The sequence below is a fragment of the Bactrocera tryoni genome, chromosome 4, assembly GCF_016617805.1.
Source record: "Bactrocera tryoni isolate S06 chromosome 4, CSIRO_BtryS06_freeze2, whole genome shotgun sequence".
NCBI lineage: Eukaryota > Metazoa > Arthropoda > Insecta > Diptera > Tephritidae > Bactrocera > Bactrocera tryoni.
In genome coordinates this window covers 44,541,962-44,686,140 of record NC_052502.1, presented here as the reverse complement: position 1 = coordinate 44,686,140, position 144,179 = coordinate 44,541,962, and the positions used below count along the sequence as shown (strand labels likewise).

General features: G+C 35.6%; 3 protein-coding genes across 4 annotated transcripts; 1 reads left to right on the top strand and 2 right to left on the bottom strand.

Moving 5' to 3' along the window:
* Positions 1–756: 756 nt before the first annotated feature.
* LOC120774934 (ubiquitin-conjugating enzyme E2 S) lies at positions 757–4,670 on the bottom strand. Of its 2 annotated transcripts, none has more exons than XM_040104812.1 (5): positions 4,585–4,670; positions 4,027–4,505; positions 3,795–3,942; positions 3,218–3,537; positions 757–2,442 (listed from the first exon to the last, which is right to left on the bottom strand). In XM_040104812.1, the coding sequence occupies exons 2-5, from the start codon at positions 4,033–4,035 to the stop codon at positions 2,302–2,304; spliced, it is 618 nt and encodes a 205-aa protein (XP_039960746.1). In that variant the 5' UTR covers positions 4,036–4,505; positions 4,585–4,670; the 3' UTR covers positions 757–2,301. The 2 variants fall into 2 exon arrangements, with proteins under 2 accessions (XP_039960746.1, XP_039960747.1); XM_040104813.1 differs by having other exon boundaries at positions 4,027–4,344; positions 4,411–4,664.
* A 767-nt stretch (positions 4,671–5,437) lies between these two features.
* Positions 5,438–5,928, bottom strand: LOC120776047. The gene has a single exon (XM_040106497.1). The coding sequence runs from the start codon at positions 5,882–5,884 to the stop codon at positions 5,438–5,440; it is 447 nt and encodes a 148-aa protein (XP_039962431.1). The 5' UTR covers positions 5,885–5,928.
* Positions 5,929–42,818: 36,890 nt separating this feature from the next.
* On the top strand, positions 42,819–126,701 carry LOC120775839 (uncharacterized protein DDB_G0283357-like). The gene is made up of 4 exons (XM_040106208.1): positions 42,819–46,680; positions 111,822–112,055; positions 124,171–124,236; positions 126,309–126,701. Exons 1-4 carry the CDS (start codon positions 43,675–43,677, stop codon positions 126,480–126,482), a joined length of 3,480 nt encoding a protein of 1,159 aa, XP_039962142.1. The 5' UTR covers positions 42,819–43,674; the 3' UTR covers positions 126,483–126,701.
* The last annotated feature ends 17,478 nt before the right edge of the window (positions 126,702–144,179 follow it).

The following is a 144,179-nucleotide window of genomic DNA, read 5'->3' as shown; positions in this document are numbered from 1 at the left end:
TTACATATGTATAAAAAACTACTTATATACCTAACTCGATTATTTTTAGGTAATACAAACAACCGTTAACTTAAACTATTATACTTTGTAGCATACATGTTGCAAGGGGATATAAATTTGTTTATTAGCGCGCCAAGAGGCAGAAATAATTTAGCTTAGGCAGAAATGACTATATTTAGTCAGTAAGTTTAATTTGTTGGTAATATTTAATTTGAAATGTAAAAACAAAAAAAAAAAACAAAAAAATTAAAAAAAAATTAAAAAAAAAAATTTTTAAAAAATTTTTTTTTTAAATTAGAAAAAAATTTTTTTTAAAAAAATTAAAAAAAAATAAAAAAAAATTAAAAAAAATTTAAATTAAAAAATTAAAAAAAAAAATTAAGAAAAATTAAATTTAAAAAATTAAAAAATTTTAAAAAAATTAAAAAAAAAAAAATGTAAAAAAAATTGTAAAAGAAAAATGCTATAAAAATCAAGCACTTAAATTAAACGCATAGTAAATGGCTAAGAAAACGTAGAATGCAAATTATTAGTATTTCCAAAGCAGAAATGAAATCATAAAAAATTTTACAAATAACGTTCGTTCGTTGCGTACCTCGTCACGCCCACATACGTACATACTTCGCGAGCAAGACATTAAGTCATAACCACATGCCGCTGCGACGAACTTCCTACATCGCTCAGCCATTATGCATGAATTGTAACAAATTCCAACATTCAATGTCCATCAGAATCAAAATTATAAGAACATTATAATTGACATTTTACATTTTTTTTTGCACAATTGCTTTTCTTTTATTTCACACTACTACACGCTAAAAATGGTACACGGGAAGGTGTTCGTTAGGCGATTCTCATTGTTGTTGGCTTTTGTTCTTTTTTTTTTTTGTTTTTTCTTCACTCTCAGTATTCGTATATCAGTTTTAATGCATGTACGGTTACTTCAATATATTTTATATGTAGTAAGTAATATGTATGTATGTAAGTATTTAATCAACGTGTGCATGCAATAAGTGTGTGGGTGTTGTGGATGGCGATTTGTGGCGAGTACTAGTTTGAAGGAAAATGTTAGCAGTTTTTTTTTCGAATTGAACACAAGTGCGCTTAAATGCTGCAAAAACAAAGCGCGCATACATACAAATATATAAATAATAAATGTTTGTATGTTACTACACACGCAGTCATAAATCATAAACATTTTTGTATGTGAGTACGCATAATGCTAAACATTTCGCGCTTTTGCTATATAAATGATATTGTGTAGCCATTGAACCGTTCTGTAATATATATATACATATATATATATATGTATTAGGGAGTCCATTATTCTTCAAGTTGACTTTTTTACATTTTTTTTTTTAATATGCGAAACTTAAAATGATTTTATTTTTCTTTCTTCCACCATCAGAGGGCGTCGATCAACTTGGCATATAACAAACACCCTAATGCATATACGTATGTATGTATGCACGTGATGTGCATGTTTCCATAAGGCTAATATAAGTATAAAATTAGTTTTGGTTTTCTCTATTTTTGTTTTCTTTTTCTAGGAGTTTATAAATATGCAATTAGAACAATACATTAGGTAAATTAATGCTAAATAAAACTTAGTATTATATTACATAGTATTTAGTTTCTTCTCTTTTATAACAATTATTAAACTATCCTGACTAATTTCATGAGAGAAAGCTAAGAAGAATTACACAAAATTATATTTAAATATGTATCGAACATGGCTCAATTAAGAGAAGTGTATATATGTGTGTGTGTCTTGTTTATGTGATGCCTACGGTATCGTGTCCAAATTAATTCATTAATAAAACATAAAGCTATTGTAATGATAATCCATTCCATTTAAAATGTGCCAAATTAAAGAAATAAAAGAAATGCACATATCTACTGTTACTCCAGCAGCATACAAAACTTGTAGCATATAAATAGCGCACATAGTGAATATACCGTTTCACACTGATTTTTTTTATAACATGTGTGGTGTGATTTTTCGTGTTGTTAGTTAGAACTGTGGTGCCGTCCCCAAATTTACTGCTCTCCTCTGCACTTTTTAACATTGTTATTATTGTTATGGTTTTGCTGTTGTTCTTATTATTGCAATTGGGTATTACTTATAATTGCTAATGCTGCTCCTGTTGCCGCTGCTTCTGTACTTGCATTTGCCACTTAATGCTTTTTGGATGTTTTGGCTTAGTTTGCTTTTGTTAATTTTTTTAAGAATTGAACGCTAAGGTGACTTGTTGTGTTACCGCCCTTTGATAAAGGCTCAATACATGTACAACTACCGACTCATAACCGCTTCAACATACGTTTCTTCTCTTTGATTAGCTTTTCTTTTTTCTTGTCCTGCAGTTTTTTGTCGACAGCATGTTTTTTAGAGGAGGGACCATCATCATCTTTCGCATCACCACTGGCGGCACCTTTTGCGGGCTGTAAGGTGGAAGAAAAATATTAGTATTTTATGTTTGTATGTATGTATATTATATATATTATATATTGCTGTTATATTTAAGGGATTACGGGGTTTTGAAATATCAAAAATCGTATACTATGACATGTATACTTTCCCGAAGTTTCAAGGTAATCCCAATAAAAATGTAGGAGATAGAACATTTGGGAGAGCGGCCCACCTGCCTAGACCGGTCGGCTATTTTAATTTTTGATCGTGGTTTCCTCGAAACATCGTTTTCAAAGTCTGTGGTTACGATTTCTTAGAAAAAGAGAAGCGAACTTATTGAAAACTTTCACAGTTCTTCTAAATACCTCATGATTGATTGAAGGATTTTTTCGATTATAACAATTTTTTTCAAGGCAATTTGTGGTAAAAATTAAGACCCATAATCATACTTTTTTGTTTGAAACTTTATGAAAAATTAATTTTTTTTTCACAAATCCTTTAAATTTAATTTTAGATGAATCCTTCGGCTGTAAATGCTGTATGAGAATGATTTCAATGTTATTTATGTAATTTGAAGACACTCAAACACGCATCTAAGAGGCTAAAGTTTGTTGCCAATTAGGGGAAAAAGTTATCCACCAATTTTTTTACTCTACAACAACAAAATCATCACGTCTCTACGTAGTAGGTAGTACAGTTATCATGAACTTTCAATTATTTTTAATTACTTTAAATGCCTTCAGCACGACCACACATCACCAATTGATTTTTATATCGACAGTTTCAATACACGAACTAAATACCAACCTGTGCGTGAATTTCCGTCATCATTTTTGCACGCTGTGAGTAATCATCATAACGCTCCAGTAGCAGTTTACCAGCTTCTTCGTTTAGCGCAGATTCCGCATTTGGTACAATAAGAAGGCATTTTATGGTGAGCAATATATGTTTAATACCCAAATCAGGTTTCCAATCCTTCTTTAATGTGTTTACGCAAATTTCACCATTAGCCGCCACATTTGGATGAAAGATTTTTGTAAGGAAAAAGGCTTTTGGCGGTGATTGCGGAAAATCTTTTCCGAGTGTTAGCTTAACACGAAAAACGCCACCAGCGTATGGGGTACCAGCTGTAATAAGTACAAAATATTATAAATATCTATATAAGAGAAAAAAAAGAAAAATTTAATTTAAGCTTATGTTTATAGCATATGCACGCATTCCAAGTAGCTTTGCGGCAAGGCCAAAATACATGCGTATCAAGGGCAGTTTGCATTGATTTTTCTTATTTGTCACGTTTTTTTACAAAAAGCATGTATTGTATTGCAAGGGAGTCACCGAAACTAGTATTTGTTTGTATGCAATGCACATATGAACATATACTTACCAGGACCTTCGATTAGCGCTTGAATGTCAGTTACATCAGCGTCATTTATTTGTATTTTGATGCCCTCTAATGGTGTTTCGCTCATCTGCTGCATTTCCTTCATTACTTGACGAATTGTCTGTGGTGACAGATTTTCCACATTTGATATCTGTAGCATAGAAATATGAAAATTAAAAGTATTGTATGTAATTTGCATAAGACAATCAACTTGTAGCTTGTAAGCTGTACGTACCGAACTCATGGTTATGACTTTCGATTTCTGTAAATGTTTTGTCTGCTAATGCTACGTATGCTGTGTGAGGCTGTCGATGCTCTTACTTTCCACTTGCTTTTGTTTTGCTCTTGTGTTTTATTTGTTGGTTCGTCTTGTGCAACTCAACTAGCTGACAATACAAATTTTCCTATGTACGGATATTTGTGCGTCTATCGCTTTATTCGGTTCCCCTTCACCTTGAGCACTATCGCTTTACGCACCCACAACAGCACACAAAAGTTTTCAATGCAATTCGAACTTGCGCCGTGTAAAAAGCGTCACTTTGGATCGGTACGTCTTTGGAAATGGAAAATGTATGCGTATTTTCTTTTTGTGTTCCTTCAATTTTCCCACTACACTTACTTTTGCGATGGCGTCGCTTGTTATTAATGTTTCACTCACACACTTCTTTGTAGCAAATTTTCAGCTGCACTTCAATGTGTACTTTAGCGGCCTTTCTAAACACAATTTATGTGAGTTTATGTTTTGAAAATTCTGCCTCTTTTGAAGTTGTTTCAAAAATTTTACTCGACTTACTAGAATTTTATAGTTCTCGAACAAAACTCCCAAAAAGAAAATGTCAATTGGCGAAACAAACTTTTCCCACTCGACGGGAACAGTGTTGCGAAGAGTGCTTTCATAAAATGTACGATTGCCTAGGTTGTATTGCTACTGAAAAGTATTAATACAAAAATTTATATATTTGTCTGCTTTAAAAGCATATGTTTTAATTGAAAAATATGTACTAATTTATAGTTCTTGACAAAAAACTTGTTAATTTAAAAGCTCACCACGTGCACAGAGCAAGCGATTTATATATAACTATTCAAATTCTAATTGGAATATTTGGTAACTTTAAATGCAACACTGCGTGCGTATGAAACACAGCCAAATTGAATTGTACCGGTAGGGGTCGCGTAGGTTGTTCTAATGTATAACGGCGCCATGAAAGTCTGGAAAATTCGATTGAGTAAATTAAAAATGTTATGAATTCTTATTTTATAGTGTTTTAAATATATTTGAAGTGCGTTAAACAATCAAAAAGTATTGTAGTTTAGGTACAGCTAAATGCAAAATGAGTACATTTGTTTTTAGTTTAGTTTTCAAAGTGCATATTTCTAGTGTTTGTGGCTTAGCATGCAAAGTGGTTTGTGTGTTTGTATAAAATTTGTTTCCCATATCCGCAATAGCAAAACTCAAGCTTCCGCAAGAAATTCATCACGGGCTGTGCTTCAATTATTAGATATAACTATAAAAAACTGGTATGTAAACAAGAAAGGTTTTATTAACTTAATTCAGTCAATATAAATTTTTAGCGTATATGCCAAAAATGTGAATGTATTATATTAGCAGCTTGTTTCCATTTTCATTCCAATTTATTGCAAATTTATTAAAATTGGAAACTGCGATTCCGCAATTGCCTAAAGAAGTTGATCTTTCTTCGTGACTCTGAGATATTGAAAACTTTATCGTCCATAAACTTAGTATCCACCCAAGGCACCATTTCAAAATCATTCACAGTTCTACGGTTGAAAAGTGGATCCGGCGATTCTACATCATGTACGTTTTTCGGCTTACACTTCGATGGTAATGGTTCCACATAGTCACGTTTGTAGGTTGAAACACTCTGAAATTCTTTAGGCTTGTCAAAGTGCAGCAAATCAAAGCGGAAGTCATTCATGGGATAGGATTGAAAGTTGAGTTGCTTCCTAGCGATTATGCGTATGTTTGATGTCGCTTTTCGTCCGGCCTCAAGCATTTCATGTGTAACAGTTTTTGGAGTCGGTATATTAGCATCATAGCTCATCCACTCGCCGGTGGGACGGCATTTATACATTGTTGTTATATTTGAAACCGAATTAATAGAAAATTTAATAGAAATATGTTGATTGATATATGATTCGTACAAAATGTATTTGAAACAAAACAAATTTAAAGATATGCAATGTTATCGATTGATTATTAATTACCATATCGGTATTTTCAATTCGTTATTATAGGGTGTGTGATAAAATTATAACAATAAAATTATAACATAAAAAATATATGGGAACAGAAAAATTATAGAAAGAAAGACAAAATAAGTCCCGTTTTTTCAGGTTCATGAAATTTATCGTTGCCAATTTCATGTTCTCTTATCTAACGAAGTTGTATTTAAGAAATGAAAATATATTGCACTTCAGTTAGCAGAAGACTGTTTATTACTTTTAAAAAGCATCAAATTTGTAAGACGTTGATAGGTTTTTTCAAAAAAGCGCAGATAATCTTTCGATGTGATTGACTGAACAAGGTATAATAAGTTTTATGTCACTTAGAAGAAAACGTCGGAGAATCTATAGTCGATTTAAACATGTCCGTCTGTCTGTATATACATACGTGAACTAGTCCTTCAGTTCTGGAGATATCGATCCGATAGCTGACATCAACGTTGCAATTTTTGATACTCTTGCAACATGTTGCATTAGAGTGTAATAGTTTTGTTCACCTAACGGTTGCTTTTATCACCTAAAATAATCGAGTAACATATAGGGTTATATACATATATAAATGATCAGGATGACGAAATTAATTGAATTCCGAGTGACTGTTTGTCCGTCTCTCCGTTCGTGCAAGTTTTAACTTGAGTAAAAATTGTTTCTTTATCAAAAAGTGAGTGGATTGCAGCAGCAAGGCAAGGCATCTGTGAACTTAAAATTTTGAAAAATGGTCGTAGCCCACACCCAAATAGCGCTAAGGTACAAATCTCCTAAACCACTAAGGATACAATAACCAAATTCGTTCAGAACAAAACTTATAAGAAATCCTACTGACAGTGTGAACATGGAAATTGTATTCTAACTTCGTCGTCTCTCCATTAACGTTTTTGTTGAAAACTACTTAAAGCGCTATAAATCAATAATCAAATACGCCACAGACATTAAATTTTAACACACAGGATAGGAGGGCTTTATAGGAGCCCTTACATCATCAAAGAATAAAACCTTGACCGCATACTGTACTTAAAGTAAGCCACCTTGTGGGGTTACATGGGTTTCCTCGGGTAAAACCAGCCTTTTTTCAACAATTTTTTTCTCATAAAAAATGTCTTTCAAAAAATGTAATAATTTATTAGATTTTCTTATTGTTACAAACATAATACAGTATTAACAAAGAAATTCTGAAATTTTTCGAAATAACTCGGTCATTGCGACGCCATTTCCGGTGACCCTCCGGAAAATAGATGCGCCCGCATAGGCAGGATAACTCCTTACAGGATCATCTAATGTGAAAAAATACATGTTTTAGGTAAAATCTTAACTTAGAACTTGAACGAAGGAGAAAACCTGAATATTGGATTTTTGGCAAACATTTTTACAAAAAAATTAAAATTTCAGAGAAATTTTCGCGGCATGTTTTCTTCAAAAAGTTATAATCGAAAAAAAATCCTTCGTCCAAGTCTTAAAGTATTGTATCTCAAAGAGCTGTGTAAAATTTCATGAAAATCGGTTTAGTAGTTCTCAAGAAATCTTGCCAACCCACTTAAAAAACACAGTTTCGAGAAAAACGCGTTTAAAGACAGCGCACGGCAAGCAAGGCTGTATCTCCGAAACTATTACTTCAAAATTTAAATTTATTAATAAGAATATAAAAAAAATCGATTTTTTGAAACCCGTAAACCCATGTAAACCCTTATGACCAAAAATTGTTCAGATCGGACCAAAACGTTTTACCGAAAATATCGGTAAATCTGTGAGATATATTATAGAAATTATTTATAAGAGTATGTCTGTGTATCAAAAATCAGAATTTAATTCAAATGATAGTTCAATTATTTTTTAATTTGCAACCCTGGCAAAAGTATGATATTGGCATAAATAGGAACACCAGCATTGGAAAAGATAGTCAAAGTTGTGGAAAAGGTAGCCTTTGTAGCACAGTTAAAGAAATTCATAGGAGACATTTATCAATTCCTACTAAGCACCTGCATACTACACATATATACCTACATACTATACATATACATGTATATGTACTTTTTCTCAATTTGCAAATCCACTTCGTTGCCACCAAATTCGGAAAAAGATGGTTTTTTCAGCTGAGAGTAGAGTACAAGAGCGCTTGATTTGATTTTTTCATAGCAACGCATTCAGCTACATACAAAAACTCAGGCTAATTAATAATACTGTAATCATAAAAGACAACTAAAGTGAGGGAAATATAAACAAATAAGTTAAAAATCAACACACACATCGTAAACAAAAGTGTGACCAATTGCAACAATCATAATTACGTTCATTATGACAGCGATAATGGCTGTGCGCGTCACGGTAATAACGGTAAGAAATCAATGTTAACAAAATATTTAAACAATCCAACAAATAATCGTTGTATTATTTATTGCCAACTCAAATGATGGTCGGAATTTTCACAGCTATTGTGCCAACTGATGGATGGCTTTGCTTTGGAGAGCTGCTTTTTGGATGATTAGTTGGCCCGCGGACTTGGCAGGCACATTTGTTTGAGTGATGGCATGGTCAAAGTGTTAAAAATAATGACATAAAAGTGTTAAGCGCTTACGCTTCACTGTTTTAGACTTTGCGTTTTAATGATGAACAAAGGTCGTGTTGTTTGGCCAGCGGTTATTCAACATTTAACTGCCGATTTTTGGGTTTTAGTTGTACTTGTTATTTAAATATCGTAAATATACGTATATACGAGTATTGCGTAAGGGTTACATAGATTAACACACTTGGAGATTGGGCTTATCTACTGCCAAGACCTTATCAACATAGTCATATCTTTCGCTACTCAGAATACACGGCCTTCTTCTTTTCGATTTTTGGAACTTACTTCTTATTTGCGGCAAGTTAGTATTGAGGCCAGCAAGTTCGAAACGATCATTATTATTATTGACAAATTGGAAAAGTTTTTGAAAGTGAAAGAGGAGTAAGAAGGCACAAGTGAGAAAGATAGTTTATCTTAGCTTAAGATGCCGTCAACATATGAAAGCTGTTTTCTTTTTTTCTAAAAATCGTTGGAACAGTGCTGATGAAGCTTCCTTTTCAATATATAAGTAGCACAGCATAAATACCATAAATCTCTCAATTATGACGGAGTTGTCAGTTTTGGTAAACGTCGGTATAAGTTTTATGTAAATAGAAGACGTCTTTCAAGAAATTATTAAGAGTTAAAGATTTTTTGTTGCAACACAGTATAATAGTTTTGTTCACCTAATGGTTGTATACATCACCTGAAACTAAGCGAGCTAGATATAAGGTTATATATACATATACTTATATAATACTAGAGGACCCGCCCAAGTTTTACTGTGGCTGATACATAGGTAGTACTACTAATACCATCATATGATTTCTATTAGTTAGATTATAAGTATTAGTTAAGGAATACTCGTATTTTTGGTGAAGCAACAAAAATGAATCAAAAAGCATTTCGTGCGTTAAGAAAGAATTGGTTTTTGGGAAAAAAATCCTATTGAATTTGGGCTGTGCATTAGCGAAATCAATCGAGTCCAATCGATTGTCAGCGTGGTGGACTGCATATCAAGAAACGGTGGAAAGACTAAAAAATCGGCTGGCAAGGTTATGGCATCAGTCAAATTTTAATAGACCTTTTTATCAACACTTCAATTATGCCGCTACTTTTTTATGCCAGATCTTTTGCAATTTTAAATTGCCTGTCAATATACCCCCTCCAATAGTTAGCAGGTATGAAAAAAATGTTATAGCTATTGAATCACCCAATTTATTACTTAAGAACGAACGGTATGAAAACTTGTCTACAGATGTTGCCTTTTACTTTGGCATCGTTTTGTTTATTGCACGTTTACGCCAATTTAAGGTTTGAATATTGCATACTGCGATGGTATCGGTCAAACATTCCAAAATTAGCAATTAATTACAAATGAAAAATTAATTTAAAAAAATTTAATTTCCCAGTGGACCAAATTGTGAATCTAAACCATTCTCGAATCTCCTCGAACACGCACAAAAAATTTCATCGAAATCGGTCCAGCCGTTTAGGAGCAGTTCAATTACAAACACGCGGTCAGAAGATTTATATATATAAAGATAAATGATCAGGATGATGCGACGAGTTGGAATCCGAGTGACTGTCCGTCCGTACAAGCTGTAACTTGAGAGAAAATTGAGATGCTATTAGACAGTTTAATGGGAGCCGGTGTGAAAAGTGGACGATGGGCGTGGCGCCACCCAACCATATACATAATATAAAGAATTTCGAACTTCTGGGTGACTTTATACCGCATATATTGACCAATATGGTAGTTATCTTAATTAAATTGAGAGGGCGTATTTGGCTCATAACAGTGTATCATTGTGCTTAAAATATATAAAATTGGGCGAAAACTTGACCTAGCCCCATTTTACCTAATATCAAGATTTGCTACCACCCGACTGACTTTACTCTATATGATTGATGATTGTATGTGAGAAACCTTGCTGAAATCTTGGGAGCATTTTATAGATCTTGTACAACTGCTATGGGATTGATAAAAAAATAAATGAAATCGGGTCAATAGATAATAATATGGCAAGTTGAAAGAATACGAAATGTACGATTAACCCGAATATAGTTCTTCCTTAATTGTTTCGAATATTTTCGAAAAATTGTAGCAGGATCCTTATTATCATCCCTATTAGATTTGCTAAGTCTGAAAGAATTTTAAAGTTCTACCTAAACTAATCTCAAGATAGCTGATGAGAAACGCCTTTGATTTGAGTTAGGGCTTTCAGCCGACATGTTCTGCGTTTGAGTTGTTTATTGTAATTATACTACCTCGGATGTTAGTTCACAAAACCGATGCTTTCTTACGCTTAGCTCTTTTTCGCTGTTTCTTATAGTCGAGTGACAAAAAACTAGTTCCAACGTGTGACAAGATCGCATGGAGTGTTGATTCCTCATAATATTATTCCCCCATTTCTTCTGCAGCAATCACCTCTGAGGTTGCCTGCCTGAAGCAAAGCCGCCTGCTGGGTTCATCGAGAGGTCATTTCTTGATTACGTCGAGCCATCAACATCTGCACCAAGTTCCTGCATGGAAAAATGTTTTATTTGAAAAAATATCTTCACAAAATTTGGCACCGATTATTGTCTACGGCACTTGAGAAAACCTCGAAGACATTCTTAAGATCGGACTACTATCACATATTTTTGCCAAACAAGCTGATCAATCAAAATCAATTTCTTGTAAGGAAAACATGATCCCGTGAAGGGAATTATAGCTGTGGTGCAACTGAAGTTAACGTCACAAATCTTTAATGATAAATTTAATAGTGCTAACTGCACATTCTTTCATAAAACTTGATAACATTGTAGCACTTTTATGACACTTTAATGATTTTTGTATCAAATTCGACTAAATAACTTTGATGTTGCTTTCATATATAAATTTTTTAACAGCAACAAAGTTAGCGAGCAGAGAAATGGCAAATCGAAGACGGTCATGTAAATGATCTACAGTGTTTACCTGATATAATATTCGGTTCCATCCGAGCTGAACCTCTCCTTATATGGTTTTATATCGGGTGATTTTTTTGAGGTTAGGATTTTCATGCATTAGTATTTGACAGATCACGTGGGATTTCAGACATGGTGTCAAAGAGAAAGATGCTCAGTATGCTTTGACATTTCATCATGAATAGACTTACTAACGAGCAACGCTTGCAAATCATTGAATTTTATTACCAAAATCAGTGTTCGGTTCGAAATGTGTTTCGCGCTTTACGTCCGATTTATTGTCTACATAATCGACCAAGTGAGCAAACAATTAATGCGATTGTGACCAAGTTTCGCACTCAGTTTACTTTATTGGACATTAAACCAACCACACGAATGCGTACAGTGCGTACAGAAGAGAATATTGCGTCTGTTTCTGAGAGTGTGGCTGAAGACCGTGAAATGTCGATTCGTCGCCGTTCGCAGCAATTGGGTTTGTGTTATTCGACCACATGGAAGATTTTACGCAAAGATCTTGGTGTAAAACCGTATAAAATACAGCTCGTGCAAGAACTGAAGCCGAACGATCTGCCACAACGTCGAATTTTCAGTGAATGGGCCCTAGAAAAGTTGGCAGAAAATCCGCTTTTTTATCGACAAATTTTGTTCAGCGATGAGGCTCATTTCTGGTTGAATGTTTTACGTAAATAAGCAAAATTGCCGCATTTGGGGTGAAGAGCAACCAGAAGCCGTTCAAGAACTGCCCATGCATCCCGAAAAATGCACTGTTTGGTGTGGTTTGTACGCTGGTGGAATCATTGGACCGTATTTTTTCAAAGATGCTGTTGGACGCAACGTTACGGTGAATGGCGATCGCTATCGTTCGATGCTAACAAACTTTTTGTTGCCAAAAATGGAAGAACTGAACTTGGTTGACATGTGGTTTCAACAAGATGGCGCTACATGCCACACAGCTCGCGATTCTATGGCCATTTTGAGGGAAAACTTCGGAGAACAATTCATCTCAAGAAATGGACCCGTAAGTTGGCCACCCAAGATCGGATGCGATTTAACGCCTTTAGACTATTTTTTGTGGGGCTACGTCAAGTCTAAAGTCTACAGAAATAAGCCAGCAACTATTCCAGCTTTGGAAGACAACATTTCCGAAGAAATTCGGGCTATTCCGGCCGAAATGCTCGAAAAAGTTGCCCAAAAGTGGACTTTCCGAATGGACCACCTAAGACGCAGCCGCGGTCAACATTTAAATGAAATTATCTTCAAAAAGTAAATGTCATGAACCAATCTAACGTTTCAAATAAAGAACCGATGAGATTTTGCAAATTTTATGCGTTTTTTTTTTTAAAAAAGTTATCAAGCTCTTAAAAAATCACCCGATATTTCTTGCCAGATATTTTCTTCGCAAATGTTAGTAATGTAAACATATTCACATATGCCTATGCACCAACATATGCTTCACTTTAACCATTATTTATGAGCTGTTTAGGCATGCTGGGTGCTTAGTATGTTATTAGCGTGTTTAATGGGGTATCGACAGCGGCTGTGCAAACAAACAGAAAATATGCCAAAAAAAAGCCTTCAAAAGAAAGTAAAATTATCATATAGAAAATCATGATTACAAGGTACAAAACGTCAATGGAGACTTTCGCACAAACTAAACACTGCTGCTGCGTCTTCTGCTGCTATTGCTGCTGCTGTAATTGCAGCTTTTCTTCTTTCTTATCCAAAATCTGTAACTCACTACAAAATTAGCGATTAACGAGATAAACTAAACCAAAACGCCGATCGTCAAAGATTTGCTCATAATTGACGTGTGCTTGGATTTGTTATTGTTGTTGGCATAACTTTGTTGCTGCTACTTTGTTGTTATTTAGAGTCATTATGGTGTGGCGTGTGGTGTGTGTGGTGAGGTGTTGGTAAGCAACAGTGCATAAAGTGGAAATGAACAGAAGTGGGAAGTAGTCTTGCGAATCAGGTAGACATGCCCACCAAAGAAAATTAAAAAAATAAAAATAAAATAAATATAGAAAAAATAAAAATAATAACGAAGGCATAAAATATTACTGCTTTCCAGCACTGGGTAAGTGCAAAAGCACATGAGTCCATAAGCAACTTTGCCCACGAGCATTGTTATGATTGCCTGTTGTCTGCAATTATGGTTAGAAAAATGTGCGACTGTGTGTGTTTTGGTATCCACCGGCAGCGTGTTGGCGTGCTTGGCAGTCACTAAGGCAATAGCCACTAGCCACTGACCACTAGTTACTGTTAGCCACTGCAAAATTGCTTCCATGGAATTTTTTAAGCGCAACAATTCATACAGAAGTGAGAAAAAATAAACAAAAAGCAAAACAAAAAAATTGCAACACAAAAGAACTGTTCATTCGAGTACAGGAAGTGCTTTTGTTGCGCTTTTCTTGCATATAAATTTTCTTCTTTTTACTTTTTTTTTCTCGTTTTTCTGTGTAATTAAATCAAAGTATTCGCTATGCACTTGTATGCAAGTATTTATATAATGTGTTGTAGGTACTTGGAAAAGGTGTTGGCGTTTTTTGGTTTCGTACGGAAAAGCGTAGATTTGAGCTGCACTTTGCCAATAATAAGTACAGTGTGTCTTTTTTTAATTTTTTTTTGTTTTGAAGTGACAAAGTAAAAATAACACTGCTAAGAAAGCATTAACATTTTGGAAGATATACAGAAGAAGGTAACCATATAACCCGGTTGGATACATATAAAATTAGCAAAACACTAGAAAATTGGTAAGGCCGCTCTAGGACTTACAAAAAAATATCGTAACTTTTTTTCTCAGCTTAAGGAACGTTTTAGGATCATAAAACAAGATAAAACGTTTGCTTCCGTTGCTCTGAAGATAAAGGGCGATTCACTTCTATGTTGTCTACTTTTTTAAAAGTGTTTTAAAATTAAATGGGGAATATTTATTGGCATTCGAAAGATAATTCTTTGGAATTTATTTTTTGAAGATTATGTCTTTTAAATGTCGGCCGCGGCTGCGTCTCAGATGTACCATTCGTTGAGTAAAATTTTCGATAACTTCTTCGAACATTTCGACTGATAACAGGCTAATGACTCGCGTGAAGTATTGCTCCAAAACCTGAATCGAAGCGAGATTGTCTGCATAGACTTCAAACTTTAGATATTCCCACAGGATATAACGAAGTGATATCACACCAAATTATCTGCTCACCAAAGTGTTCTCTCAATAAATCCATTGATTATTGCGATGTGTGGGAAGTGGCGCCGTCTTGTTGAAACCAAATGTCGCTGAGATCACAAGCTTCAATTTCATTCATCAAATAGTCGATTATCATGACGCGATAACGGTCGCCATTGACGGTGACGGGCATAATTTTTAAAGAAATATGGGCCGATGATTCCACTGGCCTGCAAACCACCAAACCGTTGTTTTTATGTATGAAATGGCAGCTCTTGAATCTCTTTAGGATGCTTTTCGTCCCAAATGTGGCAATTTTCCTTGTTTACAATGTGAATATAAGAGCCATAAATGGACCTCATCGTTGAATAAAAATCGGCTCGAAATCGTCGGATTTTCTTGAAACTTTTCAAGAGTCCATAGAGCAAAGCTATGTCTATGCGAGGTCGAGCGACTTCAGCTCTTGCACAAGCTGTGTTTTGTACGCTTTCAATTCAAGATCTCGACGTAAAATGCGACAAGTTATTCCGAATTGACTCTCGACGATCTTCGTGTAACCTCTTAGCTACGCCTGCTACTATATTTTCTTCACTGCGTGCTGGACGTGGTCTATTCGGTCGAATATTATCCAATAACGAATGCTGGGTCTCAATGGGTGATGATGTTGCGAATAGTACGCTCAGCAGGCCGAGAATATTGGCCAATTCTGGACGCTTCTGGTCGACCGCCTGCTTCAGGCGGCCCAGTGGTTCGCAGTAGATAATAGAATTAAGCGTCTGGCCATATGGTGGCAGCTCATAGTGGATGATTCCCTTCCAATTCCACCAAATACACAGCAAAACATTTCTGACCGTCAATCCCGGCTTGGCTACTGTTTGGGACGATTCACCGGCCTTCGACCACGACCGTTTTCGCTTGATATTGTCGTATTTGATTAATTTTTCGTCGCCAGTCACCATCCGCTTTAAAAACGGGTCGAGTTCGTTCCGTTTCAGCAGCATATCGCATATCGTTGATTCGGTCCAGAACATCAAGCTTTTTTGTAAATCCCGCCTTCTGCAGATGGTTTAAAATGGTTTGGTGACTAACTCCCATCTTCTGAGCGATGTCACGAGATGCCACATGCCGGTCTAACTTGAAGTTTTTCATGATTTGATTAATTATTTTCACTCATTTTTGAAAAGCTGTAACTTTTTTCAACTTCCCCGAATTTATTTTTTTTTGGTTAAATAAGCTTAAAATCTCACCTTTCCAACACTATATGGTATAATACAATGTGACTGATAGCACAGGATATATACGACTGCAACATCTATTGACAAAATACGAAAATACTTTTTCGACTACCTTATATGTTTAAATGTGCCAGCCTTTCTGATTTATACCAGTTATTTGTTCAGTTCGCTCCTCTTCAAGGCGCAGTTAGAATGTAGTATTGTGGAAATTGATTCAATCTCATAAGAGTGGATGGTTTGCATTTCCATAAAATCTTTGATTTCCTCAGTGAAACGGAAATATTTTCGAAGTCATCGATAAATTGTAAGCATTTTACGTAACACAAGGTTAGTATACACCAGTGATCGTAAACAAAGTTTTTCAGATATCAACCTATATTTCTATACTTTTTTCTGTCCGATTTTAAGTTTCCTTTGCTGTATGACTTGATAGATTACAGCCTGATAAGCTGATTTTACCCTTTATTTGTAATAACACTCTACAGGCACCCTATACCTGTATACAAATATAAATAGATGCTTGTTCCAAGCACATGCAGATGTTCGCGTGCTTTTGCCGAAGTATATTATGCAGCACACATAAATCAAACTTGAGACCAGCAAATTAATTTGTTTAACTGTTTGAATATACAATTTAATGTTACATGGAAAAAAATATTCAGAGTCAAGAAATTCAATTATGTTAGTTGGCTTAGATATACATAAATTGAAGACGTCTACAAAAATAACAAAGAACTTGTTTATACAAGTATATAGTTAGTACAATTTCTAAATGATATTTAGATTATGTTTGAAAATCGTTTTTGAATAGAATTTTTATTGTTTTAGTGGAAACAATTTTCAAATTTTTATTGATAAGATACTCTAGGACTTGGAAAATGTAATAGTAATTTCTGTGGCTAATATTTGAGCCAATACCTTTTTGTCATCTTTCGGGCAAGATATTGATTCTACGACCATAAAATGTTTGATCCTTGTCTTCCTGATTCGAGGTAAAGGTACCACCATTCAGGTGCTGGAGAATATGGTTGTTGTGGTAGTACATACAAATTAAGCTGCAAAAGCGTTTGGCAAGCCAACAAACTTATAAGAGTTCTCACAGGTTCTCACCTGGTGGAAAACTACACCTTTTCTATTGGTCAATTCTGGCCTCTTTTGTTTGAATGCATCACTTAATTTGATTAAATCAAAAGGGAAAAGCACAAAATAAACGTTCCCTTTGAAATTACCACTAAACAGGTAGGAGTGCAGCCCTATCGAGCTCAATTAGCACTTGATGTGCCATGAGGAACCCTAATGTCAAGCTTCGAAATTAATCGTAGAAGTTACATGTGCTTTTGAACAGTTGCGTTAGACAAACATAATCTTTCAGCAATCTCTGGAGTAGTTTTTCGACGATTTACGTCGACTAACAATTTTATTTTATACACATCGGCTTCAAGAGTCCGTCCAAGAAATGGTGCATCCTCAAGATCGAAATTACCGAATCGGAATTTGAGAAAATTTTTTACAAAGAAGCCTTAGAATTATCAGCTTTTTAAATATATAACTGGTATGGTATGATCTGATTATGGTAAATTTTGGATAAGAGATGTCACATAACGGAAGAACTACTAAATGGCGTTATATATCACGATCACTGAGACGAGCTGAGTCAATTTAGCCCCGTCCGTCAGTTCTTCTGCATACATATATACGAACTAGTCTCTCATTTTTTGAGATATAGGTCTAAGACTTTACTTTTCTGTTTTCTCCGAGAGCTAAATTGTTGAAACCACCAATATCAAAACACTATGAAGTATAGCTGTCATACTAGAAACTGAACGATCAAAGTGAAGTTTTTTTATAGAAAACTTTTTATTTGTCAAAGTTGTTATAGCTTCACCAATAATCTAAGCTTGTACTTCAAGCGAAGAATAACTCTTGCCAACAGGTGCTACTTTGGAATCGGCAAGCAATTGAGAAGCAAATTCCTCTAGCGACGAACAAAATATGCTCATTATTATTATCTCTCATTATTCCTTCGACTCGAGACCCATGGGTAGACAACGGAAGCATGGGAAGGATCAAGTGCATAGCGACCTGTCTGCTCTCTGGATGTACAACTGACGTGACCTCGCAAAGGATAGAGACAACTGCTAATTTACCACTTTGGGTTCTCGGTTCAAAGATTTTCTCGTTTTTTTAATTATAGATATAAGTCCACACCGATCTTCTGCTATTGAGAGATGTTTTTAATAAATTTCCAATGTATTCTGCCTATTAAACTCTGAACATCTTTTACCTTTCCAAATTCACTTTTCTACCCTCGAAATCTCTCTCTGAACTTTTTCAAGACTTCACTATGTTGGTTACATCTTTGAGGTTATGTAAATATTTTGTTTGGAAAAAACTTTCGTTGAAGAAAAACATTAATTGAACTTGATGAGGCGCTAAGAGTTAGATTAACTTTTTTCTATCAAAATATATGCATTATTAAATTAATTTTTCGGTCTTTACGTTTTCGTTTTGCAATATTGCCAGTTTGCTGTCGATTGGCTCAAATGCGCAGAAGCAAAAGCTCATAACTCATCTGCGCGGCGGGCAATAAAGCGCGCGGCATTTTGGTGAAGAAAGATGAGCCGCGAATGCCTAAAAATAAGTATGTGAATCCATATACATGGCACATGTGTAAGTAGTTTGAGTCAGATTGACTTAGTGTGCGGAACGAAAATGCATGCAAATCAATGCTTTGTGAACTGTGGCCAACGAACTGTTGTAAAATTGAAAACGCAACACCGACAGACGGACGGACAGGCAGTAAAGCGATAATGGAGCGATGCGAAAGCGTTTTATGAGCGTTCGTTCGCTACTTGGCAGCCGCCGATGGAAGGCAACAACAATAGTTAACCGATGAAATTTCCAAAATAAGAAATAAAAAATGTAAAGCAAATTAGAAACACAAATCTATATAGCATAGAAACTGAAAAAACTTTGTATTTGTGTTGGAAACAATTTTCGCCGAAACGACAGTAAAATTGAAACTAACAAATGAAGCGAAGAAAAAGCGTTTTTTACAGTATTTCTATTTTTTATACCCTATACAAGCATTAAGTTTACTACGAAGTTTCTGATACCCAAAAGTGAACATCGGAGACCATATAAAGTACATACTTATATAAATGTAGCCATATACAAGGTTTCTTGAAAAAATATCGCGAACTTTGTGTTTCCTAATAAAGTGCTTATTTATTCATGAATATCTACTTTGTTCCCTTCAAAGAAATCACCTCCAGGTATTGTGTTTTCCAACCCTCAAAGAATTTTTTTGTGATCTTTTTAAGATACTCCTTAAATGCAGTTTTTATCTCCTTAATCGTAGCGAAGCGTCGTTCTTTCATGGCCTGCTTCAGTTTTGGGAACAAACAAAGTCACAGGGGGCGAGGTCTGGGGAACATTAGTGTGTTGGTTTTGCTCAAAGGGCCAAATACCAAACCAAATAATTGAAGAAAACTTCGACATTTGACATAACTTAAGCTTTGGTTTCCACAATATAACCATAAATCCATGATTCGTCATCAGTTATGCCTTTCTGGAGCGGACCTAGGAAGATCGGAATAAAGTTCTTGTACGAACATTTTTTTTATTTGACGAGATATATTCAAAGAAGCCATGGATTATTGTTGTTGTTGTAACCTGTCTGAACGGGTAGGGTTCAGATAAGTTGTCGTCAAGGTCATCCAACGGTAGGCCCAGGTAACGTGCAGTTTCGACGGGGTCGGAACCTAGGGAGAGGGTTGTCAGGGTTAGGGTTAGGTGGGCATGCAAAGAGGTGGTTGCACGCTGCACATATATTTGATATGTCGGGGTCGATTCTGGATAAGTAGGAGTTTAACCTGCTCCAGTATCCAAGACGTAGCTGCTTAAGAGTTACCCCCGATTCTCGCGGCAAGTCGAGCTCGTCGTCTGCAATGGGTGGTGGCTTGATTCCAAGTACGCCATTCACTGAGTTGAAGGTGTTTATGGTTTCACTGTGAATGGCGGTCATTGCATGTCTGAAGTTTGTTGCGTCCGAAGTCTGGTCGACGTATTGTTTTATGACATCGACGTAGTTGAGAAAATATTTCTTGATGCTACGGCTAGCGACTTAAGGTTTTTGTTTCGGCTCTGTAATCGTGGTCGTGTGAGAAGTGAAAGAGCTAAGGCTGTCAAATGTCACACCTAAAATCTCAGGGTTATTGACAGTCGAAATGGATTATTATCCAAAGCAGCGGTGTAACCTCCGAAGCGTTGTTCTAAGCGAGTCACTATAGCATATATGTAGATGCCTCACAAACAGATCGGTCAAAAGTAAGTTATTTAAGGAATCTTTTGTATATGTGAAGGGTATTACAGCTTCGGTACAACCGAAGTTAACGTTTTTTCTTGATTTTGTTTTCACTTAAAGTAGTTGTTTACTGTTCATTGTGTATGTATATGTATGTGTATGTATGTATGTATACCACATTTCCAACTTCAACTGTTGTTGCTGTTGTTGCTGCTGTTGCTTTTTATTGCATTATTAGTTGACGCGGTTTTGCAAATTTTCGCGCGAAAAGTTCGTTGCGACTAGCAGTGCAATATTTACAAGAACAACAACAAGACAGGCAATAATAATATGCTGTCAATATGCAGTTGCAGCAGCAAAAATGCAAATGTTGTGTACACTTGAACAGTAATTGCAGTGGAGAAAAATTTGCAACAACAGCAACACCTTTTTGTGCCAGCAAGCAAACAGCAACAACCGAACAACAACAACCGCTGAATATTGGTCACAAAATAACGACACAGCCAGCCCACATCGCAAACCGCACAATGTTGGCATAACCACCAACCGTATACACACACATACATGCATATTTACAAGTCTATATGTAATTATGATCTTTCAGCAGCATTTTTTGCCGCATTTTTCCGCTGAACCAAACAAGAGTCAACCTGCTGCAAAATCGACAGCCGAACTGTACAAATTGCTGCACTGCCTGAAAGCTAGCTGCTGCTGCACGCTGCCGCTGCCGGTTTGCGACGACGCTGCACTGTTTCGCTGCCTGAGCTGAGTATGATAATTTCTATGCACCCGGTAGGAAAAACATGGTGACTACGAAGTCCAGTCATATAATCATACCCCTGGGATATGAAGGAGTTATTTGTGTCGGAGAAAGGAATCTAAACTAAATTATGTTCATTAAAATCAATAAAGAAGGGTATTTTCACAGGTCATATTTCTCTCTTATAAACCGTCATATGAAGTAGATATTGCCTGAAGGGGTTATATCCACTTACTAGTCAGAAAAAATGTCATTTGTCTGTGAATCTTTTTTTAATAAAAAATTAAAAATAATTTACATTTACAAAATTCATTGTACTTTAATAATCGGCAAATCATTCTGAAAATTTTGTATTCCCTGGATTGGGTTTTCAAGAGAATCTTGATTCCTTTTTCAAGAGAATCTTCGAAGAAATGTATCATGAGGTGAGGAAGATTTTTCTTTTTGAAAATTTTGGATTCCTTTGATCTCGTAGACCCTCTTGAGGAGTAACTCTGGAAAAATATGTATGGCGGTGAGGCAGATTTCTCTGCTTAAAATTATTTCAAATTCAAAAACCAAACTCAGGCTGGAACCGAATGACTAGTCCAAATTTTGGTTTTTGACAAAATAAAGGCCTCGAAATCCAATGCAGAATAACTCTTGCCAACAGGTACAACATCGTTGATTGAGAAGTAAAGTCCTCTCTCGACAAACAAAGACCAAACTCATCCATTAAGACCTTCACTCCGTTGGAAAGGTCTGGTGGAGAAGGACCTGGCTACTAACCACGAAAAGAACGAACGAGTGGCCCGCTGTAAACCCGGCTATAAGCGTGTAAGCGGTGTCTACGTCAATAAAGAAGAAGAACAGGCTTTCAAACAAAGTTTGGTTGTCGGTTTGGTTTGATAAATCGAAATTGTTATCAAAAATCTTATTCATTCGATATTATTTTAGAAATATAACTTCGAAGGTTGTATAAAAAATGAAAGTCGATCGACCAAGTCGTTTCAGGAGAAATTTTCCTTACCGACTCTGGAAAAAACTTTTCGAGAAAAATGCGTTTAAAATTTTAGGTATCGATTACAATCCTAAATGCAAATATGTTTACAAATGCGACCATACCTTGGAAACTATTTACCGTATAAAATTCTGTCGGCGGTACATTTTTCAATAGTCTTTTTTGACAGATTACGCACTTTGCTCAACTTATGGTCAACATAATCGGCCTACTACGCGTACTATTCGCAAGAGCATCACTCATCTTGAACTACAGCATTCATTATTTGGCAGTATTCGACCGAATAGACCACGTCCAGTACGCAGTAAAGGAAATATATAAGCCGTAGCTGAGAGAGTACACAAGGACCACTCCGTTCGCAGCAACTCGGACTGACGTATGGAAGGACTTGACGCATTTTATGTCGAGATCTTAAATTGAAAGCATACAAAATACAACTTGCGCAAGAACTGAAGCCGCTCGAACTTCCTAAGCGACATCGCTTCGTTTTATAGGCTCTTGAAAAGTTCCAAGAAGATCCGACATTTTCAAACCAAATTTTGTTCAGCGAAGAGGTACATTTCCCGCTCAATGGATGTGTAAACAAGCAAAATTGCTACATTGGGGACGAAGAGCAACCTGAAGAGATTTAAAAGCTGTAATTTAATCCAGAAAAAACAACGGTTTGGTGTGGTTTATGGGTCGGTGGAATCATCGGTCCATATTTCATCAAAAATGATGCCGGCGAGAATGTGACTGTCAATGACGACCGTTATCGCGCCATGATAATCGACTATTTGATGCCTGAAATTAAAGCTCGTCATCTCAGGGACATTTGGTTTCAGCAAGGCGACGCCACTTCCCACATATCGCATCAATTAATAGATTTATTGAGAGAACACTACGTTGAGCAGATAATTTCAGGTTTTAAACCAGTCGATTAGCAGCCAAGATCACATCACACCCTATGTGGACAATCCGGCTTCGATTCAGTCCTTGGATGAAATGCTCAAACGAGTCATCGAAAATTGGACTCAACGGCTGGACCATCTGAGACGTTGCCGCGGCCAACATTTGAAAGAAATAACCTTCACATAATAAATACCAAACAATGTTCTTACGAAAGATAATAATCATTCCCTAATAAATTTGAAGTTTTTTCGAAATGGATCACACTTTTAACAGTCCCTTGAATACGCTTCTGATACTGTTGAAGAGCGGATTGTAATGGTCGATAGAAACTTAAAAAGCTACCAATCTCAAGTCTACTAACTTCCTGGCAGGGCATATATTTACATTGCAACTGTGTCTTTTGGCTTCTACTTGGGTATTTACCCGCTTACAGCGCAACAATTTGTTGTTCACCTTTTGCGGTTCGATCGGCAGCAACTGCTGGCAGCGCCCTGAATGACTCCAACTGGATGCCGAACAACAAATTAATAAGTAAATGCGACTTATTTCGTAGATACATAGAAGTACGTACGTTTGTGTATATAGTCTGCTAGAAGTTTTATATTTTTCGTGTTGGCTTGCGCTTGCGCTGGTGTTGCGGTCAACGCTGCAGCTGTTGCTTCAATTTCGTGCTTGTTTGTTGCTCTTTTTTAATGGCATCGCTACTGTTGTCATTGTTATTATTATTATCGCTGTAGTCAGCCGGCTGCCGACATTTTTAGCATGCCAGTCATTCTTTACGCTCTCGCTCGGTGGAGTTTTGTCGCAGCTGTTGTGGAATTTCAAATACTGGGCACTGGATTGGGCTACACTGTAAAATTTTGGAAACAAATTTTCTTTGTGCTCATGAGAACCATTCCCCTGTGTTGTTGTTATTGGTCAAAAAACATTTTTATTTATTTAGAAAAGCATAGCGCTAGAAGCGGACTTGGTGAGTAATCGTTACAGTAATATGTAAATTTTGGAATCAGAGTCAATTAAAAAGCTTTTTGATAATGTAAAGTGCTATGCTTCGACATTATGCAGTTATAGTCATACAGCTATATTCAATACCTACTCTTGTGTCTTCGCCGTGCAACCCTTGTGTCAGATGCAGTCTAGGGACACGGCCAAAAGAGGAAGCTTCAACAGATCCACTCCGACAAATTCGGTTTAAGAATCACCGACGTCTCATCGGTTTGGGACCCGTCATCTCCCACTGGGTTAAGGCTGTTCGTCTCCGCCGGGACCCTAAATACGGTTATCTGCAGAAAATAATACGAGCTGCAAAGCTAAATAGAGAATGTACAATCTTCCATAAGAGAGAACAGCTGCTGGCGTACGCCGATGCTATTGACTGGATAAAGAAGCGCAGTAAATAGGGATGGTTGTGAACGAGGACAAGACGAAATATCTCCTGTCATCAAACTGAGTAGTCAATTGAGAAGTAAAGTCCTCTCTCGACGAACAAAGACCAAACTCTAAAAATCACTCATCATCCCCGTCCTGCTATATGGTGCAGAAGCATAGATGATGACAGCATCTGATAAGGTGGCCTTAGAAGTGCTCATGAGAAAGGTTTTGCGGAAGATTTATGGTGCTTTGCGCATTGGCATCGGCGAATACCGCATACGATAGAACGAAGAGATGTACGAGTTATCCGGCGACATTGACATAAATAGTTCAGCGAGTTAAGAGACCTCGGCTGCACTGACTATGTTATGTTGTCCGGATGAAAGAGAACACTTCAGCTCTGAAGGTTTTCGATTCAGTACCCGCTGGTGGAAGCAGAGGAAGAGGAAGACCTCCACTCCTTTGGAGAGATCAGGTGGACCTGGCTGCACTTGGGATCTCGAATTGGCGTCAAAAAGCGAAACGACTGGTGCGCTGTTGTTAACGTGGCTGTAACTGCGTAAGCGTTGTCTACACCAGTAAAGAAAAAGAAGAAGAGCCGCTTTTCACGAGTTCCCCAAGAAACTTTCAACTTTTTTGAATCTATCTTAATAAGTATTGGAATCAGCTGGTACTATTTTTTCGTGTGTCTAAAATTACAAGACCAATAAAATCACTTTCAACCTTGTCGTTTTTCAATACTTCATCAGCTGTACTACATACATACATACATACACAAATATTACCAAAAGACCACAACAAAAGCTCAAGAAATCTGATCAACGCAAAAAATGAAATAAAACCCAGTTTCATAGGTTGTTGTTGTTGCAGTATTTCAAGTATTTATAATGTTAAATGCGCGAAACACAGAAATGTCAGGTTATGGCTGTTGTTGCAGACATTAAACATAAATAGTTATGTAAATATATATGGTTTGTATGTAAGCAGCTTTGTTTATTTCCACGCCAAGTCAAGTTGTGCCAACTACTATTTTAACAGCTAAGAACAACAACGCGCAACCGCAAGCAGCACAAAACAACGTAACTGAATCAAAACCTTTTTGCCAACACGCCGACGAAGCAAAACAAACCAAAAAGAACATAAATAAATAAAAACAAAAAACGCCGAGCAGCGCGCGCCGTTGCGCAGCCGAATCGGTAGCGGCAGAACAGCGCATGCGCGCCTGCGAACGCCAACAGCGCACCGAAGTTGCGGTGCCGCAGAAGCAAATTCTCACAAAAGCCGCTGACGACACCGTCGACTGCGCTTTTATTTTCCACATTTATTTAAAATTTTTGTGCGCTGACGAGCTGTGTCGGCTTCTTCGCCTGCCAGTCGTCTACGGCGCGCGTCAAATACCCGTTCAGCTGTATTTTTTCGACTTGTTTTCGAAAGCGCGCCATCGTCGCCCGTCGCATCGCCGCGAAAGCTTTGGTGGAGCCCAGCAGCAACAGCGCGGCAACTGTTCGCATTGAAGCTTGGACTTTGACGTCTTGGCTGCTTGCCTGCTCGGTGGCTTGACGGCTTGGCGGCTGACTGTGCGGTTTGCTGAATGGTGGATGGATGGATGGCTTGGCTCGTTGGCAAGTGGCAAAGCGCCATATGCCTGATCGCAGGCAGTTTTAGTCGCCGACGTGATACTGAATGAGGCGTACGCGCGTTTTACCACCAACGAGACCGTTATAAGAGCGCTACAGTAAATTGTATGCCAAGTGAATTTGTGCTAAGTTGTGCAGCGTGAAGCTTGAAATTGAAATAAAAATTAAAAAAAGCTAAAAATAATTAAAAAAAAAATTAGAAACCGCGCGCATGTGTGTGTTTGCCATTAACACTAGAATTTTTTCTTGTCAACCTGCAGCGTTGGCTTGTCGCGCGCTCTATTGCCCACCAAACTGCCAAAAAAAAACAACAATAACAATAACGAAAGTGGGGTAGTAAAGTGAGCTTGATGATACTGGAAATTTAATATTTGCTGCAACGGCAAACTTGAATGTCACAGCGAAAAGCGGCTGCACAACAACAACAACAACAGCAAAAAAGCAAACAATTTGCAGTGAAAAAGCAACAAAAATTCGTGTTACTACAGGCGGCGATTGAAGCTGCAGCAATGCAACAAGGCGCGTCACACTACCGCCAACACAACCAACAACAACAACAACAATAAAACTGCTAACAACGACAATCAGCAACAACAATAAGCTGTAAGTAGTGCCACTTGCACAACACACTTCCGATCAGCAGCGCCGCGTCGCGTTGTTACACCGGCTTTCGGCTTTCTTTGCAGCCAAAACGCTTATTATTGCGACTGGGAACTTCTACTTGCGTCGCATATGGGTGTGTGTGTCCCTGTTCGCAAGTGTGCGTGTGTGCTATGCTAGTATATTTGGCATTCGTATTTCGTGAAAGTCAATAATATTTGTTTGCTGCGCGCAGAAAGAGAGAGAAAGGACAAACAAGTGGAAAAAGTTAAGTGAAAAATAGCTGTAACAAAAATAGCAGCAACAACAATAAGAAAATCAGCAGCAGCACCAAATTGAGAATATGAAAAATTCACTAATGCATGCGAAGTGAATCCACAAACAAACATTTGTGCACTTACGCGCATGTGTGTGTGCCAATCAACCCAGTTAATGTATTTTCCACTCAATTAAAAAACAAAAAAAAAATAATAATAAACCAACAAAAACAAACTTAAGTTACTTGAAAGCGTGGCGAGTAAAAAATCATTAAATGCAACAACGTGTCTATTAAGCGCCACGAAATTGTAGTGAAATGTTTGTGTAGCGAATTTGAAGCGTAAAAAGTGTAGCAGCGTAGCATGGTAAAAGAAAAATATGAAAAAAACAGCAACAAAATATTACAAAGTAAGAGAAACGTGAGGAATATATTTACGTGCATATTTTTTAAAAGTTTAAGAAAGGTGCAACCGTATATACAGTTATGTACATAGCTGCACATTTGCTCACGAGAACGAACTAAAGCACGCTTAGCATGGCAGCGTCAATGAGTTTATTTTGAAGATGTTTTCAATTTTCAGCCCGGCAGCAATTTTTTGAGTAATTGTTTTGGAAGGTGTGTTAAAAGCCTGTTTGAAGCTGTTGAGTTAGCGTATTTAAATGTCATACATATGTACATACATACATACATTGGTGCGAATTGTAACAACTGGCTACCCTGTAGGACAATTTGGTTTACGTTTTCTATCAACGTATGTTTTTATAGTTTTTTTTTATCGTTATGGTTTTTTTTCCAATGCCAAAGAAAACTTCGAAGACCCTATAAAGTATATACAATAAACGCCATTAACTTTGAAAAAAAAAACAACATTATGACACAAAAAACCGGATTGTAAATAAAACGCAAAATATTTAATTATTCATGGACATTTATATTTTTGCTTTCAAAGTAATACACTTATGCCAACGATTTTCCAGTCCTCGAAATACTTTTTAAAAGCAATTTTTGTAATGGCCTTCAGCACCTTCAGCGAATTTTGTGCTAACTCTTCAATCGACTGAAAACGGGTTTTACGGAGCGATAATTTCAATTTGGGGAACAAGAAAAAATCACCCTGCGCCAAATCTGGTGAATACGGTGGTTGATCGATGGTATTCATTTTGTTTTTGGTTTTAAATTCGGTCACAATCGTGACTCGATGTGATCGTGTATTATCATCGTGTAAAATCCATAAATTGTTCTTACACAATTTTGGGCGTTTTCCACGGATGTTCTCATTTAAACGCCACCATATGGTCAAATGGAACTCCTTATTGACCGTCGTCCCTCCGAAACAGGATTATCGATTATCGAAAAAATACAATGAGCACCACCTTGATTTTTGATCGGTTTTGGCGTGTTTTTTTTTTTTTTCATGTCCAACTCATAACATTCTCTCCACTAATGCGCTAGATCAAACATGTCCAAAGAGACCTGTTAACGGTATTCTTTTTGAAAAAAATTCAGTTTTATTAGGACGAGTCGAGCAAGAACGCATTTCATATCCGAAATATCGGGCTCGCGAAAGATGTCGGGTTCTCTTATCATCTCTCTCACACTTGCCTGACTATTTTCAAGCACCATCGCCCAGAACGTGACATGTCTTTAACGATCTCTCGACCGTCTTTGAAGGCTTTGTACCACTCGCAGACTAGCATTTTTGATAAAACTGAATCACCGTAAGCCTTTTCCAACATTCGCAATGATTTCGCACACGAAATTTGGTAAGAAAAACAAAATTTTAGAAAAATTCTTTGTTCGTTATTTTTATGCATTGTAAAAATCGCAACATACTACTGAGGTGTACCGTTTTAAGCAGCTGCTATGAACAAACTGGTTAACCGATCGCTACATATTTGGCATAGTAATTAAGGACAGCCCTTCCAACTTAGCAAAATATATTTTTTGAAATATCATTTACCAGGGGAATTTCAATTACAATTTCAGTGTACTTTTTTGTCACAATTTACAAGCATGATTATTACACTGTAAAACATCCGGTTACTGGCCCAAGTTTTGAAAAAAATGTTTTTCGAAGAATCGATTTGGTCGTCTTCACTTTGGTGTCCGCTATATAAACTGATCGCAAAGTGATTTACATTGATGTAAGAGAAAAACGTAGATTGGTTACGGTTTTTTATACCCTGAACAGGGTATATTAAGTTTGTCACGAAGTTTGTAACACCCATAAGGAATCGTCGGAGACCTATAAATATATATATAAATGATCAGTATGTCGAGCTGATTCGATTTAGTCATGTCCGTCTGTCTGTCCGTCTGTCTGTATATATACGAACAAGTCCCTCAGTTTTTAAGATATCGTTTTGAAATTTTCCAAACGTCATTTTCTCTTCAAGAAGCTGCTCATTTGTCGGAACGGCCGATATCGGACCACTATAATATATAGCTGCCATACAAACTGAACGATCGGAATCAAGTTCTTGTATGGACAACTTTCACATTTGACAAGATATATTCACGAAATTTGGTATATGTTATTTTTTAAGGCAACAATGTAATCTCTAGAAAACTTGTTTAGAACGGATTACTATAGCATATAGCTTCCATACAAACTGAACACACAGTTACTAACAGAAATGCACCTGTGAAGGGTATTTAGCTTCGGTGCCACCGAAGTTAACGTTTTTTCTTGTTTTTTTTTTTAACTTACATACATACTGTATTTAGTCATAATGTTTTCAATGAATTCAATTTCGAAACTCGAAGATTTCGAATTTGAAGGCGAATTTTTAAAAATAAAGAAATTAATTTCTTCTTATGACCTAATTTTAAGAAAAAAATCGTTTGGTCCCATGCTCAGAAAAAAAGTCGTTTTTGCCGTATGGTGGTATGTACAAGTATAAATGTGAAATGAATGTTGTTGTAACATAGCAGTTGGTGGGAGTTAAAAAAAAATGTTGCTGATTCTTAAAAGTAATAATTTACCTTTATGCAATTGTATTATTGAAATTATTTTTATTAATTTGTTTAGTTTTGTTTTTGTTGCTGCAACTTACAAGTAGCTAATTCTTAAATAAACGGTTGCTCGATGATATTTTCTACTAATAAAGGACGTTTTATTTCATCTATGCCAGCTAGAGAACAAAGGAAGAATATATGTTTATATATTTCATTTAATTAATTTTTAATGAGAATTTTAAAATGAAAAAGATATTAATTTTTATTGGCAAGCTCTCAAATTACGTTTACCGCTAAGTGGGTAGTTTTATAGTTACGTTTGGTAATGGTGATCGGTTCCGATAGTTTGGAACGATCTTTGGATTAAAATACTCGGTACCCTCCTTTTCATTATATTTGTTGTTGAAAACCCCATTTAAGTGGGTTAGGTTAATTCGTGCAAAAGATTTTTGAAAGATTTTAAGAAGTACTTTTAAAATTGTGAATGGTGCCGACATTGAATACGTGAGCTGTAGACAAACGCCATAAAGCCTTAAACACTAAAAAACTGATATAAAGCGTTCATGAAATAATTGCAAAAGTACTCGTAACTTGGCACTATCACGACATAGTTATATATATATTTTTTTTTTTCACATTCCACTGTAATCGTACGCAGTATTTCATAAATTTACTTGTGACGATAAATTGAGGTGTTTTTGTTTAGACGGCGTTCACACGGGGACTCTTTTCTCGTTCACACGTGTGACACGAGTCCGATAACTGGAGTCGGACAATTTTCTGCAATTTCTTTCACATCAATTCTCATATTCTTCTCTGCTTCATGTACGCAGTGAATAAAGAAAATATTAATGCCTAAATATCCATTTCGGTTACGTAGACCCAACTATCCTGGTAGCTTTTGATTTTATTAAAGTTGCACGGAGATAATCTGATTTCTTATAGAAAAAGTTTGTGTCAAATCAAAGATATGTGTATAATTATGTATATATTGTATATAATGTATAATTATATGACACCACTAGGTTGCAATAATAAGTTCAACTGAAACCTTTTGCTAGCATACAAGCATGACTATCTACATATATATTTGTTAATATTATATGGAATTTAATGCAACATCGTGCCAGGATGGCGCATATTGACAAATACACTGAAAACTGCAAAATTTTCGTGAGAATATGCGAAAAGAGATTGGTATAAACAATATCAGTGCTAACAATATCTACTAACTGGACAAATTCCCACGCGGTCTATTCGGTAAAAACGCCATATTTTTATGAACGTGTGCAAATCATTTAATTGGAGAATTCCAGGTGTTTATGTGTTTGTGCATAAATACAAAGAGTTGATAGCTTTAACAACTTTTATCGTTACTTACCAAAAAGGAATATCATAAAATAATGACTTTTGTAGAGCGGAAGTTACCGTTTTGTATAAAAAAAAAAAAAACAACAAACGTTCACAATTTGGAGCAAATAGATTATATAGTCACTAATTACAACTATTAGTTACTTATTAGTGACAATTACTCACAATAAGCAATTAAGCAATTACACTGTGGGAATTTCTTTGTTGGTATAAGGAATCCAATATTTATGGCAATTAGTGCAAAATATTGTTTTTTTTTTCAAATTAGTAAAGAAATCTATTTATATAAAATATGTATTAAAGTAATGAAAAAAAAACAGCAACAAAATATTACAAAGTAAGAGAAACGTGAGAAATATATTTACGTGCATGTTTGTTAAAAGTTTAAGAAAGGTGCAACCGCATATACACTTATGTACATAGCTGCACATTTGCCCCAGAGAACGTTTGTTACTAAAACACGCTTAGCATGGCAGCGTCAATGAATTTATTTTGAAGATGTTTTCTGTTTTCAGCCCGGCAGCAATGTTTTGAGTAATTGTTTTGGAAGGTGTGTTAAATGCCTGTTTGAAGCTGTTGAGTTAGCGTATTTAAATGTCATACATATGTATCTACATACATACATTGGTGCGAATTGTAACAACTGGCTACCCTGTAGGACAATTTGGTTTACGTTTTCTATCAACGTATGTTTTTATAGTTTTTTTTTATCGTTATGGTTTTTTTTCCAATGCCAAAGAAAACTTCGAAGACCCTATAAAGTATATACAATAAACGCCATTAACTTTGAAAAAAAAAACAACATTATGACACAAAAAACCGGATTGTAAATAAAACGCAAAATATTTAATTATTCATGGACATTTATATTTTTGCTTTCAAAGTAATACACTTATGCCAACGATTTTCCAGTCCTCGAAATACTTTTTAAAAGCAATTTTTGTAATGGCCTTCAGCACCTTCAGCGAATTTTGTGCTAACTCTTCAATCGACTGAAAACGGGTTTTACGGAGCGATAATTTCAATTTGGGGAACAAGAAAAAATCACCCTGCGCCAAATCTGGTGAATACGGTGGTTGATCGATGGTATTCATTTTGTTTTTGGTTTTAAATTCGGTCACAATCGTGACTCGATGTGATCGTGTATTATCATCGTGTAAAATCCATAAATTGTTCTTACACAATTTTGGGCGTTTTCCACGGATGTTCTCATTTAAACGCCACCATATGGTCAAATGGAACTCCTTATTGACCGTCGTCCCTCCGAAACAGGATTATCGATTATCGAAAAAATACAATGAGCACCACCTTGATTTTTGATCGGTTTTGGCGTGTTTTTTTTTTTTTCATGTCCAACTCATAACATTCTCTCCACTAATGCGCTAGATCAAACATGTCCAAAGAGACCTGTTAACGGTATTCTTTTTGAAAAAAATTCAGTTTTATTAGGACGAGTCGAGCAAGAACGCATTTCATATCCGAAATATCGGGCTCGCGAAAGATGTCGGGTTCTCTTATCATCTCTCTAACACTTGCCTGACTATTTTCAAGCACCATCGTCCAGAACGAGACATGTCTTTAACGATCTCTCGACCGTCTTTGAAGGCTTTGTACCACTCGCAGACTAGCATTTTTGATAAAACTGAATCACCGTAAGCCTTTTCCAACATTCGCAATGATTTCGCACACGAAATTTGGTAAGAAAAACAAAATTTTAGAAAAATTCTTTGTTCGTTATTTTTATGCATTGTAAAAATCGCAACATACTACTGAGGTGTACCGTTTTAAGCAGCTGCTATGAACAAACTGGTTAACCGATCGCTCATATTTGGCATAGTAATTAAGGACAGCCCTACCAACTTAGCAAAATATATTTTTTGAAATATCATTTACCAGGGGAATTTCAATTACAATTTCAGTGTACTTTTTTGTCACAATTTACAAGCATGATTATTACACTGTAAAACATCCGGCTACTGGCCCAAGTTTTGAAAAAAATGTTTTTCGAAGAATCGATTTGGTCGTCTTCACTTTGGTATCCGCTATATAAACTGATCGCAAAGTGATTTACATTGATGTAAGAGAAAAACGTAGATTGGTTACGGTTTTTTATACCCTGAACAGGGTATATTAAGTTTGTCACGAAGTTTGTAACACCCATAAGGAATCGTCGGAGACCCTATAAAGTATATATATAAATGATCAGTATGTCGAGCTGATTCGATTTAGTCATGTCCGTCTGTCTGTCCGTCTGTCTGTATATATACGAACTAGTCTCTCAGTTTTTAAGATATCGTTTTGAAATTTTCCAAACGTCATTTTCTCTTCAAGAAGCTGCTCATTTGTCGGAACGGCCGATATCGGACCACTATAACATATAGCTGCCATACAAACTGAACGATCGGAATCAAGTTCTTGTATGGACAACTTTCACATTTGACAAGATATATTCACGAAATTTGGTATATGTTATTTTTTAAGGCAACAATGTAATCTCTAGAAAACTTAATTAGAACGGATTACCAAGCATATAGCTTCCATACAAAACTGAACATGCATACAGGCTTAACAGAAATGTAATCTGTGATAGTTAGCTTCCGGTGCCACCAGTTAACGTTTTTTCTTGTTTTGTTTTTTAACTTACATACATACTGTATTTAGTCATAATGTTTTCAATGAATTCAATTTCGAAACTCGAAGATTTCGAATTTGAAGGCGAATTTTTAAAAATAAAGAAATTAATTTCTTCTTATGACCTAATTTTAAGAAAAAAATCGTTTGGTCCCATGCTCAGAAAAAAAGTCGTTTTTGCCGTATGGTGGTATGTACAAGTATAAATGTGAAATGAATGTTGTTGTAACATAGCAGTTGGTGGGAGTTAAAAAAAAATGTTGCTGATTCTTAAAAGTAATAATTTACCTTTATGCAATTGTATTATTGAAATTATTTTTATTAATTTGTTTAGTTTTGTTTTTGTTGCTGCAACTTACAAGTAGCTAATTCTTAAATAAACGGTTGCTCGATGATATTTTCTACTAATAAAGGACGTTTTATTTCATCTATGCCAGCTAGAGAACAAAGGAAGAATATATGTTTATATATTTCATTTAATTAATTTTTAATGAGAATTTTAAAATGAAAAAGATATTAATTTTTATTGGCAAGCTCTCAAATTACGTTTACCGCTAAGTGGGTAGTTTTATAGTTACGTTTGGTAATGGTGATCGGTTCCGATAGTTCGGAACGATCTTTAGACTAAAATACTCGGTACCCTCCTTTTCATTATACATATTTGTTGTTGAAAACCCCATTTAAGTGGGTTAGGTTAATTCGTGCAAAAGATTTTTGAAAGATTTTAAGAAGTACTTTTAAAATTGTGAATGGTGCCGACATTGAATACGTGAGCTGTAGACAAACGCCATAAAGCCTTAAACACTAAAAAACTGATATAAAGCGTTCATGAAATAATTGCAAAAGTACTCGTAACTTGGCACTATCACGACATAGTTATATATATATTTTTTTTTTTCACATTCCACTGTAATCGTACGCAGTATTTCATAAATTTACTTGTGACGATAAATTGAGGTGTTTTTGTTTAGACGGCGTTCACACGGGGACTCTTTTCTCGTTCACACGTGTGACACGAGTCCGATAACTGGAGTCGGACAATTTTCTGCAATTTCTTTCACATCAATTCTCATATTCTTCTCTGCTTCATGTACGCAGTGAATAAAGAAAATATTAATGCCTAAATATCCATTTCGGTTACGTAGACCCAACTATCCTGGTAGCTTTTGATTTTATTAAAGTTGCACGGAGATAATCTGATTTCTTATAGAAAAAGTTTGTGTCAAATCAAAGATATGTGTATAATTATGTATATATTGTATATAATGTATAATTATATGACACCACTAGGTTGCAATAATAAGTTCAACTGAAACCTTTTGCTAGCATACAAGCATGACTATCTACATATATATTTGTTAATATTATATGGAATTCAATGCAACATCGTGCCAGGATGGCGCATATTGACAAATACACTGAAAACTGCAAAATTTTCGTGAGAATATGCGAAAAGAGATTGGTATAAGCAATATCTGTGCTAACAATATCTACTAACTGGACAAATTCCCACGCGGTCTATTCGGTAAAAACGCCATATTTTTATGAACGTGTGCAAATCATTTAATTGGAGAATTCCAGGTGTTTATGTGTTTGTGCATAAATACAAAGAGTTGATAGCTTTAACAACTTTTATCGTTACTTACCAAAAAGGAATATCATAAAATAATGACTTTTGTAGAGCGGAAGTTACCGTTTTGTATAAAAAAAAAAAAAACAACAAACGTTCACAATTTGGAGCAAATAGATTATATAGTCACTAATTACAACTATTAGTTACTTATTAGTGACAATTACTCACAATAAGCAATTAAGCAATTACACTGTGGGAATTTCTTTGTTGGTATAAGGAATCCAATATTTATGGCAATTAGTGCAAAATATTGTTTTTTTTTTCAAATTAGTAAAGAAATCTATTTATATAAAATATGTATTAAAGTAACGACCAAATTGATAGCGAACAATGTTAGTTTGAGAACAAATGGTAAATTTTCAAATCTCTAAAACCAGAATAGATCTTTGATAGAAATTTTTTCTCTGATGATGTTCTTAGCTGTATTGATTTTCCGTGAAAAATTATCATATGCGAAGTACACGTAGACAGACGAACTATATTTCCTTATGTAGTTTCCTAGATTCGCATGTATGCTGGCGGGTGTTAGCCCAAATCTGCTTCTGGTCACATTATTGCGATCTGATAAAATAATAGAGTCTTTATTGTAAATTTTGAAATGGTAGCAGATTATGTTAAGAACTAGTTTGATTATTCATTCTTCCCTATAGGTATAGCAACAGGCCTCTATGCCTCTTGATAAAAACTGCAGCAAGAAGGATATAAGCAATGAAATATGGTAATCTAAAGAGTTTTGCGAAAACCTTCCCAGCTGATCTATCAGCCTTTCTTATTATGAAAAACCTACTATACCAAATATTTTAGAATTATATGGGAGGATGGAGGCATGTGTAGAAGTTCACGAAAGTGAGGAAAGTTCTATGAGTGGCATTCACTTGGGGGTGACCAGAAACGATTATTTTACATATGGCTCAAGCAGCTCACGACTACCGGTCTTAGACCAAGTATCCTCTGGTTAGCCAAAGAACACCCGTTTAAAGGCGAGCAAAAGTGAGAATGCGAACCATCCCTCCCCAGGGTTGTGCGCTGGGTTTGGGACCCGCCACGTAAAAAACGCACTCAATGAAAAAGAAACAAGAGCTTCAAAGGAGAGACCCCCTTTTGATGACGACCGTTGCAAACTCATTAAGGATTACGATTTAAGGGTCTGCACCAATTCGGTCCTTTAATTGAGAGAGTGTCGCTGCTCAGTTGGTTGAAGTCCTCGTAAAAATAAATACCTCCTCGTAAAAATAAATACTGACATCGACTGAGACGAATAGGTCCTTATAGAATTTACTACAGTGGCCGAGTACTGTCATTCACACCGGTGGATGAACGTCGAGCCAAAATCTGCATCAAAGCGAACATATCATTAAATTGCGCTCACACCTCGACGGAAGAGAAGGGCGATGTGACCAAAGATCCCTTCTAAGAGTGCTCGAAGCGCTCCTTTGAGAGTTGCCCCCGCCACAATGCCAAAATCGTGCTTGGGGAATTTAACGCCGAGGTGGACAAAGAAGGTATCTTTGGCACAACGGTCGGTAAATTCAGCCTCCATGATGAAACATTCCCAAATGGGTTGAGACTGATCGACTTCACCGGCGCCCAAAATTTGGTAATCTGTAGTACTAGAATCAAGCTGATTGACCGATATTTTTTACTTTTTATTATAAAACCTCTTATTTTAATAGAAGACTTCAAAATCCTTGACTCCATAACAACTTTGTTAATGAATTTCTAAAGTTCCTGGCAGTTGTTCTCCATTATGACAATATATATTTAAAGCTCCCTAATTAAAGCTTGTTCATATTTATTGTCTCATTTACTTCCTGTTGGAAAGGCTTCTTTGAAAATAAAAGACACAAAATCCTGTTTAATTTGCTCTGAATATGCAGTTGGAGACAAAGAAGGCGGTTTTCCCCTTTCCTTTCCTTTTGTTCCCATAACACTGAAAATACTTGCTTGCAGGTGTCTTTAATGTACTTGAAAAATGCATAGTGAACTAAATGCGAAACAAAAAATTGTCATAATTTTTTAATGACCAAGTGCAGTCAGAGCGCTGTAAGGACGACTGGCGGGCAGCCTTGTCGTGGCGTGTTTAACTTTAAGAGTTTTGCTTGACTTTGGTTTGTTTTACCTCGGAACCGGCCTGAGCATAAAGTTGTTGCCTGTTTGTTTGTATGTATGCATGTATTTATGTGCGAGTATATACCGGTTTTGCTGTGCCGCACTGTCCACACGGCTACAATTGCCACCATGAGTTCTCATTTCACCAAGCTGCCTGCAAGCTCATCAATAACAAAATGCAAATGTTGTCTCGAATTCACGTTTATTTTTTATTATTTTTTGTTTTTATTTTTGTTTTTTTTCTGTTTTTTATTTATTTTTTATTATAATAACACTTGCTAAGGCGACTGCAGTGTGTTTGTGTTGAAATTTGTAATTACAAAATAATAACAAAAGTACAAGTCTTTAACCCACTGAGCGCCGCGACTTTTTATAACTTTTTGCATTGAACTTTTGCCTTTTATATACATTTTTTTGTATTTTAAACTTCTAATTAGTTTTAAACCCAAATAATTTGTTGTTCACCAGCAATTATGTCTAGTTAAGTTTAGGTATTCAAATTGCCGCAAAATTAAAAAGTAAAACTGAAATGTTTAAATATACATATGTATGTATGTATGTGTATGTGAAATATATACGAAGCTTTTGCCTGAGTAACAGTTAACATTCATTTTAACGATTTTGTAAGAACAAGCAAAAGTGAAGAAGTTATAAATAGCAAAGTGGTCAGGAAATCCAGTTTGTCAGAGACACGGGTTTGGCATTTTCTGAAAAGTAAATGCGCAAAATTGTGTCTTCGGGTTGAAACGAGATTGTTAAAAAACTATAAATAAAATAAAAAAAATTGCGCACACATACGAACATGTCTATGTTCACACAGTTGTGTACAGAAAAATAGCATAACGCTTTAAAAGTTCCTGTTATTTATCATTGTAGTTTATTTGAGTATTTACATATATTTATTTTGAGTTACATACTTGTATAACAAACTGAATATGTAAATGCATATAAACTGTAACACTTGTTTATATTCTTCTTCTTCTTTATTGACGTAGACACCGCTTACGCGGTTATAGCCGAATTTACAGCAGCGTTCCATTCGGTCTTCCTTTTCGTTTTTTGGCGCCAATTGCGGATTCCAAGTGCAGCCAGGTCCTTCTCCAACTGGTTTTTCCAACGGTTTGGAGTTCTTCCTCTGCTTCCCCCGGAAGTGTTCACATCCATTCCGGCGACATGACTTAGCCAACGTAGCCGCTGCCACTTAATTCGATGAACTATGTCAATATTGTCGTATATATCATACAGCTCATCGTTCCATCGAATGCGATATCCGCCATAAAATCTTTCGCAGAACTTTTCTCTCGAAAACTCGCAACGTCGACTCATCAGCTGTTCTCATCGTCCATGCCTCTGCACCATATAGCGGACGAGAATAATGACTGACTTATAGAGTTTTGTTTTTGTTCGAGGACTTCTCAATTGCCTACTCTATCCAAAATAGCACCTGTTGGCAAGAGTTATTCTGCGTTAAATTTAGAGGCTGAAATTGTTGCTAGATAGTCGAAATTACCAACGACTTCGAAGTTATGACTGTCAACAGTGATGTTCTCGCCTTGTCGTGAGTGCGACGGCTATTTGTTTGATGACAGGAGATATTTCGTCTTGCTCTCGTTCACCCACAGACCCATTTGTTTTGCTTCTTTATCCATTCTGAAGAAAGCAGAACTAACGGCGCCAATGATATCAATGGCATCGGCGTACGTCAGCAGTTGTACACTCTTGTAGAAGATTGAACCTTCTATATTCAGCTCTGCACCTCGAATTATTTTCTCCAGCAGTAGTTTGAGGATGTCACCTTGTCTGAAACCTCGTATTCTGTCAAAAGCAGTTTTAAAATCGACTAAAAGGTGGTGTGTGTCTATACCCTTTCTACGGGTATTTTCCAAGATTTGGCGCATGGCCTGATGAATACTTGGTCAGTTGATGATTTTCCAAGCCTGAAGCCACACTGATAAGGTCCAATCAATGTTTTGACGGTGGAATTCAGTCCTTCACAAAATACGCTCGATAAAACCTTATATGCGTTGTTGAGGACGCTTATCCCACGGTAGTTAGTGCATATTGTGTGGTCTCCTTTTTTGTGGATTGGGCAAAGCACACTTAAATTCCAATCGTTGCCCATTATTTCGTCCGATCATATTCTACAAAGAAGCTGACGCATGCTCCTAATCAATTCTTCGCCGCCGTATTTGAATAGCTCGGCTGACAATTCATCGTTGGAGTTTTTTGTTCTTCAGACGGGTAATTGCTTTTCGAATTTCTTTATGGTCGGGAAATGAAACACATGCCTCATCGTCATCAATTGGGGCATCAGGTGAACCTGATCCTGGTCTTATGCCGTGGAGAGTCGATACGGTAAATGGAACGACTTGCCGTCGATATCTTAAATCGAAACCGTACAAATTATAACTTATGTAAGAACTGAAACCGCTCAACTTTCTCAAGCGAAAAATTCCAAGAAGATCCAACGTTTTCGAGCCAAATTGGGCTCAGCTATGAGTTTGTCACAATTGATACCGGTGAGTACGTAACCGTCGATGGCGACTGTTATCACGTCATGATAACTGACTATTCGATCCCTGAAATTAAAGCTCGTGATCTCGCCGACATTTGGTTTCAACAAACGGCGCCACTTCTAACACATCGATGAATCAATGGATTTATTTGGAGAACACTTCGAACTTTCACGTTTTGGGCCGATCTATAAGCCATCAAGATCGTTTGATAACACACTGTTAAACTTTTCCCTGTGGTGATATGTAATCTATGCGGATAATCCCTTTTCGATGCAGACCGCCAGTTAACAGTCAAAATGCTCGAACGAGTCATCGAAAATGGGACTCAACAGATAGATCTTCTGAGACGTAGCCGCGGCCAACATTTGAAAGAGATCTCTTCAAAAAATAAATGTCAAAGAATGTTTTCTCGAAGGATAATAAACATTCCCTATTAAATTTGAAGTTTCTGTGTTTTATCTTAAAAAGTGTTTTATCTTAAAAATTATCTAAAAAAGTAGGAAACCTCGAAATGGATCCCTCTTTGATAAATTCCATAAGTGGCATATAGAAAATAATGTGTATTATGAAAATGAAATAAAAGTTTTATGCTTTATTTTCTGTATTAAAAAAAATGAACTGAAAATCGTTGTCTCTAACAAAATTTTCAGATATTCATATACTATAATTTTGTTCACAAGTGTGCCGATCTATACAGATATGTAGATATCTACTAGGAAACAAGAAACAGACAACAAGTTCACCATGATCTTTCGTCTATTGTTATTCTTAAGCAAATCATTAGATTATTATTTATGCATTTGCCGAGAAACCCAACTGGCTGGCTTGGTTACATCCGAGTTTTGGCTCATTAGCATGACAATTGTTTCTCCGTGGATTGGTGCTCATCAGCAAATTAACTGCTGATTTAAAATTATGTACATTTTTAAATTGTTTGGTATTTTTAAAGGCAAGTTTTGCCGGTTCTAGCAGCTTCTGCTTATTGAGTCTACAATTTATTACAATTTATTGGTTATAAAGATTGTTTTTCGCGATTTGCACACTATTTTTGAGCGCTTTTATTTCAATTAGATTGAATTTCCTTATACAACTTTTTTACGTAAAATCGATTTTTAATGCCGCATGCTTTTGTTGCTATCGTAGAAAGTAGCTTGAAGCAATTTAATTATTAATATTAGCCACTGAACCGTAGATCTGTCAGAGATGACTCTTTTCTGGCTAAATCTATCATGGATGCAATCTGCATATAATGTAACATTTTAGTTCAATCTGCTGTTCGGCGTAGTGCTATTGCCCGGTGAAAGAGGGACGAATTTTAGAAAGCGCTCGAAAACACAACATTCGCTCGGAAAGGTTTAAGCTATGAATTTTTGTGAATCTTGTGGAATTATTCTCATTGACTATCTCGAATATAAAAAAAAAACTTCTTCTTCTTTATTGGCGTAGATACCGCTTACGTGATTATAGTTAAAGTTAACAACAGCGCACCAATCGTTTTTTCTTTTCGCAATTTGGCGCCAATAAGAGATTCCAAGCAAATCCAGGTCCTTCTCCACCTGGTTTTTCCATAGGACGGGAGGTCTTCCTCTTCCTCTGCTTCCCCCGACGGGTACTGCGTTGAATACTTTTAGAGGTGGAGTGTTTTCCTCCATTCGGACGACATGACCTATGCAGTATAGCCGCTGTCTCTTAATTCGCTGAACTAAATCAATGTCGTCGTTTAACTCGTACAGCTCATCGTTAAATCGACTGCGGTATGCGCCGTTGCCAATATGCAAAGGACTATAAATCTTGCGCAGAACATTTCTCGCGATAATTCATAACGCCGACTCATTAGATGTTGTCATCATTCATGCCTCTGTACCATGTAGCGGGACGAGCATGATGAGTGACTTTTAGAGTTTGGTCTTTGTTCATAGAGAGAGGGCTTTATTTCTCAATTGCTAACTCAGTCCAAAGTAGCACATGTTGGCGAGAGTTATTCTACGCAGGATTTCGAGGCTGACGTTTTTGTTGGTGTGAATGCTGATAGACGAAATTATTTACGACTTCGAAGGATATTAATATTATCGACGTAACCCAGCATTCTTATAGAAGATTGTAACTTCTCTATTCAGTTCTGCAGCTCAGTTTATTTTCTTCAGGAGTAAATTGAAGAAGTCGTACGAAAGCGAGTCGCCTTGTCTGAAACGTCGTTGGGTATCGAACGGCTCTGACAGGTCCTTTCCGATCCTGACAGAGCTTTTGGCATTGCTCAACGTCAGTTTTCACAGCCGTATTCGTTTTGCGGGGTTACCAAATTCAGACATAAAGCCAGCTTATTTTCGTGCTGTCAAAGGCTGCTTTGAAATCAACGAAAAGGTGGTGTGTGCCCTCTTTTCATGGGTATTTTCCAAGATTTGGCGTATTGTGAATATCTGGCCAGTTGTTGATTTTCCAGTTCTAAAGCCACACTGATAAGGTCCAATCAGTTTGTTGACGGTGGACTTTAATATTTCACACAGTACGCTCGATAGAACCTTATATGCGATGTTGAGGAGGCTTACCCCACGGTAGTTGGCGCAGATTGTGAGGTCTCCTTTTTTGTGGATTGGGTAGAGCACACATAAATTCGAATCGTCGGTATGCTCACCATTATTTCAGTATGCTCTCAGCATAAGTCACTAGATCACCTCTGGGGGTTCTGCAAGAGTTAGAGAAATATATGTAGTATGTACTATGTTTGGAAAATTTTGGTGTTTAAATTTTACTTAGAAAACTAAAAGAAATTGCAAAATATATAATATGAATTTTAAAAGAATCGTTTCTAAATATCATTAAATTCTGTATTTTTAATTTATTTACAGTTACGAAATCGCAAAATACTCAACTTCAAACGGAGTGCAATTTTCACACAAAAACTTCTCAAAAGTATACGAGCGAATGTTTGCCAGTAAAAAAGCAGTGAAAATAAAGAAATAAACAATATAGAAAAATTAAAAGTAATGCGCAATTTTGCTGCTGCGATTGCAATTTTAATGCAAAATAAAGTTGCGATAAAAAAGTTCGAGTGAAAAAAATTAAGTTTCATTAAAATAACGACTAAGCAAAGGGCTTACTTACAGCGACTGCATGACAATAAGTGCAATGAAGACAACAAAAGAAAATTATAAAGACATCAAATCAGGAAGTGCATGTAGAAACGTGTAAACGCCGACAAGTGCCCAGAGACCATTCAATGTACACCCAGTGCAAGTAACTACTGTTAGGGAGTTACAGCGATTATATTACACGCCACAAGTTGCATAACTGCAAATCACGGCGCAGTGAGATCGAAAAAAAGAAAACGAAACTGCAGACAAAAGCCATAGAAACAAAAGCGAAGCTTAGGAAGATCACATTTGCTTTGGAAAAGAACAAAGTGAGCGCTGCAAATCAAGCACAAAGCGTCGAGGTGTTGCAAACGTAGCAATAGCAAACACGGAAGAGCGAAGAAGTGGAGGCAGATACTCATTTATAAGTACAAATGCGCCAAGAGATCGGAGTTTGAGCGAAGATCAACAATAACGCGGTGTAGCGCGAAGTGAGGAAAATAGTGCAAGACCAAGAAAACCGAGCCAAAAGCCGAAGCGCAAAAGAAGTAATCAGCTGCGCGGTAATCACAAGCAATTTTTAGTAATCACATGTTAAGCTATTAGAGCAGGCCAACAAAGCGGCGCAACAACAATAATGGCAACGAAAACTGTTATAAACACGAATACGCCAACAACGCGTGGCATCTCCATACTAATTGACCAGAATACAGCAACAACACCAACAATAGTACAAAAACAACAACCACACGCAGTCAACAATTGTCAGAAAGAAACATTGCGACCAACAACACAAATGACCGAAACGGCCAAGATCACCATCTATCAAAATACAACAACAACGAAAACACAAATGGCACCAACACCATCAACGGCGGTAACTAGAACAGTGCTCACTAAGCTGCAGCCGCAGCCAAGTAAATTAGTGGCAACAACTACAACAACACGTATTGGTGTTAACGGTATCGATAATAATTGCACCAACAATAATGATAACCACAATAGTAATGATGACGGTTTTATCAAAGCAAATCATGAGCAAACGTTGAACGACGATGATGAGCGACGTCACTCGTATCGCATACAGAGTGGTGAGTACGAGAGTGACCAGAAAACTAGTTACGCCACAATCAAGCAGAAAATAACAACATCCACGGCGGTGCCAACTTTTCCACACTTGCTGTTGAAAGTGGTGAGTGAAAGAGGAAAAGCCAATAATGGTCAAACCGAGCGCAGCGATGGCGGCGTTGTGAGCAACGAAGACGTGCACGAAACGAATGGAAACGACGTCGGCCGTTTGGCTAACGGTGTTGGAAGTGATGTTGGAAAATCGCAAGTAAATAGAAATGTGGCGGCCGCAGGTGTTATTATGGCGCGCACAAATGGTCAAAATGAGCAGCTGAGCAACAGCAACAACAATACACACACGAAACCGACAGCACAAACGAATGTTAATGAACAGCGCGGCTCGATGATCATTAAGTGCAATGGCGATGAGCAGAATAACAACAACAAAGCACATAATAATCATGCTGATGATGATGATGCACATGATCGGCATGCCGATAATGATGAGCGCGGCGCTAAAGACGTTCATGCCGACCAGCAGCATGCTGATCAAGTTGGTTCACTTGTTGCGCCGACAGCGACGTCTAATATATATCGCGACGAAAGTTGTATGACTAGTGCTATTGGAAATGGTCAAAACGCGTTTGAACATTATATCTGTACGAATGCGATGAGCGTTAGCGAACGCGATCGCCATGCGGCTGGCCATAGTCTCTGCAATACAGATGTCCAAGAGCAGCTGGAAAGTGCAGACGTGAACGCGAATTCGAATGCGATCGGCGTGAATAGTCTAGTAACGGCAACGAGAGCAGATTGTGGAAGTGCACTGACCGAAACAGACGCAGCCACACGCAGACGCAGTGTTGAACCAATAACAACAAATCATAAAGATTCGAATTTGAATAAAGAAATATTAGAACCGAAATTACATGTGTTGAAGATACAAATAAAACCGAAAGAAGTGCATGAAAAGAATGACAAACAAGTGTCGGTAGTGACCCTTAACGAGGCACAAGTGCAAGATACGCCCGAGCAACAGTACGCCCCAGCAATAGATCAAACTAAAGAATTAACACAACAAAGTGCTCCAGTGCATATAATTGACTCAAAGCAGGCAACATCGACGGGTGAAAGTGCGAACGAATTATACGCGAACGAACGCAACAAGAGCAACCACGTACAGAAAATGGTGCAAAAGCCTACAGCTACAACGCCTACAGCGGCCACATTGGCAACGACGACGACATCAATGATTCTCAATACGGGCGCGGTAACCGTGTCGTCGGGTGGTAATGCCGCAACAAACTTGTTAGGCGCGATCACAATCGCAAACGGTAACGGCAACAGTAACGCTAACGGTAATGCCAATATTAATGGTAACGGTCACGCGAACAACACGAACGCCACGTCGAACACAAGCATTACCGATTTAAATGTCACACATCCTTCGTATATGTACTATGTTATATCCAGTGGTCAATTCTCACCTTGCGACACACTTGACAGCGGCACAGGTAGCGATCTGGAGAGTAATGGTAATGTAACACCCGGCGCACCGACCACACAGAACAAGTTTCTCGGCACACTCGAGAAACTCAACGCTGTCACACAGAATGGTGTTAACAGTAGCGCACCCAAAATGGAATTGCACATGAAAGCGACCAAAATACGCCTAAATGGCAGCACCAAGAAGTCAGCGTTGGACTTGACAAACGGCACTGCGAAGTCGCATACGAATGGCGACCACGCACGCGCTGGCAGTTTCACCGATAGCGAGGAGAGCGAATCGTCCTCGCTGAGTTGTGATTCACTGCACTCCACCGAATTCATACGCCAGTCGTCGGTTTCGCCAACAGCGCACAAATCGACGGGCAACGCCGCTTCCTTGGCTTGCGTCAAAATGTTGGGCTCCTTTCTGCCGGATTCCTTGTTGCGCGACATACGCGATCGCAAGTTTCCCACCAATGATTTTGAGGCGAAATATGGTGATACTGGCAGTGCTAACAGCGTTGATGGTGGCAGTGATGCGGATGGTGAGGGTGATGTGACCACAGCTGCTACGCCGGTTGACAACAACGAGCATGATTATATTAATGTGAAGCATAAGCAATTCTTAAAGGAACGTAACGGTAATAATATGACCGTTAATAGTAGTCACAGCAATAAACGCGCGTCGCTGCCGAATAAAACATTCGTTTTAAACGCGGACAACGGTACGTTCGTTGATACGAAAATGAACTCCATGCCGCGCAAATATGAAGCAGATAAATATTACAATTTCCATGTGCGGGAACACGAAAATTTCCGCAGTTTCGACATTACTGGCGGTCTTGGTGGTATTAATGGTGGTAGTGTTAGTGGTGGTTCGGCCAGTTTAGGCGGTGGCGATCTTGAAAGTCTCTCCGAATACGAAACGAAGAGCTTGCACGACGATGCCTTCGCCGGCTACAAGGATATACGTTGCGGTTCGGCCACATCGACTATACGTTCGTCGAAGGGCACGGTGCGCGGCGTCAAGAATCGTGTGCGCAATGGAATAGCCACATTCTTGCAGTTGCAGCAGCCGAATGTGAAGGTGAGTGAGACAAACAGTTCTAATTTATTTTGCGTGTGTTAGCGTGAGTCTATGAAATCACTGATGGCGAAGAGTAAACAAAATTTATTTAAGACATGGTGATTTATTTGCTGACAAATTGACGGGTGACCTCTTCATTTTTAGGGTTACCTAGTATTTAGTATTCCGTCTTAATTCTTTTTTTTTTCGGCTTCCATGCTTTTCGAGTAGATCTATTTCCTATATTCTTTCTACAATTTTTACTCTGCCTTAACAAAAAATTAATATTCTTATATATTTTTAATATTGAAAAAAAGAAAAAAATTATCGTGAAATGAAAATTGAAAATGAATATTATCTATTATTTATGTTTCAAAAACAAACAAGTATACTTCTTATTAAGTACAAAATAGCTAGATAAATTAACTTTTGAGGTTTGCACTACGACTCGTGATCCCTTTTGCAATCTCTTGTTATTACAACACTTCGCTTAACCCAATCAAATCAAAGAGGATTAGTACAGCTCCTGGGTTACAATGTGTTCTTTCACTTGATTCAACTGTCCGATAGCCTGACTCCATGGAAAAAACATTGGTACAGTCTATTGGGTCCAAGGAGATTATTTTGAGAGGGACGACTTACATAGATTTTAAAGAACAAATTAAGAAATTTAGAATTGTGAACAAAGTCTTACTATTTTTTGCCCACATACAACACAACTTAAACCAACTCAATTAAATAACACATGCGTTTCCTCGCGCTCTTTCAAGCTTCTCCCACACATGCATATGCGAGTATACAAACACACACTGCCGAGCTTTAGTTTCATGTATTCTACGAAAAACGCAGATTCTCACATATTTTCTTCAGCTTAACATTTATCTGATTGCAGCAGCTGTCATACCACATGCGAGTACTTTCTCACGTGCATAGAGCACCCCATATATTCACTCGCAGTGCACAGAGTCTGCCATAAAAAGGTGCCAACAATTTACATAAAATAATGTCACAACTCAATTTGAAAAGGCACCACATGCAAACAATAGCTAACCGACAGAACCAACAGCTGACTGTCAAGAAAAATTAAAACAAGAACAACAATTTGCTACATAAAACTGCCGCCAAAACAAAGGATTGACAACCTTGTGGCAAAATAATGCAGACAATTGTCATAGACCAAAACTCGCCGTCAGTCAAATTTATGTACATAAATTTACAAGTTTGCACATACACATGCATATACTTGTATATACATATATGTATATAGTCTGTATGGAAATATATTTGTTGACTTTTGATGCATTGTTTGGCGTTTCGAAGTGTTTTCGAATAAAAAATTGGAAAAAATTGGAGCAGATCGACGGAAGTGATGGGCGTACAAATTAAATACACTTTTAAATGAATCTATGAATAATAAAACAAAGCTTGCGGTTTAGGTTCGTATGCGTGGTAAATGTTGTACGAATTGTAAATGAGAAGTGTCAAAAGCTTGTCAAAGAAAAATATCGTCACACTTGACAATTCGAATGTTAAAAAGAAGTCAAATTTATTATGTGTGTGTAGTATTTGAATTTATAATGATTCAATCGCAGGCATATTTTCGAAGGTTTGTAATGATTTTGTGCTATTGATTAGTATTTTAGATAATTGTTCACAAAACCTAACAATCTGTATGGGGGGAATGTTGGATTTTTCGATAAAAAATAATAATACTCTGTTTTTATGCTTTTAACTTTTTAAAATTTAACCAACGCAAAAAATTAGCAAATGCCGGAAGCATTCACAACTAAAAGTATTATGGAGACATATTTAAATTTAAAGCTTTTAAAAAATTTTACCTGAGTAAATTCGAAAACGAGTTTATAAAACACTGACAAAAATTTTTTTCAGGGAAGGAAATTACTCGAATACCTTGAAAAGTTGATAACTTAATTCAATTTTAAAATTCGAAAACGAGTTTATAAAACACTGGCAACATTTTTTTCAGGGAAGGAAATTGCTCGAATACTTAGAAAAGTTGATAACTTAATTCAATTTGTTATATAATATTTTCTTCGGGAAATTTTTTAAACTTCTGATTATAAGATACATATGTATCTTCCAAAGGTTAGTGTAAAAAAAAAATTATTCAAATTCTCGTAAATACATGAAATTTAGCGATCATTCATAAAGGCTAAGAATTTTGAAAATTGTTTCTTGTGTTGTTAGCTATCTCGGCCACTCCACTCGGCCTCCTCCTATATGGACCCTGTTAGTATTCTTAAGATTCCTGAAGGTTACATTTTATTGAGGTTTGAAAATCTTATTTGGAATCTGACATATCTATGGTCAGAAAACGAGGAAGTACGAAGCACCTAAAGTTAAGTAGAGACACACCTAGATCAATATATGACTGTATATTTTTCTTTACCAGAATAGCTGTTCTTTCCCTATTTGTTGCATTCGGGAAGTACGTATAGCATGCCGGCGACTTTAGTCAAGTTACCATATTTCCTGAGGTTATCCATTATTCCCCTCTTCGTGGGGTCGGGTTGGAGGCTCCGCCTCTCCCTGCCAGAGTTGAGAACCTTCAACACCCTCCTATCTTCCATCGGCACATCAGGATTTGTCTGCTAAGCAGCCGCAGTGCGTACTCCACTTGTACCTTGTGAGGTATCAGAGCCTGCACTTTCGATATAGATAAAATGTAATTACGGCTTCGAAACCGCTTCCTTTACCCACAACAGTGAGGGGTCGCTGGCCGTCGCTGCCACCCTGGACGTTGATGGTTTCTCTTGATCGAGTCTGAAGTATGGCCTTACTGCTTTGTATGTTTTCCTTGGTCGTTTCGCTGGCACTGTTGCTTGACTTTCAACGTGCCACTGCCGTTTGGCTGCAATTACTTTTTCGATCCGGCTTGCGAATCTCGAAAACGAGGATTGCGGCCTCGATGCATAATATGCTCGGCCTTCCTCCATTTTTGCCGCAGACCAAGCCAACCTTCCTCTTCCTCCTTCGTCCAGTTGGTCTTTCACCGCTGCTTTGTATGTCGCTTTTGCTTTCAACCCTCCTTACTGGGGTTTACACATAGCACCTTTGGCATCTCCCGAAGACCATAGCAAATGGAGAAGGCCATTGTATTTATGCTTCCAACGCTTTCGAGGTCTGAGTCTTCACGGACTGTAGTAAATCTACGTTGCAAAGCTGTTTTGCCCATAGCCCTGCCACGAGGATATATGTAGCTACGAGGATATTCGCCGAACCCTATAAAATACAGCTGCCACACAAACTGACTTATCAAAAGATCTCTTCGTATCCTTAGTTTAAGATTTCTACATGCACTTTTTCTAAGCTATTTCGGGTCACTAGGTTGACTATTGCCAAATGAGGCGCGAATACATTGTTGGCATCTACAAATCTAACAAAAAACATTCTTAGAGTGAAACATAAAACACCGCATTTACTTTGTGCATAATTTTTCAAAAGTTTATGTGCAAATAGCTTACAATATTAGCAGCAAACGCATTTAAAATTTAATAGCCACATAAAATAAGTTAAATAAGAAACTGTTTCGCGTAAATAGCTTAAGCCTACAAGCGAATATATGTGTGTGTATAGCGATCCGCTAACATTTACGTGCCAAAATGCCAGCTGGTATGCAAATAAATAAAAACTAAGCATAAATATTGGCATAAAGTACACGCAGACAGACTGCGCTTGCATTGTTGCACGATAACGAGGACAACACACCTCTTTGACAATCAGTCAACAGCTTAGACAGCGTGTCATTAAACTCCCGCCAGCGCACTTACTGCACGCGTGCATGTGTGTGTATGTACTGTATTCTGGGGAATTTCAATATTTTTTCCAGTTTTGTTCACCTAAATTATTTTCAAACTAAAAGAAGGCGAACAGAAGGCTGTGAGCACACACAGGCGCACCTGTATTGACAAAAGCATATTTGCGCATCAGTTTCCCAGCCTCACAACAACAACATCCTATGTTTGCATGTATGTGTTGTGTCTCATGTTTGTTGTTGACAGCTTGACGTGCTTGTCAGTGCTTTGGCTAGGTCTGAGTGTGCACAAGGCAAGAGCTCAGCAGCTGCAGCTCGTATAGGCGCAATTCATAAGGCTGCACAGACGCAGCCACCGTTATTTTTATACCCTGAACAGTTCATAGTATGTTAAGTTTATCTTTTCTGCCTTTATAAGTTTATAATACCCAAAGGAAACGTCGGTGATCCCTATAAAAAATATATATAAATGTTCAGTGTAATGAGCCATAGCTAGGTAATCATGTCCGCCTGACAGTATATCTGTCTGAATATAGGCGAAGTGTGTTCTTTGTTTTTAGCCTTTTTCTCCCCAAGAAGCTGTTTATTGGTCAGAATGGCCGATATCGGAACATTAAAGTATATAGCTGTCATACAAACTGGCCTATCAAAGTCAAGTCTTTATATGGAAAACTGCTTTATATAACGAGATATCGTCGTGAAATTTGGTACGGTTCTCTATCCAAGGTAACGGCATAACTTTCGAAGAAATTGTTCCGATCGAACCACTATAACATATAGTTGTCATACAAACAGATCCATCAAAATCAAGTGCTTGTATGGAAAACTTCTTTATTTAACGAGATATCTGCATGAAATTTGGCAGTATTTCTAACCGAGCTAACGGTATAATTTAAAAAAAAAAATTGTTCACATCGAACCACTATAGCATATAGCCGCCATAGAAACTGATCTATCAAAATCGAGTTCTTGTGTGAATAATTTTTTTTAGCTGTGAAGGGTATAATATAGTATAGTATAGTTTTTTTTTCTTTTTTTGTTGTTGCATATATGTATATAGAGACATGAATTAACAAATAGCCATTGTAATGACTAAACTTAACTGAGACTGCAAGTGTGATTGCACTTGCAACATGCAACTAAGCACACATACAGTCAGCATTATCGCTTTGCGTTATTTACCCATCTACTCCTCCGCCGCTTCTGCGTTAATGTGCGGTATTACAATATCTCAATAAAATCTGCGCACGCGGCCATCAGTCAAATTTGCCAGCGTTCACATTTCATTTAATTATTTTCGTTTAAGTTTTTGTTGCTGTGTTTTTTTTTTCAAATGATTAATTAAATTAAATAAAATGCAGTTATCTGGTCATTGGCTACAGCAACAACAATAGCAACAGTCATTCGATAAGCATGCGAATCATTTATTGAACAACAACAAAAAACCAACTAATGCTTAGGCAGGCATTATTGTGTCTGTGCGCAAGTATGTATGTATATGTGTGCATTTCTGCTTAGGTGTTTTTCTCAAACTTTTTATTTATCTATTATTTCGTTCGTTTAGCTGCATAATAAGTCACGTTTTATTTTTCTTCAGCGCCGCAGGTGAAAGTAGAAATTTATGCGCATGTGTGTGTGGGTGTGCGCGATGCTTAGGTGCTTGCGTATGTCTTGTAAGCTTTTAGCTGTTTTTATTTCTCACAGTCATTGGTTTGTTTGGCGGTTGCTCAATCAAAGTACAATATTGCTTGTATTTTGATCGTAAAATCCCGAATATGTGAGTCATGGTAATTGCCAGAAATAATTTCTTTGTAGCTTCATTCGTTTACCTCTGTGTATACATACTTTTATGATGCTCAACTTATGTATGTGCATTTTCAGCAGATACCTGTCCGCGCTTCTTCTCCTTTTTTGCTTCTTCTTTATATGCACCTTGATATTATTCGACAGATGGAGGTACTTGCAAGCTTTCAAGCGACCTCCAAACGGTTAATAAGTTTTTGAACAAGGTCTAAAGGCCCCAAAGTTCTAAAGGTATTCACTTACATTCACACTCTACTGCTTGGTTTATCAAAAGTCGAATATTTGCTAGAATGAAATAATTTTCCAAGAAAAAAACTTAAAAGCTTCTCTAAGACTTCAAAATCAGATTTTGCTATTATGTTAAGCCGATATATAGATATGTAGGTATGTAGGTATATGGTCTTAATATCATTTTTCTGCAGCAAAATTAGTCGTCATAGACAGGAACAGGTCGTAAAGACTTGATGCCAGATTCAGACTATAAGGTGTATGCGTAAGAAGCTCCCAACCAACCTCCTGGAGCTTCTGCTGGCTGACTATCATTGTGTATGGCCTAGAGTTGCTCTGATAGAATACAGTTTCACTCCTATTAGACAAAGCTGCGTATTTCTGGGCGATCACTTCTTTCAGACGATCTAATTATTGACAGAACAGTCTGAATTAAGAATTTGGTTGAAGCGGAACAGCTCATAGTAAATGGTTCTTTTATCAATTCCACCAAATACATGACAAAGCCTTTCTAACCAACAATCATGGCTTGGCCATCATTTGCGCCGGCTTACCATGTTTCAACAACGAGAAATTTCACTTGACATCGTAACTCATCTACTTTTCTTTACTAGAAATCATCCACTTCCACTTCAAGAGGTTCTTTGTGGCACTCTTAGATCGACTTTTTTTTATTTGCACCTAGCCTTGTTTAAATTATTTCAAACCTTGAAACACTGCTTAAACAGTTTACCCGTTATCTGGTAAATCTATGACATTAAATTTTTCGGAATGGAATCGACGAAACCAGAATTGCCTCTGCAGTATGTATCTGTATCAGAACCATTAATACTAAGCACATTTTGATCCGAATGGCTTGCGAGTTCGCTTTTATCGAAGAAATAATGTAAAATATGGCGTATCATAAATTGGCTTATTTTTAGTTCGAATTAATATATTTCTAACGCTTTATAGCGCAATCCGATCGCACCTATACACCGAGAGAAGACATGCCTTGCTCTGGACGACCTTCGACTTCTTCAACTGATGAAAATATTAGAAAGCTAAGGATGTAGTACTCGTCATGCAAGTGTTAGAGAGATAGCAAGAGAGCTCGACGTTTCTCGCGAGTCCGTTCGATTGATTTTGGTGGATATTTTGGGTATGAAACACGTTCTTGCTCGACTCATCCCGATAAAGCTTTATTTTTTTCAAAAAGAGTACCTTAAGCAAGTATCTATGGACATGCTTGATCGTGCGAGCCTCCGATTCCTCGTTCATGGAGAGCATTATAACTAGCGATGAGGCATGAGTTTATGATACAAACAAGTTAACAATCATCAGAATGGAACCCGTTTTCAGTGGATCGAAGAATCCAGGTACTTTTTTGTCACAATGTATTAAACGAAATGCCTAATAAAATTAGCTAAGGGACAATCGAAAATAGCCCAAATTCTTCCAATACTACTAATCCTATTAAAAAATAAAACACAAATTAAATGTTTTCCTATTTTATTTCACGCTCAAACTCTTCCATAAAAGAGCTATTAAGCCACAGGTGTTTTTGTTAATGCTAAGTTTTTGTTTTTTGTTTTGCTTTTTGGTATGTGGAAAGCGTTAAATCCACCACATCCAAATTGTGTTGGTCTCGATTTTATTGTGCGCTTCCCAACTTGTCACACAGTGATTTACGCACCTGAAAGTTTTTCGTGTATCTGCGACAAGCGCTCGTTCGCTCTAATGAATTTAATACAAGCAGCTTATTTCAGCAGCCAGGTGCTAATGGCAGCGGCATGTGGCACAACTGACTAACTGACCGGAATTTTCGTTTTTAAATTTTTCAGTTAGCGCTTTTGGCCAGACAGACACACCTTTCCACTGGCTGTGCGCATTTTTCATATTTCTCATTCGATTTCGTCGATAAAGTATTGGGAATCAACCGATTTTGGTGTGTTCATGTGTGTATATGAATGTTGTTTATTAATAAAATTAATATTTTTTGAAATTATTCGGAAAGTTTTTATTATAATGCTAATAGGAAGCAGCCGTAACAAAAAGTAATCTTTTTCTTTGCTCTCCGTGTGATTAAAAAAAAAAGATAAAAACCTTTATGACCAATTTCATCTAATAGTGAGTTTTGCTGCAAATATATCCATGTTGTCTAAATATAGTTAATTTTTTTATATATCTTCCAACCTGAAAACACTATAAGTTTCTCACTATAAGCTCGTTAGGTATGACTTTCAATGCCCAGATGGAGTAATTTCATAATATTTGCGGGTATTTCAAAATACCGGGAAGCTACGTAAAAACATCCTTAATTAAATCCATTTATCACATTCAGTACTTCAGCAAATGTTTTAATATCCAACTTACCCATTAAACGTACGGAAATCTGGAAGATGAATCACTGTTTTTTCTTAATTTCCAAAAATCATTCTCTTTTATGTCTTAAATAGACTTTAAACCTTAGTCTATTTAAGACATTACTCTACAGTTTTCCTCAAACAGCCAACAATTTCCACCTAAAAATGATAAACTCATCCATAAGGAATACTTTAGTGTGTTAGGAAAAATGCTTATCAGACGCCAAAACAATTATGCAGAAATGAAAGTGAAGATGTATTTTAATTAAAGTTTCTACCAAATTAAATATTGTCTTGTTTGTCATTCTTACCGCAAACATTTTATTGGTTTGTCTGGCGAAATTCGTTTGCATTGATCCATGCCGAATTTTCTTAGATTACTCTATACTGGTTACTATAGATTATCTTTACTGAACACTCGAGATTACTATTTCTTGGTAGTTCATGAAATCTTTGTGTACTTAAAGCAAAATCTATTTCGGCCATGTATTTTCCAGTTATTCATTAAGCTTTCCTTATGGGTGCCTACGTTCACTGCCAGATCAGCTTTAAACGGAAACAAAGCTCAACCGGAAATTGCAGCACCAACTCAATGGCGCCAAACATTGAACGTACTTTGAGTCTTTGCCGGGTCTTTAGTGAGAACAAGAGCGCATTCGTAACATTAACCGACAAGTCATTTAAGCAAGATTTCACTCCGCTTACTATAGTTGTCGAATGCCACGTTTGTCAGCTTCAACGTATCAATTCCAAGAACCGTTCCCAGTAGGTTTTCACCAGAGTCTCACTGGGCTCAGAATGTGGTATCCGTTTTGTAGGAAGTTTGCCATTTCCGCTTTATTGTTGGTTAGTTCAGCCGCATCCTCCCAGTAAGCTGCTCAATCTGAGTCCGACACTCCCTGGATTTTTCTTGACCCGACATTAAGTTATGGGCGATGTCGGTTCGTTCCATCACAGCGACTTGGTCAGGCAGATATAGCCTTTCAAGCTATACTCTCCATCTCCGTTGCCTTAGTCGAGGACTGCTTATTGGTTATTCGCAGTTAACTTTCATATCTGGAGGCCGTTCAACTCTCCGCCACCTTCTGGCCGTCACAGTAGCCCAAGTTAGGCCTGTACCTCAAGGTCAGGATTTATATTCGTGTTCAGGTTAAATCTAAAATAATAGAACCGTGGATTCAAATACCAGTCAACTAATCAGCAAATGATAATCCCCAGAGTTTATTTTGGAAAATTTTCAAAAAATATTCAACGGTGCAAGCAAAGATAAAAATTGAGAAATATATTACACAATATTTTCAGATACCATTGCTTAGCTAGAACGCTAACTATACTGCCTGGAACTTTGATTCGAGTTTGGAAAGCAATACCTTCTTAATACAATCATGAACGCACGACAAAATTGAACATTTCGAGCTTTTCATATCAAATGTTGACTCATACTTTATATACCGACAAGTTTAACTTCAAAAAGATAATAAAAAATAAATTGATTTTCACTTTGTTATGACACACATTTCAGCGACACATTTACCGAGTTTCTTTGCAAAAAATTTACAAAATCATAAGCCGAAATGAAAAAGTTAAAATAATTGTAGCTTAAGTGAAATTTTCACGCCCACGTCGTAAAAACATATGCAATAAAAGAAGCTATAAAAATTGCATTAAAATTTCGTAAGCCACAACGACACATAAAAATATGTTCGTGTGAAGCCATTTCTGTAAATATCGAAGCAAGAAAGTATGTAAAATCAATTGAGCATTTCATAACTGTGACCATAGACATACAGCCATACGCAAATCTACGGCGGCACTGTATGTAAATATGTCTAGCAAAAATCGAATAGTGAAAATCGCGTGAATTAAAAACGGCTCGATATGGTATGTACCGTTACATATGGACGCAGTGAGTGAAAATGTACAGCAACCTGCCACAAGCTGCCGCAAACGGCGGCCGGGCTGTCGGATCATTACGTCAACACCTTGCCACCGATCTACACAATCTGTCTGTCTGTCTGTCCGTCCGTCCGTCCGCCTATCGAATGCATTGATTTTCCGCACTCCATCACTGTCAGTTTGACTTGACTTGGTTTGCAAATTGTGTGTAACAGTACACCATACTTACATCGGTGCATGCATTTGTGTTTGTGTTTATGTGCGGCTTATGCAAACGTGGTTGGTTGGAAAATTGTAAAATTTATGATTTGTAAATCAGATTGCAGTTAGCAACAAATTAATCTGTGGCTTGTGGCATCTAAAGCCGTCAATATGTATGTATGCAAGTGCGAGTATAGGCATAAAGCGTCATAAATCAAACTGCAACGAGTCTAACTTTTTCCCATACTTGTGAAGGTACCATATTGTTAATGTTCGTGTTCTGATTGAGGTACTTTTTGTTGAAGTTTTTTCATATGAAAGAGATCCATTACTACTACTTTTAAATGAATCCACGAATTCCAAAAAGGGTCCAATTCGGTTATCCGTTCGTAGACAGATCGCTTTAAATCATATTTTGTGAAAACTGTGATTCCGTAGCGATGATAGTGGCGCTTAGTCCTTTCAGTTCCTTTTTCTCTTGGCTTTTTCTGTGGTCTAAAGCTTAGGATCCAGCTCTCAAGAAATGTAAAAACTTAATATAAATAAACGCTTAAGAAATGGTCAAGAAAATTTCCTGCAATCACTAAATTGCAATGAAAATATTTATATACTTACTTATATGCTCACACACATAAGTTTATGTTTATTTTATCTTGCTCTCCTCATGTGGATCATTCACAAGGCGTAACCAGCTCAAAATTAGTTGACTGCAGCTCAAGAAATAATGAATTTTTTTTCTTGAGCAATTACTTAAGAGCTGGATACGGACCTTAATTCATCAAAAAGTATCCATTGATGCATCGTAGATTAACAGTCAATAATTTTACTGACAACGTTGGAATATCCGAAGGATCAGTTAATACCATTTTGAAAGATCATTTGGGCCCAAGAAAAAGGAAAGCACCATTGCTTCCAAAATCATTAAATTTTTTCGAAAAAAAGTGTCGCCATAATGTCTGTGAAACAATGCTTTCCGACGATCAGAATGTAATGAAACGTATCAATACTGGCGATGAGTCTTGGATCTATGCTTACGAACCGGAAACAGATGATTAATCATGCAGCAATCGTGAGACCGAAAAAACATGTCCAAGCAAATTCAAGGTTATGTAGACAGTTTTCTTCGATTATCAAAATGTGGCGCACTAGAACTCCTTCCAACCGGCCAAACTGTCAACAGGGTTCTGCGGTTGCAAATCTGGTGTCCGGTTTTAAATGCAGTTGATAAGACATAGAACGTAGCAATAAGATCTGTCTTGTTGAAACTACCAACACTCTCTAAGGTTCTACTAAGGCTTTCCTTATTAGCATATATCAGCTTTTAGAAGTAAACCATACTTATCTCTTAAATCTTTGAGAAAATTGCAAAAAATTGATGTCTCGTGCTTGCCTTTTGTTCAAAATAAATATTTGAATGAGCTTGTTGCATTTTTAGTTCCATATTTTTTTTTATTTTTATTGTAGGAAATATTTGCTTTCCTCAATTATCTCAGTTATGCTCGTAAATTATTATAAACCGTTGGGCTTTTTAAGGAACAGATCGAAAATTTTGATATCCAATATTTTATGTGGACATTCGTTGATCAAGCTTTTAACGGTCGACGCACCTATCAAATGTAAAACAGATCATTTGACAGTCTCATTGCATGACGGCTAAAAGGTTATGGCATTTCAAACAAGTCATTTTTAATATGAAAACGTCACTTTTCGTAATGCTATAACTATTTTTATATCCAATTATGCAAATATTTATAAATATGTGCATACATACGTACGTTAGATGTCTTTTGTGTATTAGAACCTGTTACAGTCTGTTACAGTTCTATTGGGTAATCAACCTTCATAAAGAATTCTGACATAAAAATGTAAACACTTACATAAGTATATGTACATACATATGTATGCATATATTAATGCAACTTGCCATGCTTTATTAATTCTTAATCTGTGAGTTTGAATATTTTTCTTGCTACTAGTTTGACAAACTTATAGTGCAGCCGTTCTCACCTTTTCCAGTATTTTAATTTCATTACTCGATTATACTCGTACTGCAAATTTCAACTTCTATGAATTATATATTCATTATAGTTTTGTATATGTGCTAAGCGCACATGCTTTTAATTGGCCAAGTTCTAGGAATGAGTAATGCTCGAATTTTATTCTTTCGAATTCGAATTTTATTTGCAAGAAATGCGATTTTGTCAAATTAAAAAATGTTATACTTTTACTTGGTACTTACATATATATGTATATTAGGGTGATTCAAAAAAAAAATTATTTATTTTTTTCAATTGGTACTCGCAAAAATAGGTTCCTAGACACCTCTAAGAAAGCCTCTCCAAATATGAGTTTTTAATTGTAACGGGAAGGTCCTCCGCCTAACGGTTTTCTATTTTTTCTTATTATCAGATAGAAAAATTTATATCTCGCTTCCAACTACTTGAAAAAATATCTTGTTAATTAGGTTTTGTAGAAAATTGAATGCTCTAAAATATGGTCTCTTATGATTTTTTCGTAAACCCAACCGTTTAAAAGACATTAACGGTTGAAATTTGACTATTTTTGGAAAAATTCTTTATTTCTTATTAATTTTATAACTCAATGAAAAAAAATTATTATGAAAGATGAAACACATAGTTTTGTAGGAAATTTACTGCTCTATAAAAATGGTCTCTTATGATTTTTCGATTAAGTTAAGCGTTTACGAGATATTCATCGTCAAACATCAATGCATATTAAGGTGGATCAAAAAAAAAAATTTTTTTTTTCGTTTGATACTCTGAAAAATAGGTTCCTAGACACCTCTAAGAATACCTCCCCAAAAATCTATTAATAATAATTTTTTTTTATTGAGTTATAAAATTAATAAGAAATAAAAAATTTTCTCAAAAATAATCAAAATTTAACTGTTAATATCTTTTAAACGGTTGGGTTTACGAAAAAATCAAAAGAGACCATATTTTAGAGCATTCAATTTCCTACAAAACCTAATTAACAAGATATTTTTTCAAGTAGTTGGAAGCGAGATATAAATTTTTCTATCTGATAATAAGAAAAAATAGAAAACCGTTAGGCGGAGGACCTTCCCGTTACAATTAAAAACTCATATTTGGAGAGGCTTTCTTAGAGGTGTCTAGGAACCTATTTTTGCGAGTACCAATTGAAAAAAATAAATAATTTTTTTTTTGAATCACCCTAATGTATATATGAATAGTACTTGTATACGTATGTGTTATGATTAAATTATATTTTTTAGAAATTGTTTTGATTTTTAAGCTAATAAGTTCATAGTTTTCGAATGCATTTTACTTTTAAATAAACTTTTAAGGGATTACATGGCTTTCCTTGTGTAAAAATCAGTCTTTTGCCAACAATTTTTTTCTCACATAAAAAATGAAATATTTTATTAGATTTTTTATTGTTACAAACCTACACTATTGGCAAAGAAATTCTGAAATATTTGGAAAAAAATATTTTAAACTCAGCCATTGTAATGCCATTTCCGGTGATCCCTCGGAAAAAGATGCGCCCGGGTTGGCAGGATAACTCTTTACAGGGTCATCTAAAGTGAAAAATACATGTTTTAGTTAAAACCTTAAATTGGAACTTGGACGAAGGAAAAAACTGAAAATTGGATTTTTGACAGACATTTTTGCAAAAAGTGAAAATTTTGCGACTTTTTTCCAAATAGTTTTAATCGAAAACAAAATCCGTCGTCCAAGGCTACTATATCTCAAAGACCTGTGTAGAATTTCATGCAGATCGGTTGAGTAGTTCTCGAGAAATCTTGTCAACCGACTTCAAAATTACAGCTTCGAGAAAAACGCGTTTAAAGACGGCGCACTTTGCCTAGCTAGCCTCAAGCGCACAAGTTCTCAAGGCTGTATTTTGAAAACTATTGCTCGGATCAATTTGAAAATTTGGGACAACAATTGAAAGGCGTGATATATACAAGGTCGCAAAAGAAACAGGACTGTTAAAAAAACAACAAAAAATTTATATTTTTCAAAAGTTATATTTTTTTATTCAAAGTAGTTTCCTTGTGCTTCGATACAGCGTTTAGCCCGGTAAATTATGCAAATGAGTGTTTAAGGTCATTTTTCGGAATGCTCTGGAGAATATCGGTCGTCGCCTTTTGTATAGCTGCAATGTCCTAAAACCAGTGTCCTTTCATGTGCAAATGTATTTTTCCGAAAAGGAAGAAGTTGCACGATGCCATATCAGGTGAATACGGGGAGTGGTTAATGGTTAAAATGTGCTTTTTGGTAAATAATCGGTCACAAGCGTCGATCGATAAGAGAAATTTTTGGTCGTCAGTCAATTTGTGCGGAACAAACTTGGAGCACACCTTCCGTAGACCCAATTTATCTATCAAAATGCGATGAATGGAGTCTTTGTTGATATTTAACTCCATTTCCATGCAACGCAAAGAAGATTTCGGCTCATTCTTAATAAATTCCTGCACTTTTTCAATATTGTTTTGGGTAATCACTGATTTTGGCCGGCCCGACTTCTGATCGTCACAGAGGTCCTCACGACCTTCTTGGAATCGCTTAAACCACTCATGCACATTACTACGCGATAGGCACTGATCACCGTAAACTTTTTTCATCATTTGAAATGTTTCAGTAAACGTTTTCCCAAGTTTAAAACAAAATTTAGTATTTACTCTTTGCATTTTACGACCGATGACCAAAAGCTGCTGTCACTTTTTGATCGATAACATCGATTGTAGTTATCCAATTGTCTTAAAACTTCTACGAAATGTCAACAAGAGATCAAAGTTTTTTTCATATACCCACCAATAGGTGGCGCCACCAGAAACAGTTATATTTAAATAGTTATGTTTCTTTTGCGACAGACCTTGTAATTTAATAGGCTAGTAAAAAAATTAGAGTTTTTAAAACCCGTAAGCCCATGGTAAATTTGTTCCAATATTTAAGAGAAAATAGTCTCTAAATGTAGAAAAATATTTTATAAATTCATAAACAAGTGAAGTTTTACATTAACATTGTATGTTCAAAACTGTAGTCTAACGAAACAGGACGGCAACTTACTTTTACTTCATATTATTTAAGCCAATTGCTAACGGTAATTTTTCGAAATGAGTAACACATAAAAATAAATTTTTCGCTGTTTCTAATTTTATATATTTTTATTATTTTTTTTATCATTAATACAACCTGTCGAACTGGTCGTTTGGAATAATATATACAAATGGTTTTTTTAGTAATAAATTTTATTTACTGGTTTGCTTTATGCTTTTCGCTTTGTTTAATTTTTGACTTTATTAATTGCTGCTATATGCTTCTTTGTGCTTTGTTTCCGTGGTCATTTTTATTGCTATCACTGCTTTTGGTTTTTTGCGCTCAAAGACTTTTCGTCTCCTGCTGAAACTGATCACTCAATAATTAATTATGGTTCAATGATGAAATGTAAATGGCAGGGTTTTTGCAGCACTTAAGAAGATTTATGATACAGGCCTAAGGTTATTGAATCGCCATGTGGTGTATCGTATATTGATACATACATATAAATCTTTTACATTGTTCTTGTTCATTGTAGAACACACGTTCAGCAATAAAGTATGTTACTTGTTGTTAAAGGGCGTTGTTTGAGTATATCCTTAGGCTTTTATTTGTTATGCCATAAGTAGATTTTGGGTTTTTAAATTTATGGTTTTTTAACATGCAAAGATATCGTTAACTACAATTAAATCAAATTAATTATATAATGAAAAATTATACATATAAGTATCTGCTTGGAAAACTTTTGGTAAATGTTTTTTTTGTCAATATAATGTATGAATATATCATAAGTCGCTAAGTAATCTACATATCATCAAAAAAATTTAAAATCGTTGTCAGATATAATAACCAGTATATAACCATTTTATAACCAAAACTCAAATTTTGTTTCAGTATTAGTGGCTTCCATTATAACGTTTTTCCTTCGCCTGTATACTTATGGAAAGCGGTGTTAGTTATTTTGTATTTTAGATTACGCTATATTCGACCTCTGTTGACTTTTGCACTATAAGTTTTAAGTATAAATAAATGAAAATTTATAGTTTTCGTAACAATTTTAACTCACCTTGTCGATTCGACGCCAAATTCTACTTTGAAATTCATTGCAAGGAGGAAAAAATATTTTTCTTAGAAATATTGAGCGTGCTCCTGAAGTAAAGGAAATTAAAAATATTTAACGGGGTACTCTCATGTGAACGCATACATTTTACCACTTTTTAGGAAATTTTTTTTTATGCGACAACAAAATTCAATCATTTTAATTTTTTAATATATTTTTATTTGTATTTTGAAATATACAAAAAAAATTTTTTTTTGTTTTTACATTTTTAATATATTTTTTTTTTAGTAATAGTCCCCAACAAAAAAAGTAGTTCACTGGTCATGGTGATAGCGCCTGTTCATGTTGTCTGAAATAAAAAAATTGAATGGATTATTATTCAGTAGTTCTGCGGCTATCGTCCCTACCAAATATAATCAATTTCATTAAAAAAGAATGTCGAACTTCAAAAAAAGCCACAAATCTTGTTTTTTTCGTTAAAAATCGTTTAAAAAAAATATGAAAATATTTTCGAAAATAAACAATTCTGGTAGGGACGATAACATAAATGAGTAGAAGAACGTATGTAAATTTTAAAGCAATCGGTTGAATACTTTTTTTTTGGGACTATGACAGTTTCAGAAAATGATGATTCGAGGAAAATGCGTTTAGAAACGTAGCAGCTGCAGACTTGTCATGGCGCCTGGTAAACAGTCGCTTACGACACGTCGGCGACTATGAGCTGTAACTTACCAAATACTATGAATTTCGGTCTGAATTTTTCACAGCATGTTTTCAATAGGTTTTACTGTCAAAAAATAAAAAAAATCGATTTTTCGAAGTGAGAATACCCCCTTAAAGAGAGCTAAAGAGGCACACCTAGTCAGAAATTTAAAAAACAATTTCGTTTTTCATATTTCGTTCAAAATTAAAATTTTTTTTCATATTTCGATAGTAGTTAGCTTTCGAGATAACAATATAAAACTATTATTTGAAATTAAAAAAATAGGATATACTTTTCGAAAGAACAATATTAAATTTTTAATCCATGTCTCATAGAGTTTTTGAGTGACAGTCATCTAAAGTGTAGTTGCTGAGTTCACCAGCTTATCGTTAAACGCGTTTTTTCGAAACCGCATTTCTCAAATTTCCTGCAGTGCTTACTCGGAGATAAATGTTTCAACACTACTCAATTTTTCTGCATATAGTTCTCCATGTAATGACCCACCAGGTTTTTGATCCTAACAAAAATCGAAATTTGGCAAGCTAAAATCGCCCAAAATTTTGGATAATTAAGTAAGAATGCAATATTAAGAGACGTTTTTTGTACTTTGATTTAAAAATTAACCGAAGTTGGAACCACAGTTTATATATTGAGATGTCAGGGCGTATACGTAACTCCTTGCGGTCCTTTTGGTGTGTCAATATCACAGGACCACAGTGGAAATTTCTTACTTCTCCTTTCTTGCTGCCTCTGAACATTTAGTTAAAAGCAGAAAATTTGTAGGCATTGTAATACAAATAAATGTAACCTACCAAAAGGACGAAAAGGAGTTGCGTATACGCCCTGCCATCTTACAATAGAATCTGAACCTAGGAGAGTTCTTAAATCAAAATACATTTCTGATCGTTACCAACAAAAAATCCTTCACTATTGCTTCTAAATTCATAGAACTCTTTCACAACCACCCAACACCTGTATGGATATGTACATATGTAGATATATTGTGTAAAATATATATGTAAACAACTGGCATCGGTAATTGCAACCTGCTGATTTCAGTAAATTCACCGCTTCTTAAGTTAATTGATTCTTTTTATTTTGCTGTTTTAGTTGCGCGACTGCGCATTTACGCAGCAGGTCTGCTAATTTACTCGCTTTGCTAAACAAGCTCCCCACTCGCACACACACACTTGAGTATTTGGCTGCAGCAAAGCGAATGTTAATTTACGTTAATTGGTATCACCTCAATTCCAAGTAACATTTTGCTTGCGTTTGCTGGCTTTATTTTTATTTTCGCATACATTGGGATTTGTGTTTTGCTGGTTTTCGCGCAAATTTTGTTTATGACTAAGAGCCAATCAGTTAAAAATGTCGGTGTTTAGTTTCGTGTTTTCGCTGTGGATTTCAAAATATGGCCAATTGGCAATTATTTTCATTTTAGTGTGTCGTTGAAATTGAAACCTCAATTTTTCGATTTCGAAACACACGAACAACGTGCGGCTGGCTTCCTGTTGTGAAATATATATTAGGAAATTAAGGCGAGAAAGAATTACTACTAATCACTCATAGGTTCGTATAAAACGCATAATTAATCTGACTGAATTGCAGATCTTCATAGCATCTTCATAGCATCTTTTGTAATGTAAAAAACAGACATTTTCCACAAAGTTTTTCTCACATAAAAAATTAAATATTTTATTAGATTTTTTATTCCTACAAACAAAGACTATTAACAAAGAAATTCGGAAATTTTTGGAAAACTATTTTGAACTCGGCCATTGAAAAGCCATTTCCGATCACCACCAGAAATAAGCTGCGCCCGCGTTGGCAGGATAACTCTTTACAATATCATCTAAAATGGAAAAATACACGTTTTAGTTAAAATCTTAACTTAGAACTTAGACTAAGGAAAAAGCTGAAAATTGGTTACTTTGCAGACATTTTTACAAAAAATAAAAATATTGCGACATTTTGTTTTCAAATAGTTGTAATCGAAAAAAAAATCCGTCGTCCAAGTCTTAGGAAAGGTATCTTAAAGACCTTTGTAAAACTTCACCTGTGAAAAGTTCATCGGTTGAGGAGTTCTCGAGAAATTTTGCCAAGCGACTTCAAAAACATATTTTCGAGAAAAACGCGTTTACAGACAACGCACTTAGCCGAGCTAGCCTTGAGCGCACAAGTTCTCAAGTTCGTATGCTATGTAAACCCTTAAGGGGGCATTCTAGTCTAGAAATGCTATTTAACGGCATTTTTTAAAGTCCAATAAAAAAAAAACTCAGAACATTTTTACTATCCAATTTCTTATCAGATATTTATTGATATTTTAAGAATACAAAAAAAAATAAAAAAAAAATTGTGTGATAATATTTGATTAATTGCGGCGTGGTGGGGTGACGGGGGTTGAAAATAAGGGTGCGCCCTTCCTGACACGATTCCAACTCTTTGGGTGATCTGAAAAAAAAAAATAAAAATTTTTAATCAGTACAAATGCCGCTATCGTCTGAACTAGGATAAATAAAAAAAATTTTTTTCCGTATATGGCGACTGTTTGAATTTTTTCCCCGTTTTTTGGCAAAGATCAAAATTTTTTAAAAATAGTAAAAATCAAAATTTTTTAATAATCCTAGTTCCAACCATAGAGAGATACATATATAAAGAAAGTCCGCACCAAATTTCAAGTTAATCGGTTCATTAGAACTTGAGAAATCATGTCAGAAGTGTTGAAGTAGTTTCGAGAAAAACGCGATTAAAGATTTGAGTCTAACTCAGCTGGTTTGCACGCTGCGTCACTAAAATAGCTATAAGTCGGTAAATAATAGGAATTTTAATAGGAAAAATCGATTTTTTCAAAATTCTAGACTAGAATACCCCCTTAAGGTCTGTCAACTTGGCAGCTGCTTCGCCGAACATATGTATATATATCTAGAAGGTTTATCCCGTTGCAAAAACAAAAGATTCAGTGAATTCACACATAAAACACTGCCATCAGAAATCTTCAAACTCAACAATTTCCTTTTATTAAGGCCACAATTTATAAATCTACCTATAAAACGGCATTCAAACAATTATTATTGCGGTTTTGTAGTGTTTTTTGTTTCCTTTGAAAACCTGCAAGCAAACCGCAGACTAATTAAGCAATCCAATTTAATAATTATGAAGATATTAAATTTACAAAATGAGCGTTTATCGTTAACTGTTGCCTACTTTAAAACGAAAAAACAGCGGTTATGAATTAGTAGTCATAAAAGCTCGTAATATGACGCTTGCTTACTGACAGTGGCTTGGCCAAGCTTCAAACAAATTTTAGGCCGCCACAATTCTTGCTGTGTTGCTTAATGTTACAAAAGCACACATGATTGATATTATTTTTGAGAGAGTAAAAGCGTTTCAAAGAACATATAAATACGTATAAAATATACAATATATTATAATTAGGTTTTTTAGCAGCATTTGAGTTTCGAACCAATCAAGCACAGTTGTCAAGCACAAAACTCACTCAGTTATACGGGTCATTGGGTGAATGGTCAGTGCTTATGCTCAAGGTTCATTAAATAATTATTTTTTCATATAAAAAGTTGAATCACAGCTCAATAACTTATTAACTCAAACGATGCTTTAAAAACGAAATAATATGAAAAGGTAGACATTGAATTAAGAAGCTAAAGAAAGGCGAATTAATTCTGTGAAATATCAAAGAATGCTAATTTATGGCAACATTTTATGCTTGATCCCTTTCCTCCTGGTTCTCAAATCTTATACGATAATAAATTTCGTCGCCGACAAAACGTGTAATAATAATAAAATTAGAATTAAATCGGTGCTGGCGAGTGAACACAGAGATAAGAGAATTTCAGAAATTAGGAATTACCAGAGAATATTTTATTTTTATGTTTTTATACCCTGAATAGGGTGTATTAAGTTTGCTACGAAGTTTGTAACAGCCAGAAGGAAGCGTCGGAGACCCTATTAAGTATAAATATATGTAAATGATCGGTATGTTGAGCTAAGTCGATTTAGCCATGTCCGTCTGTCTGTCCGTATGTCCGTATGTCCGTCTGTCCGTCTGTCTGTCTGTATATATACGAACTAGTCCCTCAGTTTTCAAATTATTGTTTTGAAATTTTGCAAGCGTCATTTTCTCTTCAAGAAGCTGCTCATTTGTCAGAACTGCTGATATCAGACAACTATAACATAAAGCTGCCATTCAAACTGAATGATCGGAATCAAGTTCTTGTATGGAAAATTTTCACATTTGACAAGATATATTCACAAAAGTTGGTATAGATTATTTTCTAAAGCAACAATGTAATCCCCGAAGAAATTGTTCAGGTCGGTTAACTATAGTCTATAGCTGCCATACAAACTGAATGATCGTAATCAAGGGCTTGTATGGAAAACTTTCGCATTTGACGTAGTATCTTCACGAAATCTGGTATAGATTATTTTCTAAAGCAACAATGTAATCTCCGAAGAAATTGTTCAGATCGGTTAACTATAGCAAATAGCTGCCATACAAATTGAACAATCGAAAAAAAATTGTTGTATTGAAAACTTTTGCATTTGACAAGATATCTTCACTAAATTTGGCTTGAGTTATTGTTTATAGAAATAATGTAATATCGGAAGAAATTGTTCAGATCGGCTCACTATAGCATATATGTAGCTGCCATACAAACCTAACGATCGTTGTATGGAAAACTTTCGCATTTGACGTAGTATCTTCAAGAAATTTGACATAGATTACTGCTTAAGGTAATAATATAATCTCCGAAAAAATCGGATTAGATCGGATTACTATAACATATAGCTTCCGTACAAACTGAACACATAGTTACTAAAAGAAATGCACCTGTGAAGGGTATATTAGCTTGTTTTAATTTTTATTTTTTTAATCCAGTTTAATTTAATTTTTTTCACACTCGACATTTCTAAAATTACGAATTTGCTATGTTAATTTATTCTGGGTATTTGGGTTTGAAAACTGGATTATTTGCAGAAATAAGAGTAAATTAGTATAAAAATTTAACGCTTATATGTTTTTGAACACTTTTTTGTGACAAAAATTTGTGTTTTGAAAGTAATATTGGAAGAATCAACTGAATTTTTGATATTGTCAAGACTTTAATAAAAAACCTGTTTACTAGAGAGGGTCGATTTTTTTCTATAAAATCGCGTATTTAGGAAATATTCTACGAATCATTCTGAACAACTTTGCCTAAGCGACTATTAGTCTGAAAATAGTTTCGAGCGAGGAATTTTTAAGGCAAAGTTTAAAATATCTGAACAATGAGTTATATGGCAGATATGTTATACAGTTGTCCGCTCTCGTCGATTCCGACGAATGATCAAAAAAATATCTAAATGGACTGACGTGTTAACATTCATTAGGCTATCTAAAAAATTTAAGAAAATATTTTTTAATCCCTTATACACTTCGACTTGAAAATCGCTGGGTCGGATTTAGTCTTTTAGTCAAAGTTGTTCAGAATGATCCATAGAAAATTTCCCGCATTAGCGATTTTTTTTTTATTTTTTCCTGGAGTAGCTGTAAAATAATTAAAATTAGCATTTTGAAAAGCAAAAAATTAAAATTTAGAAAATAAAAGAATCGCTTATACGAGTACAAATTTGAATTTAGATTTTTATAATAATTCTAAAAGCTCAAAAAACGTAGTCTCGTAGCAGCTCACTGCTGATTTCGGTATAAAACCTGTTATATACCAGGTTGCTACTGTCGCTTCTGCTTTTGGTTTAACAAACCACATATACAAGTATGTACATATAAGAAAGCGTAAAAGCCGCATGTTTTTCTTTTCGAATAAATATTCAGCTATTATCTAACTTTTCAAATTTATGATTTTCAAAAATATGCTAAATATTTATCTTATAAGCTAGACGTTTCTCTTCCACGTAAACATTTGCCGAATGCCAACCAAATATAAATTGGATGCAAAGCTATTCACTGCTTCAGTGGCGTAGCTAAGAGGGGCGAAGGGGGCCGTCGGCCCGGGCGCAACGTCTTGGGGGGCGGCAAAACGATCTTCGCTGTTTTTTAATAATCAGAAAAATACTTCGACAAATTTTTTTACAAAATTTATTATAAAAGATAAAGAGTTGTACACTCACAATATAATAATCTGAATAACAATGAAAAATATTAATTTTTACTCGAATACTCTTCAGTTTTTGAATTTGTCTTATGTATATCTTTTGGCTTATATCTTTCTTAAAAATAGTGATAGAACTTAAAGATGTACTTTTATAGCTTTGTCTAGCGACGAGTCACTCTCACAGTTACCCTATGCTTTGAATGTAACAAATACTTTTAGTATTTCTCCAAATTTTCAAAAATGGTATTTAAAAACTCTAATTCGGGCAAAAATTCCTGCAAATTGTAAAAGATATCGGGCGAAAATGGGTTTTTTCTATGGCTTTTAATATCTTGTAAATTTACTATTAATTTCCTCAAAAGCCGTATTGTGAGAATTTTGGAACTTCAGAATTTGCGTGGCTTCTATGTAGTTCCTAAATTTTATATACTTAATATCGAAGATATTTTGTAAAAATTCACTTTTGTTCGAACCACCTCATGAAACTTGTAGGTAGGTAGATAAAGGGGGGCGGCAGAACATCCTTGGCCCCGGGCGCCCGAAGTTGTAGCTACGCCACTGCACTGCTTAGCGAATTTTATTTATTGGCTATTTTTCCAAATTTTCAAGGCTAAAACGGAGAAAACATACCTACAGTTAAAATAGGAAAAAGTAATCAAATAAATATTTATGCTCGCTTTGGACGCTTGCGATTTATTCGCTAAATTTGCTTAATGAATGCATTCAAATCCATAAAACTTAAGACAACGCCAACGATAGTGATTAAAAAAACTTTGTCAAGAGATAATAGACGAATTAATTAATGTTTATTTGCATTTTTTGTGTTTTATATAACAACTGGATGTTGCGTAATGCCCTTTAAAGAGACGCCACATCAGGCTTTTAGGCCTTATCGTTTTGAACATGCATTCAGCTGGGGAGAATGACAGCTGAATAAAGCGAAGTATGCGAAAGCGACCGCAAACTCTGGTATGTATTAGGTGAAACTCTTTACTTTAATACGAATCTTCAAATAATAACTATTAAATGATTGTTTTTTACGCCGTGTAGAAGCTAAGATTTGGTAATTTTGTTTATACCAAAAAACTACGTTTTTCAATTTTTCACTGTATTTTCGAAATTTCTTCTTAAATAATACCAGTCTATCTATGAGCTATGCTCAGATCACAAATTGCTACAGCTGGACGAACTGTTGACGGCCGAAGTTACTAGGTTAGCTGTGAGTAATGGTTCAGCGTTCGAGTTCGGCTTAAAAGACCTGAAATATACTATGAACCTCTGATGACAAAGTGAATAGATGCCGCCTAGAAATAAGCATCCAAAAAACTCTAAGGTGCTGCCTTGAGGGAACACCTACCCATGAAGGCATTGTACAAGCTTAGCCAGGGTCACAGTTGGCGGATACTGAACGGTCTGCACAGACGTAGGTTAGCTGTGAATTAAAAATAAACAGCTCTCGCCAAAGGCACAGCATAGACTGCAAACTAAGAAAGCAAGAAACAAAGTAGAACCACGATTTTGAAACGTTAAACTTGCACTGACGGTTATGGAATTCTATTACCTCAGTACACAAAGGTGATATCTTGTAAAAATAGCTTTCAGGTTAATATCACAGGCGAATTCGTTCGGTTGAAACCTTGGCTGATCTGCAGGTACGTTTAATGCTACGTCGGCATTAGATTGGCGGTATAGTCTCAATTGTTTGAAATTCTAATTTTAAAATTATTAATTTATTCTTCAAAATCTATATTGTTATCCTCAAGTAATCCCTCTTGGCCTCGGTACACTTTTGCTAACATTTTTTACCAACCTGGAAATAGTTGTTAAAGTCAATTACTGGAGTAGCCTTCAATTGGCGTAGCCATTGACGTTTAATGTCTTCAATTGACTTCAAACGGTTTCCCCGGAGCGGTCGTTTGAGTTTGCTGAATAGCCAGAAGTTCCACGGAGGTAAATCAGCCGAATACTTTGGTTGCGGCGCGATATTGGTTAAAAATATGGCGAAAAATTCACGAAGAATCAATGCAGTACGCGACGTTGCATTATTGTCGTGCAAAACCCAAACGTTGTCGATCCATAATTCCGTTCTCTTTTTACGAATAGCTTCGCGCATAACACTCAAATAGTATTCCTTGTTGACACTTTGGAAATCGGAGTGCATCACACCTCGATAAACGAAGAAAACTGTCAACATAACCCTGCTTTTTGATCTGCTTTGACGTGTTTTTTTCGGCTTCAGCTCACCTTTGCTACGATATTCCGCCTATTGATCGTCTGTTTCCGGGTCGTAAGCATAGATCCAAGACTCATCGCCTAGTACCTTGAGTACTGGGAACTGAATTCTTTCTATTATTATTTAATTTTTATAACACAAATTAAGCGAAACGAATTGTAACTAACGGAATTGTGCGCATTGTTATCTTATGCCCTAAGGAATGTCTTAATATTGATAGTCACACTATAGTCAACGCTCAAGCCAATGAAATAGTGAAACGGGCACTTGACCATTGAATGGCTTTCGACCACACTAAGTGTTTTGATTAACACTTCTTTATGAATAAACAACAAAAAAATGTCAGTAATTTCGATCGCTCCAAGCGGCGATGTTAATCTTAAGTTGCTGTAGGCATGTGTTGAGCAAAAATACTTATACATCCATTTGTTTCTGGCATCACTGGACCACGAAGCGTGAGATCTTTGTTTAAGTTTCCTTTTTATTTTTAATATTTTTTTTTATTAATTTATTTTTTACTTTGCCCAATAGTTTCTTTTTGCATGTGTGATTTATGACAGCAATCTTTCATTGTCAAATCTTTTCTCAATCAAAAACTATTGAAGTATCCACATATTTTCTCCGCTGTAAATGCTTTCTTAAGAACCTTAAATTTGCATATTTTTTTGTTATTGTTTCTGCCTTTATGCTAATTTTACAGCTTTCTTCGCCACGGTTTGAGTGCCTTTGCTTTACACGTGTATTTTTCTTGAGAATTTAGGTTTGTGTGCTTGAAATTTGGAATTTATTTTTTTTCTGCCTTTTCAAAGAAACTTCTTTGTTGCATTTAACATAGCAGCTATTTTCATTTTATTTGTTTTTATGGCAGTAAACTATAAATTTTAGTTAAACTATTAATTTTATTTGAGTTAATCGCTTGCAGAATCTCTCAAAATAGCATCCTCCTGGGCATTTTCGGTCATTCGAGATGATGATATTAATCTGCATTCAATGGAGAAATGAGCGCAGTATTTAAGAAAATAAGTATAGTAAAAGGCAATACATAAAGCATTTATCTTTTTTATATTTATTAAATGCTGCTTGTTAGGTTTATTATTGTTAGAAGAAACATATCAAAATTACGTAGACTCAATTATAAAATTAATAATTAAACAAATAACATAAAGCATCACATGTGCATTCAATTCCTACTCTTAGCTCGCTATTTTTCCGCTAAAAATAATTCAATTAAATGTTTTTCATAAATGCTCTCTAAATTGCAAAGGACCTCATGCTGTTCGCTAATTTTTTAATAATAACGTCAATATCTCAAAATAAAAGCAACGATTTTTTGACATGTTCTCATTTTTTAAAGGGTCTCTTTAATAAATTCAGCTCAATGAAAAACTAACGGTCGAGCAATGAACGTACATACTTTTTTATAGCCAAAACGCAACTGCTATGTTAATTATCTTTAGAAAAGCTATTATCCGATAATCTCAGATCCTTTTATTAAGTTCAAATCGTCTGAACTGTTTATGGATTCCAAAACCTGCGATGACTTGTTCGAACATTTCGACTGGTAACTGGCGAATGATATGAGTGATGTTATGCTCTAAGGCTCGAATCGAAACCGAATTGTCCGCTTAGACTTTAAACTTTACACATCCCCACAGAAGAAAATCGACGACCGAAACCGTGAAATTATCTGCTAACCGAAATGTTCTCTCAATAAATCCATTGATTGATGCAGTGTGTGGGAAGTAGCGCCGTCTTGTTGGAATCAAATATCGCCGAGATCACGAACTTCAATTTCAGGAATCAGGTTACGTTCTCCCCGGCATCATTTGTGAAGAAATATGAACCGATGACTCCACCTGCCCAAAAACCACCCCAAACCGTTGTTTTGACTGGTTCAAATGGCAGCTATTGAATCTCTTCAGGTAGCTCTTCGTCCCAAATGTGGCAATTTTGCTTGTTTATATATCCACTGAGCCAGAAATGAGCCTTAATCGCTGAACAAAGTTTGGCTCGAAAACGTCGGATCTTCTTCGAACTTTTCGAGAGCCCATAGAACGAGACGATATCACTTAGGAAAGGTCGAGCGACTTCAGTTCTCGCAAAAGCTATATTTTGTACCCTTTCAATATCACATATCGACATAAATTGAGTCAAGTCGTGCCATACATCAGTCCGTGTTGCTGCGAACGGCGCCGAATCAACTCTCCATGTTCTTCATGTACACCCTCAGCTACGACTGCTATATTTTCTTCACTTTGTACTGGATGTGATCTATTCGCTCGAATATTATCCAATAATGAATGCTATTGTCTCAAGATGGGTGATGGTGTTGCGAATAGTTTGCTCAATAGGCCGATTTATGCTAACCATAAGTTGAGCGATGCGCGCGAAATACATTCTTTACAGAACGTGAACGAGACGATATCACCCAAGAAAGGTCGAGCGACTTCAGTTATTTACAGAACGTGAATTTTCGTAATAAAGTTGAACGATTTGTAAACGATGTTCAGACGATAGTCTCTCTATGATGAAATGCCAAACAATACTGAGCAAAAATACCATGACAGCTTGACACGACTCGCACGTGATCTGTCTAAAAAAGGCTATTGAAAAAAGTACCTCTACTTAGATCACCCGTTATATCCTTCCTTTAGTAAAAACAACTTTTATTATGAAAGAATAAATACATTATGTGCGCCTTGATGTTGTCCGACTAATTGGGAAACTTAATAAGTGATCCCGAAGAGAAAGAATTAAACTTTTTGGTGTTGAAACTTAATTGAATCCAAATTTTGGCTGGTATAGCATTTGAACATATTTTAACTGAATGAAAATCCGGTTGGTAACGGACGAAATTCACTTTAATTGTTCAAAGTCACTATTTTAAAATAAAATTTTGTAACATTTTTCAAAATATTCTTTATAAACAATTGATATTCCTTTATAAACCATATAATAATATTGATTTATTCATAAATTAAAAATTATAAAACATTTTTTTTTTTTTTAAATAATTCCAAAACGAAAATTACAATTTTTACGATACGTAACAGTTGTACCGTTCGATCAAAGAAAAGTCTCCACAACTGTATTTTTGTACATTACTTTGATTTCATACATCATTTTCCTCCAATTCTTTTAATATAAATGTGATAAATAGCACTAAACTCTGAATTTACAAAACTAATTTAATTAACTAAATTACGAAATTTTTCAGAAAGTCACTGACACAGTGAAAGTTTATAGAAATAGCAGTTCTCCACCCAAACTGTCTAGACACAGCGTGCTTGCGTGTGAATTCTGCGCACGTTTCGTAATATTTGCTTTAACCACATAATGCCGTTATCTATGTCTGTATGTCGGTACATCATTTCACCACTACAATTACACATATTTAGCATAAAAATTATATTTTCCGCAACTTTTGCATGTTTATAACACAATTAATTAATAAATACTGCAAATAACTCTGTGCAGGAAGTTTTCTAGCGAAATTTATCTATGAAATCACTCATTAAATGGAGTGAAATAAAAGAAAATAATAAATAAATGCGCCTTCACTTATGGCTTCCGCCTCCATTTCTGCACGAAACAGCCGCTACTGCAAGTGTTTTTCTGCGCCAACAGTTCCTTATTTACAAATAAATTAAAAGAAGTCGAAACACTTTTTCTTAACCCTCTTTTTATGGGTATAGACCGAAAATATTGACGCCCCTTATATTGCTTGGGTTTTTGTGCCGGCTGCTTGAACGACGTGACTGTCATAATTTACAAAAACATCCAACAAAGTATAACGGTCCATGCCAAATAAAGTCATCTGTATGTAAATGCTTTAAGTATAAAAAATGGCTATATTTTCTAGTACCCACAATTTACAACGCGCTGCCATTACTTCTCAGTGACAATTGAAAGTAAAAAACATTAACTTAGAAATTTTGCCAAAATCGGTGCGATTTCCTTTTACATGGCTTGCCAAAAGAAAATGCTAATACTCGTTTTGCCGCATTGACTTGAAAAGTTTTATTTTCATTACAACTATGCGCTTCCGGTGGGAAATCGCAAGTTCGAAAGTTGATTCGTCTTAAAGTCTTGCACGTGCTTCACTGTTTCGAATGGACAGTCGAAATGTGATTTGTGAAAATATTTCAACAATGAATCATTTTGTATGCTTTAATTGGCCATCGATGTCGATTCACGCTGCTTTGTTTTAAAAATGCTTTCTAACTATTGCACATAGAGCTTTCAATCTTATGTGACGGCTCATACATAGCTTTGAAGACCAATAAAATATGTTGCCACTTTTTATTGCTATACATATATCACAGAGGCTACAGAATTTGTTTTGTACCTCTTTCTTCTCTAAATTACAAGCTTGAACTATGAGACTTTGGATTTCAATTTCAGCGCCTGTTATGAAATGACAACAGCTAGGAGAAAAGTTTTAAATTCTATCCTTTATCCATGTCCAACCAAGTACCAAAAAAAAGCATTATTTAGTATAATAATTGAAAAGCATGAGCCTCTTCATTCGCCTTGATTGATGGTATGTAAAGACAAAATACGATTTTATCCTAACTGCCTATTCTAACTCGGAAACCACTCCACAGATCTCAATCAAATTTGAGCCTGTCTTGTTTTGAATATTCTTTTAAAGCATAAATGATGCACACGCATAATAGATATTGCGATTAGACGAAATCGCTTAATATAGTTCCGCATATGACGCTATTTGTCAGAAGTACTTAAAATATGGTATTACAGAGGAGTGCAAATTTATCAAATTTTGATATATGTTTACATTTCAATCTCTTTTGTTTCAATATTATAATATGTATGATATTTCAATCCAATGTTGGTATTTATAAGAGATTAGTTCCCAAATATGAACAATTTCTTCGGAGATTGCACTATTTCCTTTGATGATAATTCATGCCAAATTTCGAGAAGATATCTCTGCAAATGGAAAAGTTTTCCATACAAGCACTACAATAGTTAGTTGTATGTCAGCTAAGTATATGCTATAGTGGTCCGATATCGGCGGTTCTCAAAAACTGAGGGACTAGTTCACATATATACAGGCAGACAGAAGGACATATGTAGGTAGTTCAACTCAGCTCGTCAAACTGATCATTTATGTGTCTCTGACGTTTCCTTTCAGATTTTATAAATTTCTTGGCACACTTTATATACCCCGTTCAGGCTATAAACATATAATTTCATAAAATCAAAATTTTTGCTCATCGAAATATAAGGCTCGTTCGAACATTTTATGCTCTTAAAATTTGGCATGCCAATAAAAAATTGCACATTTTTATCTAAAATTTCCAGTATCATTAATTTTTATTCACTTTAACGAATTCTGAGTACTCCGTAAACATTATTTCATCCACTCCACTTCAGCAGAATATGATTTTTTCCTTTGCATACTCCTAATTACACGTTCTTTGTTAATTTTTGTTGTTGCAGAAAAAATCCATGTTATTGCATTTATCACTTTACCAACTTTAATTAAACAAATAAATGTGCGCTTCTGACCTGCGGCGATTAATTCCCACCACACATAATTACATACATTTGAATTTTTTCGTTGAACATGTCCGCCGAGTGAGCACTCACTCAGTTTTACTGATTGCAAACAACAGTTATGAGAATCAATAAGCCTTAATGGTACGAGTAGTCTTGGAAGGCAATTGAATTGATGATGTCGTACACTTGAGATATCTTTGTTATGTTGTAAAAAACAATAACAAAGCAACAGGATCTTAACTGCCCCGCGGACTTCAGCAAACGAAGTACAAAGCTCCACACGAGTATGCTTGGTAATTCCAGATTCGTTGAGCTGCTTGCGCTTTTTGAAACTCTTTTTATGGCCACAAATTACATATGACGGAATGGATTTAGATTTCGAGAAGCAGAAAATTTTATTAAACGCAAAATCTTGAAAAAGAACGTTGAGTGATGAATGTTAGTTATGGTTCGTTGCAGAATTGCTATTCTGAAGTGATGCCTTTTAAGGTGGTTTTAAAAATATTCAACTGACAAAATGTCATACCCCAAACTGCAAACAAAATGTATTGATTTACCAGATGCTTGGAGTTACTAGGAGCTCTTCTATTCCTCTAATGATAACAAATAAAATTTCAAACACAATTTCTTTCAATTCCAACCAATGATGTTCTCTGTGCTGATTGCAAATTTCCAGTGTTTTCAGCATTTCCCATCTGAGAGACATTTTTTACAAGAAATGTTAAGTAATAAGCATTCTTCCCTAATTTTTTTGTAACAGTTCGATAGCACTGCAATAAAAATAATAATTTATTTCGGCAGATATGATAGTTTTTATAAATAAATTTGAAATTTGTAAAAAATTTTGTATTTTGGCAGATTAGATGGATTGTTTGTTGAAAAAAAAAGCACAAAATGTTAGAAGGCGCCTTCGTTACATTTCTATAATTCAGACAAAATTACCAGTACGGTGTAACAAAGTATATACTTAGAAAGTATATTTAGTCATTTGCTTTTGTTAACGAACTTTGATATTTATTTAAGGGGTTACATGAGTTTCCTCGCTCAAAAAAAAAAAACATTTTTTCAAATATTTTTTTCTCATATAAAAAATGAATAATTTTATTAGATTTTGTTATCGCTACAAACATACACTATTAACAAGGAAATTCTGAAACTATTGGGAAAAAATATTTTTAACATTTCTGGTGACTGCTCGAAAAATAGATGCGTCCGCGTTGGCACGATAACTCCTTACAGGCTCATCTTGGACGAAGGATAAAAGGCTGAAAATTAGATTTTTGGCAGACATTGCTACAAAAGAAATGAAAATTTCACAACTTTTTTTTCAATTAATTGTAATCGAAAGAAAATCCTTCATTCAAGGCTTTAAGAATTATATCTCAAAGACCTGTGTGAAGTTTCATGAAAATCGGACCTACTTCAAAAACACAATTCCGAGAAAAACGCGTTTAAAGACGGCACACTTAGCCTAGCTAGTCTCGAGCGCACAAATTCTCAAGTCTGTATCTCCGAAACTATTACACGGATCAGCTTGAAAATTAGGATCATATTCTAGAGCTATTGTAGAATTTAATAATACCATAGAAAGAATTCGATTTCTTTTAACCCGTAAACTTATGTAATAACCCCTTAAGGGAGTCAATGTGAGCGAAGCTGTAATAAATAGATATGCAGCAATATAACGGTAGTCAAGAAATATATTAGGCTTCAAATGCATTTTAATGATAAAAGTAATATTTCTCAGAGTTTTTCATACATTTTCAGTGGGATTGAATCTCTATTATTTTTATTAAATTTATTTGGTATATAGTTTATTTAACAAATTTACTTCAGTAGTTGGAAAATTACTTATGTAGCTCAATATAGACTTACACCTCTGTTCCCTGCACTTGAAAAATTGACAAAATATTGACAATTTATCAGCATTGTTATGAATTAAAGGCTCTTTATTAATCTATGGCAATTTTGTGTAACTGAAAAGCTCCTTCATTTGACATGTGACAATTAATTAACTGATTTGATAACAAAAAAACTCATTGCTCCCTATTCTAAGACAGGCTTCTGTCTCATTTCGTTCACCACAAGTATAGAGAAAAGCGCTGTGTTCTGAAGCCCCATATAAAATATAACACGGAGCTTTTCAGTTACACACAGAATAGGACAATTTTGAGAAATTATTAATCTTAACAAATTAACAAGGTCTTGAATTTGTCAGGTGCACAGAATATGGTTGTTATCCTTGGTTTTTTTGTTGTACTAAACTTATTAGAAAATATTTGAATTTTCTACTAGGGTCTAAAACTGTACAAATAAATTTACAAATTAAATTATTTTAAACTCTTTATTTAAAATATTCCTTAAACACTTTTTGAAAACTTTCTTAAATGCTTTTTTTTTTTGTTACATACATCATAATATTTCATTTCATTTCACTTAATTTCACTTATTTCAAGACATCGATTCGGATTTTCGGAAACTTTTCGCAACTTTTTTTACTGCCTTCCTTCTGACATATGTCTAGCAATGTGTTACTTAGATCTTATTTTCTCATTAGATGCCAATTTTATATAGTGTATGTTTTTATTAAAATTGTCATTTTACAGAAAACTTTTTCAGGCGGTTTGTGATTGAAAACGAACTTCATTTTTGTGTTAGCCGATAGTTCTGTTTCAAAATAATATGTACTAATTTCAAGATCTTCTAGTAGAATAGTTTTTGAACACTTTGCGCTTAGTAGATTCTTCCAAATATTATTTATTTATTTAGTTTTTGATAGACTGTCTAAAATAAGGACATATTGGAAACATTTTTTCATGTAATATCCCTCAAGGGACAGATCGTCAGCGTATTTGGAGTTCCCTTTATAGATTAATTAATTTTTTATCATTAATTTTAAAATTTTTACTTAAACATTCTGTCCGCAAAAAACCCAAAATCACATATATTTTCTGTTTTTTATGTTTTTTGGAAGTGCCAATTTACCTAAAAATTATTGCTAAACTCAAATCTCTGGTTATTTGCTTCATTGCACAATTTGAAATTCGTTTTCGAATAAATATTAGTTTGCGTAACTTGCAACATTTGGTCGAAGCATCTCAAACTTGCATACATTTTCACCGACCTCTACTCATATACCATACATATGTACATACATACAATATAAGTAACTGAATCACCGCATCCATAACCAATTATTAATAGTGAATCAATCATATACATATTACACACCTGAATCCACATGTGTACAAATATGCTTACATTTGTACATACATGCATTTACATACATTCGAGTGTATCAATTTCCATGCTGCAATCACACTTGACCGCCTTTATGGCCCGCAGAGTCACGCTCAATACCCTTTAATGATTCAATTAACTTTTAACTTTGCGCGGTGAATGCACCACGAAATGCATAACGAAAAGCCGAAAAACGAAAACAAAGCACAAAACCTTTCAAATTTGAAGAAACCAAAGGAATTAAGCAATCAAATGTCAGGATGGCTGTGTGAATGCGCAGCTGGCAGACAATTGTCGCGGACGCAGTGGCATTGCAGTGGAAGTGGAAATGACAGTCGCTGCTGCATTAACACGTTCACAGACACACACACACACATTTGACACATGTATATAATAATAACCTACAGCAACAACAACAAACAATGTGTATGTCAGCTCATAAATGGCACAATGGCTATAAGGGATTGCAACAACAAAAACGTTGTAATAACAACAACAACAAAAAACAGTTGTAATAACAACAACAAAAAACAGTTATAACAACAACAACAATTTCCACCAACAGTTGCAGCTACCACAGCGCTGTCATTAAGTATTGTATTGTCTTGATGGTTCGCTTGAATATAAAAAAACAACAACAACAACAAGAAGTATATTCATACTTCATTTTTCGTAATGCCTACCTGAGTTTGCGGTTCATTTGTTTAACCCATCGAGTTTCAAACGTACTTCGTTGCTGTTGCAGTTGTTATATTTGTCAGCCATGTATGCTGTTGTTGCCATGTATGTATGTTGCTTGTATGGGTAATTGTTGCCATTGCATTCATTTGCGTGCTGCTTGATAACCGTAAATTATGGCATAATAAAATTGTTAAGGGCTTCATTATGCATTATGCTATTTATTATGACATTGCTGATCGTTGTTGTTGTTGCTGGCATTATAATTGCCAGCACACATGCGCACGCAGCGCTGTTGCACGTTAATTGCGCGTGTGTAACAAGGCAATTTCTCGCAGAGTACGTGTTTTTATTTTCAAATTAGTTGTTGCTTAAATAAAGATGCTTGTTGAGTGGCGATAAAAGTGGCGAGAAGTGCCAGTTGAAAAACGAAAGGTAAGAAATATACCTTTTCGTAAGAAATTATGAAAGCCGTGAAATGTGATTGCATTTAATTCCAGATGCAAGTACTTCACTTACATACATAAGCGGCTGTGTATGTGTGTACATATTAAATAATAAATTGTATTACAGTGTATAATAAATATATAAAAGCGCAGTTACTCTGAGTACTTCCTTTGCAAATAAATAATCTTTTTCGAAAAGTTCCCTCTCATACCCATTTATTAACAAGAACATAACTTGACTCCAAGTCCAGCAATAAATTTTATATTCAAATCAAAATCGCACATAGTGTTGCCACATACTTGAAAAAAATTTAAAATCAATTTTCGCCGCAATTAATCTGGTTAATGCCCACTATAAATACACATTAGGATGTCCGTTCTTTTTCATATTTATTATTCCCCCACAGGGTGTATTAAGTGTGCCACGATGTTTGTAACACCCAGAAGAAAACATCGGCAACCCTAATGAAGTATATAAATACAAATAATCAGCATGACAGGCTGAGTCAATTAAGCCATGTCCCATTTATAGTAAGAGGAAACATCGAAAGCCGGAGTACAAAGCTTTAATCCGCAAAACCTACCCACTCTACTTCCAACTCATATCTCTCCCACCGGAGTATTACGTCATGGGCTTTAAGTCTCATCTATTATACGAACTGACTGGCGCCTAATATATTGAGCTTTGCCATAATTAGAGCTGACGCTTCGCTGGCAGCTTTCCATTTACCACAGGACTGACACATAAGTGCTGTCAAAGTTTTCACCGAAAAACTACCGCCTAGTGAAGTTTTTAACTTTTCCCTTACATTTGAAAAACGAGGGGAGACATACGTGCCCAGATTCCTCTAAATACTCTGTATATACAAGTCGGACAGTACGGACTAAGGTCGTGATGGTATCAGAACAGATAGCTTCTAAAGCATCCATGTCCACTTAGAATTTGGATTAGATAGAAGTCTAAGTTCTCCTATTGTCTATCTATCCACGAATGAATGCCCAGGACTAGTCTGCAGATCCACCGTCCTTTGGTTGAGGTTTGCCACCGTTGCTGTCACGTTGTTATGCTTTTGGTTCTCTTTTCATTTTTTATCCCTACAGACGGCTCTGATAGATGGTTCAATCGCGCGAATTCGTCTCTCTGTATGTCAGTGGGTGATATACTAGCTAAAACTTCAGTAGCGTTGCTTGATATCGTTCGGGAAGCATTTGAGCTGGAGGTCATCTAGATGTTTAGCCACCACTATCACTCTGAGGTCATCCGCAAACGCGATTGTTTTCACGTTTTTTGGTTGATGTATTCTTAACACCCCGTCGTTCATCAAGTTCCATAGTAGGGCCTAAGACCATGCCTTGCGGTACTCCACTCAAAATATTGTAGCTCTCTGTGCCCTCGTCCGTGTTGGATAACAATCTCCTATTTTCCAAACAGCTCATTACAATATTTACGAAACACTGGAGTATGCGTATTTCGTTTAGAGCTTTGATTATAATTGCCCACTTTGCGGATTTGCATTATTCACATTAATTACCGCGCAATGTCTCTCTATATATCCGTCTGTCTGTCAGCATATACACGAATTAGTCCTTCAATTTTTAAGGACTAGTGTCTCAAATTTTACACCCGTCCTTTTCTCCTCATTTGTCGGAACCGGTATAGGACCACTATACCACATAACTGTTATACAAACTAACGAAGTTCACATAAGTTCTAAATTTGACTTCAAAAACGACTGAACACAACAGTCTAAGTGTGATTCCACCGGTACGCTGACGAATCCGCCTAGCCTAACCTAACCTATAGGATCTTCTTGGCACACTTCACTATTTTAGTGCAAAAACTGAAACTTTAGGCGGCGTTTTAAAAAAATCAACTTGAGAAATAACAGACGTCCAAATATACATATATGGGTACCGAGGAAGATAAAATGCAGTGATTGGTCGTTCAATCTAGGACGACAGTATACAAGAATCCAAAAACGGTTCGATGAACGATCGAAATAGCACATGTTCAAGAGATATAAAGAAAAGTAAAACTCATTTTGTTAAAATTTTAATGTTCAAAAGTTCATAATCGATCTATTCACGGTATTAAAAATAACTTACAAAGCTTGAAAAAGAACTTCAAATTGCATAAGCAACCCGAATACTCCGGAAGTGGTTCCCAGTGGCAATTTCTTGTTCTATCGCACTACAAAAATGGTGTCGTAATGTTGGACATGACTGCATCATTAACAGTGCCATGGGTTGAATAATAAAGGCGATCTTTTTTCAAAAAAATTTGCTTTGCTTTATAGCATTCCCCTTACATATGTATCTCTAAGTAAGTATACTTATATGTTATATACTATATACCATATATTACATTGCTGTTGTAACTCGTATGCGTATAAAAATATAAAAAATTAACAAATAATACTCGAACATGAGTAAACATCTCTGAAGATATCAATATAATTCAAATACATACTATGTATGGAAATCTATAGCAAATAATTCGTATGTATATATATTTATACATATACACAGGTAAGTACCGCTATACAAAAAGAAAAACGAACACAACAAACAAGGCAACAAAACAAGTCTTTATTAGCGGCCATTGAGCTTTTGATACTCCACCTGATGTATTTGAATACATACGTTTTTCTGTATTTGTATACTCACATACATGTTTATATGTATGTGCATACCGATATACATTATTTATGTGTATGTATATGTATATAGTGGCTCAAGCGATGCGCTCCAATACACGAAATCAAGCCTCCGCCGTGTGAAATGATGATGGCAATACAATAGTCATAAAACCAGAAATCAAATGCAACCAACAAACTGCAGTGACGCTGCCAAACGGTGAAAACAACAACAGCAACTTAATATGCACGTATCTGTATTGTGGCGTCTTGTACACTTCCAGTGCGATAAAATAACTTTGAAATGCTGCAGACTTGTTCGACATGTGCAAATAGTCTGCCACAGCCCCTGGAGACATAACTGATGCCATATGTTGACAGTTTTCATAAAGTGCTGTTATAAATGCATAAAATTCGATGAAGTTTGTTATTGTAATTGCTTTTTGATGCCAATAAGAACTGTTGATTTTAAATACCATTAAGTTTATATTGATTTTACAATAATTAATAATTTTTATTATTATATTCTGTACGGACTTCTTCTGGAAGTTACCCGTTGATTGTCGATTCTTAAACCTAATAAAAGACTTATAATTCTTTATTTTTATAAAATGTCTCCAACCAGTTAAATCGTTCAAAAATTAACCGGGATAGTTAAAATTTCCTTTTTTTTATTTTTAATACATACATACATATATATTTCAGAAACCGCGTAAAGACCTTTGTGATTTTTAGCGTTTATGTGTTTGACATCAGTAGACTCCTAACAACCAGTTTAAAGATTTCAGTTTTGAAGTAGAAAAAGTACAGGGAACGCATAAAGCTGAATATTCTTTTTCTACGTATGTATCCGACGATATTTATACCTTGAATAGGGTATATTAAGTTTGCCACCAAGTTTGTAACAACAGAAAGGAAACGCTGGAGACCCTATAAAGTGTATATATGTTCGTCTGTCTGTCCTTCTGTTTATATGGGAACTAGTCTTTCAGTTTTTGAGATGTCATTCTGAAATTTTGCAACCAAACTTTTCTCATCAACAAGCTGTCTGTCCGTCAGCCTGTGCGTCTGTATATAAGGTCCTTCAGTTTTTAAGAAGTCATTTTGAACTTTGCACACGTCCATTCCTCCTCGAGAAGCGGTTAATTTGTTGGAAACGTGGATATCGAACACTGTAGTAAATAGCAGAGAAACAAAATTATCGGGCAAAACCAAGTCCTTGTACCGAAAACGTTTTTATTGGAATAGATTTTTGTCAAATAAAGCGTCGTAATCTCTGAACAAATTGTTCAGAGCGGACCACAATAGCATAAATGTAGCTACCGCATTAAGAAATGCAGTCGAAGTTAACGGTGTATTCTTGTAGTTAAGTCATTCTGATTTTCTAGGAAGCTAGGAATGCGGTGGTCCATACCCAAAACATTTAACAAAATGTGTTGAGCTGATTCATAAAAAATGTTGTCGACCTTTACTATATTTCCAACCGGATAGAACAGGTGATTGCCGCATAGAATTTCGTTAGTTAAATTATGATTTTCTTGAAGCTGCCGAGTCTAATTATGCTTGTTAAAAACCAGCGTTCTCAAACCGATTTGGAAAGAAATTTCAAGCAGATTTTTTTCTCAGCCCGTAACTTCAAGCTGGCCTCAACGGGATGCTTTCATATTGCCACACCGCAAATATTTGTCGCCCAAAATGTTGTTGTTTAAACAATAAAACACAACACGGTAGATTACGATAAAAGTAAAACAGTTGACACAATAATAAAAGCAACAACAAAGACATTGGCGGTCAGCCTGACTGTCTGATCAATACGGGAGCAAACACAAAGCAGCGCCAAGAGATTAAGGCGAAGTCGATGAAAAGAGAAAGCAGGTCACTTTGTACATACGATAGCACATTGTGCTTTTATTGACGTTGTGATGTTGCTTTTGTTATGCTTTCATTGCGCACAATTGGTAATCGGCGGCTTTAGACCCGCTGTCTGCTGTTCGCGCGATTAGCTAGCTGTCAACGATAGCTGCATGTCAAATTTTTATTTGAAAATTCTTTTTTCAAAAAACTGTTTGTTTACATGTTCCAGGCAACGACGGCCACAACATGTCTAACAAGATGCCAACAGTTCCAACGAAAAGTGTGAGTCAGAGAAGTTGCGCTTTTGTCTGCCCAGAAACTTTTCTCAAGTTAATTTATTTTTTTTTAGTTTCTTTGAAATCCAGCGCCGCCGAAAGTCAAATCATATTCGAACAAGTTGTAAGCTTCGAAAAAAAATGTGAAACTAAGTGCTTTTTCGTGCGCTGCTCAGCGCGCACCGTTATGCCACACAGCGGGCGTGTTTTGTTGGCTAGACAGTGGGTGGGCGGCGCGTACTCATTCACAAAAAGCGATTAACCCTTGTAAGGTGCATGTAAACACAAGAAATGCGAAAGAAAGCCAGCTACCGTGCTGAAATGTCAGCAATGTCAGTGAGTGATTTGAGTGATTCAAATTCACTGCCTTTGATTAACTTAATTTCAAAGCGTTTTCGTACGGCTTTTGTTATTTTGTAGTTGTTTTTGCGTTGCTCATAAGTTTGTGCTAATTTTTCATTCAATGGATTTGCTGCTTTCGCGCTCGCCACTTTCTTTTGTTTAACTATTTTCGTGTTTTTGTTGTTTAATTTATATTTGTTTTTTGTTTCTTGAATTTTTTAATTGAAAGTAGCGCATCTTTTGTTTGCAAGCGCGCCCCAAAGCGTTAAATTACTTTGTAATCAGCCTGTCTTCGGTCTGCTGCAGTCACCCGAGAGCCACAACTGAGCAGTGTAAATGGAGTTGCAACAATTCAATTCAACTTAATTGCAAAGCACACAAGTTGTCAGCAGTTTTTTTTTGATAGTTTCTTTCTTTTTTATGTTTTTCTCACAAAACTAGCAACGTATGCAATCGTAAAATTGCTGCAAAAGAAAAATATGTTCACTGACGCTATCAATGCCATACACTCACCCACACATCTCAATCATTGGCAAGCATCTGCTCCACTGCACCACAAAGCGCCCAGCTTCGCCGCCCACCAAACACGATTTTTAGCGAATGAACACAGCGCCGACGCAAGCGCTTTGACAATGCATTTAATGGAAATGCATTTAATGGAAATATATTGTGTATATGTACATATATGTATGTATATTACAATAATTTTGCATGTAGGTAGGTGTGCAATCAAAGAAAAAATTTGCTGCAGGCTACATTATTATTACCATTCAAAATATGTAAGTGGGGGAATGTATTGTGGTAGGCAAGAAAAATGTTTTTTGTTTTGTTACTGTTTTTTTTTTTCAACAAACAAGTTTTTATAACAAATTGTGTAATAAAATCTACAGTTTTCATATGTAGGCACATAAAAACGTTTATTACCGAGAAAAAATATGAAAATAGCGTTACCAACGCGTCTCATTGTCAAAAAAAAAAAAATTGTTTTCTTAGATATTCAGCTTCTTCTTCATTTTTTTTTTAATTTTTTTTCTCAATAGCATTATTTAAAAATCAACGACTAGGCTTCGTTTTACAGCTTCATACAATCTCTTCATCATCACTCAATGATTGTGTGCATTGTGCTACTTTTATGGCAGCTGGTCTCTTCCTTATTTGTAGACTAGCGCATTTCTTTCAACAATCTCTTCTCACTTCCTTCATGTGTTTTGGTAATTGTTTAATGTTTAAATTGCCGCATGATAAAGTTAAAGAAAATCATAAATAATATTTTGGCAATCATAAAATTGAGCGACATTAACCTACTGACTGTTCTGCAGCGTAGCTGCAAAAGAAATTACTTGTAAGTAGTTTTATTACTTAGTAAAGGACTAATATTTGTTATTTCTAAAGATAAGATAGCTCAAACACTTTTCGTCCATTGTGGAAATACACTTTTTAATGAAAAGAATATAAAATTGTTAATTATCTAATCTGATAGATTATACGATATGAGAAGGACGATCCAGATGAACTGTTCCTCAGATCTCATTTTTAACGTATCTAGCATCAATCCCCAGGCTGAACGCCAGTTCATAGTTAGTCACGTTTTCTCTTCGTTTCACAAATTCAATTTCAAATTGGTGATCATTTAAATGCTCCCTTTAGTAGAGGCTCAAGGCCGCATGGCTTTTTCCTGGACCCTTTAATTTCAGCTTTTATATAGCGGTGATATCAGATTTGTATATCCTAAGACATCAAGCAAACAGACAAGTAACTTTGCCTCAACACCAAAGAGCCTAACATTTCTAAGCATAAATCACAGCCGTAAAATGTTTACCATGACCATCATTAATAGAGGGAATCTCATCGGAAATGCTGTGTGTTTTTTGGGTGAAGTTGTTTTAGATTGTGTTCACACACTAACTTTTTTGGTTTATATTATCGGCAAATTCGTATTTGAACGAAAGATTTAAATACAATTTTATGCTATTTAGTGCGCAACAGCATCAACTAACCATTCTCTGTCGTTGAAACTCTCCAAACCCCACTAAAAATCACATAGTTTGCCGAATTCATGTAAGCTGTATATGTAAGATCACTGAACTCCGTCGTTGCTTGTATTCGGCCCACGAGACTGCCGTTAGATATTACCTGATATTTTCTGATACGCATTTTTGCCCTAAGTTCGGTTAAGCCTTCTGTTATCGCTGCGTTGCCACTCTTTTCTCCTTAGCTTTTGCTTAGCTATAGCTGTCCACGCTCTCTCTGTCCCAAACCAACTTCGATTGAATCATGTAAGACACGATTTCTATGGCGTCACTTGATCGTTTATCAGATTCTCTACTTCAAATATCTCTACTTTATTCCTTTCAATTCCGCTAAGACTAAGACTGTCAGAAGTGTTTAGTGGTGATCTACAAGTATGTCTTCAACTACTTACAATTTTGTGCTAATAAACTGATTTGTCGCGGTTAGTCTTTTAAAATTAAGAAATATATTTCTGAGTTATAATTTTAAGGCAGATTACAATAATTTTGATAATTTAAATGTACTTCCAAAAACCATGTTGTTTCAGCCGTTTGCGACCTATAGTTAGGGGAGGCGCATATTCGCATGAGCAACTTTTGTCTTGATTTTTTCAATATTTCACTGTCAAACTGCATACAAACTATATTTCGCTTACATAGTACCAACATATAGTTGGTAGTTAATTATTTAATTTCTAAAATATATACATATATCAGCTTTAGATTTAATAGAATGAATGGAATGAAGAGATAACCATGTTACTCTGAATATAGGCCAGTTTTAGGTCAAGGTGGAAGGTTTCCTGTTGAGTGTTTATCGCTTATAGAATATATTTATTTACTTTGTGGAAATAAAATAACAACAAATGTTTGTTCCAGCGCTCCAATGAGAGCTATGTAATCGGGATGAACATGGATTTATATTCGGTAGAGGACTACCAGTTCGGTAGAATCCCATTTTATTTAGGGAATATTTTCTGCATGTTTTGTCAGGGCTAAACCTAGGTTTGTTGTTTGTCAAGTGAGACGGAATCACATTATAATCACGTGAGACTATAATAAATGTATGCATTATGTAATAGCGCTCCAATTGAAACAAAGCTTACATATGCATATGTATGACTTCACATCCGGTCACATATACTTTGCAAAAATAAAAGTGCATAAGTAATCAGTGAAAGCAAGTTATTAGATAATAAATTTTTAGTAGGTTAAATGCTTGGATTTTCGGACATTTTTTATAATAACAATTAATTTTTTGGAAAACATTTAAAACCGGAAAATACAAATTTATTGCCAAGCATGGTTAGACAAAGCGGAACTTGCCAAGAGACTTTAGCTAAATGGCCAATTGTCTTTGCTGGTCTTAAGACATCAAATTGCGGTATCAACGAAAAACAACAACGCTTTCAGCTAACTTACAGCTGTAGTAAATACATACATATGTAAATATGTATGTAATTACATGTATATTTATGTTGTTAACACTTCACTTACAACTTTTTATCGTCACCGATTTATAACGGTAATTTTAGTTGCGTGTGAGTACTAAAATGTTTTTGCACGCATAATTTTTATCACATTGGCTTGTAAATAATTATGTGTGCATACGACGGAAACAATTGCCATTTGCATTGTGTGTAAAAAGAATCAATGCAATTTAAGTAGTTGCTATTAATTTCATCAGATGATCGTATATACTCAGAGAACTGCAACCGTTACTCTGTCTGATTCTGTCAGTTCGGTTCATGTACACGAAGCGCACTGTTTATCTTCAAATCAGCGATAGAGAACAACTTTGAATCACTAGCGATCAGCTTATACCCGATTTGTTTATGAACGTTCGCATGAGCAGAAAATGCCCAAAGTGATGCAAACTCATGCTTCAATGATTGAAATGATCGACAGCGTTCGATTTGTATATCATCCCCTAAACACTGATTTACTAGTGCACTTCTGTTCCATCAGAAAATTGTTGTTGTTTGCTGTACTCATAGATTTACCCATAGATTTACTCGTAGATTTACTTATAGTTTAACCAAAGTTTCACATCAATTCAAACAATCGTCGCAACGCTATGAACTGACATGATACGATTGGAACCGAAGCCAGCCATACCGTTTACTCGATCGTGATTGCCGAAGAACAGATTGTTCGTGTTGCATCAGCTCAGTTGACGCTGGCGGTTACTCGAATTGATAAACAATGTTGTCTATGCTGAACTGAATTGATTTGATTGTGTGTTTGGCACGACTGTTTGTTCTGACTTTATCATACTCGTTGCAGCTCTCTGGTATATACTATAAAGTATGCTGCGAAGTTCATAACACGTTTTCAACACGTAGGAGACGTCAGTGTGACTAGCTTGACCTTCTGCATTTACACGAACTAGTTCCTCAGTTTTTAAAATATCGATTTGAAATTTTTCATTAAATTATGGGGATGGCATAAATACAAAAGAATAGTGTTGCTGACGACTTTAAATGTCCGAAACACCTTCAACAGCGCCAGATGGGTGGATATGATCGACGCTCTCAAGAAGAGCTTTAAAATCCCCGACTACCTCAGAGCTGTGGTGTGAAGCTTCCTTTAGTAACAGAAAACTGCTGTACCAAAATAGAGATGGATCACGACAGATAGCGGTCACGTCAGGAGCAGCACAAGAATCAATTTTAGGCCCAGGCTTTTGAAATATCTGCTACAACGCTATATTAAAACTCAAAATGCCAGACGAATCGTACTTAATTAACTACCCGGACGACATTGCAGAAGTAATTACAGCACGGGTCGTAGAAGAAGCGCGAAAAAAGCTTAATCAGGCTCCACTTACATAACCTCCAGCACGCTACAGAAAACACAGAGCTACTACTGCTAATGAATAAGCACATACCCCTCGAAGTAAGTATGCAACGACTACGGATATTCCTAGGACACAAAAAGCAGTAAACTACCTAGGCGTAAGACTGGACCCCAGACTAACCTTCTGGGTACAAATCCAGCACGCCGCAGGAAAAGCAGCGAAAATCACCGCCCAACGTAGACTAATGGGCAACATGTGGGGCCCCAGGCATGAAAAGAGAAAGCTCCTAATGTCGACGGCAATCAGTGTCCTATTATACGGAGCTGGGAACTGGCCAGATGTGCTTAAAAAGGAAAATCGACTTCAGTTAATGGCCAGACGGATACTTCAAAAAGTATCTCCACAGTATGGGAAAAGAAGAAGAGTAAAAGTATACAACACAGTAACAGAAGACGACGTTTAACACACGTTCTTTGAATGTGTGCGATGGCAACGAGAACGAACCGCCGTAGAAGACCCAGTTGGTCCAATAACCGCTTACAATTTAATCAGCGTCATGCTGGAGAGCAAAGCAAACTGAGGGATTATCCAGAAATTTGCAGCAATTCTACCACGCAAAAAGCGGGACCTGGATACAGGTGCGCAGGTGTAAATCACTCAATGAGAAAAATGGAACGCCAGCCCTGAAGTAATGCATATGTGGTTTCATGGTGGGCGACGGTTCCTTAGAGGAGGGGTTTTGAGTGACCGGCAAATGGCACATATGGCTATGATGATGCTAATGATGCGGAAGGCATTTTCCTTTTTATACTCTCGCAACAAAGTTGCTAAGGAGAGTATTATAGTTTTGTTCACATAACGGTTGTTTGTAAGTCCTAAAACTAAAAGAGTCAGATATAGGATTATGTATACCAAAGTGATCAGGGTGACGAGTAGAGTCGAAATCCGGATGTCTGTCTGTCCGTCCGCGTGTCCGTCCGTCCGTCCGTGCGAGCTGTAACTTGAGTAAAAATTGAGATATCATGATGAAACTTGGTACACGTATTCCTTGGCTCCATAAGAAGGTTAAGTTCGAAGATGGGCGAAATCGGCCCACTGCCGACGGATAATGAAATCCCGATTATCACTTTATCATGCGAGAGTATAAAATGTTAGGTGACACCCGAATGTAGCCCTTCCTTACTTGTTTTTAAGAAAAGTGTGGTTCAAACAAAATCAAATTTTATGACCTGTGCTAATTAGTTGACCGTCAACTGAATTTTGTTATTTTGGTAAAAAAAAACGGTATTTAACAAAGGAAAATAACAAAAAAGTTACGAGTGACTAACAAAACGCTACCAAAAAGGAATTTGCCAGTTCAGATACCAAAAAACAGTAAATATTTATGCACAAAATTTAAGCTTCTTTAAAACATTTAAGAATCAAAGACATAAAGAGTTTAACTGTTTACAGTGAAATTTGTTTGGTAAATGGCAAGCATGCTAATTGTAACCTTAAACAAAGCTAAAGTGCCAAGATAAATAAAGTGTCAAAAACACAGGCATTCCAGGCATGCCAATCGCCAACAATGCCAGTCAAATTATAAGCGACAGTGAGTTTGGAGTCACTTTTTCACCAAAAATTTGCCAAAAAAGCATACAAACAAATTTCGTTTAAAACTGACATGCAGTTAATAGACAGTTTTTAGAAATTGCTGGATTTATCGCCAACAGCCAAGCGAACACAAATTGTATGTATGTACATATATGTTATATACTATAGTCGTGTATGTATGTAAACGATTGTCTAGTTGGGCAACCGGCAATGTCATTGGCTTTGACCGTCCGTCTCTACAGGCGGTCCATTGCCAATTTCTGCACTCGCGAACCCGCCAAGTGCCAACTGCCTGCTTACATTCTCACACATCTGTATGTATGTTTGCAAATTTGTAAGTATTGTTCGCTTGTCGCCTTAAAGTATTTCTTAAGCGCTCACTTTTTGATTTATTTAATTTCCCATTTTATTTATTTGCTTATTTATATCCTATGGATTTTAACAACACTTATAAATTTATTTGCCGCAGGTGTGTGATTTTACATGCATACATACATACATACATATGTATATTTACACTCACACTGCGCCAGCTGCTAGCCCACTCACCCGTAAGCCGTAGTTGAAGCGCGCTTGTTAGTTACCACCAACTCAGGCCAGATTTGTTTAACGGTTTCTTTTTCTGTCGGACAAGATGTTGGCGGACGATCATTGTCAGCAAAGTGGTCAGGCAATTCGTTATGGCTGCTGATGCGGTCATTGTTGTTGTTATTGCTATTGTAAAACGTTTTGCCAATTAAAAGCCATACTTCTGCGAATCCACACGAACAAGTTGAGGGTACTGATCTTTTTAGCATGACATGGCAGTCAGTGTTGTAACACTAAAGTAAAAATAATGATAGTAAAAGCGTAGCATACAAATTTCCACAAAATTTCTTTTTAATCTCTCTTAATTCTTCTCTTAAGAAATAATCTCATCTAATATCTTAATAATTTAGTCAGCATGGAGTTAGAACTTTCATAGATAACCAATTCAACTGAACTCAATATAATTAAAATTCCTTCTTCTTTAATATCGTAGACACGGCTTGCGCGGTTATAGCCGATCAGAGGTTGTTCCCCGTTTTTTATTGGTGTTTTTTACGAGGCGGCTCCCAACCTTGGGGAGGCATGTTTCGCCTTCTCACTTCCGCTCGTCATCAAACGGATGTTTTTTGACAACCGAGAAGATATTTGATCAAAGACCGAAAGTCGTGAGCTGCTTCAGCCCTGTGTAAAATAATGGTTTCTGGCCACTTCCAAGTGAATGGCGCTCAGAGAACTTTCCTCACTCTCGTGAACTTCTACACATGGTTCCATCCTCCTTAAAAATTCTTTTAGGCAAGTTTAAATTTCGAAAATCACAATTTTTATCAGAAATCAAGATTTGGTCTAACATAAGACTATAAGACACTTCGTATAATTTTTTAATTAGAATACAAAAAGTTTTATATGAGCAACATCTGAGGCATTTATTAGAAACCCCAGTCCAATAGTTGTGATTCTCTTCCTATACAAAGCCTTATATTCACATAGCAGATGTTCTATAGTATGCTCCTCTATCATATCCTGAGTTTCACCAATAATCATTGTATGGTCTAAGGGCATGTCTGCAAATTAGACAGAGACCTATTAACACTCACAGTGTTCTTATGCCATTCGTTTTGATTTTTAATAGTCGGCATGTGCGAACCACATTCCCTTTATGCCACGGGTGCCGGCTTGTTGAGCAAACTAAAGATTGAGTCCACCGAGACTCAGCTAGATCTATAATATCTCGATTAAAAAACTACAAACAACTATAGGCATATATATTCCCTCTTTTTCGGGGTCTAATTGTAGGTTGTTGCCTGCTCTGGCTAGTTCGTCTGCTTCGAAGTTACTAGGAATATCACTATATCGTGTAACCCATTACAGGTTTATGGTCAAAACGAATGCTAGATCAACCAAGATATCAAGCAATTCTTTCACTATCTTCCATGAAACCCTAAGAGGCATTAGTGATGTCAAAACCGCCAGTCTATCTGTATATCTACTCTTTGTCAGAACAACAAGACCTTTCTTAATTGCTGTGATCTCAGCTTAGAAGCCACTGTAGTGATCTGGTAGTCGGAAGGCGATCCTGGTACCAAACTAAGACACCAACTCCCATTCGATTATCTTGTTTGGACTCATCTATATAACTACTTATCATTTTGTCTCTGACCGCCTCACCCCTTTTCTGAAAGGCTTTTTTAATTGGAAAGCAACTTTGAGTTTAGCTCTATAGAATTTCGGTATAACATGGTTTTGGATTAAAACGGGAACATACTAAGTGTCTAAAAATGTCCTTTATTACAGTCGCTTAATAGAGAGGATTCCCTTAGTGTAAATCCTGACTTCTCTGCTGGCTACTTACAGAAAAAGTCTATGGGCAGTGAATGGAATGGAAGTGCTGTAGCTGCTTTCGTTACCTTTGCATCTAAGATTGGTTTCCATTAAAGCTTCCTGTTTAAATTTAGCCCCAAGCCCCAAGTTACTTGCTTTATCTCGTTTTGTTGGACTGGTACCATTACTCGTAATTAAATGCGGCAAAACTTCTGGAACTCTGTGTTTAAGTTAAGTTTAGTCTACATTATACGGCCCAACGATTTAAATCTTCTTATTTATTGGCAGAGACACCGCTTACGCAATTATAGCCGAGTTAATAACGCGCCAATCGTTTCTTCTTTTCGCAACGTGGCGCCAATCCGAGATTCAGCGAAGCCTGGTCCTTCTCCACCTGGTCTTTCCAACGGAGTGGAGGTCTTCCTCCTCCTCTGCTTCCCCCGACGGGTACTGCGTCGAATACTTTCAGAGCTTGAGTGTTTTCGTCCATTCGGACAACATGACCAAGCCAGCGTAGCCGCTGTTTTTTAATTCGGTGAACTATGTCAATGTCGTCGTATATATCATACAGCTCATCATTCCATCGAATGCAATATTCGCCGTGGCCAACGCGCAAAGGTCCAGAAATCTTCTGCAGAGCCGACTCATCAGTTGTTGTCATCGTCCATGCCTCTGCATCATATAGCAGGACGAGGATGATTAGTGACTTTTTGAATTTGATCTTTGTTCGTCGAGAGAGGACTTTACTACTCAAAGAGTTATAACGTAGTTAATGTCACAAATTATCCATAGAATATTCTCTGAAGTTACATAAAAGTATCTTTTCCTTCAATTGATAAGTTATTGATATGAAACGAAATGGCAACCCTGCAAGTAGTAATCATTGACTTCAGTCTCTTGCCAGCTTCCATCACTTTTCTGCACCCGTGGCTTTGAACTTTGCAGTGGTTATTGAATACATACATACATATACGTTTAAGTATTTATATATCATATTAGGCCAAATGGTGCAGATATATACATACATATTCACACGATCAGCTGTCTGTCTTTACATACAAGCAAATGCAAAAATGCAGCTTAAGCTCAGCTTTGCATGCCGACAACATTTCACATTAATTTCAGCTAGTGTTATTTTTGTTGCAACTTTGCTTTCATATACTATGTATATATATACACATATGTATTTATGTATGTACATATGTACATATGTATATTTGTAATTTACATACGATTTTGGTGAAATATGCACACTCACACAATTTACACTAATTAGAAGTGCAGAGCCAGCCAAATAAGTGTGAACACACACAGTTATTGCGCCCGATTATAATGAGTGTTAAAATATATGTATATTCGGCACGTAAAGGCTCGTTGGAAAAAATTTCACAAATGTTTTATGCCGTTTGCAGCTTAATTAACTCATATTATATTATACTTATATACTATATATGTATATATGTAGATAGATCGGTTGTAATACTTGAAATGGCAAGTCGATTTTTTATCGCCACAATTTCGTCGCTCAAAGCGCGCTCACTGATTAATTGCACTTTTAGATTAAATTAAGTTTAATCTTGTACATGTATATAGTATACAAGATAACGTTCATTATTATTGACAGCAAAAAGTGAGCGAATGTCTATAAAAGTACAAAGAGTCCCGCTCGCTACACTTGTCTTTGTCTAGTTGACAATTCAATTGAATGTGAAAAATCCAGAAGTGTTTGACAAGAAATAATTGCAATAAACTTTCGACAAATTGTGAGAAAATAATTTGTTTATGCCTCAATCTTGAAAATGGATTTTTTTCTCTGAGCTAATAAATGTGTTATGCATTTGGTGGATAAATAAAATCTTTCAATACTAAAATAAGCAATATTGTATTAATTTCTACTACAATATTACATCTACTTATATCCAATATTTTGTATGATCAGAGGTTTCTCAAACAAAACTTTTATGTTAGGTAAGGTTAATCTGGTATGCCAATGAGCCACGCATAGACTAGGTTTGTTCCTTTGCAGTACCAGATGCAGTTCAGTTACTAAGTCCATAAGGAGTAGAGTCATTCTTTCGGATGCCTGCGCTTGACGCGAATTTTAATAGGCTCTGTGACCTCATTATCGATTTCTCCTCCAGTTTATCATAACGTAGTGATGCCTGACACTCACAGCGTAGTCTTGTTAATATGGGACAAGTGCACAAGAGATGCTCCATTGTTTCCCTGGTGCCTTTCCTGGATTCTTCTCGATCTATCAATCCCATTATGCGGGCTTGTGTCACCAATAGACAGTAACCAGTTAATATCCCGATTATGTTCCTACAGTCTCTTCCATCGATTGCCAATAGGAGTTTTGTGTACTTCCGATCTACCGTTTTGCACATGACTTTTGCAGTTTTGCACACAGGCAGCTTGTTCCGTGGTGTTTAGATATTCTTTGCCATGATTCTGTCCAGATCGTTGTATAGACAACGCATGGGCTTCTTAATATTGATCACATTTTCGGGTGTTAACCGTACATCATTCTTTACAATCTAGACCATTATTTAAATGCCCTCGATGCTTTCGTGGCCTGGCGCCGAGTAGAAGTGAAGTTGCTTGCTTCTTGCAACACTTTCCACTGCTGTCATGCTAACCAAGACACTTTTGGTCGATATGCGATACGAGGTTACTGCCTTGATAGCAAAGACCTCAGCTTGAAATAAGTGCAGTGGTCCGGCAACTTAAAAGGCTACCTTATGCCTAACTCTGGACAGTATATCTCCACATCAACTCAATCGCCCATTTTCTAGCCATCCGTATAAATATTAAGAGTGTTGCGCGTAGCTAACATACCTTTAAGCTAACAGACTTCTTCTATATTTACTTTGAATTTTTTTCCCCTGTTGAAAATTGGTATCCTGTAGTCGGTGTTAGCCAAACCGCCATTACCAACCGAACTATGCCCGATGGTTCCATATGTAAATTCTTCTGCAGCCAGTAGACGATTTTGCTGCGCTTTTTTCAGCGAAGAGGTCTATAGGTGGCAGGTCAAGAACCGTCGTTGGAGTTGTTCTTAAAGCTCCCGTTATGCATAGCGCAGCGAGTCTCTGAACCCTTTCCTTTGGCTTTCACAGGTTGTACCGAGCATCTGCCTACACGTATATAAAGCATTGCTAGCTTTTCTCACTCTTTCTTCCATTTTGTGCTTCCACAGCAGTTCGCTGTCCAACACTACCCCAAGATAGTTGGTACGGTTCTTGAGAGAGAGTTGTGTCCCATTTATCTAAGTAAACTGCCATAGAGGAATTTTTTCTACTTTTTTTCTTTCTAGTCAACACAAGCAGATATGTTTTCTCTGGGATCATTTCCCAGAGATGATGCCCAATTCTGGACCGTATTGAGAGTGGTGGTCATAATACTGCTAACCGCCTGTAGATAGCTACACATTATTAAGATGGCAAAACAACAAACCTTTTCGGTTCAAGAAAAATTTTACAACATTCCATCACGCACAGTTTCGATGGAATTTCCGGTGATCACGGATTTTGATCCATTTCGGTAAAAGTTTTACCAATTTTAAAACAAAATTTAATGTTGGCTCTTTGTTCGAACATACTGACACTTAAAACGCAATAACTTCACTTCCAATCAATGAAATGACATGAAATTCTCACTGGACAATCAATAAAGTTAGCATCTGCTTGCTAACGCATCAGTCGACATATAGATGGCGCTAGATTAATATAGTCCTGTTTACTTTGGAAAGCACCTTGTATTATGAATTTATTTGTGAAATATTTTGATTTTAAACATATTTGAGATATAAACTGTCCTATCTTTTAAATTGGATCAAAGTGGACAAAGTTATCTAAATGTTGCAAAAATCCGTTCAGTAGTTTGGGAGTTTACCCCGGACAAAACATAACACTTAATTTATGAGTATATAAATATATAGAGGTAAGATAAAAATCGCTAATACTAAGACTCTATAATTATAAGAAAAAGAAAATCAAGCGAATTCAAACATTTCCCCCTTAACAGTGGCAGTCTTGATTCTTTAAAGTATGATAGCGGTAAAACCCGGCACCTCCTACTCCTGCTATTCAACAAATATAATCGTTAAATGCTAAATAATAGCGGAAACAGCAAAACACCGTAACGACTTTTGTGTTGTTAATAAAATCAATTGCATTAAATGTTTTCCTCATTTTTCGAAACTTCAACATATCACTTTGTCAATGATGCATTAGTCATTTACATTTCTTTCGTTTATGCATTTCTGTTTTCAAGCTCTTCGCTTTCACGGCTTAACCGGAATTTGTCACTCCCTGTAAACGCAATAAACCGAAGTCATTAAAAGAAGTAAAGATAAATAAATATCACACGCCTTTTGTTCAGCACGCCAAACGAACGCCAACTGGATGTTGCACGCAACGCTGCGATAATTTTTATTTTATTGTTTTCCTGTTGTGCCAAACGCTCTGGCGCACCTCATTCAATTAGCGGGATCTGCGAGTGCATTGTGACTTCATAAGTGAAAGAAAGACAGGAACATGCCTGGAACCTTCTTTACAAATTGCCACATTGCGGCGCCACTTGAAAGTAGCAGTGAGCTTGTTCTACTAATTCGATCGATCGAGCAGCGAGCAAATGCAATGCGCAGCAGGCCACTAACTGCCAAGCAAGCTGCAAGCAGCTGGCTGACAGCATCTGAACCAGCTCGACAACAAGTTGCAAGTTGGTCAGATAACGGAAGCACTAATTGCATGCAAAATAACCGCATGCCACAAGTGGTCGGCACAATGGAAACAGCAATTTCTTTGATGAATGCATTTCTTCGCACATATTTCACTACACACACATACATACACAAATGCATAAACATTTTCTTTTACTGCTTTTTTGTTTTCTTATTTAACGACAATTTATTAGCGCAATAAATATATTATTGCAATTATTGGCAAATATTGTAAATAGTGGTTTTACATTTATAATTTTCCACAATAAAGTAAAAAGTGTAATAAATTCCAGGGTGTGCCATCTTTCATCTTGGTTTTTAAGTTTTTCAGTTTTTGCCATTTACTAACAGATTAAATTGAAAAAAATTAGAATAAATTCCTACGTCTAGACATTGCAACTTCTGACTGTTATTTGGTTCTGTCGATGCTAAAACCCTTAGCCCTCATACAGGTTACATCAGAACAAGGCCTCAAAAATTAACTTGATTCATTCTTAACGGAGCTCTTTTAGGATAGAAACCACAAATTGCTAGAAGGAAGGGAAAATAGTATAGCATCAAATAGGAATAATACTATTATACAACTGCTAGAATATAGCCATAGACTCCATAGAACTCTAATTTTGAATCTAGTATGGCTCTATTCTTAAATGATTGATTCTTCAAATCTTGCATTTTTTGTGAATTAAAAAATAAGGTTCATTCATTACTACTGCCATTTTTGTAGCTTCTATGAAATCGAAACTTTCCCAGCCATAGATAGATTTTATGGAAATACAAACCAATTTTCTTAAACGAACTCTGTTTCTTCCAACAACTGATAGCTTTGAAAGGGCTCACGTCATTTAACCTTGATTGTCACATATTACAACTAATTACTGTTATTTACAGCAAAAAAGTATTGGCACGTGCTGTCAATAAACAGGTTTGCACCACAAATAGACCGGCCGTGAGTCGTCACATATTCGTTGGTATACTTTTATGATTATTTTTAGTGCTAAGAATACACATAGTCACTCTTTCTCGAATTGGCAAAGTGGCGTTAAAGAGGTAACACGTTGTGAAAATAAGGTTAAGCTGTCGGTGAGTGCGTGCGAAGCTATGCTGAAACAGAAGTAAAAAAAGTCATGGCTTTTAAGCGCTAGTTTGCTGTTACTCCGCCAAGAAATCATAAATCACTCAAAATTGCTGTTTACTACTTGGCTTTGGAGATAGAAGTACGAGTTAATATAAATGCATTTATAGATATTTGATATTCGAAGCATGTTTACGAAGGTTGTATCTATCAAACAGCATCAAGTTAATTGGTATATTCCTAAACAACTTCATTAAATTTAGCAGTTCAAAAAGGAACTCAATTGCTGCAGATAACGATCCTACTTTCCTTTCCTTTTTTAATAGAATTCATTTCTTAATTTTTCTTTTCAATGCCTTTTATATTAGTTCTAAGAGCTTGAGATTGAAAATAATTATACATTGTGACAAAAAAGTACCCGGATTGTACATAAAACGCCAAATATTTTAATATTCATCAATATTTGTTTTGTCGTTTTACTTTGAATCCTCACCAGATGTAATATACTTACCCAAAATATCACCAAAATCATTCGAAAGCATTGTCGAGAGATGTCGAGCTTTCTTGCCATCTCGCTAACACTTGCCTGACGTTTTTCAAGCACCATATCTTTCATTTTTTTTTATACTCTCGCAACAAAGTTGCTAAGGAGAGTATTATAGTTTTGTTCACATAACGGTTGTTTGTAAGTCCTAAAACTAAAAGAGTCAGATATAGGGTTATATATATCAAAGTGATCAGAGTGACGAGTAGAGTTGAAATCCGGATGTCTGTCTGTCCGTCCGTCCGTCTGTCCATCCGTCCGTACAAGCTGTAACTTGAGTAAGAATTGAGATATCATGATGAAACTTGGTACACGTATTTCTTGGCCCCATAAGAAGGTTAAGTTCGAAGATGGGTAAAATCGGCCCACTGCCACGCCCACAAAATGGCGGAAACCGAAAACCTATAAAGTGTCATAACTAAGCCATAAATAAAGATATTAAAGTGAAATTTGGCACAAAGGATCGCATTAGGGAGGGGCATATTTGGACGTAATTTTTTTGGAAATGTAGGCGAGGCCCCGCCCCCCCACTAAGTTTTTTGTACATATCTCGGAAACTACTATAGCTATGTCAACCAAACTCTATAGAGTCATTTCCTTCAGGCATTTCCATATACAGTTCAAAAATGGAAGAAATCGGATAATAACCACGCCCACCTCCCATACAAAGGTTAGGTTGAAAATCACCAAAAGTGCGTTAACCAACTAACAAAAAACGTCAGAAACACCGAATTTTACGGAAGAAATGGCAGAGGGAAGCTGCACCCAGACTTTTTTTTAAATTTAAAATAGGCGTGACGTCGCCCACTTATGGGCCAAAAACCGTATCTCAAGAACTATTTCAATGAAATTCGGTATATAATATTGCCTTAACACCCTGATGACATGTACGAGATATGGGTGAAATCGGTTCACAACCACGCCTTCTTCCAATATAACGTCATTTTGAATTCCATCTGATAACTTCTCTGTATAATATATACATTAGGAACCAATGATGATAGCGGAATAAAACTTTACACAAATACGGTATTTGGAAAATATGTAAATGATGGATAATGCAATCACGATTATCACTTTATCATGCGAGATAAAATGTTCGGTGAGACCCGAACTTAGCCCTTCATTACTTGTTATATTTTCATCAGTTGAAAATGTCTTCCAGATCGAGGCAAGTCTTCAACGACCTCTCGACCGTCTTTGAATTCTTTGTACCTCTCGTAGCCTTGTGTTTTTGATAAAACTGAATCGCCGATTTCGATTCTTAAATATATTTGAAAGGATGCGATTCTTTAAGCCACTCTGAAGTGTACATAAGTGTAAATTTTTTCAGATAAAACTATTGGAATTATTAGTTATTTATTGTCTATTGTTATTGTATTCAATAAGTTTTCTAAAATATAGATCTTTATATATAAAAAGTACGTGTCACGTTGTTTGTCCGCAATGCACTCCTAAACTACTGAACCGATTTAAGTAAAATTTAGCATACTGTGTCCAGTTTGAATCAACTTAGAAGATAGGATAGTAAAAACAATTCATTAATAAAAAATAAAGTGAAAGCTCTATTAAGCGGACATCTCCATTAAACAAGCACATTGTTAATGTTTATTAAGTACAATTAAGCGGACAACTCTATTGACTGGACACAAAGGCTGGTAACTAGCCATTGAGGAAGTATTTAGCTTTAAATTCGTTATTTTTTCCAATGAAATTTCTTTGTATGCACATATTCAAAATTAAACCCCAAGAACAATCCCTTGGATTCTTATACCAACAAAAGCGTTTTTGCCTTTATTCGTAAACAAAAGTTTCACTACATTAAATAGTTAAATATACGAATAATAGTATAAGATGTATACCACAGCAACGCGTGCCCGTATCCACTAGTATAAATATAAATATATAAAAAATTCTATGGGAAAATATATCTAAATAAAACATTTTATTTCATATATTTTTAAATATAATCGTACGTTGTACTCTAAGTGTTAGTTGCAATTACGCAACAATTACTATTTACATGGAAATACGGAAAATCTTTTAAGAAATCCATTTCAAAAATTGTATTTGCAAAATCATACTCAGACTTCAACGATACCACAATTCTAACGCAGACATTCTGCGAACGAGCTTAAGCGGCACACTCCATATTCCTCGCGTAATTACTCACTTGTTCGCCGAGCAAGAAATGATCCAGCAATATTTGCGCAGTTAATAATCAAGAGTAATGTCATGATTTTATCACCATCATTACCTTCTTGTCACAATAATTACACAGCATTATTGAGATATGCCGTTATAATCTTGAGCACACTCAATGCGCTTAAGCCCACAAACGCACAAACACAAACAAAGCAAGAAGGCCAAGCGGCTGCGCTAATAAGGTCAACATGTTCCATGTTAACCCACTTTTCTATTGTCATCAATAAAGAAAGAACATTGGCAAGCAGCTAAGTGGCGACAGACGGACGGTGAATGAGTACGCTTTCAGATAAACGCACGAGGCAGTTTGTAATTGTTGTTTTTGTTGTTGTTGTATGATGTGTGTATATATGTTTATATATTTACACTAAAACCAGTTATAGTAATATTTTTAAATGAAAAACAGCCTGGAGCGCTGCGCTGCCACTGCGTATACGTAACATATTTTCTTATTGATTTTTTTTTCTTCTAATACTAATTTAACGCTGTATAATCATTACTAGTTATGATTATAGTATATAAATTAATAGCTTTTCATTTTCATTACCTCGCTAATTAACAACAACAACGAAACAAAGAAATTATTACTTCTGCTCATGCAAAAAGCTTGTCTGCGGCGTCAATAATTATTTTATGGCCATTCACCAGCAACGTTGCCACTTAATTCTCCATAATTTTCTTCCGCATTAAGAACTTTTGCCAATTTGCTTTTTTCGCCTTTGCCTCACTTACACGCGCATTCGCTTTTGTTTATGGATTTTGGAGAAGGCATTAAACCGTTAAGTGCTGCTATGCACGCTTAAAAGCTTACGAACAAATGCGCATTTAAATGTTTCTACAGCCAAACACACACATGCTTATGTAGTACGGTAGAGTGTTTACATCGCTTTTGGAGATTTTAGTGCGCCTGATTGAAGATAATGATTTTGTATGCTATTTTTTACATTTACCCAACCAGCGAAAGAGGTCACTAAAAGTGTGGCTAATGAGCAGTAAGAAAAGCTTCATACAAACATACTTACACATGTAGTTGCTTATTTTCTTTCTTTTCACACTTTAATAAGATTTACCTTTACTGATTACAGTAAATGCTTTGTTTTTCATCTGCTTCTATGTAATGATCTCTTTCTCTTTCGCCAATGCAAATGAAGACGCACGAAAGAAGAAATTGAATGCTTATGTTATCTCATTGGTAAAATAATAAAAATTATATTGAAATATTTTGATGCTCAGCAAATTTTCTGTTTTTTTAAATTTTTTCGAAAATAGCTTGGAATATTAGTTGCGTTCCAGGTTCCAGAGATTAGACAGTTTCGCACTCAGATCATTTCTAACAGAAATATGGGTAAGCTCAAGATCATTTTTATTGTTCTTTTTTGTTTTTTGGCACTAAAAAAGGCGTGCGTCTAGTAGTAGTGTAGAATGAAAAAAATAAACTCGTAAAAATCACAAAAATATATTACAATCAAGTATTTTGCAGAGATTTCAAATTTGCCTAACTAACCAATCGACTACAATTCAAACAGTGTATATCACTTAAATAAGATTTACAAAAGTTTGTATGAAGAACACGATCATTAACTACCAAATTGCATAAGTTTTAAGAAAGCTATAAATTGTTTGAATACCAAATTAAGATAGTGGGTTATCTTTCCAAGAATTCTCGACTTATTCTTATGAAAAGCCTTTTCAAACTTTACCGACTTCTAGAAACAGGGGATTCTAGTGCTTCCTACTGCCCAGCCGAGCTTTTCTAACTGACTGTACAATTATTTTCGGGTCTATACACATATAGTTCAATTACTAATGGATTCTACACCGCGCCGGTTGTATACTATTATTTTTTTGCTTTTAAACCCTGAACAGGGTATATTAAGTTTGTCACGATGTTTGTAACACCCAGAAAGAAGCGTCGGAGACCCTATAAAGTATATATATAAATGATCAGTATGTTGAGCTGAGTCGATTTAACCATGTCCGTCTGTCTGTCTGTCCGTCCGTCCGTCCGTCCATGTGTATATATACGAACTAGTCCCTCAGTTCTTAAGATATCCTTTTGAAATTTTGCAAACGTCATTTTCTCTTCAAGAAGCTGCTCATTTGTCGGAACGGCCGATATCGGACCACTATAACATATAGCTGCCATACAAACTGAACGATCGGAATCAAATGCTTGTATGGAAAACTTTCACATTTGACAATGTATCTTCACCAAATTTGGTATAGATTATTTTCTAAGGCAGCAATGTAATCTCCGAAGAAATTGGTCAGATCGGATTACTATAGCATATAGCTTCCATACAAACTGAACACATATTTACTAAAAGAAATGCACCTGTGAAGGGTATATTAGCTTCGGTGCAGCCGAAGGTAACGTTTTTTCTTGTTTTTGTCTACTTAAGGCATCGTGTACTTGTGAGTGATCAGTAAAATCATTCAAGCATACCCTCATTTTACCAGCATATTTAGGAATTATAATCGATGAACAACCATTAGAAATAGTTTAGGCTTGCAATCACCTAACCAAAAAAATATAAATTATATTGGCTACCCTGAAAATTCGTACAGATGGAAACCGATCTGTACCCGAAAGCTTGATTAGGCACTTCAAAAATATATTATGACTTGCGGATGAATTTACTGTTTGATTGAGAGCCTAAACAAAGGCGTTGTTTTAAAGAGGTTATTTTTAAATATATTTTTTTGAATGTACCGAAAAAATTGTGGAGAAAAAAATTAAATTAATCGAGTTACATGAAACTATCTTCTTCTTTATTGGCGTGACACCGCTTTCGCGGTTATAACCGAGCTTACAATAGCCAGTAGTTCTTCCTTTTTGCTGTTTGGATATAAAGTATCGGATATGTTAAATAAATTTCGCTCACAATTTAGAAAAACGGTTTTGATTTTAAAATGTTTTTGTTAGTAATATAATTAATGCATCCTGTTCGCAGACAATTTTTAAGCTTTCCTTTAAGCATATTAAACTGATGTAGAGCAGCAGGCAAATTCTTAATAGTGTGCAAACGTAGAAGATAAATTTTTAAAAAGTGCGCGATATCGCCTTTAAAAAAATATTATTTTATGCCATAAAAGCCCCAACAGTAAATTAAACAAATCACACTAATTGTTGAACTAATTTCAATGAATTATAAATATATCCAAAAAATTTATGAGGAATTTAGCCGGTCAAAAACTTAGTTGTGTAACAAATTAAATTTCAGCAAAAACGTAGTAAAGTATTTTTTTTTTTACTTTTTTTCAAATTGGATATTGTCTTTTTATGATATTAGTATTTAGTTGCGAGACAACAAGTTTTTGGCATCTTTAGATGGAAATATGCTCCCATCAGCCTCTCTAGTTGCGTGATCGATGGGCTACTGACTCATTGACATCAGTAAGCAAACTTTCGATGGGGTTGATATCAAGAAACTATAGCGGCAATTCCATTACCTTGACATTCCTTTCCTCAAACCATCTTTTGGCAACTTTATTTGTATGCTTGGGATCGTTGTCCTGCTGGAACGTCCAAATAAGCGGCATTTTTTAACTGGCATACGGCAGCATGGTTTTGTGGAGTATTTCGACGGTTCTACACCTTTTCCAGAAAAGAATGCCCAAACCCTGATACTCGCACCGCCATGTTTTACAGTGTTTTTGTATACTTAGGCTGGTATTCGGTATTGGGTCTTACACATGGCGATCCTTTTCAACCATACTTAACAATCTTCGATTCGTCCGACCATAAAATGTTCTCCCAATTTGTCGAAGATCAATTTAAATATTCTTTGGCGAATCGAAGTATCTGTTCAACATGCGTTTTAGACAATAACGGCACTTTTCTTGGACTGGGGGCACTCAGGTCGTGATCGCGCAAACGCCCGCGTACAGGCAGCTATGTACACACATATGTACATTAAAGACAACGTTTATCTCTGTAGCAGCTCCAAATGGAAACTGCTTTGAGTATCCGACAATGGAGTTGACTTCTCTCACTGCCCCTACTGGTATACTTCCACGTTTTTTATTACTTGGTTGGCACCTGATAGTGTTACGTATCATTATGGGCGTTCAATTCTTTTTCTCGACCATGCTAAATGAGTACCAATAAAATTTTAACATAAAAACTAAAAATTTCTGTTAAATAATATGAATCTCAGCGTTATTTTTAAATTTTCACAAAAACTCCGGATAATCTTAATTTTTAAACAGTTTTTTCACGCACTATTCAGATTTTGACTTACCGAAAATGGCAATTTTTATTTAATTATGCTTCCTTTTTTGCTTTATTATTATTTTTTGGTTCACAAACATAAATATGCCTCTGAAAGTTATTGTAAACTTATACTATAAACTTTTCACATTAACAACTCCCCATAATTCATATCTACATATCCTCTATAAGTTATAAAATCCGCCCAAGAAAATTCGAAATTGACCTACAATAGCTAATGGAATGTCACATATTTAACAAACCACAAAAACTACAAATAAATGAGTACATACATATATACATATGGCATATGTAGGCATTTTCACCACAAACCAAATTCCAAAGACCCAAAAAAACAGAAGAAAAAAAATCTAAAAATATATTTTCGTACATGAAACCAGTGCGAGAAATGAGATTGCGCTAGCCGACCACAAAATAAAATTGTAGGAACAAATTCAAACTAGACCTTGGCTGCGCTTTTCACGAAAAGCAAATTCATATTTTAGCAAAAAAAAACCGTTAGCATGCGCCTGGCTGTGCATGTGCGTTGTTGTTGCAGTCATAGCAGCCATGATCTTGATTCGCAACCGGTATGCGTGCACCGGCTACGCCACAAAGGCGCACGACATGCAACAACAAACACAAACTAATAACGAATGCAAACAGGATCAACTGGAAACCAAATGAGCAGTTCATGTGTGTGTGTGTGCGCATATGTGTGTGTAGCTAACTTGCACCGGTGCAAACCAGATGCGCTCATCAACTAGACTCTGCGCCACTTTGAACTGCCACTACAACTATTTACTCCTTAATGTCAATGTATTATTGTTGTTGTTGTTTACAGCGCAACAACATATTAGTTGAAAATGGCAAGAGCACTCCACACATGCAAAGGCGATGGAAGTGCGCACAGGTTCACATAATTTGCAATAAAAAATGTAAAAAAAGTGTAAAAAAAATTGTTGTACAGCAACACAAAAGATATTAGCAGTCAATTTACTGTGATCACGCACAAGGAACAAACATTGCTGAGCGCATTTGCCGCAACTTAAAGAGAAGTTTGTTGCCAGCGGTGCATCGACGCTGGCCGCTTGCCGCTGGCACTTTTAGGTGAACGCATGCCATTGCATAGAGAATTTGCAAATTTAATTAAAAATAATTGCAGCCAAACGCATACATAGTAGCACAGGTATTGCGCAGAAGTGGCATCGGCAGGCCAATCCAAAAGCAAGCACACATACAAACATACATTTCATATATTTTTAATGAAGAAATGGAAAATGTTGCTTTGCGCTATTTTTAGTGGGCAGTTGTTGATTTGTTACGAAAGATGGCCTTGGCCGCCCATTTATTTAGCTACGTGCATACCAATTTTGTCCAAAAAAATTTGCTAATTAAAATAAAAATTAATTAAGTCAGCCAAATTTGTGGGCGCCAATAGAAGAATGCAGTTTAAACTTTATTTTATTTCTAAATTGATTAAAGCTAGCTGCAGCACATACTCATATAACGCATATTAAATGGCATTCAAATATTGACCGCTTAGTGTGGATTGTGGTATGGCTGCATCATCGGCCGTTATCTTTCTTTCCGAAATTTGATAAAAACGACTCGGACGATCTTTATTTCCAACAAGACCGTGCACCGCCTGATGTTTCACGTCTGTGCATGAACCCATTGCGTGCAAAGTTTGGCGACTCGTTAAGAGGTTTCATGGTTTTAGGGGTTTTAAAACATCAAATTTTTTATTGCCTTATTAAATTCTACAATACCTATAGAATATTTTCCTAAATTTTCAAGTTGATCTGAGTAATAGTTTCGGAGATACAGCCTTGAGAACTTGTGCGCTCGAGACTACCTAGGCTAAGGGCGCCGTCTTTAAACGCGTTTTTATCGATACAGGGTTTTTGAAGTTGGTTGGCAAGATTTCTCGAGAACTACTTAACCGATCTTCATGAAATTTTACACAGGTCTTTGAGATACAATTCTTAAAGACATGGTCGAAGGATTTTTTTTGATTACAACTATTTAAAAAAAAAAAAAAATCGCAAAATTTTAATTCCTTATGGAAAGGGTGTCGCAATGAGCGAGTTTAAATTTTTTTTTTCTGTTTGTAACAATATGTATGTTTGTAACAATAAAAAATTCGAATAAAATATTTCATTTTTATATGAGAAAAAAAAATTGAAAAAGGCTGTTTTTTACCCGAGGAAATCCATGTATCCCCTAAATTTCGAGAAATTGCCACCAATATCATGCTATTTAACGTCTCTAGATTATTTTCTCTGTGGGTATGTTAAAGATTCAATCAACCATAAACGCTCGAGAAGCTTGTAGTGCATATAGCCAAAATCTATCCGAAATACAACATACGGTCATCGAAAATTTGCGCAAACAGGTTGAAATATGCGAATGTAGTATTCTACCATAAGGAATATAACATTAGAAAAACAATTGATTTCAACTGCAATTTCGACGAAAATATACAAGTTAAACAAAGAGAATACTACGGATATAATGAAATTTTTAAGACTGTTTGTGTGAAGTGTTTCTCTCGCTACTAAATTGTCGTTTGAAAATGTTAAACTAAAAATTAAAAAAGAAGAATCGAGATATTCGAATAGAATATGATACCATAAACTCCCAAAACCTGACAAAACTGTCTAATTAATTACACAGTACAACAGCTAATCTGGGGGGTGAGAAGTTCCAAGTCAGGGTGATTGTACTAGGTCAGTATAGTAAAACCCTCAAAGGGTTTGGCGTTCGTATGTGTCAGTTTTTTTTTTGACCTTTTAAATATTTTCTTATGTTATAGTGAACGAAAATTGGGTACCAAATATAGTGTGTGAAAGCTGCTACAACCGTCTAATGGATTGGAAAAATAGATAATAGTGGTTCGTGAGTTATGTTAAACTACGTTTTTGCCAAAATGTTACAACTAAGCGAAAAAACATCAAGATAAGGAAAAAATTTAAAAGGTCATAAAAAAACTGACACATACGAACGCCAAACCCTTTGAGGGTTTTAATATACTGACCTAGTACCATCACCCTGACATGGAATTTCTCACCCACCAGACAATAATCCCAAAAATGCTCCACAGTGTTATACATATGCCAGTAAAATGATTCTCAACATTTTAGTATGTCACCATACTTACATAGTTCCTTTACCTATAATATTTGTTTAATACAACAGCTATATAAATATAGACAAATAGTGCTCATATTAACTACTTAGTTTACTAATTTTTCTTTTTTTATATTTTTACAGAACTTCAAGGAAAAGGATGCCGGCAAGGTGGTGCTCTACACCACGAGTATGGGTATTATACGTGACACATATGCCAAATGTGCGAATGTCAAGCAGATATTGCGTACGCTGCTTGTGAAATTCGAAGAACGAGATGTCTTCATGAGCATCGAGTATCAGCAAGAGATAAAGGAGCGAATGCACTCGGAAGCGATAAAAGTACCTCAACTCTTTGTGGAAGGCCAACACATTGGTGTAAGTATACATAAAAAATTAAAATTAAAAAAAAATTAAATAGAACAAGAAAACACGTTATCTTCGGTTGCACCGAAACTATTATACCCTTCGCAAGAAAACAAGCTTAGGAACGTTCACTTTGCATGGCAGCATATGTTACAATGGTCCGACAATTTTCGATAAATGAGTAGCTTCGTGGAGATAAAAGACTATGTGCAAAGTCTCATATCGATATCTCAAAAACTTAGGGACGGGCAAACACACAAATAGACAGACATAACTAAAACAACTCAGCTCATCACGCGGATCGTTTAAGTATATATATGTATACATACATATATGTATATATATATTTCATAGATTTGGCGATGCTTCCTACTAGGTGTTACAAAATTTGTGTCAAACTTAATACCTTACTTATGCAAGCTGTAAATAAGTCGTATACCCTGTTGGAGGTATGAAGATTTAAATAAAACAAACGGCTTCCAAAAGTCACGTTCTTATATGTCGCTATACATACATATGCATTGTCCGGACATTTGTCACAGAAGTTGGGGCACGTTGCAATAATAAATTATAATAAAATTTCCGCGCTGACAACTTGCAACTCCACAATTTTGATGCGCAGCGTTGCATTTGACATTTTCGTGGTAAACATTTGCCAGCAAAGGGCCAAATATTGTTGTGGATTTTCTTTTTTTATGTTGTTACAGATGTTGCAATAATATACTTGTAGTTTTTTGCTTGCAAGCATTTTCTTCCAGCAAGCATGGTAACGGTTGTTCAGTAGTAATAAGCCGTACAATAACAACCTTAAAAAATTGCTGCCTCAGTTGAAGCTGACGTTTGAATGAAGACAAAAGTAAAACCATAAAGGTGAATAAGTCACGAAGTGGCTGCTGCACATCACTCCTCCCCCGCTTATGCAGCGTCCTCCTTTGCCGCACATGCAAGGCCAAAACGTGTGTCGCAGCAAGGCGCGCTGCTGTAATTATCTGCAAGGGAACGCTGGTCGTATTTGTCGCGCTCTTTTGTCTTCAAAGAGTTGTTGGCAGACTTGTCTGACATGTGTCAACATGTAGCCAAACTCATTTATGAATTTCTATGGACTTAAAAATGTTGTATATACAGGGTGACTCCACAGAAATTCTATAGCGTATGATACCACCTAAGTTTTTCAACACGCAACATGCCTTCGAGAGTTAAAGTTATAAGTGGATCATGCCAAACCTGAGCTGAGTATCGTCCTGAGACCCCATGAAAGGAAACGCAAAGAAAACTTTCAAGGCTGTGGTGTTTGACTGGACTATTTATCTGCTGAAGGAAAAACCAACGAAATAGATCTTATGCTAACGTGACGAACTCAATGAACTGAGCTATGTCCATCTGTCTGTATATACGCGAACCAGTTCGTCAGTTTTGAGATTCCGCTCTGAAATTTTGCACACGTTATTTTCTTCCCAAGAAGCCGCTGTTTTGTCAGAACCATCGCTATCCGCTAGCATATAGTTGTCATTTGATCAGAGCTAACGTTTTTCTTCTTTCGTTCATTGAAATAACTCTTCATGAATCACCCTTTAGGTACTACATTTACGTTAACAATACGATTTTATTGCATTATTTCCATTGCAACACTAAATAACTTGATTTGAGCTAGCTAACCTACGTGGTTTGCTAATTGTTTTGAATTCTCGTATTTTTTCAATGCACAACAAGCACCCATTGTCAGAGAGTTAGTAATAATGCTTTGAGCTGAGATAGTTTCGGAAAGTTTGGAATTCTTCGCGAAAAGGCTTTAAATTGAGTACAATTGGCAACCGTTTTAGGGCAGTGATTATAGCCTATAATTTATAGGGCCTCATTAGTAATGATTAGTAATGAGTCATTACTACTATGAAGCAGCACTATAGCAGGGAACATATTTCTTTGAATGCGACATTTGACAGGCAATGGCAAACCGCTGATTGTATTTCTGCATGAAAAAGATTTTAACAAAATCTATCAGGCCTTCGGAGGCATCTTAGACCCGAATAAACGCAACGACCCACCTAGCCCCAGCATATTTGGATATCGATCCCTATTTGAAAACATGGATCCAAGGGCCTTGGCCTTTATCTTGCGTCTGCAGACTGCTAGCAGTCAATTAGTAGTTGTTCTGGAGCTTTAGGCCCATGTTATATACATAAGTGTTTCTTGAGCTTACAGTGGCCAGTGTAGAACGCAACAAGTAAACCTGAGTTTGTCCCTAGGAAGATTGATTACATATTTAAACTTGTTGAGGTTATAACCCCCCTTTAGCAATTTGGCATGCGTTTGAGTTGTTGCCAATACCTCACTATGCCTACTCCTTTTCCCCTGCGAAGGGTTCAGGTCCTACCATATTAGTAGGTGCTAATGAGGTGTAGTTGGTTACGTTCCGTTAGACTATTCAGCCGTTATTTATACTGCTTCACCGGCAGCGTTATGATCTCGTAGGCAAAGATTTCTTTAAGGGGGTAGCCTGCTTTAGAAGCTTCAAAAATCGATTTTTTTTTGGTTAAATTTCTTTAAAAATAATCTAAGGATATGTCCCCAAAGTTTTAGATAAGAATTCGAAATGTTGTCGAAGCTAGAAAGGAAATAGTGATCGAGCGTCTAGCAGATATATGAGCGATTGAGCAGAAAGCGAAAACTTTGACGCGCGATTTCTCGGTTTTTCATTTTTACGATTTTTCTTAATTGACGGGCAGGATAGAAAAAAGACTAAACGTCCTATGGAATTGAGGCAATGTTTATTATCTTTGGCATTAAATTATCTTCTATTTAAACTAAAAAAAACTAAAAAAAGTTAAGTTTGAACATATTTTTAAACAACATAAAGTAAAATTTTTTTAATCAAAAACTACTTTTTTTCAAATTTTTTTAAATTTGTAAAATTTTAAACTTTTTTTTGGAATTTTTTTAGTTTAACTAGAAGATAAATTATTAGAAAATATGAATCTCTTTAAATTTTTTGTTTCCAATAGAAATTGCGACCTGCATCCTGCCCGCCGTCCGACAAAAGCACATGCGAGATGCATCGGACAATTGCTTCCCAAAGACAGAATGTCAAAGATTTCGTATCCAAAAAATTTGTGAATGATGTTTTAATATATGACTATAAACCCTATAAATTTGGCTTTAATCACCTATATATTTCCCTCCAAAAAAAATCCTCAAAGAAAACGAATTTTTCAAGCCTCTAAAGCAGGCTCCCCCCTTAAGTGCCGCTTGACTGTCGCTAAGTATGGTTATACGTTCGTTGCGATAATTGCGTTGGAGGTTTAACTCTACGTACCGACTTAAGGTAAAGACTTCTGCTTGAAAAATGCTCGGAAAACTTTCCACAGGTATGGCGTGTTTGGTGCGTAGGCCTGCGACTCCTGTACCAATTCCCTCCGATATTTTCAAGCCATCGGAGTACTACTTGGATTGTGCTATCCCTAAGCAGTAACTTGAGAATAAAATTATTCCACTCAGTCTTACTGCTAAGGGTAACCTTGAACTTTTTTGTGAAGTTTATCAAACTCTTTTTCTGACTTTCAAGTGGATGGTGGATATAACCCCTAACTAGTTTGGCATTAGAACATTAAGGATCAATAATCCGAGATACCTTTATGAGATTAGGTGAAAAAGATTACGTTATGGAAGTTAATACCTAAATTAGACATTTTCCCCCCTACTGATAACGAGGATATCCGTCTGTACAAATGGCTTTAATGTGGATATATTGGGTAATAAAGTACAAAACATCAATGAAATTAGAAACGCATTTACCATTATCATAAGATAATTTAGTACAAACAATTTTCGAATTCGATTTACTTTAACAAATACGGATTTTTACTTATAAATTCATACGTTTATTGCAGTCATTTGATGCTATCTTGTTCAAAAGTTGAAATTAAAAACTTCTTTTCCATACAAGAAGTGGGCTACTAGCTTAACAAGGTGTTATAGCCCCTTGCTATTAAATTCTTGTAGACTAGCCAAATTAATTTATACCAGCATCTTGCTGGATTCGCTATTTAAAAAATGCTTTACGATTTAGCTTGCACTTTCAAAATCGAAGACTTATGTACAGTTATTGTCATTTTAAAGTACGTACTTAAAGGCGTATCAAGTGTCTGCCAATTGACTATCATAAACCTCGTCGCAAAACAAATAAATCACTCATATTCTTTACAAGTCATACAACTATACATTGGTACGGATATGGAACTAATAGACTGTCTAAGGGATTGCAATTTCCATTGCATTTTCAAAAGCGTAAATTGCGAAAACCTCATTTTTGCACAATTATTTCTAACACCTCATTGCGTGCTGATGCGATTCTTTTGTTGCGCCAGTCACCAATGAAAAATAACTAGCAAGAAATGCCAGAAGAAGAGAATTCGTAAACAACCATTAAATCTGCAGCTGCAACTGCAGTGTTTGTTATTATTGCAACAGCAGATATTTATGGTATTTAGTCTCGGACAAATTAAACAAGTAGGCATGCGCAGTTATGACACACACACACATACTATATAAACACTAGCACACAGTGAATCATTATGCATTGTAGCGAGTCAATGTTGCAGCAGCGAGCTGTCAGTGTCCGATCTTACCACACTTACATATTGTTGTTGCTGCAAATTTTCATTTTTTCGCATTTTATTTGTTTTATTTTTTTTTAGTTCTTCGCAATAACTAAGCGTTTTGTATCAAGCTGAAAATGCGTTGCGACCACTTGACATCCTTTCGCATAGACACGCTTCTCAACCTGCTCTCGACTTTCGAGTATTGTTGTGGCTTTTCAGTATTGTTTATTTCACTTATTCAAGCATTATCTTGTTTTCGACACACTCTTGGAAGCATACAAAGTTGCACAATGAAAATCGATCATAAAAATAAGTTTATAGACGCTAATAAAACAACACTTTCTGACGATTAGTTGGACGTCGCAAAAAATATTATTGAGTCTAAGAAACGAGTTTGCGAAATATTCCTCATAAAATGTACATATGTACATATATGATAAGACACTATGAAATGTGGTATTGGTATATACTTACAGATTTAATTTCTTGATTGCAAGTAAAAAGCAAGGATTAGGGATTATTGATGACGAAGCGAAATGGGGAAGCAGAAGTTAAAAAATAATGATGTCTTGAAACACAAATGAAATTATATGCAAAACATATTGTGTTGAAAGCCGAAAATTTCAAATAAATGCAGGGTATCGCTTAATGAAACCGAACATTTTATACTTTTACAACTTGCAAATTCCTTCAGCTAAATATGGGAGTTGGGGGTAGTATTGACACGAATTTATCTATTTTATTAACAAAGCACATATTTAAAAAATGTTCACTGCCCAATCAAACAAAATCAACTTAAAACCGAATCAAACTTGGTTTATTACACAAAAAGGCTGTCACAAACAAAGCCAGGATATTTTTAGGAAACCGCCAAATACTAATTATTTAAGCTCACTTGAGTATCTTTGATCTTTAACCAATAATGTTGCGATTTATTCAACACAAAGAGTAAGAAATGTTTACTATAAAGAATCTTAATTAAAAATCTAGAACTATTACGCGGAGACATCTACTACATAACGCCATGGACTTAACCCCAATCTTTATGGCGAAATATTGATTAACTTATAATGTTGGGAACTATAAAGAATATATATGGTACAATAATTTGTAGAATCTATGCCCCATCATGGAGAATGGCCTAATTTTCAGATGGTTTTTTTAAATTTCGAAATATTTGAAATGTCGCGCTATTATTTATTTTATTATACCTCCGAAGGCAACGTCGGAGACGGAGCCTATATGAGAGCTAACTCGATTTAGCAATGTTCGTCTGTCTTTCCTTCAATATATACGCAACCATGTCCCTCTGTTTTTGAAATATCGATTAGAAAATTTGCACAGGTTCTTTTCTTCCAAGAATCTGCTCATATGTCGGAAGCGCCGATATCGTACCGATTTTGATATAGCTACCATACAAAAAACACAAACCCTTGTGTGGGAAAATATTTTATTTGACAAAATATCTGACGCAAATTTGGCATAGACTATTATCTAAGCAATCACAATGATATCTGAACAAATTATTGGGGCCACTCTAGAATATAGTTGTCTGCAAATAGTGTTTATAGCCCTGATACTATAACAACCAGCTTTGGGTAATAGAAGAGGATTTTTGTTCCTTGACTGGGATATTCTTATGCATCCACCTTCTAGTCCAAATCTGGTGCCAAGTAATTACACTTGTTCCAGCCTATGACGAATGTCTTGTAAAAATCGACTGTACTCATTTTTTGTCAAATGGTTTTTATGAGAGTGACATTATAAAATTACTTTCCAAATGGCAACAAATTATCGAATAATAGCCTTGACAGACGGCAGATCCAAACTTGTAGGTGAAAGACGTCAGCTATGCGAGTTTGAAGCTCTCGCAAACAGCTGATTGTAATTTTTATAATATTTTCCATGGAAATGGATAGAAGATAAACATTGCGGTTGTTAGCCGACCAATTGCTACAAAACCATTTTTTATTACAAAAACATTCTTGTTTTATTATTGAGAATTTAAAAAACAGATGTCAGCTTTGCTTGTTTTTCATTTACAATAGATTACAATTAGCCATTTTTAGCAATGTTGCCAACGAAAATGCAACTAACTCTCTAAAATTTTGAAGATTAATTGGGAGTTACCAACGGAGTTAACTTCACTAATTCCTGAATTACCTGCATTAATCAGGATTAACGCTACCGTCTGTCAATGCTTTTATAAACTTGTGTTTCATCGGCAGTTAAAGTGCTCTCCATGAATGTGGGAACGAAATTCGCAAGATCAAGCATGTCCAAAGAGACCTGTTTTAGGTATTCTTTTTGAAAAAAATTCAGTTTTATAGGGGCGAGTCGAGCAGAAACGCGTTTCATACGCAAAATATCTACAAAATCAATCAAATGGACTCTGGAGAGATGTCGAGCTCTCTTGCTATCTCCCTAACACTTGTCTGACGGTTTTTAACCATCATATTCTTCATGTTTTTAATATTTTCATCAGTTGAAAAAGTTGAAGGTCGTCCAGAACGAGGCATGTCTTCAACGATCTCTCGACCGTTTTTGAATTCTTTGTACCACTACTAGGCTAGTGTTTTTGATAAAACTGAATACCGTAAGCCTTTTCCAACATTCGAAATGATTTCGTAAACGAAATTTAATTAGAAATACAAAATTTGAAACAAATTATTTGTTCGATAATTTTATCCATTGTAAAAATGGCAACGCACTACTGAGGTGTACCGACTTAAGCAGCTGCTGCAACGAAACTGGTTGACAGATCGCGCTCATATTTGGCATCGTAATTATGGACAGTGCTACCAACTTAGAAAAATATTTTTTTTTTTTAAATAATATTCCATTCTATCATTTGTAAACAATAAATGCTACATATGTAAATACCTAAGGTATGATAAAAACATGTGAAAAACTTTGAAGCAGCTAAAAATACGCAATAATAATATGTTTTTAATTGTAAAGTTCTTTACTTTAGAACTACATATATTAGTTCTTCTCTATATGACACCCAGCAATAACGGACGAATATTACCCATATGAAGCTGAGCTCAGTAATATTTACTGACACTTCATTGTTTAGCACACTAAGTATTAGAAAAAAACATTTGTTTCTGCTCAGCAAAGCGAAACGACTAGATTGTCAACAAGGAAATCAAAACATAAAAACTCAAAAAAAAAAAAAAGAAAAAATATTACTTAAGTCATTGTTTCCAAGCAATAATTTTAGAGTTTCTACTGCATGAATTCGAAAGTGAAATCAAAAAACAAAAAATAAAAAATAAACGGAAATTTTCATTTTCAGTGATATTTGCCGTGGAAGGTAAATATTTGCACGTCGCCGCTGAAGGTGGGACAGGGGTTTACTGGTGACACTTCAATTTTTGTGCAGCAATTTGCATTAATGAGCACAGCCTTTCGGATTGCTCAAGGCTGCGAGGGCTTTGTATGCATACACCCATGGAGATATACGTACATACATAAGTACAGTCTTAGGGACGCACTCGCTGCATAGAAATTAAACATTCACATACAAACATGCATACATATGCATAAATGCATTATACATTAGCGCAATTTTAGCGCATCATTATCTGCCTTTTTCACATTGAACTGTTTTCTATTTTGCTTTGCCGCCTGAGCGCTCGCCACCTTGTCAGCTTCATGCGCATGCGTGTGAAGTAGTGGTTACCACCCGCTGTTATTAATAATTCAACAAATGTACTGCTACAATTTCCACTGCAAATTCATGCGAGTACCGCAAGGTTTGCGCGCTCAGTCCGTTTAAAAATAAAAATGTAATAAAAATAAATGAAATCATAAAAAACGTTCAAATACAGTTGCGCGTGCATTATAAACCTGTTATGTTGACCATAGCACGCATGTACATATGTGTGTAAGTATGTATGTATTTTTTGTTAATAAAAAGAGTTGCAATTACCCTCTTGCCGCACTGTCTGCACATACCGTTGCTCTCACTGCCATTATCATGGCCAATATTTAGCAGTAGCTGTGCAATTACACACATTCATATGTATATATATTGTATATTGTTACAACAAAAGTCGAAAACAATCGATGTCTGCGAAAGCAAGTGTTCGTCATCTCGTAATTTACTCACGAGGAAAGTGAAATTGCCGATTACTTGTACAATTGATTTCTTTCCATAACTGAATATATGTACATACAAACATATGTATAGGTATGTACATACCGTCATGTCTGTATGTAATTCTCACGAGACCTCAAATTGTTTACTTCATATGTACTTAGTTTTGTAGATATTTTTATTTGCAAGAAGCCTACCTTTTGTTATGCAAAAAACAATTTAATAATTATTTCTACATATTTGAAATATTATTGCTGTTAATATAGACTAAAACATCAAACCAGATAGAGTAGCAATAAATCTAATTTCGATTTATGTAGATAAATGCTGAAATAACCATATTAAATTTTATTTTTGCGCAATAAGTTTAAATTTTAGTAATTAAATTTTAAAAAATAAATTTAAAAAAAGTAGTATATATCCGAAGTAGAGAGATATGATATATACTACATATGTAAGTTCTTAACCAAGCATCGTTACCCATTTTTGCTTAAGGGGTCAGTAGGGTAATCTGGCCTGTTTTTTTTTTACATTTTTTTTTTCATAGAAATTTTTATTCTACAACAGAACTTTTTTCAAATATTATGAGGTATATTGTGAAGTGATAAAAAAAAATTTTCGGAATTTTTTGATGACACCTGTCGGAGGAATGGCTGCGTGAATGAGATACGTTTTTTCACTTTCGGACACGATTTCTGGATCATCCGAAACACAAAAACCCAATTTATTCTTAAAAAATGCGTGAATGGTTATCGTCCCTACTAGAATCATGAAAAAATGTTCATAAATAAAAAAGGAATTAAGGTTTTTTTTTTTAATTTTTCTGCATGATTTTTTACATAAATTTTGTCATAACATTGTCAATAATTTATAAAAAATTATGAATCTAGTAGGGACCATAGGGTTGAGTAGTTCAACCGGAATCATGTCCACCAGTTTAAAAAAGTGTGTTTTGAGAAAAATGCGTTTAAAGTGCCAGGTGTCCACTCCGAGCGCTCCGAACGTCGAGCGGTATTATTATTTTTGGGCCTTTTTCGAAACCTTCCAATGGTAAAGTGGATTTCTACATTAATTCTAAGGGAATAAAGAAACAAAAAATGCAAAAAAAAAAATTTAAACATACGGAGACAACTAAATGTTTCAATTATATGTAATATACCAGGTTGTTCAATAAGTTTTGTCGTTTGATAAGAAAAACACAATTTTATGATTCAAAATACACTTTATTATTCAGTATAACCCAGCTGAACATTAATACACTTGCTCCTCCTCCAATCTGTGGATCCCATTCCTGAAGTGAGAATCTGGAAGGTCTGTAAAATATGCTTCAACAGCCGTTATGACGTCTTCATTTGATGAAAAACAAATGGAAGTCGCTGGGGGCAAAATCTGGTTAATGCGGTGGATACTTCAACAATTCGAACTTTAATTCATGGATTTTAGACATTGTCAAAATGCTCTTGTGACACGGTGCATTGTCATGATGAAAAAGGATATTTTTCTTCTGCAAACCGGCTCTTTTTTCATGAATTTTTTCTTCAACTGGTCCAAAAGTTTGCAATAATATTCAGAATTAATTGTTTTACCAGTTTGCAAGTAATCCACAAACTAAATTTCTCTCGCATCCCAAAAAACTGATGCCATAACCTTCTTGGCCGATTTCCGGACATGAACTCGTTTCGAAGCCGAACAACTAGATTTACACCATTCTTTAGCCTCTTGTTTTGATTCAGGATTATGGTAATAGACCCAATTCTCATTCGTAGTGATGAATCGATGCACAAAATCCACTTTATACTTTTTAAAATGCTCCATATTTTGCTGAGAACGTCGCATTCGAATGTGTTTTTGTTACTGTTCTAATTTTAGGTGAACAATCACTATACATTTTTAACATTTGTTTGTGAATTTCTTTTCGTGTTACAGCTTCCATAAATAACAAGAAAAAACGTTAACTTCGGTTGCACCGAAGCTAAATACCCTTCACAGGTGCATTTCTGTTAGTAACTATGTGTTCAGTTTGTATGGAAGCTATATGCTATAGTCAACCGATCTGATCAATTTCTTCGGAGATTACATTGTTGCCTTAGAAAATAATATATACCAAATTTCGTGAATATATCTTGTCAAATGTGAAAGTTTTCATACAAGCATTTGATTCCGATCGTTCAGTTTGTATGGCAGCTATATGTTATAGTGGTCCGTAAAAAAATAAAAAAAAAATAAAAATTTTACTAGTTCCTCGATTCTTGTGCTTATTAAATCTATTAGAGGGTGGGGCCACTACCACTTTTGCAAGCGTCCAATTCCCTCCATCTGCAATACTAACCCTTCTTGGATGCCGAGGAACATGTGTACCAAGTTTTATCAAGATACATAACTCAATTTTTACCCAAGTTACAGCTTGTACGGACAGACAGACGGACAGAAATTTGGTTCCGCACACAAAATTTAATGGAGCTTATTTGTTGAATAATTTCATTCATCGTAATCGCCGAATGTACTTTATGTACTTCAGAAAGACAAGCGTATATTAAACACTTACCATTATTTATCAATAATTATCAATTATGAAAAAAAAAATATTTCGGCGAATGGGTTTTCGCGTGAAGTTAGTTTTCTCTTACCAGTTCTTCGACCTATGTATTACATCAAAATATCATCATTTACTCAAAACATTTGTGATATTTTTTTCTCACACAAAATAGTGTACATGTTGATGAGATGCAAAAATGTAATAACTATTGGAATTACATGACTTTGTTGAAACTCAATTCAACATTGCGAAAGTTCCCATAAACCACCAATATTTCCCATTTCTCTTTGCCTTTTCACTTTTTTATTTGATTGCGTAATGAAAGGTGCGTGTGGTGTAATTTAATGAGCCTATGGAAATGCGTAACATTAATTGATTCACGCACATAAATCTACAGAATTTTAAATGAAATGGAAATATCATTTACATATACATGCATACGTACATATGTAAGCACATACATATTTACAAATGTTTGCGCGTGTGTATGTGCGTAACGTTGTACATGCAAAGTAACAGTTTATTAAAGTTGTTTGCTTCATTTGTGTGATTTTTTGCACATAAATATAGCTATCTATGCCGTTTTAAATTGATAAATTAAAACAAAACAAATAAATAAAATTATAAAAATATGTTGTCAATATTTGGCGTAGATAACATAATTTTCCATAGTATTTATCGCAGTGGAAATTTTTATTTTTCTTTCCACGTAAATATCAGCTGCCAAGCGTCACGCAAGCGAAGAGTTGCCAACCATTGCAAGCAAGTTTCCTTCTTAAGTCTTTTATTTGTGCATGTGTATTTATGTATAACAACAGCTTTGTCGCCTAACTGCGCGTGTTAACGTTAATTATTTATGTATTATTACTTCTTTTTGTTTTTTGTTTGCAGGATGCTGACACTGTGGAACGGCTGAATGAGTCTGGTGAACTGCGCCAGCTGCTCAAACCATACAAGGTGAGTTGTTTGTTTGGCTTTCTGCCAACACATGGGCTCAGAGCATTGCCCATGACACATTGCTGTTGGATCAAAGGAAATGCCTTCGCGCACAAATAAATATTGATTTGTCAACGCGTGGCATTTCATGGTCGATATAAATGAAAGCACATAGTAATGGGTGGTGACCACAAGTCATGTTACGCCATCTGATAGCACATGAATATATGTAGTAATTATGCATAAACTCAAAAATGTATATTTATTATTATTTTTGTAATACTTTTTTTTATTTTTAAGAAATATTTTTTCTTTAATTTGTTAATTTTTTTAATATTTTTTAAATTTAACTTATATTGTAAATCATCTCATAAGCCCGAAAATTTGTAATTTATTTTTTTAGTTTTTTAATTTAATTTATATTATATATTATCTCAAAACCCGAAAATGTTCATGAATTAATATTTTATTTTAATATAATTTTGTTTTTAATCTTTAAGAAATATTTTTTTGTTAACTTTCTTAATTTTTTTTACTTTAATTTATATTTTATATTATTTCATAAACACGAAAATTTACATTAATTATTATTTTCGTAAATTTTATTTTTAAGAACTATTTTTTTTAGTTTTTAAATTTTTTAAATTTAATTTATGTTTTATATTATCTCTTAAACCCAAACTTTATATTAATTAATATTTTTTTTTCATTTAAGAGAAAATTTAATTTCTAAAATTTAATTTATATTGTTTTAATTTAGTTTATATTGTTCATTATCTACTTTTTTTTATTTAGAATTTTTTCTTTACTTTTACAATTTTTTAAAAACTTTGTAATTTTCTTACTTTTTATAATTTACTTGAGGATCCGTCCACGTTTTACAGTGGCTGGTACATAGTTAGTACTACTAATACCATTTATATGACCTCGATTATTAAGATTATGACTATTAGTTAAAAAGATATAGCATTTTTGGTGGACCAATCATTTTCAAATGATTATTACATGAATTTTGAACAAATGCTTATGATTTAAAATATAATTTTTGTAGTTATGAATTGTATTGAATTTTAACATAAACAGATAAAAAGAATCCTATGTCCTTACCCTGGTTCTAGGCTACCTCCCCACCAATTTTCAGTTAAATCGGTATAGCCGTTCTTGAGTTATAAATGGTGTAACTAACACGACTTTCTTATATATATATATATATATATATATAGATTTGATTTAATTCGGACTACATTTAATATTTTCTTATTTCTACATTTTATATCATTTTTTTTTTTTGTAATTTAGTAATTAGTGCTTAAATCATGATTGTTTGTAACAATTAATTCTACATTTTTTTTGTTTTTATTTTTGAAATTATTAATTTATTTTGTTATCTTTTACTGTTTTTTTTTATTTCAATATTTTTCAATTATTTTTATTTATTTTGTTGTTTATTTTAATATTTTTTCATAGAAATTTTATTTAAGAATTTTGTTATTTTTTTTATGTGTTTTTTTAATCTTTTTACGATTTTGTTTAATATTATTTTTAATTATTTTATATTTTTTGAGTTTGATTAATTTTTGATAAATTTTTACATTTATATTTTAAGGATTTCGTTTTTTCATTTATTACTGTATTTTTATTTATATTTTTTTTTTACAATTTTATTTGTAATTATGTTTTTTAAATGTGATTAATTGTTGACTTTCACTGAAGTACTTTTTTATGATTTTTAATATCTTACATTTAATTTGCTTTTTTTATATTTGAGTTTTCATTTATTTATTTCAAGTAAATTTTTTTATAATTAATTTTTTATTTTAAATATTTTTTTTTATTTATAGTTTTTTTGAAATATTTTGTATTTTATAATTTTTTTGTTTTTTTTTTTAATATTTATTATTGTTAGTGAAAAATTTACTTTAATTTTTTTTTTGAAAGATTTTGTTTTAATTTTTTTAATTTAATTTTTTCTTATTTTTTTATTATTTGTTACTGTTACTGAATAACACATTGCACTTGATGGTTTTTATTTTTATTTTAAGTATATATTTGAATGAAATTTTAATTATTAATTCCAATTTTTTGTTTTACAGTCAATTGCCACGACATTCACGTGTCAAACATGCGGCGGCTACCGCCTACTGCCATGCCCCTCGTGTAATGGCTCAAAAAAATCGGTGCATCGAAATCACTTCACGGCCGAGTTTGTGGCACTGAAATGCATGAATTGCGACGAAGTCGGGCTGGTGAAATGTCACAATTGCTAAGCGAATGCACGACGATGGCAGCGATTGTGTCCGAAGTTGAAGAGCAGCAATGCGAAACTTGATTGACAGCTACTGATGCGTGCGGACCAATATGTTGAACAGACAATTGACGTATGGACCAAGCGTAGCGTTACTTATAATTTTTATTCGACGTATGTGTGTTTCTAGGCGTAATCTCTAACTACATGTATAAATAATTAGCTTAAGCAACGAAAGAGTCATTTGATATATATTTTTGCATATTTTTAAATTGATTTTACTTTATAGATTTTATTTTGTATAATTAATTTTACTATAAAGACGTAATTAGCGATTTTTGATTGCCAAACAAATTGGTTTTTATATATTGTCTTCTCTTTTTCTTTATTTGAAAAGTGCAGCCATGAACTTAATCTTGGAAAACAAAAGCAATCAATTCGTCATTGATGACCTTAGCAATTTTTTTCTTTCAAATTTGCTTTTATTATATTTTTACTGAATAATTAACTCGCTATATATTTACATATGTAAATTTATTATATACATACAATACATGTAATTAAAAGTGTGCATGTAAAAAGTAAATTCGATTTGATTGACGGTCACGCGCCTTTACGAATTTATTGTTTATCGTCGTTTGTTTGTGCGGCAAATGTGACGGTTGTGATAATTTAAAACAGATATTCATATAAAACAATAATAAAAGTAAAAAAAAAAAATAAATAAATAAAAGAGTAGGCAACAAAGGCAAAGCAGTTAAGATAAAATGAGTTATTGAGCTTGAAATAATATAATTTACCTATACATACAATATTGAAAAATAGCCTGAATTTATTAGGTCAATTCACATGCGTTTGTATAATTTATCAGATTGCAAGCGATGAAGTGGTCAAATTGCTCGAAAATATTGATAAAGGATCCCAAATCAATATCGCAATAGAAAAAAAATATTTTTATTTCTAAGAAAATATCAGCTGCGAAGCATCACGCAAAGTGAGAAATTGCCAAACATTGCAAGCAAGTTTCCTACCTTGCTTCCAACCCTATATTTTTTCACAAACACTACATATGTACACCAGTCCACGTGCGATCTTCGATCAGCCTACTAACCCAAACTAACCTAACCTACTACCTATATTATACCCAAAACTTGTCATAAATTTGTATAATACATACTTTAGTGACTCGAATAAATTGACCAGTGTACAGCATACCCTAAAGCGACTTTGACTTATTGTCGAAACAACATTGAAGGTTCTACACCTTAATTTTTTTTTATTTAAAATTTTTCCGATATTCGCCTTCTCAAAAGCTAAAAAGGGATGTTTACATCTGGGAATTTAAACATTTAATAGATTCACTTTGAGAACTAAAGATCTAATCAGGCATATGCAATAGATTAAGTGGCAACAAGCAGCGAATAAAAGTTGTGTAGGAGCACAATAAGGCATGGCGACAACCTTCACTTTCAATTTATAATGAGTTTGCTATATCCGACTTTCACATTTTTTTAATATTTATTATAATTTTATCAATTTTTCATAAAATTATACAAACCAAAGTGAACTGGCAACCGTAATATTTTAAATAAAATATTAAAAAATAAATCATCAAATATTATAAAGTGCCCACGAAGTTTAAAAGTTAGTGGAAAATTTATAAAAAATTATAATGAATTTCAAAAATAAATTATTATATTTTTTTAATATTAAAATAATATGCTCGTATGTTTACAGCAAGGAGTTATTGTGAAGTAATATAATAAAATATTAATATATACGCGTATAAAGAAAATTAATGTTATGAATTGTGTACATACTGGCCAAAATAAATATAAAAAAAACTAATAATAATAAAATAATATAATAATATATTTTATAATAAAATGTTTACAATTGCATTAATATAAAATAATAACAAATATATAACAACTTCATATGGTTTATAGTAATTATATATAAATACTTTTTATCAAACTGCCTTTATAAGTATGCAATGAACGCTGCAGGCGCACTTATTGTTTCTTTATATTACCGTTTTAATTAACTCAACCTGATTAACTGTAAATATTGACTACAAAAATACCTCTTCCCCACTTTTTATATGTGCACACAAAAAAAAATAAAAAACAAAATACAATACAATAAAAAATAATTATATAAGCAAATGTTAATATGTATGCACACAAAGCACATTTACTTACAGTTCTATAACCATAACTTACGCAAATATGTATTTATATAAATCAAGTTAACACGAAGCAGTCCTTCGTAAAATGGAACTATCAACTAAAAGCAACCAATAGCAGTATCGATAAACTTAGTTTTAGAAAGAAATAAATACTGATTGCGAATCACCGTTATTTTTGTGCATATTTACTAAAAAAAATATATGTATATTTAAGTATAATATATTTATACTATATGTATGTATAAGTAACAGTAGTTTATAGACATAATTATATATTGAAAATATTAATTTTAAAATAAAAACTTCAATTATAAATATACAAAAATATTAATGTAATTATAGCCATAATTCTAATATGTATGATTTTATAGCTACAAAATTAATAATTCAATAATTATTTTAAAAATATTTAAATACATCAACAATAAGTATTTCAAAATGTTGTTGTTACTTTGCACTTTCGACGTTTTGAATTTTTATAATGAGCAAATTTCAACGAAAATAATTCGAAATGTCAAAATAAACGAAATAAAATAATCGCATGTAAAACAAAATTTTTTTTGTGTAAAACGAATTATGTATGTATGCATATACAATACGAATTAAATAAATAAAATATAGTAGTAGAAAATATATTTTACAATTCACTTAATTTCAAAATATGCTCGCTGCTCGCGGAGAGTTTGGGTATGTGAAATGTCATTCTTCGAGGTTCGAAAATCGAAGTTCCAAGTATTTGAACAAATTCTGGTCTAGAAGCATGAATTTCAGGCAATTTTCAAAGTGTCGTAAAAAAAAAGCAATTAATATTTTTAGTGCCCATTTTTTTATTAGTTATTTGTTAATTTTAGAAGAGTACAGAAAAAAATTAATAACTAAAAAAAAGTAAAAAATTTCATAAATTATGAGCTGACGAAGTGGGGGACCCCTAAAAATTTCCACGTGACCATACCCATGATTTCAACCCTCCTAGTTATCTGAAACCAAAAAAAAAAAGATTATTAATCTAGAATAATGTCGCAATGGCCGGAACTACGGAAAAGTGGGGGAAAAATTTATTCACAAAATGGCGACTGCCTAAAAAACAGTTTTTTGGATCACTTTTTCTGACTATTTCGAATTTTTTTTTAAATAATAAAAATAAAAATTTGGGGATGGGGCTAATTCCAACCATAGACAAGCCTATAAAGAAGACTCTATAAAATTTTCAAGTAAATCGGTCTAGTAGAACCTGAGAATATGTGGGTATCGTTCCGAAGAAGTCAGTTTTGAGAAAAATGCGTTTAAAGTTTCGCGTAAAGTCTTTTGTTCGATTAGTTCCGGCCGAACCAGTTTGGATGCCGGGTCAGAAAAATGCCTATATCTCCGAAAATAATTTGAATTTTGAAAAATCCTCTTGTACACATATTCTTGAATAGTTAAACTTTGAAAATTAAAAAAAAAAATATCGATTTTTTAAATTTCTAGACCAGAATACGGTAAAAAAAATATGGATTATTTCAATGGTTAGAGCTTTTCTCTAACAAATAAGTGGTTGAAGTCAAAAATCAAACCTTCGAACAAAATAAAAGATGAAGATATACAGATGCAGAAAGGCATATTTGTCTTTATTAGAGCCAGGGTTGCAAATAATGCATACAAAAATTATTGAATTAACATTTTTAAGATTTGATCTCCGATAGCGGCGATGTCCAGCAAAGAGGTTTCCCTTTGCCTTCCTGAATTCTCAGAAAACATGAGCTTACAAGAGAGATTCTGTGCGGAAAACTGAAAACCTCAGTGTCGGAAACTGAAAACTGAGTCGGAACCTGTCGCGATGGATAGAGTTGATCGAAACTTCCAGCAGTACATATCCCAATCTTCTTCTTCTTCTTAATTGGCGTAGACACCGCTTACGCGATTATAGCCGAGTTAACAACAGCGCGCCAGTTTTGGGCTGGATTTGGGACCCGCCACGTAAAAAACCCCCCAAATGAAAAAGAAATCACATATCCCAATCAGTGCCACTGAAATTCCCAAATGGTATTCTAGATGGAAGCACTCCGTCCAAACTAAAGTTGATATACCTATGAGCGAAGAAGAAGTGCTCGTTAAGAACCCTCCAGTCTGAGATCAACGGTACCAGCTCATTTGAGGTCAAGGGCTTCCTCCCTGCCCGCTGTTACAAAAGTGGGAGAGTTTCGCCTATTACAAATAAAAAGATCTTTGCTACAAATAAAATGAAAAAGTTACTCACCTCTATCATTTATGACTGAACTACCCCCGACTGAGTGTCTTTCAGTTAGATTCCGAGTCTATTACTACGACTTCCCTTTGCTGAGCTTCTGCCAGAGCTCTTCTTAGCAACTCAAGAGGTGGTTTCACCTTGTCGATATGAAGCATATAGGTCGACACCAACCAGAGTCCTCTAGCTTAGTTCTCTAGCTTGGCGGTCACAACATCCTCATTGCTGAAATTTGGTAAAAAGGAAATATTAAATTCATTTCGGACCAATAAACAACCTTTGGTCAGAGATACTGTAGCTACTCAGCCGCGACTTCTGTATTAGAATAACGTCAGCTTCGTCTCCTTCCAAACAAAGCAAGAGAATGGATGATGAAGGACCTTCATCTTCCAGAGTCTTATCTAGAAGTACGAGTTCTTCGAACAGCCGTTTTAGACTGAAGACAGTACCATCAGCTGACGATCAGCCTTCAGAACTCACCACGTCCAAAGAGACAGAGTCGATTTCTATGTCCGTTTGGACATCGCTTCCCCTCTCTATAGTCACTCCTGGAGTCTGTGGACTCTCTTGGACAAATGGTAGAACCACCCTCTTGAAGCCATAGCTTTTGACGCCCTTGGTATCGCTGAAAGGACTAAGGGACTCTTTATTTAGGAGTATCAAGAGCTTTTTCGCAACCGTCATGTGTGCTTACATTAATTTTATCACTGCCCTTTTTCGAGTAGGTGGGTTCCCATCTACACCCAAATGAGGCAATGCCTTCATAAATTCGTGTTCCCATAAAGTGAAAATATTGATGATAAATGGCTCCATCCATTCTTCATCGCCAATATTTGACAAAATTCGAACTTATTATCCAACATAGTTCCCGTCGATTGTGAAGCAGTGATCTTCAAAATTTTTCGTCATTTAGTATATTGTGTCTTTTGCTACAAAAGAGGCTCTAGTCTCTCCGAATTCTTCTTCATTATCGATAATTTCTTTATAGCGATCACTTGAAATCTGAAATCAGGAAAAAGTCACTGAATACCATCCGAGGATTACGGTACATTAGAAAACCATTCCCCGGAAGCTGTATTTTTCCATTTTATGATGGTGATAGTCATATAAGGTATATCAACCTTTAAGTCTACCGGCTATAGCGAATTATTTTTTTAGACGTATATATTATTTCCCAAATAGACAGGCCGACACTAGGTAGGTAGGTAGGAGTGCAGCCCTATCGGGCTCAATTAGCACTTGATGTGCCATTTTGATACACTATTCGTAGAACCTCCTGTATCTGCTATTACGTTTCAACTTCTCTCTCAAACCATTTTGAGGTTTCGACGAAACTACTTATGTCCGATATGCTTTTAGTGGAAACCCATTCAAGGTTTGGTACTTGATGGATTCCAAGTGTTTTGTGTCGGATCTGTGCTAGAGCTGGGCATTCGCAGAGAAAGAAGAAGATTGTTTCCTTGTTCCCTGCTACTCCGCAGCCACGGCAGATGTCGTTGTAGGGCATACCCATTTTGGACGCATGTTCACCAAATGGCCAGTGCCCTGTTGTGGTAGCTGTTACTCTGTAAATGCTTTTTCTTAACCTATTTAATAAGTCGTTGGTTCTTTTCTTGTCATATTTTGGCCATAATTGTTTAGTTATGACGCATTTTGTAATGTTTTTCCACCTGTTATTTGCAACTTGTTGAAATTGTCTATTGATCTCTCCTTTGATCGATCCTAACGGGCTTGGTATTAGCTCCGCCTCGGACTCGTTGAGGAAAGCTCCTGCCTTTGCCAACTCGTCTGCTTTTTCGTTACCGAAAATGTTCCTGTGGCCGGGAACCCAGATCAAGTTTAGTTGGAGCTCGTCTTTTATTGAGCTTAGTGCTCTCTTGCAGTTGTGAACTATGCTGGAATTTGTCATAGGTGAAGCCAAGGCCAGGAGCGCCGCCTGGCTATCCGTAAATACAGTTGCTTTATGTATATTCCCGTGGTTTTCTAATAGAACTTCGCAGAACCCGTGCCTACTCCGCAGTCCATTTTGGACCCGTCGGTATAGACTGAGATGGTATCCTCCTCTCCTATTGAACCTCTTCTCCATTCTCGTCTAGATGGTATCCTCACCTGGAAGTGTCTATTGAAGTGCAGCTTTGGGAGAATGTAGTCTGATTTATTAATGGGGGATAACCGGCACTAATTAATTCGCATATTTATTCTGTTCATTTCAGTTTTTTTCCTGATAAAAATAACCTAATTTTTAGTACGAGTTTATACCTAAAAATAGGTGAAAAAATTGCAATACCCTTGTCACCGACATACACACATAACTGTCTCATATGAAACCTGCGCTTATTAGCTGACCTGTGAAATTGTTTATTTTCAACAGCTCAGTTGTAATCGCTCTCGATCGCCTGCAAATGATGTGCTAGATATTCTCAATGAAGCTTTGAAGGTCGCTAACAACTTCACTCGAAGCAAAACGTATAATCAAAACAAAACAACAACTACAGTAACAACTACAATGGCACTGCAGAAATTCCAAGTAAAGAAAATTGAAACAAAAGCGACAACCACAACTGAAACTAACAGCAACAACTCTGCTGACAACCCACTAATAACAACGCCAACAATGCGCAATTATGCTTGTACAAATAAATAAAACAACAAATAGGCAAGTAAACAATTTGCAATACGCGGAGTTAGAAAAATGACTGCCAACTCAATGGCAGCAACAACAATTGCAGTAAACTCAACGTTGACAACTAAAAACAACAACGCGCCATGCTTGTCTGTATGTACCATATTGACAGCAAATAAAATGCTTGTATTCTTTCAGCTCAAGAGCCGGTGTTGGTGTTTTTGTGTCTGTTGTTGTTAACTAGTTGTACATAACTTAAGCGTTTTGCTGCTTTTTTCGCATAAATCTGTATTGCTGCCACTGCAATGTTGTTTATACTTTGTTGTTGTTGATTTTAAGACATTTAACGATTTTTTCTCCTTCCAAGGCGCAGCCATATCGCAAATCTTTTCAGTGCTTGCGTGCAATCTTCAGTTACTTATTAGTTTTCATTTTATTGATCGTTTTTTAGTTGTCGTAATTGCTGTCATCAGACTTGGGTGTTTGCGGTTTTGCCACAAATGCAATTCAGTACACAATAGAGCAGGAATTCAAATTTTCTTGAAGCGCATTATTTCTGAATTTCTGAATAAAAGAAGCTTTGCACTAGCGATTTCCTAACTTTATCATTGCGGAATAAGAGGAATTCTCAAAGCCCGTAAGGGTACGTATGCAGTCATTCGTCCTATTGTATAAGAGTTTTTTCGCATAAAATCACTGATTATATAAATGGTGATTCGCTTCGAGGTTTCCTACATTTTTATAGAAAAAACACTTCGAATTTAATGGGGAATGATTATTATCATTCAAAAGAACATTCTTTGAAATATATTTTTTAAAGATTATCTCTTTCAAATGCCGCAGCTACGTCTCGAATGTACCATTCGTTGAGTCAGATTTTCGATGACTTGTTCGAGCATTTGGACTGATAACAGACAAATGACTCGGGCGAAGTATTGCTCCAAGACCTCAATCGAGGCGAGATTGTCTGCATAGACTTTAGACCTTACATATCCCACAGGAAAAAGTCTAAAGGTGTGATATCACACAATCGACCGGCCCAGAACGTGAAATTATCTGCTCACCCAAGTATTCTTTATTTATATGTATGAGAAGTGGCACCGTCTTGTTGAAACCGAATGTCGCTGAGATCACAAGCTTCAATTTCAGGCATCAAATAATCGGTTATCATTGTACGCTTCCAATTTCAGATCTCGAGTTGCTGCGAACGGCGCCGAATCGACTCTTCACAGTCTTCGTGATATTGAAATACTAAAAATTAAGTTTATGTTAGTATGAAAAATGTATTTTTCCGTAAGATTGCAGGGTGCTATTGAAGCAATGTGATCCCTATTCGGATACATAGATTCAAGAGTCCTACTGTGCAGTCTAGCGACAGGAGTTCGGGAGCTTCCTGCTCCATGTCGCAGAAGCGGCAATTCGCATAGCCTCTGGCGCATCTAACATGGTGCATCTAACGTGCTTCTTGAACAACCTACAATGCCCACAAGTAGCCGGAACTTGTCCCTCGGAAGGTTGATTACACTTTTAAACATCGGTTGTAACCACCCATTAGCAACTTTGCCTGGCACATGCCTATGAGTTAGTGTCAATACCTTTCCCAGTCCACTCTCTCCTCTTTGCGGAGCAGTACCTTTATTGTATGGGCAGTGACGACAATGTAGGGTTCCTTGCCAACCATCCCTGCGGAGCAGGCAAGCTCATCTGTCAGTGCGTTACCGACTACACCGGCTTTTTACCAGGCATTCAGACGAGGTGCACTTGGTTGCGAGCTGATAAGCTGTTCAGCCGTTCTATGTACTCCTTCACCAATAGCGATCTAATATCATACGCTAAGATCGCTTTGAGTGCCGCTTGACTATCACTGCATTGGCGAGAAGTGAAGATTTGCGTAAAGCATTGATTTTTTGTTTCCATTTGAAGAAAAGTGCTGCAGAGTAGCATCGAAAGCTTATCGAGGCATATGGTGATCATGCTCTTTCAGAAGACACACAAAAAAGATGATTTTTAATGTGAGAAATAAAGAACGTGGAAGACCAACAACAAAGTTTGAAGACGCCGAACTGCAAGCAATATTGAATGAAGATGATACTTTGAGTCAAAAGCAAATGGCAGCCATGTTAAATGTTGTACAACAGACAATTTCAGACCGTTTGAAAGCTATGGAAAATGGGTGATATAAATTAAATGAAAGGCAAATGAAAAACCGAAAAAACACTTGTGAAATTTTATTTCAAAGACACGAAAGAAAATCAGTTTTGCATCGAATTGTCACTGGAAAAAATCATGAGTTAATCCGCTTCGGTAAGAAGGTCGCTTCGGTAAGAAGGCAATGCTTTGTGTTTGGGAGAATCAGAAGGATGAGCTTTGAAAAACTGGTGAAATTGCTTATACTACACACATACAGAAAACAAATGATAAATTTGAACCATGCATTCATTGATAAATTTCCAGAATAGCTCAGAAGTTACGGCAAAGTAATGTTGTTACAGGATAATGCACCTGCAAACAAAGCAAAATCGGTTCAAGATACAATCAAAGTACTTGGCTCTAGAATTAAGAATGTCATACGTAAACCGATTAGTCTCAAATTTTAACACGAGCTTCTTAAATATATTTTTTAGTAAATAAATAAACACTTTTTCTCACCGATAAATATTTTTTATAAACAAATTAGGGTCATAAATCGTTTTTTTGGATCAAGAAACTTAAAAGTTTTCTCAGAAAAAAATCTGGAAAATTCGCTTTTTTCGGCCTTCTAACTTTATATAGCCCCTTAAAGAATGCATGACTGTTACGTCTTCTTCAGATACAATCAAGCTTAGCAAAAGATGCAAATAAGTATTCGAGAAGTGTTTTAGAAGCTCTTGCAGCTGCAGCAAGCAGTGTCAATGACTAATATCATTAACTTTTGTTTTTCACTTTTATTTTTTATTTACATATTTTTTGTTTTTTTTTTAATTGCTTCGAGGTTCCGTTTGACATTCAAGTAATGCTGATGGCTGCTTAGTTGTCTCTTCATTTCTGTTAATTTGAGGTGTGGTGGCACATCTTCAACTTCAATGGCAAATAAAAACAAAACCAATATTTTACACGTAGATATATAAGTGTGTGTGCAGCTACAAACATCCGTTGCAGTCAGTCATAATATACATAATTATATATTAACAAAGTATGCAAAAGAAAACATCATCGCATTGTACTTATTATACAACACAATCACAAGCTGAAGCAGCAGGCATCAGACAGCAGGCAGCGCTAAAGCGTGTATCGCCAACGTTAGCGTGCGTGCACGACCGGCAAAAGGCCCAGCTGAGGCTGAGAATGCTGGCTGTCGCAGCAGAGGTGAGGCGTGAACCCATCACTAACCGCAATTTGACGTCAAAGTCGACAACACTTGTCAGGTGAGTTCAACTTGTATTGATTTCTTATGTTGGCCATTACAATGCTGAAAAGCATACACACACAAGTAAACATATGCATAAATATATAGGTGCCTATATATGCATGGTTGTGGACCTTTATCAGCGCCGGTGGCGCATAAAATTGAATTGTTGCACGTCACTTTCACCCTTTTGCTTTTGCAATGCCGCCACACCGTTAATACCGGTTCACCTGTGTCCCAAAAAATACAAAAAGCAAAAACAAAGAAAAAGTTGAGGCCAATCGAACAATCGCCCAACCTATCGGCCCATCAACATCACTCAGTGTACGCCTGCTGTCTGCCCTTTCCTGCGCTGCTCGCTTCACGTTTCTTCTGGCGCTTTCCCGCTTGCTGCCGTCGCACGTTGCCTGTTGCTGGGAGCTGGGAGCTGCTGTTTAATGTAGCCGGCGAAAATTTTTCGAATTCCTTAACATAAAGTTTTATATAATTTTTGTTGTTGCCGCTTTTTCCTCGCTTTAATGCTTTTAATTTGATTTTGTATGCAAGCATAATGTTATGCATATATGTACGTGTGTGTGTCTGTGTGCAGCATCAATGTTTACGTAATGCGATGCAAAGTCGTTTCCATTTTTTTTAACAACAACCAGTTTATTGAGCCCCACAGGTGCTGGCAGATAACAAAATAAATACATATGTACGTATGTAATCGCAGCATGTTGTTGTTGTAATACATACGTGAGAACCTTCGTCCATTCAATTGCACATTAAATATTTGCGCATACTTGCTGGTACACACATATTAAACGTGTGTCGTGTGTTTTTTCTTCAGCGCTGTCAGGTTGGCGTAAACGCCTGTTACACAAAAGACTTAAGCAACGAACTTGCAATTTTTTTATTAGCGCAGGTGGCCAATTACATATTACATTTTATATTGGGTGTGCACAATGGCGGCGCGTTGCAAAGCATTCAGTTGTCAGTTGTTGTTATTGTGTCTTTAGTGAAGTTCGCATTGTGTGCGTAATGTAATGGTTGGGAGTTTTTTTTCTTAACTAAAAGCAGCATGAATGTATGTATTTTCCCTGCAGATAATAGAAATTCATTTCTACGTATAATCTGCGAACATGTGCTTTTGCAGGTTTTGAATAATTTCGCTTTCTTTTAAAGATATATAATCTGCAATCACGTTTGAATCCCGAAATTTCGGGACTGTGCCTTCGGGATCCCGATATACTAAAAAATTTGTTTTTCGTTTTATGCTCCGCAGCATTTATTTTTCAAAATATAATTTGTTGTTGTTTTTGTTTTCAAAGCTAGGCAACACCATAATAACATTTAGTTATTAAGAGACGCCTTTATAATAAAGCTATTATCTAACTGTTGTTCTATTCACGCAAGCCTATTATTTCCAACTAAACCGAATTCTATTAGAAGTGTTACTTCAAGTATTAGACGAAAGTCGGTAGTCGTCGCACCTGCAACTGAGCCTATAGAATTTTTGACCATTTCAAAATCAACTGGCGTATTGATCACAGCCATTCTTCATTTCTGAAGCGTTACGTTAGTGTTTTAATAGACTAGACCGTTGAATAACAGGCTATATGAGAAAGCGAATATTTTTTACTTATTGCCATTAAGGGACTTTCTCTCGTATCAACGCAGTCAAAGCTAGACCGTCCCTTCGCATCGCAAGTTGGTTGCAATGCGAAATAATTAGTGAAACCAATGCTTTCTCTCCTTTGTGTTCTTAAAGTAGGAAAGTTGTCTTCATCTTCTCATCACTAACATTTTTTTTACCATATACATACACACATACCCAAACTTAGAATATTGCACATAATATACTGCGCAAATGCCCAGCAGCTCGTTTAAATGGTCTGTGCTATGGTCTCAAAAACATTCTACTTGGAATGGCTCTTAATAGGTCAATTTAAAAGGTCCAGCCTGACACATATGTAAATGGCGCTACGAGAATTAAATCCGGACTCAGTCAAGTGGACTACGGCTTTGTTCTCAAAATTCAAATCCACGGCGGCGGATGGCATCTTTCCAGTACTTCTGCAGCAGGGAGAGCAGGTTCTACTGCCCTACCGTGTTCAGCTTATGAGAGATAGCCTGGCGCTGGAGTATTTCTCTGAACCATACCCAGAAGAATATCTGAAGCGACTCTCTGCGATATCGTACAAAGGGGACTAACCTGTTTACGAGACGCATGTCTCTGCCTCGCCTCAGGAACCTAACACTCGGGGCAGAAAGATAGAAATGACCAACATGGTGAAATATCTTGGTATCACACTGGATTCCACTCTGCGCTGGAAGCAGGGTGTTGATCCGATCATGATCAAAGCTACGAAGACACTTATGGCGTGCAATCGGCTTGCTGGTAGATCCTGCGATTGCAAGCCCAGGATTGTCAGATGGTTGTACACCATGATCGGGCGACCGATTATCACATATGGAACGGTGACTTGAGCTCCGAAAGCTTTGCAGACTTAGGTACGACTTCAACTATCGAAGATGCAACGACTCGCCTACGTCTGCGTGTCGGGTGCCATGCACACATGTTCAACGGCGACACTTGAAGTCTTGCTGGAACTCACCCCGCTACACCTAGTAATCAGTCAAGTCGCCGAACACACTCTGCACCAAATGACAGCAGAAGGATTTGGCAGAGGTATGGTAATCTCTTCCCAATGCATGAAGGACCTAACACTGGCTATTCTCCCTAGGGACAGCATTACTGAAAAGATTAACTTCACTAGGAAGTTTAAGGTTAGCCTCAGCAGGAAGGCCGAATGGAAAAATTCCGCTCTCGAGCTACTGCTGAGGGACAGTTGAAGTAAGTGGTACACTGAAGGCGCAGAGGTCACATGGCCACGCCCAAAACTCTTCATACCTATAGGTAATTTTCCGAGCATAATCCAAGCAGAGGTCTTTGCTATAATTCGCTATGTAGAGTTAAACCTCCAACGCAACTATCGTTCATTGCAAATAGTCTATCAGAACGTAACCAAGTGCACCTTATTTGGGGGCCAGGTCACAAAGGCATAGCCGGCAATGAACTAGCTGATGAGTTTGCCCGCTCCGCAGCATCCACCAATATGATAGGACCGGAACCTTTCATTACGGCTGGTTTCCACCCTGTATAGAAGCTGATCCGCAATGATGAAGCAGTAGATAGGAAGAAGCATCGGCATTATTTCACCAACACAATGCACCGTGTCACATGTCAGTGAAAACGATGGCAAAAATCCATGAATTGGGCTTCGAATTGTTTTCGCAACCACCGTATTCAGCAATTTATATTTTCAGATCTCAAAGATCACATCCTAATATAAAAATGGTATCGAAAAGTTGGAGGGTCGCTATAATCAGTATATCACCTATATTAAAAAAAAAATAATAATAATAATAATATTTTGCCAAAAAAATGTGTGTTTAATATGGTAGGCCTGAGACTTTTCAAATGACCTTTCAGTATTATATGGTTGCCATACACAGGATTCAATAGTTCAATAAACAAACCATCTTTACTTCGAAACAACATCAAAACAGTTGAAGAAATGTGATCGAAAACTCGGAGACGGTCAAACACTGGACAACATAAGAAGTTGTTGTACCATCTGATCAAATTTGACTAGGACTGAAAAAAACTATATTTTCACGCATTTTAATACAAATATTTATTATAACAGGTGGCGCAAAAATTTCCTTCTGATGTTTTTTGGAAAATGAAAAAGTTTTTAAAAAAATTAAAAACTTTGATTCTGCTTCTGGATTATTTTTATTTGGTCTTTTAGATTTGTTTACATCAAGTCGAGAATATGATATCTTGTAAATGGCTACAGTTGTTTGTCGTTTGAGCCCTTTTGATGACATTTTCCATCACTTTGGCCAGAACTTCCGGCGATAGGTCCTCACATTCTTGACGGATATTGTCTTTAATAGCTGCAAGAGTTTGAGACTTGTTGACATAAACCCGCGACTTCAAAAAACCCCACAAAAAGAAGTCTGGAGCGGTCAAATCAGGCGATCTTGCTGGCCAGTGCAAATCGCCGAAACGGGAGATTAGGCGCTCGGGCAATGCATCCTTCAGCATATCGGTTGTGGCACGCAGTGTAGAGTACCATTGTTTATTTACGTGTATTTCGCAAATGTCAAAACAGAACTGACATTAGAGGTCAATTGCAAAATTTATAGCATCTTCTGATAGGAGGATTAGTTTTGGGCCACCCTGTACCACCTTCAAAATAGGCTACAGAGCTAATACGAATGGCCTTCTAAGCTTTAAGAGAAATTTGGTTTTTACGGTTTCGGATAATTTTCGAACGCCAATCGTTATATTTGTTGTTATTTCTTTTACAATCTCTCTCGACCTCTTACGTATTTTGGTAAACTTGTAGCATTGACACGCTTCATACCTCAAACATTAACGAAAATGGTTGAGTTTACCCATAGGAGATATTGATATCCTCTGCTATCTCTCTGATACCAACATGATGATTTTCAAACACTTTTTCTTTAACTTTCTCGATGATAACAGTATTAAGCGCGGTGGAAGGTGGAAGGTGCCATTAGGCACTGAATGCTTTGTGCTCCTCAAATACTTGTGTTCACCATAAAGTTAACTTCCCAAAACAGTTCTGCAACATATTCAATGATTCCGTAGCCACGATTCCTTTGGAAAAAATTCAACCAAACTGGTTGTTAAACTTAAAAATCTCCAGACAAATTTTTCGCCTCGTAAAAAACACTAAGTGAACAGTCCGAGTCAGAAGTGATCAAATGCGATTTCATCTAAAGCTCATTTTGTGCGAAATGCATTTCCAGATTGACGGTTACGGAAATTAGCGAAACTGTCGTGTTCTTAAAACTGTCTTCAAACATTTTGAATTAGTTTCACAAATATAAATATAAGCATTGGCTAGCCAATAGTTTTCAATGCCAAAGCGCCAATCACTTTTACCCAATAAAATTTGAATTCAAAACAAATACTCCGCTCAAAGGTAATAAAGACGCCGTGTGGCCTCTTAATTACCTGAATGACAGCAATCAGAGCTTTGGCATCGATCATTTACAAAATAAAGCTTCAAAATAAAGACAAATCTTAATTTGATCGCATATGAGCTTCCGGCTCGTCTTTGACTAAAGCGCATAAAAACATAGAAATTCTAAGCCACACACACGCGCACATTCCAAAGATCATAAAACAAAAACGGAATACTTCACGAAATTTAAAAACACAAACTCGTCTTGAATACGAAACTTGAGAGTAAACGAGTCGCTTATGCTAATCAATCTCGAAAACAAGGAAAAAAGCAAAAAAAAAAAACAACAAAATAAACCGAAAATGCTCATAATGATAGTAATCGTTTTAGAAGTAGGAAGATGCGCGTGCAGCATTATTGGCTTAAATTTGAATAAGTCTCAAAACTGGTGTAATTTCATGCTTTTCGAAATCCGATTCCAGGTGAAGGACGTTCTGAGTGTAATGAAATTAACAAGCAAGCATTTTTGGTGCGAAATATACAATTTTACTTGGTTGTTTACATTTTACTAACCTTTAAGTATCGGGACCTGGAGGCATGCGTTGCTTTTAGAGATACAAGCGACGGTATGACAGAGTAAACTCTCATCAATTACTGCTACTCAACTATAGACAAATTACCCACACCTTCTATTCCGTTTTATTTTTTAAGATTTCTGCCATTCTTGCAGCAGATTTCCAACACCGTTGAATTTAAGAGGTTATATTCACTTACAGAACGCTTTTTTGTGATTTTTTATGATTAACAAATATGTACATATGTAAGTGTATCGGTATGAAATGAGCGTTTTTTTGAGAAATTAAATACTGATTTTGAACAGGAAAGTGAGAAAAAAGTTATTCAAAGATTGACCTTTGCTTTTTAGACATGTTGACCACCTTTCTGGCCATTTTGTGGATACCATACCGATAGATATGTTCGTAGCAAACCAATCAGGCACTCAATTTTCGACTTCTGCGTAGGAATCGAAGTGCTGCTCAGCCAATGCGTGACCCATCGATGAAAACAAATGGTAATCAGAAGTGGCCGGGCCTATTGAAAATACAGCTGGTGGTGTAGCAGCTCCCGGCCAATTACTTTGATGATATCGAAAACCAATTACTCTGCCCTGTCTTCTAGCCCATTCTGGTTGATTTTCGATTAATCTTCCTTCCTACCGAGTCGATCTTTTTTTGCAGATGATGTTGATGGTAGTCGCTGATTAACCGAGGATTTTCTCCGTTTAGGATTCTTAAAATATATCCCACTTTTCATCGTCAGTGACAATTCGATGCAAAACTGATTTTCTTTCGTGTCTTTGAAACAAAATTTCACACGTGTTTTTTTTCGATTTTCCATTTGTATTTCATTGAATTCATGTGGTACCCATTGTTTGTGATGCAACATTTAACATGGCTGCCATTTGCTTTTGACTCAAAGTATCGTCTTCCTCAAATATTGCTTGCAGTTCAGCGTCTTCAAACTTTTTTGATGGTCTTCCACGTTCTTCATTTCTCACATAGGGGAATTCCCTTTTTGGGGATACGGTGAAATTGTAAATAGCTCAAATTTATGTGGTTTCTTCAGGAACCAATCTACCATGCAAAACCCGAATTAGGTATATTTCTTTATTTAAAGTACACTTTAGGATCATGGTAAAGAAGGAATTGGCTTCGCTTGGAATATCCAATTGGCGCCACGTAGCGAAAAGAAGAAACGACTGGCGCGCTGTTGTTAACTCGGCTATAATCGCTTAAGCGGTGTCTACGCCAATTAAGAAAAGAAGAAGAAAACCAATCCACTGCCACGCCTACAAAACGTCATTAAACGGAGACCCAAAATTGTGTCATAAATAAGCACTAAATTAGGATATAGAACTGTAATTTGGTCCAGACGATCGTATAAGCAAGGGACAGCTGTGGTTCCGTCCTTTAAAAGATTTATATTTAGTGTACATATCTCTCAAACCGACTTACTGATACTATAACGGGGCACCTACCACTTGGAGAACATATTTCAAAAAATGTAGACTAGTAGAGAATAGGAAACAGTTTTTCAACGCGAAAATGAAACTGAAACGAGCTAGTAAGATCATAAAGGTCTTTTGTACGAAGACGCATCTAGCGCTAAGTGACAACTGATAGGTCACTCTCCTATCTACCTACATACATTTATCCATTTGATAACCTACCATTAGAACTTTTTTTAACTTTTAAAAACTTATTTGGAAGAAAAACAACAAAAACAATTAGCCGACTTAAGACAGCAAAGC

What these genes read in the sequence shown, in the direction of transcription:
- LOC120774934 (XM_040104812.1), bottom strand. An exon ending in AGCGCTAATCGAAGGTCCTG is followed by an intron (nt 3,538 to 3,794) that starts GTAAGTATATGT and finishes TACTTATTACAG; the next exon opens with CTGGTACCCCATACGCTGGT. An exon ending in TGACGGAAATTCACGCACAG is followed by an intron (nt 2,443 to 3,217) that starts GTTGGTATTTAG and finishes TCCACCTTACAG; the next exon opens with CCCGCAAAAGGTGCCGCCAG.
- LOC120775839 (XM_040106208.1), top strand. Translation starts at nt 43,675, where the DNA reads ATGGCAACGAAAACTGTTATAAACACGAATACGCCAACAACGCGTGGC. An exon ending in TGCAGCAGCCGAATGTGAAG is followed by an intron (nt 46,681 to 111,821) that starts GTGAGTGAGACA and finishes ATATTTTTACAG; the next exon opens with AACTTCAAGGAAAAGGATGC. An exon ending in TGGAAGGCCAACACATTGGT is followed by an intron (nt 112,056 to 124,170) that starts GTAAGTATACAT and finishes TTTTGTTTGCAG; the next exon opens with GATGCTGACACTGTGGAACG.
- LOC120776047 (XM_040106497.1), bottom strand. Translation starts at nt 5,884, where the DNA reads ATGTATAAATGCCGTCCCACCGGCGAGTGGATGAGCTATGATGCTAAT.